Source organism: Silene latifolia, chromosome 9 (assembly GCF_048544455.1).
Source record: "Silene latifolia isolate original U9 population chromosome 9, ASM4854445v1, whole genome shotgun sequence".
NCBI lineage: Eukaryota > Viridiplantae > Streptophyta > Magnoliopsida > Caryophyllales > Caryophyllaceae > Silene > Silene latifolia.
In genome coordinates this window covers 63,734,610-63,878,788 of record NC_133534.1, presented here as the reverse complement: position 1 = coordinate 63,878,788, position 144,179 = coordinate 63,734,610, and the positions used below count along the sequence as shown (strand labels likewise).

At 40.0% G+C, this 144,179-nt stretch overlaps 1 long non-coding RNA gene across 1 annotated transcript; it reads right to left on the bottom strand.

Annotated features, from left to right (window-relative positions):
- Nucleotides 1–34,315: 34,315 nt before the first annotated feature.
- On the bottom strand, nucleotides 34,316–81,098 carry LOC141602721 (uncharacterized). The gene is made up of 3 exons (XR_012524636.1): nucleotides 80,849–81,098; nucleotides 80,522–80,652; nucleotides 34,316–34,605 (listed from the first exon to the last, which is right to left on the bottom strand). It is a non-coding gene; the product is annotated as an uncharacterized LOC141602721 (long non-coding RNA).
- Nucleotides 81,099–144,179: the final 63,081 nt, after the last annotated feature.

Below are 144,179 nucleotides of genomic sequence, written 5' to 3'. Positions count from 1 at the left end.
TTGACTTGTCTCTTTCAACATATGTTTTTTCCTGATACCTCAAACCTCCCGCCAGGAAGCTCGCGCCTCTTCGGGATGATTCAGGATATTTTGTGTTTCCTCACACTCACATTTCCTTGTTTTCGCGTTTTACGAAATCCGACACGGTTTCCATGATGCAGCTTTAAGCATACGGATTTTTCTTTCTTTTTTTTAAGGGGGGAAGGGCTAGTCGCCCCGATCCGCGATGGATCGTTTCCATGTCAGTCGAAATTCCGAATTTTTTTTCGCTTTTTCGCAATTTTCCATCAAAAATCAAAATCGAGAATTGATAACACGACATCAATTTTCATCAAAATTCAAGCACTCAGAAATTCGAGTCTTGACCTCAAAAATCAAAAATCAAATATACTCGCAAAATCCTTTTCTAAAATTCTTTCCTGACGGTTTGAGTTTGGATTTTGTTCGAATCAATTTCAATGATTTTGACGCAATTTAATTCACGACACGAGTTAATTGCTCAAATTTTCAAACCAATTCCTTTTGAATTCCGAATGTGACGATTCGTCACGGAATTTTCAAAATTCATTTCAAAATTTCAATTTTAACTTCAAGTCATCTTGGTTAATTTTGGTTTTCGATCAAATGCTTTACATATTTTCGATCAGATGCTTCTACGTGTTTGCGTTTATGTATATGTGCTATCAGTTGCCTGTTTTTCTACACTAACGATGCAGGAACTGGCGCAAAACAAAAGGGGAATCAGCAGCCGACAGCGCTCCTCCGAAACACAACACAAAAAAAAACCAAAAATCACAAAACGAGCTACAATCCAAAAACACATATATACAAACCGCCTCACGCAAAATGTAAATATGTACAGACAAGGGTCCAAGACACGGACAAACTACAACAACTGCTCAACGTCTCCCATCGGACCAGTCCTGGTCTCACTGGGAGTCGCCGCCAACGCAGACACCACCACCTGCTCAGGCTCCTTCTCCGGAGAACTCTCCAGCGTCTCCTCCTCCATCACGACGCGAACCTCCTTCGCCGCGGCCAACTGAGCCCTGAGAGAGGCAATCTCCGCGTCTCGGCTCCACAACTCGTCCTCACGACGTCTCAAGTCCTGGTCCCAACGGATGATCCCCAGCTCCTGGCCCGCGATCGTCGACCTGGCCGCCTCCAGCTCAGCACGGACTCAAGCAAGCTCCGCCGGATCCGCAGTGCCCTACAAAACACAATAACAGATCCTCAAGATCTAAAAACGTGAAATACAACACCAAACACACAAAAACAGCACACAAAACGTACGTGAGAAAGCCGAGCCTCCCTCGTAGCCAGGTCACCAGCAAGCGCCCTCCAGCGGTTAGCCATCCGCCACAAATCCTGGTGACTAACAGTCGTCACCTACAAAACAAAAATGTCCTTCAATACAATGTAAGGCAAAGTGTAATTGAGGAAAATGTTCAAGTCAGGAACTCACCCTCAGAACGATCAACCTCCACTACATGCCAGCATCGGTCACCTCGGCCGCCGCGGGCTCCGGTAAGCGCAACTGATGCTCCTCGCCACCCGGCCCCTGAAAAGTGGTCTCCGTCGGGAAAGCTGGGGGTTGAGTCAATGAAAACAAAAAAAAAACAGAGGAAAACATACCTCGATCGGGTACCAAGCAAGCCTCGACAACCGGAAGGTGTCGTAGTCTACGCCCCGCAGCAACATCTCCTCGCCTCCCCGACCGTGAAGGTGCTCCTCAACCTCATCAGGGGTCGACTCCTGGAACAACACCCTAGGCGGGTCAACCGGCACGACGAAAGTCTTGGTAAAGCACTGGCGAACTAAACGCTCGCCCAAGTACCAAACCGGCTCAATCGCCGTCTCCAAGTACAGACGCACGGAGCTGCGAGGCCGCAAGCGCTCCCTGATGGCAGCCGGTACACCCGTGTAGTGCTCCCAAGCCCGCCCAACAAACTACATTCAAAACAAAGTTATTCAGCTAACTGGGGGCTTCATAAGCTACCTAATCATCCTATCTCTATCTATTCCTATAAAGGAGAAGGGGAAGAGAGCAAGAACTTACATCAGCAACCCGAAGCTTGTTCACGTGACGCCTGCAGTCCTCGTAAGTCGACTTAATCGACTTCTTCCGAGCCACTGTCTAACCCCTCACAGCAGCGTAGGTCGAGGGAACACCGTCTGTGGTCCCCGGACGCAGAGGAGTGAATTAAGCATACAACCAAGCCTGTAATCAAACACAGCAAACACAAATCAGCCAATTTCTCAAAAATTGCCAAAATCAAAATAAAAATCAAACTAAAAAAAAACTACCACAAAAGTACTCGTACCTCAAAGATGAGGCCGGGACCAACTAAGGCAGGAGCACTACCTGCTCCCACTGTCTCCGGACGCACCGCCGCGTGCAAGTACCGGGTGAAACTCGCCAAAGTCGGCATAACCCAGTCAAACCGACCCAAAGTGTCAAGGTCGGTGAGGAGAGGAAGCACCTTGGTCGACAAGCGCTCCCCCTTGTCACCAAAGTACGTGGCACCCAAGAAGTACCACAACCACAGCCGCGCCTCCTTCGTGTCGGCCTCAACCTCTGCCTCCGGACTTGCCAACGGCGCCGGAGTAACACCTGCCACCCTCCCAGTGAAGTGGTCCTTCACGTACGAACTCGCGATCAAGTATGGAGTGACGTCGGAAGGCTCCGGCAAAGCAGTACCGATCAAAGCAGTGACCGCAGGAGAGGACACTCTCTCCGGCTTCTCGGTAAACTCAATGGGCAACTTGCCACAGGGAAGGTCGGATACCATGGCGAAGTCCCCTAAAGTCACGCCGCCTCCCCAAACTCCATGTGGAACGACGACGTCGTATCCCAGTACCGATCCAACATGGCACAGATCAGACACAGGTTCGCCCTAATCGAAGACCTGTGAATGTCCCGCCAGGCGGCCACCAACGGCCCAAAAGCCGATCTCTCTATCAACGCCCTCGTCCCGGCCCGGAGAACGTCGTAGAAACCCAAACAGGTAGAAAATCCCGAGAAAGTCCTCATGGTGCCAATCTCCTGAAATCAAAAACAAACAACGTCAGAATGCCTATTCAGGCCTGACACTTCAAAAATGACAAAATTCAATCGAGGAACACAACTCACCAAGCCCTCGTGAGCACGGTAGGAAAGGTGTCTGTCCAGTCAAAGCAACAACTGGCTGCCGTCAAAACCCTCGGCCCAGTCAAGCGCCGCCCGTAAAAGCAACCCCCGCGGGGCCGTAACTCGCCTGGCTCTCCAACTTGTGACGTCAGCATCGTCCTCGGCTGTCTCCGCTCTCCGTCTCTTATGGCCGTGGGACTCAACTTGGAGGGTAGGGCCCAGCTCAACGACCCTGGTGACCTCTTGCGCGTCTGGTTGCCCGGGGACGGCGCGGCCTGGAAGAAACCCTCCTCCCAGAGGTACCAGCCTCAGACCCACTCTGAGCTCTCCCAGTGACAGTGGCCCCAACAACGGGCGCCTCACGCTCCTCGACGGCCCATGTGGCCCCAGCAGTCTGCTCAGGAGGTCTCTCCTCCTCGGTGACGTCCTCCACAACCACGGCAGGTGTACTAACCGGAGTGCTAACCGGGCCCACCCCGAACAACTCCTCAAAAGTCGCAGCCATGGACTCGGCCCGTCCCGAACACTCTCCTGCAAACAAAAAAACATCAGCCGAAATTTCGGCATTACGACGGCATGAAATGGATAAATCCAAAAAAAACAACAAAAACAACCTGCAAAACAAAACAAGGGCAATCCCGCCCAAAATCTAACCAAACAAAACAATTCACAACAACAAAAACGACTCGCCCATCTTTTCAAGCAAAAGACGAGTCAAAACCACAAAAACGGCATTCCAAGACCCCTACAAGGTCCGCCAACAAACCAAAATACATTCCCGACACAACGGGGTATTTTTCTGCGGCTAAAAAAGGCAATTCATACGCTAATTTGAGCCCAAACCGGTCAAAAATTCAAAAACGACCGCAAAAAGGCAAACGTGATTTTATCACGCCTCAAGGTGACCTACACTACCAATAAGGTCCATTTCAAGGCAAACTGGCTCAATTCAAGCTCAAACAGACGCTTATTTTGTCAGACATAAGACCGTCACAAAAGGCAAAAATCCAATTTTGCCCACAATACCCAATGAAGGTCCATAAATGGCGAATACGGGTTTTCCCCAACTACAATGCAACCTAGTGGGACCCACTACCCAAGCAAATAAACTTGGCATTGCGAAATGAGACGGTTTCTCGCCTCACTCACGTTTTTCGAGCATAGGGAGCGGGAACGGGGACCAAAATGCAAACTAAAAGCACCCCTATACTCCTAAACAGGTTTCTAACCTAATGCAAGCATCAATTTCACTCGAAATGGGCTCAATCAAAAACGCCCAATTCGATTTTCTAGGGTAAAATTCGCCCTAATTCAATCGAGCTAAGGATCAACAAATTTAAATGGATTCGAGAGGAAATACATACCTTGAGATGACATTGTTGATGATGGCACAAGTGAAAGCAAGCAAAGTTCCAACAATGGCGATTTTTGTGGTTTATTTGTGTCGAAGGTTGAGGATGAAGTAAGGTTGATATGCGGACCAACCTCGCGTCTTTTACAGAAAAATAGGGAAGCCCCTTTGGTTCGCCAGGTGGCTCGCGTCTAAACCAGGCCTCCCCTTGCTCTATTCAGCGAATTTTGGGCTTTAGCCCAATTTCCCGTGATAAACTTCAAGTTTTCATTGACGATATTGGAAATCGTCATTTCCTCAAAGACAAACAAAAGCAAATAGTGAAAATTTAAATTCGCTATTTTCAAAAAATTTCAAGTAAACGGCAATCAAAACCGCCAACTTCAAAAATAATAGTGAAATCAAATTCACTATTTTCCTTCAATTTCAAAAATAAATAGCGAAAATTCGAAAAATCGCTATTTCTCCAAATTTTAAACGACGGCAATTAAAACCGTCATTTTCAAAATCATAGCTGGAAATTGAATTCCACTATTTTCACCACACATGTCAACGGCGGCACATAAACCGTCACTTCAATTAATAGTGAAGATTCCAAATTCGCTATTTCCACACATGTCAACGGCGGCACATAAACCGTCACTTCAATCAATAGTGAAGATTCCAAATTCACTATTTCTTACAAATGTCTACGGCGGCATATAAACCGTCAGTTCAGACGTAATAGCAAACTTAAGATTTGCTATTTTCCTTCAAAATTAAAACAAACGGCGATCGAAACCGCCACTTCAAATTCAAAGAAGAACGACGAATGGTGAAGATTCCAAATTCACTATTCCTTCAAATACCAGCAGGGGGCTTCCTCGCGGAACCCGCTCATTCCAAAAACAGTGATAGTGAAAATCCAAACTCACTATTTCCCCAGCGGCATCACGAGTTCGCTACTTTTAAAACAAGCCCATTCGACGCGGCTATTCCCATGGTCTATTAATCGACCGCCTCCTTGGCTGGTGAGCCTTTGTCCGCAAAGCATTCAAGGACAAATCCCGAAGATGCCTCGGGTACATTTCCTTACCATGGCTGGCGAGCCTTTGTCCGCGACCGTCCAAGGACAGATCCCGAAGATGCTTCGGGTACATTTCCTTACCTTTGGCTGGCGAGCCTTTGTCCGCAAACATCCAAGGACAGATCCCGAAGATGCCTCGGGTACATTTCCTTGTCATGGTTGGCGAGCCTTTGTCCGCAACCTTTCAAGGGCAGATCCCGAAGATGCCTCGGGTACATTTCTTTACCACAGCTGGCGAGCCTTTATCCGCAAACGTGCAAGGACATATCCGAAGATGCCTCATGTATGACTCCTTCTTATGGTTGGCGAGCCTTTGTACGTAGTCTAACGGACTTTAAACGACCCGCACGGATAGTCGACAGACTCTAAACTGTTCCCGACGACAGGTCCTTGACTCGTACCCTCGAGTCGCCTTGGCGTCGCCCTTCCCGACGACAGGTCCTTGGCCCGAATCCTTTCGAGCCGCCTCGACGTCGCTTGGGTCTCCAGGTTGTAATCTTCGATTGACTGGTGCTCTACTGACTTTCGCCCGTCCAAGCCTCGGTCAAAGTGGGGGCTCAGAGATACCCGATGTCTGCTTGAAACTCCAAAAAACACCCGATGATTATCGGACTACAACATGTTTTGGAATCGCGGCGTTTGATCGACAGTTTGTGTACAACTTTACGTCGGAAAACTTAAAACGATTTCGAAAATAAAATATTTCAAAAAATTTCAAAAATACCTGGAGTGTTTAATGCACGACGACGGGGTCACAATGACACTAACTAGAGTCAAAACCGACACCGGACCAAAAACCGACTCAAAAATTCAAATCCCGACTCCAACAACGAGTCAAACCGAGTCAACCATCAAAAACAAAACATTTTAAATCTTCTACCTTAAGTTTTCCCGGATTCATGTTGGTCAAGTACCAAACATGTGACTACAAAACCTAAGATAGAACAAATCATGATTGCGTTTGTTGTGAAAGTGACAACACAACTCGAAGAACCGCGACGTGGCTCGCGCCTCTTTGAGCAGCCCAAGTGGCCACGTCGCTCAAAACTCACACAACCACTCATTCTCCTATAAATACCCCTCAAATGCCACCCATTTGAGATTTACGCGAGTGTCCGCCCCCTCTTTTCTCCCTTAAAATTCTCGACTCGACGTCTTAAGTCACAATCCGACGCGTATTTACGACCTACCGACCGTAAATACAAGCCTTACACATTGTTTGGTACCGTCATCGTGCATTAAATCACTTGACCGACCACTTCGACCACTACACCATCACTAAACTTAAAACACTCTTTTTACTTACCAAAACGGTTTTAAACCGAGTTTTTTCCGATCAAACGAGTTATTACACTTACGTCGGTCACTTGCCATAACCAAACATGTAAGTATGAGGGTGTAAAAATCCTCTTTTATTATGTTTTCATTTGTTTCATGACTATAACATGCTAAAACATGCATAACATGAACCAAAACATGGAATAAACGAGCCAAAACGATTTTTGGTCCGAGGCGAAGCCCCTTAGGTCGCCAACTAGCCCGCGCCTAAATGGGGTGTTCAGACCAGAGATCAACCGTGTTTGTTCTCGTCATTTCCCTTAATCCATTTTTCATATTTGTAATCGGTTTTCACCATTTCAAGTATTTTCGAACCATTTCTATTTTATTTCACATGTTTTAACCATAAAGCATTTTTTACCCTTGGTTCCTCATACCATGACGGTTAAATCCGTGTTTCGGTGATAATATTTGGTTAATGACATTTAAAAGGTATTTTAAAGCCTTTTATTTCATTTCTTTACATCTTCAAACAAATATATTGGTCACCAACACAAAATCATCCTTGGTTCTACATACCATGCCGGATTTTAACCCGGGTACGATGATGAGTATCGACTAATAACATTCAAATGGACTTAAAACAATTAGTCCATAATTATTTTCAAAACTATTCATGTCAAGTTTGTCAAATCGAACCCGACATCGAATATTGTCAAAATAATGACGATTATTCGAGCCTAGTTCTTCAAACCAACAAATGCGGTCTAAACGACCCCTTCAAATCAAACCGGGTTCAAATACCCATTTTCAACACGTTTTATAACGTTTTCTAAAAGGTCAGGACACGGCACATAAACCGTGGGCTAACCCGCGCCTAAATAGGCCCTCCATTTCTCATTTTCAAAACCAGAGGGAGGCTCCTTGTATCGCCAGCTGGCTCGCGCCTCATATAACCGTCTGGTACAGGGCCTGTTCCCTTCCAGCATTAGTCCAGGACGATCCCGACTTCGGTTAACCCGGATATAGGACAGATCAGATGACTATTTGATTATTCAAAACCATATTTGCAAAATGCCTTACTAAGACAAATGGATCATGTTATGCACCCTAAACCCAATACGGTAAATGGATGTTTAATTTCCGTCTTGCATGCAAATCAATCATTAATCCAACTCGACATCTTATACTTGATACTTGGATTAAATCAACCGCCTTAGGAAGCTCTCACATGTTAGGTTTAAATTATTGGATGCGCATTTATGCATTTAAACCGTTTTATCAACTTTTGCATTCAACCAACCAAGATCGATCAGTAGAGGCCGCTAACGCGGGCGGGATTGGGTGTCTGATTAAAGGGCTTCCCAATATGTACCTTCACCACTTACTCAAAAACTTTGGATATTGGACGACGTTATCCAGGGCGTACGAGAGTCATTCTAGAGATAGGATGCTAAAGAGGGACGATTTCCTTATCTTTAGTACCTATGTCAAACGCTGCTTTGTGCTTCGATTTGACCGAGGTATAAAGTGGAATTCGAACGGGTTCCAAGCATCCCACAAATGCTTGGTGGCGACTCCGAACATCTCTAATCGTTTCGAGACCCTAACAGAGACGAAACCGACCGATCTAAAACGATCCGGTCGAAAGCATTTTTACGCCGCCGAGCGTGGCTTTCAAAAAGACCGCTGCATGTCCACAGATCGAAGTGGGCTCGCAGGTGGCCCGTGACCGCGGACCGGTAGATGACCCAAATCCACAGACCGAGACGTGGCCCATGTCCACAGAGTGTTGCTAATTTCTCTTGAAGGCGAGCATACACCGATCTCCGTCAAACTCGACTTCGAGGTGACAAACAATGCTGCAGAATACGAAGCCTGTCTCATTGGACTACAAGCGGCAGTGAGCCTAGGCATTAAAAACCTCCGAGTGCATGGGGATTCATCACTGATCATCAATCAAGTTACGGGATCTTGGAAAATCCGAAGCGAAAGCCTAGCACCTTATCAAGCCAGAATAGACCAAGTTGCCCAATTATTTGATCACGTGACCAATCTACACCTACCTTGAGAAGAAAATCAATTTGCAAATGCTCTTGCAAAACTCGCATCTTTGATTAATATGCCAGATGACATGGTGGAAATGCCTTTATGTATCGAACGACGATCAAAGCCAGCTTATGTCCACCAAATCACCGACGAAGAGGAAATCACAGAGGAACCTTGGTTCCAAGCAATTCTAAATTTCAAGCTCAACGGTACCTATCCACAGGATATGGACAAAAGGGGACAACGTGCTATACGCCTACTAGCTTCCCAATACGTTCTCATGCAAGGAGAGTTATACAAAAGAACACCTCTTGGTGTAATCCTACGTTTCCTTGATCATTCACAGGCGCGGAAAGTGATGGAAGAAGTTCATGATGGAGAATGCAGTCCTCACATGAGTGGGCCCATGATGGCAAAGAAAATCACACGTTTGGGGTACTATTGGACCACAATGGAATCCGATTGCATCAAATACGTAAGACATTGCCATAACTGCCAAATCTTCGGGAATGTACAGCATGTCCCTCATTCATTGCTCTATACGATGACATCTCCTTTGTCATTTTCCGCCTGGGGAATTGATATAATCGGGAAGATAACTCCAGCCGGAACAGGAGGTCACTGTTTCATTCTAGTGGCAATTGACTATTTCACCAAATGGGTAGAAGCGGCTTCCTACACTAGTCTCACGGCTAAAAACGTAGCAAAGTTCATACGAAACAACATCATCTGTCGATACGATTGCCCACATGAGATCATTAGTGATAATGGATCACATTTCCAAGCCGAGACTGAGCAATTGCTAGCCAAGTACAAAATTAGGCATCACCACTCTTCGCCATATAGACCCCAGAATAATGGCGCGGTAGAGGCGGCAAATAAGAACGTTGTCACAATTCTCAAGAAAATGATTGACAACTATCGAGATTGGCCAAGAAAAATACCCTTTGCATTGTGGGGATATCGCACATCTGTTAGGACACCCACTGGGGCTACCCCTTTCTATTTGACCTATGGCATGGAAGCTGTACAACCAGTCGAGTTAAAAATACCATCATTGCGTATCTTACTCAAAAGTCAAATCCCAGAAACCGATTGGAAGAGAGATAGATATGAAGAACTCATCCTCCTGGATGAACGTAGGCTACGCGCACTACATAATGTCCAAACATATCAGGCACGTATCAAACGAGCCTTCAACAAAAGGGTCAAGCCAAGGAACATCAAGGAAGGAGACTTAGTACTCAAATCAGTTAGAGCTCTTTTACCTGTCGATCCACGGGGAAAATTCAAACCTAATTGGGCCGGGCCATTTCTAGTCAAGTCCATACTTCCAGGGCGTGCGGTTAGAATCACAGACCTAGATGGGAATGAATTTGCTAACCCGACAAACCTTGACCAACTAAAGCGGTATTATGCCTAGAATAGGAACAAAAACGCGCCTCGCTTAACCTCACGTGTCGCTCTTGTGGCACTAAATAAACGGCCGCTGGCCAAGCTGAAATAAGCTAATGTCACTCTGCTCTTGCATTTTGACAATTTGTCATCCTCATATTGTCAGAAAAACTAAATTGCATCTTAAGAGTAAGTAAAAAGCTCATGCTTATCTTCTAAGTTCATTACAAGCTCCTGCTTAGAACAATTATTCTTTTACATTTACTCGAACTACACACAAGGGTTTGATTTTATTTTTTAATGAATACGTAGGCAATTCTTCATAGGATACAACCCATTAACTTCAAAATGTAAATAGAAGGACATTTGCAGTTGCATTTGGAATTCGACAAGAATAATAAATAGAAAATCACAACGGTTTTATAACCAATTAACCTCCTTTATTTCATTCATTTATAATATTAATAATACGTTACATAATAATAATAATGCTAAAGAAAAAGAAAAATAAGCTAGGATTCTAAAAACCCCACCTTCTTATTACAATAATAATAATAAAATAATAGACTAGGGCTATTCCTCCATTTTCCCTTTGCCCTTGTCATTTTTGTCATATTTCTTGTCCCGACCTCGAGCCAGACGCTCTTGCGCCACTTCGGACCTAATCATCAATGGTCTTTCTCGAGGCCTAGCCTTCCCATTCTTGTCAATCACTTTGTCCACGACAGGAGAGGTCTTCGGTTTCTTCGAAGGATGAACAACTCGAAACCCGGCTTCTTCCTCTCCCTCAGTCAGATGCTTCTCTTTCTCCTTTCCCACTTCGCGCACCTTGTAGTCAACGGGCTCGCGCTTCCTCAATCTCTCACGCTCCTCCGGAGTAGTAGCTTTCCTCCACCGTAGATAGGAGTCCGACACCCATAAGGCACTAACGGAAGAGTTCAAGAACCACACGTTTCTTTGAGCCCATTTAATAGCCCACTCCCTTCGGCTCTCAGTAGTAAGCGCGACGGCAGTCTGCGGGACAATGTCAAGCTTCGGGATTGTCTGCTTCAGTCCAACCTGTAACACTACGGATTTTCATTAGTGACTACTCGACCGAGTAGAGCCTACTCGGCCGAGTAGTGCTAGGGTTGTGTGTTGTTTTGGTTCTGCCGAGGAATACTCGGCCGAGTATAGTGAATACTCGACCGAGTATTGGACACTCGACCGAGTATGCACTTACTAGACCGAGTGTCCGGTTTGGCGGTATGTTATTTCGACGGTTTGATTAGGGAATGTTCTGGGTATTTTACAATTACGCGTCAGTTTCTAATATCATTTTTCAAAGCCTCATCATTTCTACGTTACCCTAATCACACCCAAATCATTCCCTAATCCTTCTCTTAAGCATTTCGTAGCGTCATTGTGTGGGTAATCGCTGTGATTCTTGCGTATAAGTCCTTGTTGCACTGTTGGAGAAGACTTCGTAGATGGGCCTTTTTGATTGTCCGTGTTGCATACTGCTGTGATTGCTAAGGTAGGGTTTCCCTACTCAGTTCTTGTGTAATTGATTTGAGATATTTGTTGTATTGTGTATGATTGTTGTCTGCTGATCATCGGATTGTTGGTGTTGTGGTGACGGTGGTGATGTGGTTGTGTTGTGACGGTGGTGGTATTGTGACAAAGTGTTCTTTGTGGTATATGTGATTGTGGTGGAGTCACTTGCGGGAGTGGCTTCACACCCTAGTTCGCCCTCCGTGGAACCCGTCACGGGAGGGGATGTGCACATTAAGGGACATGGATTGTTAGTCGCTCGTTGATGAGCTGGACTAGGTGGGGATGGGTGCGGTCACCCATCGGCGGCGAGGATTACCTGTTGCGATGGGTAATCTGGCAGGGCTACACACTTCGGTGTGTAGTCGGTTAATGTGTGAAATCAGGAGTCCGGTGATGGAGGATGATCAGCTGGTTACATTATTTGTTTGTCTTATTTGAATTATGCGGTAATCGACCCCGTGTTGTTGTTTTGTAAAACTGCGGTGATCCATTCGGGGATGGTGAGCGGATATGACAGGTAATGCAGATGTTTAGTTATGGGACAGACATGGGGAGACATCACTTCGAGTCTAGCTTCCGCCGTTACGAGTTTAGCCGTCTATGATTTCAGTTGTATTGAAGTTCTTACACTTTTAGTTTGTATTGGTTTAAGATAATGTATTCGCTAATTCTTTATACTTAAATAAATGATGTTTGGAAATTGTAACTTTGATATACTAACCTCGGGAAACCGAGATGGTAAAAGCCTTTCATGCTAGGGTAGTCCTTGGTAAGGTACCTTGATATGAGGGGGTGTTACAAAGTGGTATCGAGCCCGACGATTCCGGCACCTAAAACAAATGAACCCAATAAACTTAGGGAGTCTAAATAAAATGAACCCGGGGAGAGTTGTTTGGAGCTGCCGCAAAGACTTGGGAGACGTCCCGAAGTCGCATTAAGGCCCTTACGATCTCAAGCCGGTCACATGGGGGAAACTGTTGTATGTTTGAGTCATGTGAGTTTGATATCTCTAGTTTGAATCTTGTGCATGGTTGGATGAAATGATGAAAGAAGTGGAATGTGATAGTTGTTGAAAGATGCATCGAGGATTGTTCATGTTAAACTTTGGAAAGGAATATGTTGGCATGTTAAGTGTTGGAACATGGTAAAATAGGAAAGGTGAATTGTGAATCAGATCGATTGATATTGAGTATGAAGAATGTGATCATGTTATCTGTTTAATACAATGTTGAGCATGAAGTATGGTAGTGGTACATGTGCATATGAACATGATGATTTTAATGCTTGATTGTTGGTAGAAGCATGTGAGTAAGGTCATGCGTCTGTATATGTAAATGTCGTGTTTAATTTTAATGTGAATATGATAAATGTGCAACTATGTACTGGTTTTTAGAAGTATTGGGTCGTTATTGCTTGTTTTATGCATGTTTAAGCCGTTTTGATAAGAAATTTTGATTGGTATACAAACCGATTTTGGAAGGGTTGTCTTAAAACTGTCATAAGTCGAGTTCTGGAAATGATATTGCTATGATTCCAGATTGAGGTGATAGCTTGTCCTCTTACAATTCTAACGATAGGTCACACGCCCAAAATGACCAAGTAACGAGTGAGATATGACTGTTTCTGAAAACTGGACGGTGCCGAGAATTGCGCCTATACTCGACCGAGTAGTCCCTACTCGGCCGAGTATCTTTTATACTCGACCGAGTATTCCATATTCGGCCGAGTAATCTATCTGTGATAATACTGTTTAGCGTCTGGAGTCGTGAACTCGGTCGAGTAGTCTCATACTCGACCGAGTAAGGTCTACTCGGCCGAGTATTCCCAATACTCGACCGAGTAATCCTTCTGCGACAATTGAGTTTGCTTTTGGAGTCGAAAACTCGACCGAGTAATATAGTTACTCGACCGAGTATCTTGTACTCGACCTAGTATGTTTTGTACTCGACCGAGTACCTCATTGGGCGGCCACTTTAAGTCGGTGGCTATGTTTTACATTGTTTTGAGTCGTGGGGTATGTCCACACATGTATGTTTTGAGTCTTAACGCATTCTTTTATATGTGAGACGGTCTTGATACGTAAGTTACCGGAAGTTATGACATGGAGAATGATGGCTTATGAGGGACATGTGTTGGGTAAGGAAGACATGTGTTAAAGTGGTTGTGAAGGATAGTGGAAAAGAAAAGGGAAGAATGATGAGCTAATCGAGGTAAAGTGCATGTTTTTTGAGATATGATGAGTGATATAGTCGTGTGTTGAGTTGTATAAAAGTAAGTGTATATGGGCAAGGGTGATGTAAGTGTAAAGAAGCATGAGAATGAAAGATTGAGATAAGGGATACGAATAGTGGCATATTTAGATGTGTAAAGATTTATGGAGGAAGACAGCTAGGATAAAGTTGCTTAAGGATATATGTAATGAAAGGTTGTTGTAAGAAGATAGAAAAGAGAGGTATATAGTGAACTTAAAGAAAGTTATATCGCGATGTGGATTTGTAGATAGTGGCCAAGTTTGGGAAGTTGGAATACCAAGGGGTGAGCCTAGTGTGTAATTCTTTGGACAAACGGTATGAAGTGAATTTTGGTTTCTAGAGATGCGAAAGGGAGATACGACTAATTGAAGAGTAACTGTTAGTGTGTGGACTTGATGGTGACAAGGGTGAGTGTGAAGCAAGATGAGAGATGATAAATGATAAGAAGAATGATAAGATATTGATATGAATGAATGGAATTAGAGTTGTGGAACTATGGAAAATAAACAGATTACTAAAAGTTAGGTAGAAAGAGAAAGGAGATGAATTATTAATTGGTATTATTAATTAAAAAGGGGGAAAGAGGGATGGAAGTAAGTTGAGAGAACGTTGACCGGAGTTAAGGAGCATGAAGGTGGAAATTATGGAAATGTACGATAGCCTCACTAGAGGGTGTGAGTTGATGGTCATATAGGAGAGCAGGACGACATGTTAGCCGTGGGTTTCAAGGTATTAAGGGAATAAGGAGCTTGTAGAGTGTTTGCACGATCTGAGATTTTGGTGGAGAGTTAGGTAACGATATGATAAAAGATAGAATTGGGATTAATGTTGAGGTAAATTTTGTTGATGGATTGGATATTTGTTATTTGGGATGATAACCAAAGAGAGAAAACGGATTGTGATATTAAGAAGTGATAGTAAGAGAGTAGTCACATGAAGGATGTTGGTGTCATAGTATGGTCACTAGTGGTTGAGGATGATGTTACTTTAGGGAAGCTAGTTGTTCTAATGGGGTTGATTTTGTAGAGACCAGATTGATATGTATGGTGGTGAGAGAGAGTAAAATGTGGTTATATGAGGCGGTTGTTAGTAGTTGAGTATTAATGGTATGGTTATACTTGGCAGGGGGTGATGGTTATGCGAATAGGAGAATATGTTATGAGGGGTGTACGAGTTAAGCTCGGGTGAGAGGTAACTTTTAACAGGTGGTAACTTACGTGATTAGGATTGACTAGTTGGATGTGATTATGGGTCTATGATGTGTATAAATGTTTGTGTGAGGTCCTGACCTCACGAGAAGCGGTATGGTGTGATAGTCATAAAGTTGTTATATGAATGTTTGTGATATATGTTGGGTACGACAATCTAATAGAATAAGGTTCAAAAGGTAATAATTTGATTGATCTGGCATGGATAGTTAAAATCGTATGTGTATTGATGATACATGTTATTCCGTGAAATGGTAAGGATGATGTTCATGAGAATCTTGTCAGTTTATTCTGTATAATATGTTGTGTTATAATCTAGTAAAACGGTTTTGAATGAGTTTTCTTGTTCGAAATGTCATACTGAGTCAGTGTTTATGGGAATTATATGTGATTGTGATGTTTATCGATGTGGTTGTTGTGCCTCGAGTGGTGATCCGGGCATGGTACTTCATGTTGTGATGCGGGCATTTTCGCATCATGGGTCTGGGGCTGTTGGTGGCGGTGTTAAGATGCCGTCACCGGTTGTGGTGGAGTAGGTGAGATGACTATGATATGAGTTTTCGAAAGTGCATACCGCTTAAACATAGATTGTTGTTTTGTTTGTTTCTTTCCTTGTGAGTTTTGGTTGAACATAAAGACCGTTGTTTTGGTTTGTTGATGTTTCTTACCGATTTCATTTGGGAATGAGGGTAGAGTATGATATGAAAGAGAGTTGTATATGTTTTCGTTGTTGTCATGGTAGTGATATTCTCGTGATGGGACACGGTGAGAAGTTGTCACATAATTTTGATCTTGTTTTCAGATGAGACATCGGTAGTCATAGTCATGGCAAGTGATTCGTGGAATATGTGCTGTAATGATCTGAAAGCGACAGGTGGTTCATAATCTTTTGTTGAAATAGCGAGTGCAGGATATTGGGAATTGGTGTCATGCTAAGTTATGTATGAGCTTTGAGGTAATGAAGGAAAGAACTGGAGGATCTAGTGTGAGCGTACGTAACGAGTGTGGATCGTGAGTTATGCTTTTGGGAGATAGGTTCTTTACATAGAGAGGTATATATGTTGTTTTGCAGTAATAATGGAGAGTTAGTATGGTGATTTTGCTATGAGTTCTATGGTTTAGGTTAGGTGGTGTGCCGAATGAGTTGAGGTATGAGAAATGGTTAAGTAAGAGAGCCTTTGATATATACATGACGAGTGTTTAGATTATAGGTGGTTATCTTTGACATGCGGATGTGATGAGGATAATGCGACGATATAGCTAGGATTTAGTATTAGTGAGTTACGAGGACGTAACATTTATCTTAAGAGGAGTAGGATGCGATAAAAGAGATTTTGATGGTTGTGCATATGGTAGTATAATTGGAAGTAGAGTGTTGGTGTAGCATAAAGGACGGACATTTGTTTTGATTGATTTTATTAAAGGTCATGACCGTGCTTGTAGTAGTTCGATGTTTAGGAATGGGAGAATATTTCAATAGTGTTGACAGTTGGATGATGATGTGATGAGTGTGAGTAAACTTCGAGGACGAAGTTCCTTTTAAGGGTGATATAATGTAACATTCCGTTTTGATGGTTGATCTTCTTTTGTGGATTGTTTTGGTATTGAGCTGCTAGTGAGGGTTATTGAAGTGAGACAGAGTTGGCAACATTATATTGTGGCTATTCGGTAATGTTATGGGGTCAGTATTGGGAGCCTATGCTATAGTTGAGACGATATCGTGAGCCATGTTATGGAAGGAAGAGTGGTTTGTGGAGTTAGTGTTAGATGTCCATGTTTTGTAGGTTGGGTTGGAACTTCGGGGACGAAGTTCTTTTTAAGGGGGGAAGATTGTAACACTACGGATTTTCATTAGTGACTACTCGACCGAGTAGAGCCTACTCGGCCGAGTAGTGCTAGGGTTGTGTGTTGTTTTGGTTCTGCCGAGGAATACTCGGCCGAGTATAGTGAATACTCGACCGAGTATTGGACACTCGGCCGAGTATGCACTTACTCGACCGAGTGTCCGGTTTGGCGGTATGTTATTTCGACGGTTTGATTAGGGAATGTTCTGGGTATTTTACAATTATGCGTCAGTTTCTAATATCATTTTTCAAAGCCTCATCATTTCTACGTTACCCTAATCACACCCAAATCATTCCCTAATCCTTCTCTTAAGCATTTCGTAGCGTCATTGTGTGGGTAATCGCTGTGATTCTTGCGTATAAGTCCTTGTTGCACTGTTGGAGAAGACTTCTTAGATGGGCCTTTTTGATTGTCCGTGTTGCATACTGCTGTGATTGCTAAGGTAGGGTTTCCCTACTCAGTTCTTGTGTAATTGATTTGAGATATTTGTTGTATTGTGTATGATTGTTGTCTGCTGATCATCGGATTGTTGGTGTTGTGGTGACGGTGGTGATGTGGTTGTGTTGTGACGGTGGTGGTATTGTGACAGCTGTGTTGCTGTGGTATGTGTGATTGTGGTGGAGTCACTTGCGGGAGTGGCTTCACACCCTAGTTCGCCCTCCGTGGAACTCGTCACGGGAGGGGATGTGCACATTAAGGGACAGGGATTGTTAGTCGCTCGTTGATGAGCTGGACTAGGTGGGGATGGGCTGCGGTCACCCACTGGCGGCGAGGATTACCTGTTGCGATGGGTAATCTGGCAGGGCTACACACTTCGGTGTGTAGTCGGTTAATGTGTGAAATCGAGTCCTGATGGAGGATGATCACCGGTTACATTATTTGTTTGTCTTATTTGAATTATCCGAATCGACCCGTGTTGTTGTTTTGTAAAACCTGCGGTGATCCATTCGGGGATGGTGAGCAGATATGACAGGTAATGCAGATGTTTAGTTATGGGACAGACATGGGGAGACATCACTTCTAGTCTAGCTTCCGCCGTTACGAGTTTAGCCGTCTATGATTTCAGTTGTATTGAAGTTCTTACACTTTTAGTTTGTATTGGTTTAAGATAATGTATTCGCTAATTCTTTATACTTAAATAAATGATGTTTGGAAATTGTAACTTTGATATACTAACCTCGGGAAACCGAGATGGTAACAGCCTTTCATGCTAGGGTAGTCCTTGGTAAGGTACCTTGATATGAGGGGGTGTTACACAACCTGTCTCATCAGCCTCTCCGGGAAGATGCATACCATGAATTCCAAGCCAGGAATGCGCACAGATCGGGTAGGATCCAAGGAAGATACTCCAGTGACAGATTTAAGATGCCACCATGGTACAACCCATCTAATCAAAGGGCCATCATCACTCTTCAATTTGTTTTCCCAATAATTACACACTCGAGTGAAGTCCACCATGTAAAGCCTGGTCCTCATTGCAATTGAGCGAGCATGATAAGAAGGAACATGAACTGGTGGCTCGATCAATCGAAGACGCTCCATAAGCCAGACCTACCAAAAGCGGGTATTAGAAACGAAAAAAAGAAGAAAAAAAAAGCGAAAAAAGAAAAAAAAAATAACGAAACAAAAAAAAAAGAAAAAAAGAAAGAGAAAAGTGTTCTTTTACCTGCAAAATAACGGGACTTCCCAAATAAGGTAGGTCACGATTGGCTTTCCTGTTATCCAAACCCAATAGGATCTCTCCTAAACATAAACAGGCTGGGCTTCTGCGCAGTTCCATTTGCTCAACTAGGCCCAGGAGACGGGGATCACCTCTCAAATCCTCATCAACATGCCCTTGTAGGACATATACATGTACCAAGCAAAATCCGAATGCCCTTCGCCTAACAACATAAGAGATGGTGGGGTCGGCCTTGTTAATGAATCGGTCAATAAAGTCTAACATTCGCACTCCTTTCGAGGTCACTAAACGGTCCACCTCAATTCTTGTCAACCCAAGCAAGTCCCTAAATTTGTTCTTATAACCTTATGAAGTGGAAGGAATAGCAGGCAAGTGTTCTGGGTCCCACCCACCGATCGCAGCAATCTCTTCAGGAAATGGGCAAATGTCACCTCCGGGGAAAGCAAAAACGTGATAATTTTGGTCCCAATAATCAAGACACGCATCTAGGAATGGTTTGACCACCTTGATGAGCTTAAAACTCAACAATGATCCAAGATTATAAGCACCCATGTCGTGTTTCTCCACGTTGGAAAACGCGTTGGTCCACTCTTTTAGACGAATCTCTAAAGTATTCATGACGAATGATTATTTTGAGAATTTTATGTAATAAGACGAAAGAAGAGACGGAAGAATTGTGTGAATAAAACCCCTATCGACGTTTCTATTTATACTAAAATCTGTTTCCTAAAATCCGCCAGGACGGATACACCGGGGAACAGGCGCAGCACCTGCTGCGCCTCTTCAAAGGGACGCAGCTCTTGCTGCGCCTCTTCCTCAGCAACGTGTCTGTGATTTTCCGCGTTAGATCTATCCTAAATTCCTTAGCGAATAAATTTCCAATTTCATACGGGTTATTATTTTGGTAAATACGTCAAAATTACCACAGTCCATGTTTCCTAATTCCGCGGGCACGCATTTCGAGGCAATATCAGCATTTTTGTCATTTTAGCACACTTATATATTTTTTTCTTTTTTTTTCGGGGAATTATTTCTCCAATTTAATGCAATTTATTTCAAACTTATATATTTCTTTTATTTATTTCTTTTTAGGGAATCATTTCACTCTCCATTTCGAACTTATATGTTTTTATTTTTTTCTTTTTTAGGAGGTAACCCTCCTTACCGTCCGGTCATTTCCGACCAAATTTTTGCAATTCCCGACCAAATGTTTGCATTTTCATTTCTGGTCATTTTTTTTGCTTATTTTCAAGTCATTGTTTGGCGCTAATTTAGGCCATATGTACAAATATATGTTCTATGTGATTTCTGTGTAAATTTCGGCAGCATGACGGCGTAAACCGTCATCTACCAAACCTATTCAAAGCTAACCTGCAGGTACAAGCAACACAACCCAGCAGCAAAGGCACTCAGGCCATCATATACAACTAAAAGAGGGACATGTACAACAAACTGGGGGCTCGAGCCCCAAGCAAAATCCAAAATGTCCAAAATGTGTGTCCTAAAATATACAAATGTGCAAGATACAGCCAACAACAAACAAACAACAAAATGAAACTACTGCCGGTCGCCGCCTAACTCCGCAACTCTCGCCTCGAGAGCAGCAACCTCGGCGTCGCGGACCTCGAGCTCCCTCAGCAGACGAGCCGTCTCCTCCTGGGACTGGGCAAGCTCTCGCTCCAGCTCATGCTCCCTGTGCAAACAGCAAATTGGCTCATGTCAATCACTTCAAGCAATCATAAGGAAGATTTGAAAATTCAAAAATAAGGTAAACGGAAGGTTCATACCTGACGTCCTCGGCCGCCAGCAAGTGCCTCGACGGCAGTAGCCCGTAGCCGGTTGGTTACCCTCCACAAAGACACGAACCGGGATGGCGCAACCTACATTTCAAAAGAAAGATTCTTAGCGATTGGACAAACTTGAGCAAATGCGTTCTTACGTAAAAAACTACACAAGTTAGAAGACTCACCCTCCGAATGAGTTGCTGCCACTCGTCCAGGCCAGCATCTCTCACCGCCACGTCGAAGTCACGCAGCTCGGAGATCGTCGTCATCCCCGTCGTGTCGGTGTACTCAAGGGTCTCGGGGTACTCTGGGGGCTCGATGCCCGCCGCCTCAACCTCCTGCAAAGACAAGGGATTGCCATTAAATCGATGATCATTCATCATGCTTTCAAAATGGTCATAAGGAGAGTAAATACTCACCACAACCGGCCAGTACGCCAACCTCCCGTAGAGGAACGCCGAGTAGTTCTCACCAGGAAGCAGAAGGGCGTCACCACCAACGACAGCCAAGTCAGCCTCCCTCTCAGCCTCAGAAGGCTCCCTAAACATCGTCCTAGGAGGATCGATGGGAACCGTCAAGACATCCCGAGAGCACTGACGAGCCAAGCGCTCACCCAAGTACCACACAGGACCCATCGACGTCCTCAACAGCAACCGGCTCGAGCTCCTAGGTCGAAGGATCTCAGCCACAAAAGGAGGAGCGCCAGCGTACTCCGCCCAAGGCCTGGGCACCCACTGGGAAAAGACAAAGCAAGAAATCATTCTTATGATCGGTTAAAAAGTAATAAAGAAGCAAAACAAATATAAGTGAGATGCTCACGCTGTCCAGCTGAAGAGCGTTCACGTCTCACCGGTAGACACCGTGAGAGGAACGCTTGCTCCTCGTGCGATACATCACCCAATCCCTCACAACGGGATAGGCCTTCTCCAGCGGCTCCGTCCTCTTGGGCGAGAGGCTCGTAAACTAGGAGTACACCCACGCCTATGAAGCAAGATGGTCAATTATGATATTTCGTAATTAGATAAGGATAAGAAGTGATTGTTAGTCCAAATGAAGGTTCATACCTCCAACAGTAGTCCAAGGTCGACAGCACCAGGAGAAGTCCCCTTCTCCATCAACTCCGGACGAACCATGGCCCTCATGAAGCGGATGAGGACCGCAAAACCAGCAGTGACCCAGTCCCAATGCCCTAGGGAGCTCAGGTCAGAAAGAAAGGGAAGGAGCTTCGTCGACAGCCTCTCTCCCTTGTCTCCGAGGTAGATCGAAGACAAGAACCACCAAAGCCACAGGCGGGCCCTCTGCTCAGCTGTACAAGGAGGAGGAGCCGTCTCTCTCCCGTCAATCACCATTCGCGCCGGGGTCTTCCCCGCAAAGTAGTCTCGGACATAAGAACTAGGCACCAAACCAGGCACTGTAACAGCCTTCGGCGCCAAGTTCCAGCCGATCAACCTCCTAGCCTCGGCCGAGTCCACTCTCATGGCAGTCTCCGGCCACTCCACCACCTCAGTCCCACACGGCAGCCCAGAGATCATGCCTTAGTCCTCCAGCGTGACTCCCACCTCACCAAAAGGCATGTGAAAAGTGGAAGTCGTATCCCAGAATCGATCCAAGAAAGCGCGGACCAGGCTAAGGTTAGCCCGCAGCTTCCTCTTCGCGATATCCCTCCAAGCCTGCACCAGGGCGCCGAATGCTCCCCGCTCGATCATGGCCCGCTCCTCCGCCGACAGCCTCTCGTAGCACTCCATCGCCGTCGTGTAGCCCGAGAACGATCTGATGTTCTCGGCCTCCTATTGTGATTTGAAAGAAAAGCTATCTTTAGTTTGTATGAAATTGGAAAAGAAATGAGAAAATGAAATGAAAGAAGATGGGTGATGAGTAATGAATCCAAGATTACCAAGCTCTTCACCGTCCTATAGGACAGGTGACCCTCCGCAGCCCAAAGCAAGTGCCTGCTGTCCCAGGTCTCAGCCCACGCGGGTGCTCCCCTCAGCTGACGACCGCCTCGCCTAACGTTGGCCCGCCTCGGAGCCTCCTCCTCCTCGAGGACCTCGTCCTTAGCAACGTCACCAGCTGCCCCAACCACAGTGAAAGCCTCCTCGAGAGCACGAGAAGCGTCAACGGCTGTGTCTATGTCCATGGGAGCTCTCCCAGAAGTAGAAGCCTTGTCACCTGCAACGTTAAAATAATTTTAGGCCGCGTCAAGTGACGACAAGCCTTGATTAGGGGATTTTCGAGTTTTAGAAGCCCCGAAGTCGCTCTTTTCTCGCCATCTTTGGCCATATTCCCACAAACCGATCACTCATGTAGTAATTTGGATTAAGTCAAGCCTAAATTAAAGCCTAGTCATGGGTTCGAGTCAAAATTTCAGCAACATTTCGTTATAACGGCGATTATGCCCTAGAAAAGTGTCCTGAATAAGTCATCACAAACCAAAATTCCGAGATGGTAGAAGGTTTACCCATCATCCAAGGATTCCAAATATCAAGTTTCATCGCAAATGGGCAATTCTAAGGCCATTTTCGAAGCCGTTTACGGTCTAGCTGTGAAACCGTCTCAATTTCACTCAAATGCCCAAAACTCAACGAAAATTCGAAACAAATACATGGTTATGATCCTTATACTACCGCCATTTACATGGTCAATTTTACAAGGCAAGATCATTTGGGGAAAACCCCCAAATTTTCGACATTTTAGGGTTGAAAACCCTAAATTTTGTCGATCCAATTCGTCCATTATAGAAGATTAATGCAAGAATGATATACATACCTCGATTATTCATGGCAAATGCAAGCTTTTGGATCAAATTTTGGCGGAAATGGTCGAGATTTGAGAGAGAAATTGATGAATTTGTGTTTCGAAATAATGAAATGAAACCCCTGTTTCATCGCGTTTTTACGCAGGAAAGACACCTCCAGGAATAGATGCAGCAGGCGCTGCGCCTCTTCCAAGAGACGCAGCTCTTGTTGCGCCTCTTCCTTCGCTTCCCTTCATACGAATTTTCAAAAATTCGTTATGAGTTCGTTATTTGTGGGCCTATCTTTGGTGCGCCTCTTCCCCGATGCCATTTTATCTTTTTGGTTCGTTTGACGATTATTCTTCGTTCAGCCCCACGTTTCTAAGCCAACTGCAGACTATCATACATTAGTTATCACTTCCAAGACCTTGTTTGTCACAACGAGCAAGTATCCCTTGACAGGTGTTTCGACACGCCTTCGTTGTATTCCCCCAGCGAGAGTAAGCGGATAGACAATCCCTCTCGAGACATGAAGATAAGTTCCTGATGAGGTTTCCCCAACGAGAGTTCACGACATACAATCGTCCTTCTCGAGTTCTTATTGAAGTTTGTTTGAAGACGACCCAAGAAGATTTCCCCCTGCTGTTCCCGCCTGTGTCCTACTACTCACGATATTTCTTGTTTCCCCACGGAGTGCGATAAAGGTGTCGTTCTCCAGAAGTTCCCAGACCGGCAGAGTTCTTACACTCGAGCCTTAGTTACCCCTCAGGTTAAAATTATATTTGGGCCTCCTTCCCATTGATGCCTTCCTTTGGGATCCCACATCCTAGCACAACCCTTACTTGTCTTTGAGGTCTTACCCTTAGCTCCTATGCTTACCCTTTAGCTCCTATGCACCTCCGGAAGCGTCTCGAGAAAGAAGTCTCAGGTATGGTTTCTTCTTATGGCTGACGAGCTTCCTTACGTAGTCTAATGGACTTTAAACGACCCTCCCCGATAGTCGACAGACTCTAAAATGTTCCCGACGACAGGTCCTTGGCTCAGACCCCTTGAGCCGCCTCGCGTCGCCATAGTCGTCAGGTTGTAATCTTCGATTGACCTGATGGCTATACTTTAACTTTCGCCTTGTCCAAGCCTCAGTCAAAGTGGGGGCTCTGTAGATACCTCATTTCTGCACCTCCCGCAAACCACCCGGTGATGATTGGGCTGCATGTTTGGTACGCGGAATGATTTGTGACAGTTCGTAAGTTTATCGTCAAGTGATTGCTCAGATACTGATGTCTATCTCTTAATTGTCATCTACGCGCCGATACAGTCGTTTTGACAGTAATTAGAGTACATTTGGAGTCCGGGCCTAAAACCGTCTCCATTTTCTGATAACCGCTAAAACCCGATTCAGAATGTTCTGGAATATTCCGGATATTTCTATTCCATATTTCACTATCTTTTAATCATTGGTAAAGAATTTCCCGTAATATTCACACAAAATATTAAGGAAAACCGAATTATTCCGTTATTCCATAAATTAAACACGGAAATCTTTCTTCCGCAGGAGGAAACCACCTGGGAACAGACGCAGCAGGTGCTGCGCCTCTTCCAAGGGACGCAGTGACTGCTGCGCCTCTTCCCAAGTCCTTTTCTGCGTATTTTTCGTATCTTTTCATATCTTTTCGAGATTCACTTCCAAAGTTTCTCTGAAAACCCTAATTCCTTCACGTGATTAGTATAAATAGGAGCCTTCGCTCCTCAAATTTCTCACGCGAGTGTCTGCTCTTCTCTTCTCCCTTTGCATTCTAGACCACGTTCTTACTTTTTGGCGTCTACGTGCTTGAACATTCGACCACGTAAGCTCGGATCCTTCTGAGTACCAGCCTCGTTTGCATGACCGACCAATTTGACCAACGCCACCATAATCAATTTAATTAATCTTAATCGTTTTCCTCTTACGAGGGCACTTTCGTTACATTCGAGTCGAGCATCACTAATCGTTAACTTAGTTCATCTCGTTTCGTCAAACATGTAAGTCTGAGGATGTAAATCCTTCTTTCTTTATTGTTATTTACTTTTTGTATCATTAATGTAAGGTTTATGTCGAAAGTACTTCTTAAAACCGATTTATAAAACCGTGTTTAAAACCTTTTTTACGGATTATCGGAGACAGACGTCGAGAAAGGACGCAAAGAATCGCTGCGCCTCTTTGAAGGGACGCAGCACCTGCCGCGCCTCTTCGCGAGGCCGCGATTCAGCTTCTCGCTTCCTTTCTTCTTCCTTCGTCTTTTGATAATTCGATCGTTTTGTTTCGTTATCAATTGTTCACCGTTTCTTTAACACGATAATTTTAAGTATAATAACTTTAACGTATTGTTAGTCATTAGCATATAATTCATCATTAAATCCCGACTTAAATCCCAAGTAATCCAATATTTGCGGGTTTTCATCATTAAAATCAATCCGGGTTGTAGAGATTCGATTCTTTCATATTGAATGACCGACCAATTTGACCAACTCCACCATAATCAACTTAATTAATCTTAATCGTTTTCCTCTTACGAGGGCACTTTCGTTACATTCGAGTCGAGCATCACTAATCGTTAACTTAGTTCATCTCGTTTCGTCAAACATGTAAGTCTGAGGGTGTAAATCCTTCTTTCTTTATTGTTATTTACTTTTTGTATCATTAATGTAAGGTTTATGTCGAAAGTACTTCTTAAAACCGATTTATAAAACCGTGTTTAAAACCTTTTTTACGGATTATCAGGAGACAGACGTCGAGAAAGGACGCAGCAACTGCTGCGCCTCTTCGAAGGGACGCAGCACCTGCTGCGCCTCTTCGCGAGGCTGCCGCAGTTCCTGCTTCCTTTCTTCTTCCTTCGTCTTTTGATAATTCGATCGTTTTGTTTCGTTATCAATTGTTCACCGTTTCTTTAACACGATAATTTTAAGTATAATAACTTTAACGTATTGTTAGTCATTAGCATATAATTCATCATTAAATCCCGACTTAAATCCCAAGTAATCCAATATTTGCGGGTTTTCATCATTAAAATCAATCCGGGTTGTAGAGATTCGATTCTTTCATATTGAATCTCAATCGAATCTCTGGAATTCGATCTTTGGTATATTTCCATCTGTCTATTGTCATATTCATCATTAGTTCTTCATTAATTCGTCATATTTAACCTACTTAGTTCACCCATGTCACTAATCAATCTTTCATTCATGTAATTAATTCGTTTACGTTCGTTTCATCCATGTTTTATCGCCTTTATGACTCATTCGCATGTAATTAATGTATTAAATCACTTTCATCCGAGTCGAATATCGTAATCAATCATTAAATTCACCCACGAATATTAACGATTTGCAGTTCCAGCTTCACAGCCAGAACTCAGCCTTGGAACAGACGCAGCAACTGCTGCGCCTCTTCCAGAGGGCGCAGCTCTGCTGCGCATGTTCCAGGTTGACTTCTGTCTCTGAACTTCCGTTCTGCTTTGACCTAGTTTAATTAGCTTACGTATTTAATTAACTATTAATCGTATTATCGCCTAATTCCTGTTCGTTAATTCATTTGTTTATTCTCTCTCAAATTATCCGTTTTGAAAGTATTTTCGACATAAATCAATTGAATCCATTGTAATTATTGTAATTTTCATTATTGCATTATTGTATTTCTTCTATTGTACCATTTGTATGCTTTCACATGTAATTGAGCTTAAATTCCTACTTCGACCTAATTGTTTGCTAAATTAATTGTTCACCGAGTTAGTTAAATCTTCACATGCTAGGATTAAAACTTGGATGTTGCATTGCATGCATATAATCGACAATATATCAAGTATAGATAACTTCCCTAATCATTAGTAGAGGTCGCTATCGAGGCGGGCGGGATTAGGTGTTCGATCAAAAGAGCTTCCTAATACGTACCCTCACCCCTTACTCCAGATCTCTGTGAACATTCGTGTTCATTGGCATCCACGAGAGTCATTCTAGACATAGAATACTAAGGGTAACGAGTTCTTAGTGTTCATGTCACTACTTTGTGTCTTGACATGGCACGAGGTATTCGAATGGTTTCCAATTTTCCACAATAAATTGGTGGCGACTCCACAAATGCAAACGCTTGTTCTCCTCCCAAGCGCCCCCGTGGGCCCGCGTCCACAGATTGATGCCATAAAATCTTGGCCAATCCCAAAGAGCATCACTGTAGTAAGGGGCTTCCATGGCCTTGCTTCCTTTTACAGAAGATTTATTATGAACTTCAGTGCTGTTGCTGCCCCAATCACAGAGTGTATGAAGAAAGGAGAGTACAAATGGACTGAGAATGCACAACAAGCATTCAACCTGATCAAGAGAATGTTGTGTGAGGCACCTGTTCTCAGGCTACCTGGTTTCAACTGCTTATTTGAGGTAGAATGTGATGCCAGTGGAGTTGGCATAAGAGCTGTACTAATTTAGGAAAGGAAACTAGTGGCTTACTTTAGTGAGAAGCTGAGTGGAGCTAAACTTAGCTACTCCACTTATGACAAGGAGTTCTATGCAATTGTCAGAGCTCTTATGCATTGGAGTCATTATCTTAAGCCAAAGCCTTTTGTGCTGCATTCAGATCATGAAGCTTTGAAATACATCAATGGCCAACACAAGCTGAATCACAGGCATGCTAAGTGGGTTGTGTTCTTATAATCCTTCACATTCTCAAGCAAGTACAAGGAGGGAAAGCAAAACATTGTTGATGATGCCCTGTCTAGGAGATATTCATTGTTGACAGTCATGGAACAGAAAGTTCTTGGGTTTGAGTTCATGAAAGAGCTGTACAAAGATGATCCTGATTTCTATGAGGATTGGTTAGCTCAAACAGAAAGAACTAAGGTTCAGGGAACTAAATTCCTGCTACAGAAGGGATTCCCGTTCCATGGGAACAAGCTATGTGTTCCAAGGGGTTCATACAGGGAACTACTGATCAAGGAAGTCCACTCCAGTGGTTTAGGAGGTTATTTTGGGGTCCAAAAGACTCTAGATATCTTACATGAGCGGTTCTATTGACCCAGAATGATGGGAGATGTCCAGGTGACACTCCGGAAATGCTCCATCTGCCAGCAGGCTAAGAGCTCCTTTCAAGGAGGCCCTTACACCCCATTGTCAGTACCAAACAAACCGTGGGAGGATGTGAGCATGGATTTTATCATAGCCTTACCAAGGACCTCAAGGGGGAATGACTCAGTGATGGTTGTAGTTGACAGGTTCAGCAAAATGGCTCATTTCATAGCCTGTAAGAAAACTGAGGATGCTGTGAGTGTTGCTGATCTTTATTTCACTAATATTGTCAAGCTACATGGCGTCCCTAAGACCATAGTCAGGGATGTCAAGTTCATGAGTTATGGAAGTTACTCCATACCAGGTTGTTGTTCAGTACATCACACCACCCACAAACAGATGGCCAGACTGAGGTCACTAACAAAACCTTGGGAAGAATATTAAGATCCATTGTTAGCAAGTCTTTGAAGGACTGGGATTTAAAACTGCCACAAGCTGAGTTTGCTTTCAACAGGGCTCCTGCATCTACAACTGGTCACAGTCCATTTAAAGTGGTTTATGGGATCAATCCTCTGATGCCCTTAGATCTTTCAAGTGTACCTAAGGAAGAAATGAACTATGATGCTAAGAACAGGGTAGAACAGATGCTGAAGCTCCAAGAAACTGTCAAGAAACAAATTGAAAGGGCCAATGACAGGTATAAGAAACAGGCCAAGAGTCCTAAGAAGAAGAAAGAATTCATGCCAGGAGATCTTGTATGGATCCACTTAAGGAAGGAGAGGTTCCCTGCTAAGAGGAAGAACAAGCTGATGCCTAGAGCAGAGGGTCCTTTTGAGGTCATTGAGAAAATTGGCCCAAATACTTACAAGATAGACCTTCCTGGTGAGTATGGGGTACATGGCACATTCAATATAGAAGACCTGAGTCCTTACTATGGTGAGTCTGATGATGAAGGGGGACCAGGCTTGAGGTCAAGCCCTTTTCAAGAAGGGGAGGCTACAGCAGGAGTTGAATCAGGGGCTCCCAATCCTGACCTGGCCACAGTCCAAGTCCCAACAACACCCCTTGAACCACCCCCAGCTCAGCCAACCAAGAGATTCACCAGGTCCCGTTATCAGCAGCCTATATGGCCAGCTGGGGCAGGCCTCAACTGAAAGTCCAAGCAAGGTCCCTAAGCATCCTACCAGTCATCCTAAAATGCAATGTAATTCAGCAGAAATTCCAGCAACAAGAAAGCAAGGCAGTCACATGTTAAAGTGAAAGCATAAAGCAGCATTTCCTTATTTAGTGAGGCATTGTTGAGGCTCCTTGAAAAGAGTTGCTGCAACTTTTTCCACAAAGCCTGCCATAGGCAGCAACAAGAAGCCTTGACTTCAGCTAGCCACCAAATAAACAGAAACTGTGCACAAGAGGACAACTGACAGTGACATCCTGCAACCATGCTTTATTTCAATCTGTTTTACCCCAATTGCTTTTGTTTTTACTTGTTCACTTTATTTACCAGCTTGTAAGATAATTTATGTTGTTTGTATTCATCTTAGATTAATTCTGGACCATTGGATGCTAGGGTTTCGAATTGTAATGCAAAGACAAGGCCTATATAAGGACCTGTGTCTCATCTGTTTTGAGGCAGATTGTTTTTGAATGAAAAAATAGCCTTGAGACTTCTCTCATTTCTTTCAAACTTGTGTTAAACTGTAGTTTGGAAACCTGGCCTGATAATTAACCTGTGAACTCTGTGGTTAATTGATCAAAGTCAGTTTGGCATCATTAAATTAAACCTGTGTCCATCTGTGGTTCTTTTGAATTGTGTTGAGCAAAGTTCAGCTTTAATCCTGTGTCAATCTGTGGATTTGAGTCTGAAATTTGATAAGTTATAATCTTAAATTTCCTGTGAATTATTTGTGGAAGTTTAAGGTCTTAGCTATATCCTTGAGTCACTCAAACAAATCACATTCTCAGTTGAGCCAGTCTGTCTGAATCTCAGGATTTCAGGCTGTTTCTATTAATATTAAAAATACTTAGGCACCTTCAAAATTCATGAAACTTGGCTCAGTCACAGCTTAATATCCAAATTAAAATACTGCAAATTTTCAGAATTTTCCAAGGTCATTTGGTATTTTTAAAGTATCCTGCAAAGCCCAGCTTCATTGTTGTCTGTCCATAGGATTTACACTGCAATTTATATCATCATCAGGAAGAAAAAATGCATCTAACAATACTTTGAGGTAAATTTCTACAGCAATCATACGAACTATTATTAAAAGAATACGAACTAAAAAATACGAGCACCTCAGAATACGAGCTATTAAGATAAGAATATGAGCTAATGTAAAAAGAATACGAGCTTAAAAGGATCACGAACTTAAAAAAACGAGCACATAAGCATAAGAACTATTAAGATAAGAATATGTTCTAAAGTAAAAAGAACACGAGCTTAAAAGGATCACAAGCTTAAAAATACGAGCACATAATAATACGAGCTATTAAGATAAGAATACGAGCTAATGTAAAAAGAATACGAGCTTAAAATGATCATGAGCTTTAAAATACGAGCACATAAGAATACGAGATATTCAGATAAGAATACGAGCTAATATAAAAATATTACGAGCTTCAACTATTTTCATGCATTATAAATTTTGGATAAAAAAATTCCTTCAAGATGATGCTCAGTTCCGCATAATCAATTAATTATAATAATTTAAGGGAGAAGATGATTCATTAAGATGAAGATAAGTTAGAAAAATATGGAAACAGTCAGAGAGAGAATGCGGATTAGATTGAAAATTGAATTACGTTACCCTTTTTTTTTGCAAAAAATATTTGAAAAAAGACTAAAATAACCTTGGATATACAATTTGTATAGTCTTGGAACTGGACGACTATGTTATCAAAAGACGATGAGCATCTGCATTTACCTTCAAAGACGATGAGCATACTTCATAACTTCATTTACCTTCATTTTAAAACGGTCCAAACCAGCGCACAAAATTGATAGGTTCTCGAACGGTGGTAGGTGATTGATCATGAGTGAAAGCTGCATTACCGACAAAGTTAAAAAAAAAGTGAGACAGTACCGTAAAATGATTTGCACGAGAATAAAGAGTTGCACGGAAGAAGCAATTCAATAACACGGTGAAGAAGTATAAATTAATTTAAAAGAATCGCATCTCGTTATTGTTATAGTTAGTATTATTACTATTATACAGAGTATTATTAATTTGTCATCGTCATTATCAGTGGTGACACAATGATTTGAAGGATTGGTAATACATATTTAGCCATGTTCTTTTGGACCTAAACACAGCTTAGCTCCATTAAGTTCAGTTCAGACAGTTTTAGTGCAAAAGAATAGCGCCAAAGACTATCGAAATTTACCGAAAAGCTCACAAAATTAAATCGAGAACAAAACTCAAAACGTACCCTGCCTCGCCTTTTATTGGTCAAACGTACCCCTGCCTCGCCTTTCGAAAGTAAGACTACACATTTCTACAACACATTTCCACAAACAATTGGTATGTACTATAAAAAAAATAGTATTGAATATGAAAAGCGCAGATACTCTACCTTATATATGTGATGATCACCTACATATATCTCATAAAAATTTTACGGGTTCCCAAGCACTATGAACGTTCCACTTCTAGCAAATCGAAAGCGTAATAGCTAACTCCATGAAACGAATTGGATCGATAAACATAATTAGTACACATCTTCAATAGAGTAGCTACAATATAATTACGTAAGCAGTTGTTCTGAATTAGAGAAATGAGGCAACAACGAAAAAGTTGTTGATTAATCTAAGAATAAAAACAGCCCAAAATTTACCGCAATAAACGATTTCGATGGATTAAAAAGCAGCAACAATTGAGAATTTTGCTCAATTTGCTTTTCCGCCAAGAAAACTTTATGAGTGTGTCACTGTGGAAAATTATGAAATAGGAGGAGACAGAAGAAAGAGCACCGCTGAATTGACAATCTATGAAAGAGTAATAAAATAATAAAAATAATGAAAAAGCGGCAAATACTGGGAAAGTAAATCAAGTAGGATGGCTTGACTGTAAATATAGAGAGGGTCAAGGGACATAAGCACACTGAAAATACCCCAATCCCCCTATTCTCTTTTTATATAAGATATAAGAAATAGAATGTTGGGCTGTTTGAAAATCAAGCCCATTAAAAGCGTTTCGACGCCCAGGTTCATCATAGTCTAATTTGGATGTTTTGGCTCCCATGAATACGTGTGACGCTCTGATAAAGCGTCAAGCCTAGAGCGTCAAAAATATCAAGAATTTGTTGTAGCGATTACATATATGCATTAAAACAAATAGAAATAATTATGGAGTATTATATTTTTTTTTGAAAATCTAGCTTAATTTATTTTATCTTTTATTAGTTCCAAAATATAACATACTTATACTATATTTGTGTATACTAAATAATTAACATCTTATACTAATTAATAACATAAGTAGGTCATGTTTATTTTAAGGAAAGTCACCATATTCTGATGATCGCTAAATTTATACTTTAATCAGGTTTATCACACAACGCTATCGATTAAAAACTATATAGTATAATTAATGTGTATAGATTTATTTAATTTAACTGAAACCCCTTTATTTCCGGATTATATATATAGTATTGATATATAGTATGGAGTATTAGATTAGATTAGATTAGATCAAACGAAATCTTCCAACTTTTATTTATGTCGCATTTTTATTCTTTCCAAAATAAAAAAAGATTTATAGTATAATAATTAATTTGAAGATTTATTTAATTAGACTGAAAAACCTTTATTTCCGGATTATATATATAGACATATAGTATTGATATATAGTACACTAGTTTTTAAACCAGTGCATTGCACGGGTGGTAACATAAAGTTTTGTCATAATTAAAAACTTATATAATTTTTAGATTTAGTAAATTTACCAAATTTTAGAAAATTTTACTTTTTCTACCCGTATACTTTGAAAATTTTATATTAAATCTTATTAGAGGCACTCTACCATTTATTTTATTTCGACTTTTTAAACTATGAGAGGTGAAATCTAAAAACTGAATTAAGATTATTCTAGATATCACAACCTGTTTATTTACGTAATATACATTTAACTTTATGCATTATTATACACTTTTAACTATATTATTTCTCTTGTTTGATCTCCTTCGATTTTCTACGTTCTCTGACATTTCCTCACCCACCCAACATATTTCTGGACGTCAGAAACCAACATTGATCAGCACTGGCCAACTACCTCGAGACCCACCCAACACATCCTCCACCACGCTCAACACCTCTATTCCACCGGTCACAACCTCCCCCTCAACCTATCTCATCAGCCCCTATAACTAACCACCACCCTCCAATCCATATGCTACCTCCTCCAATTCATCAACCCTATCCCCCTCTTGCCTTTATCATCCCCTACATCCCCTATATTTCCACCGTACTTCCAACATGATCACCATCCTAGTCTCACCACACGTGTAACCCTCTAATACTCTTATGTATGCGCCTCCTCACCCCATCATTACCCATCCATATTAACTAAAGACTTAAAGTCACAAAAATGGCATTCTGTTTTCGTCATCTTATCAAATAATATCGTTTTAGTTAGACTTACTAAAGACTTAAAGTTACTTAGCTACCTTACCAGTTAATTTTAGAGCCTTAATCTGTTAATGTAAGTTATATTTGTTTTTGTCGACAATTAATCTTTCATATAATTCTAAAAAAAAAAAAGTTTCTCACATGTCCCCATAAATAGTGCTCTAGTATTTACATATTACTTTCTCATTTAAGTTTATTGATCTCATTACTATGTTATTGTCCAAATATGGATATAAAAATGAATCAAATAAATCTATTAAACATTAAAATATGAACAATTTAGTTAAAATAATAGTAGAGTACGAAAGGCGAGATACAAAATATTTGTTTCAGAGCCAATTTATGAAATCTAAAGTTTATGAGTTGTTCTCAACCGGATGGATTGTACTTGAGTACTTGACTGAAACGAATGGGGTGATGTAACAACCCGGATTTTCAGGACCATATTAAAAAGTCCAAAATAGGAAACAACGGAAGATAAATAGAGTCACTACTATTTTCAACTAATTCCAATTATAAAGATAATACTAAAAGTTACAACTGTTTCTAACAAATTACAACACGTTCTAATAGAAATATAGCTAAATCCCATCGTCAGCTTCGCCTGCTGGGGAATGGTCGGTCTTCACAAATCTGATAAATCTGACATTTTTAAAAGTTGTAAAAGTTTTATAAGAAAAACAACAAACGTCAGGTGGGTAGATTAACTTCTTTAAACAAGTAAAAGATAACATAAACAATCATTATCACCATATATAACAGAATCATATGTCCATTCTTTTAACACATAATTTGTGAGAAAACAAACAAATTTTCAATGCCGTATTGTTTTTAGTAACATTTTATCACAATATACCGGCCAATTACCGTACACGCCCCTACTATATGACCAATAGTTGAAACTTGTATGATAATCATATATCGTCAATCACACCGATACAAGGGGGCTTACATATATTACCCCTATTTACCGTCGTGACATAAGCACGTTTAAAACAAAATTCGTCCACTCATCTCCAGGGTCGAATGCCGGTGCGTGGGGTTGACAGACCCGCACCACGGACTACTCACCACCCGGCTAGTTATCCCCGAGGTCTACCACCTATCATCAAGACCTTCGGAAACCCGGATGCGATCCACCTAACACGTACGAGACTGATCAGGTCCCCACCTAAAGCATGGCCACACTCCCGCCTACTCTCGAGTCTAAGGATAGGTCCACCAAAGACCCTTTGTACGCACAGACGGTTTTATACGGTTAAGCTAATTGCTATTCTTCCATGTTATTACGTACACAATAGTAATAACATTCTTTCCCGCTCAATGAGCTTTCGAATTCAATCCTAAAAATGCCCAAGAAATATGTAGTATTTTGAAATTCAATTTTTAAAATATTATGTGTTACAATTCCAAATTCCAATTAAATTTCTTTCCTTGATAAAAGTTTGTCGGAACCACGTAGCACATATTCAAGCAATAGTCTCCTTATTGGGTTTGTCCCTAATTATAAGCCAAGATTTGGCTGCGAACTTGGTTAATAAAACAAGTGAATCACAAGATCATCAAACCAAGCTTAATCAATTCAACTAAGGGACGGTCTTAGACCCTTGGTACTTAATCGATTATGAAACAACCCAAGTTAAGAAAATTTGATAGAAATTGGCAAGTAACTTGTTCTAATGACTACGATTTGATGCTACTTTTATACTAGATTGATAAGGTTTAAAGAATACAATTTTAGTTAAGAAACTAAGTTTGAGTAAAAATATTACTATTTTTGAAAGTTTGGCTCTAAAATCTCAATTGAGTAAAATGTTAGGCTAAGGGTTAATTAACTTTTGAAATGAACTATGTTCAAAGTGATAAAAATGATTCCTATAACGAAACAATTCCTAAACTTGATACAATTCATTGGTCAATTTAAATCGAACTAGCAATATTGTGAGTCAGGCCTACACAATTGCCAAGGTTCCAAAATTCTAACTCGATCGTAGAAATAAACTAGAGATATCGTGAGTCAGGTCTTTAAATTATTACATTTTTGGGGGTATCGAGGGTTGAGTCCTGCAAACAATAATTAAATTACATTGCCTTTGAATAAACAAAATAACGAAATGGAAATAAAATTACACATGTTTCATAAATTATACATATTTATAATAAGATCATATAAAAAACAATTACTAACACCTTAACATAACATTTAAGACGGAATACTAAAAGTAACCTTATAAGTCGTTTTATAAAACTCACGTCGAATACTCAAACAAGTTTGGAATAGGTCCCCGGGTCAATGTCGTCATGACATCCAAAGTAAATCAGTTGATTTAAAGAATAAACTTCCGACTCATGCGATGATTCTTATAATAATCCTCTCAATTAATCAAAATATAAGCAACAACTATACAATCTAATTTTTACTAAACTATTAATTACTAATTGATTATTCATTATCAAAATATAATATTAACAACTTAATACCAAAAATATTTTACCAAAGCTTCCTAAATTACCCATGTGCCTCGGTCCAAATAAACCAAAATCATTTAAAATTATTATTTATTAGTTGTTTAAGTCAAAAACATTGCGAATCGAACCCTTAATGACTAAGGGTCATTCGGTCAACACAATTAAACCATCAAAAATTTTACACCATTAGAGTGTTTTCTCATAGACCATTCAATGTATACAATTCAACTCTAAAAGAATTTCTTTTCAAACTCACCCATTTATATGTGTTGATTGGATTGAAAATAATATTTATAAAACACAATTAAACACATGCATCAACATTTAACAATTAGTCACCCAAACTAATCAACATGCAAGCTTATAAAATAAATAAATAAAATTGTTAATTTACCCACCCTATTAAAGGGGTTGGATATAATCATCAAAGCACCGAAGTGAGACGGTTCTGCTGAGTCGATAAAACCGATACCGACTTCCGCCGTCGGGCCTTCTTCTTCCTCCTTTCGGCAGATACATCAACACCCAACTAGTACAATATAGAATTTTCAATTACACCAACTAGTAATATAACTCAAAATCATTCGTTTTTAAGCAATTTTTGAAGTAAAAATCGTTTTAAAGCCAAGATCTATTTAGAAATTTACAAGCATGTTGTTTTTAACCAATATTTAAATTAAGTATGAAGGGACCGCGGTACATTACATGTAGCAGCGGAAGACAGAAACGCGGTCCTCCTGAGACCTATTCCATTTAAAAACTTGTAAAAATTGGGTAAAGGGACACATACTTTATGTATAGACAATAAATTGGTCTAACCCCGAAAATACGGAGTCTCTAGTGTATCCACACCGGTAGATAGACTAACGTTCTCAACTCTTGAGACGACCTCGGAATATATAGAGAAAAACTTTTCTCTTTTATATGTATGTATTAGAGAGGGATACTTTTATATATCCTTCTTATCTTATCTTATAAAATTCTCACCAGACGATGGCTATTTATAGTAACCGAATGCTTGGGCATCAAGGCACAAACATACAAGATTGATGAAGTGAGTCATTTCCTTAACACTTAAGGAATGACTATCCATATGTGATATGACACGTACAAAAGCATGGCAATGCTAACAATTCCAATTTGCCAAGTGACATGCGCGTACGTGAACCTCATAGCCAATCACGTCTCGGTCTCTCATACACACATTTATCCGATATTAACTATATTTCCGTGTTAGCGGACAATATAAAAATATGTCGTCGAGATTATTTAATTAATTATCTCATAATAAATTAAATAATCGTAAACGTTAAATATCACACCGTAAGTGTGTGACCACATAGGTTCATCGCTAAACCGGTAATAATTAATCTCATTAACTATTAATCGAGGTTGGCGTCTAACAACACTCCCCGACGGCCGGATAGCGTGAATACCAATATTCACGGTACTTCACTGTACTCGAACCTGGTAAAGGATACTGTATTTATTTCCCTCCGTCGTTCCAACTCCGGATCATCCTAGGGTATGGTTTGACTGTCAAACTCCACTAGACAACCATTATGTTACATGTCAATCATTATTGGTCGGGAATGACTTTAAGAAACTCATTTCTTAAATCATTCATCTACCCTGACCAAGGTTTTGATATGACCAATAAGATTAATGACAACATAGAGTTCAAACTCATTACCTTGAGCTGACGGATTCTATCTTGACTCACCACTAATTACATAGGTACTTAATTATACCCAATGACCATTCAACTAGAATTTTTACACACTAGGTGTCCGGTATCTAAGTACAATAAGTAGTCTATTAACTACAATGATGATCTCAGGTCAAAGGATAAAATATACAATTACTCCTTCAGAGAATTTCCACATTGACAGTGCATAGGTAATAATAACCATTTGGGAAATCTCACTGTTGATCACGTTCAATAATCATATCTCCATATGCATTATCTATATTATAACTTAATGAATGAGATCCATTAATACTCATCCTATGAGTACCGTTATCAATATATTGGTCTATCCGGATTATCATTGTCCCGTTCTGATGATCCATCGACCAAGAACACTTTTAGACTAAACTCTATAATACTCGACTCTCATTATCATAATCTCCATCATGATGTCAAGTATACCAGTTTAATCAAGGATTTATCATCGTATTAACACCTTAATAAGATAATAAGAAAATGCCATCTAATTATTAATCTCCATTAATAATTACACTGTATGAAGTTTGTTCAAAAACGTTTCATAACGATTGCTCTGGGGCATAGTTCCAACAATCTCCCACTTGACCTAGAGGCAATCGGTCATGAACCTTGATCCTATATTCCACTCGTGCTTGTCAAACTCCTTTGATCTAAACGCCTTAGTGAAAGGATCTGCATCGTTTCTTTCCCTTACACCTGATGAATTTAAACATCTCCATGTTCAAACATTTCTCTAATCAGATGAAATTTCCGAAGAGCATGTTTAGATCGTTGGTGGTCCCCGTAGCTTTTTTAGCCAGTACAATAACTCTTTATTGACACACAATAGAGGAACACCTTCCTCCACTGAAGGAACAACACCAAGTTCAATTAAGAACCTTTTTATCCAAACAGTTTCCTTAACAGCATCACATACAGCTAAGTACTTTACTTCGGTTACTGAGTCAGCTACTTTAGCTTTTATGGAACTCTTCCAACTCACTGCTCACCCTTTAAGGTGAAAGCATAACCAGAGATAGACTTGCTATCATCTTTATCCAATGCGAAACTTGCATCAGTACCGCTAAACACTTTTAGCTCACCATCTCCAAAAAATGAGGAATTGGTCCTTAGTCCTTCTCAAGTACTCAAGGATGGTTTTCACCACTTTCCAATGTTCCTCACCCGGATTTCCTGATGCCTACTCGCTACTCCTAGCGGGTAAGCCACATCAGGCCTTGTACAACATGACAGCTCAGTGTACAAAGATTGGGAGAGCCCTAGCAGCTTCTTGAATCTATCTCCATAGATTCTTATTCCAAGAATATAAGCCGCTTCTCCCATATCCTTTATGGAGAACTGTTCAGATAGCCAAATGTGTCTCTTGCATGGCTAGCACACCATTTCCTATCAGCAATATGTCATCCACATATAGCACTAGGAAAATGACTGTACTCCCACTAGCCTTCATTGAGAAATCTTAGTCGGAAAGAAAACAATCCATAAGAACATAATCATACATCATCATGATATGGACTTCTTCATAATGATATATAAGAATTTTAAAACATGCATGAGCCCCCTGGTTGTCAGGTCGCTTCTCATCATAATTAAAATTCATCTGATTTTATCTTATAAAATCATTTCAGGCTCTACACTACATAGTCCCCTGGTTGTCAGGTCGTACCTATTAGTGTAGTTGAGTTTATCCACTCTAGTGACAGAAAATTAATAAATGTCATACCCTCTGGGTTGTCCAGACTAAAAGTACAAGATTAGTTAACTTTTCTTCACCCCCGTATCATATACAATAGACAACATTATTATATCTCCGAACTACAAGCCCCTTGGTTGTCAGGTCGCTTCTTGTAAACGAAAATAAAATAATTTTATTGTCTACCTGAGTGGCAACCTTTGATAAAATATCTCATATTTTATCAATTAAAAACTCAATAATCTTTAATTGGTCAAGTTTTAATGTCATTCAAATAATTTGAATAACAGAAGTGCTTATATCAAATATTAGCACTAACAATTATATCTAATATAACTGTCGTACACAGTTATCGCATAACCGTAGTACTCAAACTTTGTTAATATTGCACCACAAAGAGAACCCTTCTCTTATATGTAGCCAAAAATAACATAAGACATGAAGTATACTCAATATGTTAATTAGAGCAATCATTACACAAATAATTGAACAACGAAAAACAAATTGATCATAATATTTCACGCACATGCATAAGGGAAACCACTAAGCAAGTTGATAACTATACCACGATTAGATAGTGTATAGCTCAAACTTGAAACAGTACGAGAACAATTCTCGCGCATAGTACGTAAAAAAAAATCGACCCAAATTTACAAAATGTAAATGCAAAATTGGCTCTGATACCAATTGAAGGGACCGCGGTACATTACATGTAGCAGCGGAAGACAGAAACGCGGTCCTCCTGAGACCTATTGCATTTAAAAACTTGTAAAAATTGGGTAAAGGGACACATACTTTATGTGTAGACAATAAATTGGTCTAACCCCGAAAATACGGAGTCTCTAGTGTATCCACACCGGTAGATAGACTAACGTTCTCAACTCTTGAGACGACCTCGGAATATATAGAGAAAAACTTTTCTCTTTTATATGTATGTATTAGAGAGGGATACTTTTATATATCCTTCTTATCTTATCTTATAAAATTCTCACCAGACGGTGGCTATTTATAGTAACCGAATGCTTGGGCATCAACGCACACACATACAAGATTGATGAAGTGAGTCATTTCCTTAACACTTAAGGAATGACTATCCATATGTGATATGACACGTACAAAAGCATGGCAATGCTAACAATTCCAATTTGCCAAGTGACATGCGCGTACGTGGCCCTCATAGCCAATCACGTCTCGGTCTCTCATACACACATTTATCTGATATTAACTATATTTCCGTGTTAGCGGACAATATAAAAATATGTCGTCGAGATTATTTAATTAATTATCTCATAATAAATTAAATAATCGTAAACGTTAAATATCACACCGTAAGTGTGTGACCACATAGGTTCATCGCTAAACCGGTAATAATTAATCTCATTAACTATTAATCGAGGTTGGCGTCTAACAACACTCCCCGACTGCCGGATAGCGTGAATACCAATATTCACGGTACTTCACTGTACTCGAACCTGGTAAAGGATACTGTATTTATTTCCCTCCGTCGTTCCAACTCCGGATCATCCTAGGGTATGGTTTGACTGTCAAACCCCACTAGACAACCATTATGTTACATGTCAATCATTATTGGTCGGGAATGACTTTAAGAAACTCATTTCTTAAATCATTCATCTACCCTGGCCAAGGTTTTGATATGACCAATAAGATTAATGACAACATAGAGTTCAAACTCATTACCTTGAGCTGACGGATTCCATCTTGACTCACCACTAATTACATAGGTACTTAATTATACCCATTGACCATTCAACTAGAATTTTTACACACTAGGTGTCCGGTATCTAAGTACAATAAGTAGTCTATTAACTACAATGATGATCTCAGGTCAAAGGATAAAATATACAATTACTCCTTAAGAGAATTTCCACATTGACAGTGCATAGGTAATAATAACCATTTGGGAAATCTCACTGTTGATCACGTTCAATAATCATATCTCCATATGCATTATCTATATTATAACTTAATGAATGAGATCCATTAATACTCATCCTATGAGTACCGTTATCAATATATTGGTCTATCCAGATTATCATTGTCCCGTTCTGATGATCCATCGACCAAGAACACTTTTAGACTAAACTCTATAATACTCGACTCTCATTATCATAATCTCCATTATGATGTCAAGTATACCAGTTTAATCAAGGATTTATCATCGTATTAACACCTTAATAAGATAATAAGAAAATGCCATCTAATTATTAATCTCCATTAATAATTACACTGTATGAAGTTTGTTCAAAAACGTTTCATAACGATTGCTCTGGGGCATAGTTCCAACAAAATATAAATCAGAAAAATCGAATCATCAAGAAAATAACATTAATACCTTTAGTTAATTGAAGGGGAAAGAAATAAGATAATAATCCGAAAAGAGAAGCAATCAAATTGAAACATTGGTGAAATTTAATCTCGTTTGAACGAGATAATGAAGGAAATTTGGGTCATTTAGTCTTTCTTGTGTTTTCATCAAGTAAAAGAAGGAAATGAAGGTAAGAGTTTTGATTTCTTTGTTTACAAGAAAACGAGAAGGAGATTGTGGAATTGAAGGTTTTTTTTTCTTTTTTTGTTCTATTTGTTTTTACTGTAAATGAAAGGGAAGGACAAGGGTCAAGTAAATAAATTGAGTTTTCACATGAAATGGGAAAGGAGGACACATGGTTCGTGAGGTGTAGGATCCACATGTGTCCATTTTTTTCGGTTTCCTAAATCGTCTCTCGCAACTGACTCGGTTTTATATCATAAAGATTAGTTTTCGGAATATCACAAATATGATTATTATATATTTGAAACAGAAAATAATTAAATATAATCAAAATAATCTTCATAATACTAATGGTGTAATTGTACAAACAGGACTCGACTAGTTAAATAATTAAGTCAGGTCACAAGTCGATAATAATCGTGTGATAATAACATATTAGTAAAGCGAAATGTATCATTTTTAATATTTGAAAATGACGTAGTGTCGCGATGTCAAACGAGTCCAATGTCATTATAAAACGAGAGATTTAAATAGTTTAAGGCAAAATATAACTTAACAAGTTTTAAGTACGTAGTTGATAAATTGGACTCGGGTTAATAAAAGACCTTTTATTAATGTATTACAAATGGACTACTTTACAATGTATTTTAAAAGTGGCGTAAAATAATATTCAGAAATTACGTTTTAATATTTTTGAAACTACATTTTAATACGAAAGATCATTTCTTTGAAAATGGATCGACACACAATAGTCGTACCAACGTCGGATTAGATATATGGAGTCTCTCACGTGATCCTTGGGTTGTCGGATAAATCTTGTTCACTTGAATGTCAAAATTTGACTTCTGCTCCTTCTGCTAAGTTGTACCTCTCATCCTTTTTTTTTCAAAACGTATATAAGAACACGATAATAAATAACAAGAGAATTATGTCCGTCTTAAGTTAAAATGAAAATGTTAAAAATCAATTATAATAAAAATGAGATTCTTAGTGAGAAGGGGTTAAAGTCAAGTGATTTTAGAAAAATAAAAATGTGAAAACTTGTCCATCGTGCGAAAGGGGGTCTAGTAGTTTTTAAATTTCATCAAAATATAACATAAAATATGAATAATTTATAAAATACTGGTAAAAATACGGGGTGTTACAATCCTACCTCCTAACAAAAAGTTTCGTCCTCGAAACTTGGAAGGTACGAATATTACCTGGAATGGTTTAGGCTTCCTAATAGTCTCACTCACTATTACGGAATGATATGTTCCTTTCAAGTTTCATTACTTCCTTAATAACTACTACTCAATGTTTTGATAAACCCAAAATAAATAATACTTGCCTCGTTAAATTATACCTCCTTACTATCCTTGATTTTGTAGGACTTTCCTCGACATCTTTCCATTCTTATTTGTTTATGACCATTAATTTTCTAAGTTCTTCAAAATTTGTTCCGAGCTTTTCACATATTCCATAGCCATCAATTTTTTTTTCTACGCTATGTCCCAAAGTCTCAATCTCCTTTAACTGTTTCATTAGTCTCTAACTTGATGTTTTTTGGAAATAATTCTGTAATACTACGATTTTATGTGTCTTGGGGTACTCTATCGAGGGGGGCTTACTCTGTCGAGTAAGTAGCTTTTTAAGCAAACAGTAGTCTGCCTGTAGGGTACTCGATCGAGTAAGCCTGGAACTCGATCGAGTAAGGGTCAGTCGATCGAGTAAGTGACTTACTCGATCGAGTAAGTGAGTTGTCGGGTAATTTTTGACGGGTTTGTTAATAATGCGGGATTGATATTTAAGACTTTCGTCACTTTTTCTTAAAACACTTTTTCAACCTAATAACCTTCAAGAGACGATTAAAAGTTACGTTAAATCATCTTCGCCGCATTATTGGCAAATCCCGGAGCTAGGAGTGTCGGATTTCGTCGTTCTTTACACCGTTGTGATCCTTGAGTCGAGGGTAAGCTTTACATATAATTTTTATAGCGTTTTGTTAAAATTGATTAAACCCTAATTGGGTGATTTGGGGGTTTTGGTGGTTTATGTGAATATAGTTGTGATTATATGTATGTATGTATAGGAGGAGGATTCGTTGAGGAGAGATTCTGAGTTAGCTGCTTGATCATTTATTATCGGTGTTTGCATTCCAGGTAGGGTTTCCCTACTCAGTATTAGTTACATGATTGTGTGGTGATTGTTATTGTGGCTATTGTTTACGTATAATGTTGGTTGATCTGGTTGGTTGTGGATTTTCTACTGTTGATTGGTTTGTATCTATCTGTGATCTTTGGGGTGCGTCCCTAGCTGAGTGGAGTCACTTGCGGGAGTGGCTTCACGCCCTTGATTCGCCTTTTGTGGAACCCGCCACAGGAGAGATGTGCACATTAATGAACATGGGTTTATCGCTCGATGGAGATGATCGGGGCTTAGGTGGGAACGGCTGCGGTCCCCCACTGGCAGCGAGGAGTACCTGTTGCGAAGGGTACTCTGGCAGGGCTATACACTTTAGTGCGTAGTCAGTTGTGTGGAGATTGGAGATGGAGATTGGGGTTGTGTTGAACTGTTTGTGTGCTTGTCTCATTGTGGCATTGTTTTTGTGTAATTAGTACTGACCCCGTTAATTGTTTTAAAAGCTGTGGTGATCCATTCGGGGGTGGTGAGCAATTATTGAGCAGGTATGAGACGATGCATATAGGATAGCTGGGATGAGTCACTACGTTGCAGTTTAGAAGTCTTCCGCTGTGTCAGACACTTTTATAGTTTGATAGTAGACAGTTTTGAGAACTTTGTATTTCACTTTTATCAGTTTTGGGTTTTGGACATATAATCACTTTAAACTGTATTGCTATTTAAGTATGTTTCTTTATTGTCATTTGATTATCATTGCCTCGGGTAACCGAGATGGTGACATTCTCATACCTTAAGTGGTCATGGTAAGGCACTTGGAGTATGGGGGTGTCACAAAGTGGTATCAGAGCGACGATCCTGAAACTTGTAACCAATGAACCTAATGAACGTAGGGTGTCAAACTAAAATGAACCCGGGGTAGAAGTTTTAGGAGCTAATGCAAAGGCTTGGGAGACGTCCTAAAGTCGCGAACTCGCCCTACAATTTTGAACCGGTCACATGGGATATGTGTCGGGATCGTTATGTGTTATTCTTGTGTTTTGCATATATATATACATATATATTAGTATGTGGTGTGAATTGGTGGATGTATGCATGTGGAGGATGGGAGATATGAATTGAAGGATGATAATGACATGAGTCGTATGTGGAATGATTGAAAGCATGATGTTTGATTTATAATGTGGCATGTTAGATTTATGAAAAGTGTTTTGTTGATATATATAAATTGATGCGTAAGTACATATGTTGTTGTTGTTGTCATTTTGCTAAGAGTATAGAAAGTTGGGAGTGTGAGTTGAACATGCGGGTAGTGTATACGAGTCAGCATGACTCGATCAAGTGGGGGGCACTCGATCGAGTAGGTGAGAGGCTCGATCGAGTGGGTGTGACTCGATGGAGTAGTTAGTTTTTCGTTTTCTGGGCAGAAGTAAGTTTTTGGGCGCTCGATCGAGTAGGTGGTGGCACTCGATCGAGTAGGGTCGGCTCGATCGAGTGGATAGTTAGCTCGATCGAGTATGTTTTTAGCAGCTTTCTGATCAGGTTCTAGAGTCGAGGCACTCGACCGAGTGTGTGGGGCAACTCGATCGAGTGACCTCAACTCGATCGAGTGGGTTAAAGGACTCGATCGAGTAGGTTCTGTGCAGGTTATATCCGTGTTTGAGATGTGGGATGTGTATGTTTATGTTTACCTTTATCTTATATAGTTACAAGATGTCGCCAAAGAGAACCGCGTTGTACGCTAGAGCTGAGAGTATGACCGTTGATGACATAGTGAAGATGTTTGAACACCAGGATGCTCTCACAGAGGCTTTGAAAAGGCTGGGAAAGGATAGAGATGTTGATCCTTCCAAGATCAGCATTCACATAGCGAGGTTCAACCCTAAGGAGTATATGGGGACAGGGGCGCCAATATTACTGGATAATTGGCATAGAGAGATAGAGAATATACTCAATCTGGTTCATTGCCCAGATGAGCTTCGAGTGGAACAAGCTGCGTTCTACTTGAGAGAAGCAGCTGGTGAGTGGTAGGACAAGGATAAGGTGAGTGCTTTGGAGTTTTATATAAAATAGGGGTTACCTGCGATGCCTTGGGATGAGTTTAAGAGGGCGATGAGGCGTGAGTTTGTGCCAGAACATGTGCGTAGTAAGCTGAGGGAAGAGTTTGATGATTTTAAGATGACTTATGAGATGACCGTTGCTGAGTACTACCACAAGTTTAATGAGAAATCGAGGTATGCTGAAGACATGGGACCGAGCCAAGAGAACTTGGCATTGAGGTTTGAGAAGGGGTTGACCCCCAAGATTATGGAAAAGTTACTGGTGGGAGCTCTTACGGATGTGAAGGAGGTTTATGAGCGTGCTGAGAGGGCTAAGAGGTTAGTTGAGATGACCAAGAAGAGAGGCTCTGAGAAGAGGAAAGCTGAGAGTGAGGGAGGTGGTCAGTCCAGTTACAAGAAGGGTGGCCATAACCAGGCAAGGGCATATTCATCGGGTTTGGGGTTTAGTGCTGGGGCTTCCTTTGGGCGTGGTCGTGGGAGTGGTAGTAGCAGTAGCAGTTGGGGTATGACTTGTTTTAACCGTGGCGGTATGGTCCACAAGAGGCATGAGTGCACCAGTGCTATGAGTGGGGGTTTCCAGAGACCGTCACAGGGGAGTTTTTCGCAGGGTCCTTCGCAGAGCTATGCTAGTAACAGGCCGCCTGGGTCGTGGAACAACAGGGGTGGTCAGAGTAACAACTACGGTGGAGCTAACCGCAATGGCGGTAATTCATATTAGAGACCGACGACGAACAACAACAACAACAACAACAACAACCAGGGGTCGGCTGCTAAGGCGTCTACCTCAGCTAGTACTGTCCAGGGAGGTGGGCAGAAGACCAGTGGCAAGTTTTTTTATGATGGAGAAGAAAGAAGCTGAGGATGATGCTCATGTTATCACCGGTACATTTCTTGTTAATGGAGTTTTTACCTCTGTTTTGTTTGATTCGGTAGTGTCACAGTCGTTTGTATCGTCGAGCCATGCTAAACGTTTGGGTTTGAGTGAGTATGAGTCTGTAAGAGAGGAAGTTTTTTATACCTTCTGGTGAGTCTGTGTCTTGTGGGCGGTTGTATAGAGGTGTGTCTATGACAGTTGGGCAAGTTCACCTACCAGTGGACTTGTTAGAGTTTCCTTTGGAGGGTTTTGAGATGATAGTTGGTATGGACTGGTTGGGTAAGTATAAGTCTAAGATAGATTGTCATCAAAAGAGGGTTTCTTTGAGAGGTCCTAAGGGGATTAGTGTGTCTTCTCGGGGGGTTGTTGTCAAACCCAAAGTCAAGTTGATTGCAGCAGTGACCTTGAAGTCCTATCTGAGGAAGGGATGCTCGTTGATCTTATGCCATGTAAGAGATCATAGAGTGGAGAGTCCGTTAGTTGAGCAGATACCAGTGGTGGGAGAGTTTCCAGATGTCTTTCCAGAGGAGATTCCGGGGTTGCCACCTAAGAGGGAGATAGATTTCAGGGTTGAGCTAAAACCGGGGACGGGGCCAATCTCTAAGGCACCGTACCGTATGGGTCCTAAGGAGTTAGAGGAGCTAAAGAAGCAACTAGATGATCTGATTGAGAAGGGATACATTAGACCTAGTGTATCACCGTGGGGAGCACCAGTTTTGTTTGTGAAGAAGAAAGATGAGAGCTTGAGGTTGTGCATCGATTATAGGGAGCTGAACAGAGTGACAGTAAAGAACAAGTATCCTTTGCCAAGGATAGATTATTTGTTTGATCAGTTGAATAGTGCAACATTCTTTTCCAAGATTGATTTGAGGTCGGGTTACCATCAGGTGAAGATTAGGGAAGAGGACATACCAAAGACAGCTTTTACATCGAGGTATGGTCATTATGAGTTTATTGTGATGCTGTTTGGGTTGTCTAATGCACCTGTAGTGTTTATGGATTTGATGAACCGGGTCTTCAGTCAGTTCTTGGATCGGTTTGTGGTGGTCTTTATAGATGACATCTTAGTCCTTTCTAAGACTAAGGAAGAGCATGAGGATCATTTGAGGATTGTGTTGCAGACTTTGCGAGAGAATCAGCTGTATGCAAAGTTGTCCAAGTGTGAGTTCTGGTTAGAGGAGGTTGCCTTTCTGGGGCATGTGATTTCGAAGAAAGGTGTAGTTGTGGATCCTGCAAAGATTGAGGCAGTTACAAGTGGGAAGCACCAAAGAATGTGGCAGAGATTATGAGTTTCTTGGGTTTAGCAGGGTACTATGGGCGGTTCGTGAAAGATTTCTCCAAGATAGCTAGACCTATGACAACTTTGATGAGGAAAGAGAACAGGTTTCATTGGGATGAAAGTTGTGAGACGGCGTTCCAGACTTTAAAGGAGCGTTTGACCACAGCTCCAATCTTAGCATTACCTGAAGGGAGTGAGAACTTTGAGGTGTATACAGATGCTTCAAAGAATGGGTTTGGTTGTGTGTTGATGCAGAATGGGAAAGTGATTGCCTATGCTTCTAGGCAATTAAAGCCTTATGAGGAGAACTACCCTACACATGATCTGGAGTTGGGTGCAGTTGTGTTTGCTCTCAAGATTTGGAGGCACTATCTTTATGGGGTGACCATTAAGGTGTTTTAAGACCACAAGAGTCTCAAGTACATCTTCACTCAAAAGGAGTTGAACATGAGACAGAGGAGGTGGATGAAGCTGATTGGTGATTATGACATGGATATCATTTACCATAAAGGGAAAGCTAATGTGGTCGCAGATGCCCTGAGCAGGAAGAGTGTGTATTCTCTATGCACAGCCATGTATTTGATGAGGCTGAGAGATGAGGTGGGGAAGATGGGGATACATATGATCCAGAGAGGGGATGCTAGAGGGGATTTGATAGGAGAGCCGGACCTTTATGATGATATTCGCAGGAAACAGGCTTTGGATTCCAAGATTGAGGAGTGGAGAGCTGGAGTAGAGAAAGTGATAGTGTTTAGATTCTCTATTCATACAGATGGTAGTGTGAGATTTGATGGGAGATGGTGTGTTCCTAGTGATGAGGAGTTGAAAAAGATAATCATGACAGAGGCTCATTGCACACCATACTCGGTACATCCAAGCGATGACAAGCTATACAAAGATTTGAAGAAGACTTTTTGGTGGCCGGGGATGAAGAAAGAAACATCTGAGTTCGTGGCTTGTTGTTTGACTTGTCAGAGAGTGAAAGGGGAGCAGCAACGACCACAAGGTAAGATTCAGTCTCTTGAGGTACCTGAGTGGAAGTGGGAGTCCATTTCTATGGATTTTATAGTTGGTTTGCCCGAAAAGTCAGCAGGGTAATAACATGATGTGGGTTATAGTAGACCGACTGACAAAATCAGCTCACTTTGTGTTGATGAAAGATAATTGGACCAAGATACAGTTGGCTTTGGCTTATAGGAAGCATGTGGTTCGTTTGCATGGGGTGCCTAAGGATATAGTGTCCGATAGAGATGCGAGGTTCATATCACGGTTTTGTAAAGAGTTGCAGGAGATGATGGGGACTACCTTAAAGATGAGTACTGCATTTCATCCTGCGACAGATGGCTAGACGGAGAGGACCATCAAGACTTTAGAGGACATGTTGCGAGCTTGTGTTATGGATTTTGGTGGTAGCTGGGAGCAGAGGTTAGATTTGATTGAGTTTTCTTACAACAACAACTATCACACCAGTATTGGCATGACACCATTCGAGGCTTTATATGGGAGGAGATGTAGGAGTCCGATCTGCTAGGATGATAGTGCTGAGGCAGTGGTTTTGGGACCGCAGATGGTACAGGGAATGGTTGAACAAGTTAAGTTGATGAGACAAAGGATGAAAGCGGCTTAGGATCGACAAAAGAGTTATGCAAATCTACATCGTCGGGACATAGAGTTTCAGGTTGGGGACAAAGTTCTTTTGAAAGTGTCTCCTATGCGTGGGGTCATGAGATTTGGTAAGAAAGGTAAGCTGAGCCAGAAGTTTATAGGACCATATGAGATTTTGGATCGTGTGGGTGAGGTTGCTTATCGGTTAGCTTTACCAGCTGCCTTGGATAGAGTGCATAATGTGTTTCATGTATCTCAGCTGCGGAAGTATGTTAGTGATCCATCACATGTGTTAGAGGTAGAGAACATGGAGCTGGATGAGTCTTAGTCTGATCTTGAGGTGCCTAAACAGATTCTTGATCGAAAGGTTAAGAAAACTAGACATGGTGAGACAGTGTTGCTTAAGGTTCTTTGGTCTAACCATGAGGTTGAGGAGGCTACATGGGAGGCGTAAGAGGCTATGAGGGAGCGGTACCCGTCTCTTTTTGATCAGGTATGTGTGGTTGTAGATACCTTATTTATGCACCTCCCGCAAACCACCCGGTGATGATTGGGCCGCATGTTTGGTACGCGGAACGATTTGTGACAGTTCGTAAGTTTATCGTCAAGTGATTTCTCAGATACTGATGTCTATCTCTTAATTGTCATCTACGCGCCGATACAGTCGTTTTGACAGTAATTAGAGTACATTTGGAGTCCGGGCCTAAAACCGTCTCCATTTTCTGATAACCGCTAAAACCCGAGTCAGAATGTTATGGAATGTTCCGGATATTTCTATTCCATATTTCACTATCTTTTAATCTTTGGTAAAGAATTTCCCGTAATATTCACACAAAATATTAAGGAAAACCGAATTATTCCGTTATTCCATAAATTAAACACGGAAATCTTTCTTCCGCAGAAGGAAACCACCTGGGAACAGACGCAGCAGGTGCTGCGCCTCTTCCAAGGGACGCAGTGACTGTTGTGCCTCTTCACAAGTCATTTTCTGCGTATTTTTCGTATCTTTTCATATCTTTTCGAGATTCACTTCCAAAGTTTCTCCGAAAACCCTAATTCCTTCACGTGATTAGTATAAATAGGAGCCTTCGCTCCTCATATTTCTCACGCGAGTGTCCACCCTTCTCTTCTCCCTTTGCATTCTAGACCACGTTCTTACTTTTTGGCGTCTACGTGCTTGAACATTCGACCACGTAGGCTCGGATCCTTCTGAGTACCAGCCTCGTTTGCATGACCGACCAATTTGACCAACTCCACCATAATCAACTTAATTAATCTTAATCGTTTTCCTCTTATAAGGGCACTTTCGTTACATTCGAGTCGAGCATCACTAATCGTTAAGTAGTTCATCTCGTTTCGTCAAACATGTAAGTCTGAGGGTGTAAATCCTTCTTTATTTATTGTTATTTACTTTTTGTATCATTAATGTAAGGTTTATGTCGAAAGTACTTCTTAAAACCGATTTATAAAACCGTGTTGAAAACCTTTTTTACGGATTATCAAGAGACAGACGTCGAGAAAGGACGCAGCACCTGCTGCGCCTCTTCGTGAGGCTGCCGCAGTTCCTGCTTCCTTTCTTCTTCCTTCGTCTTTTGATAATTCGATCGTTTTGTTTCGTTATCAATTGTTCATCGTTTCTTTAACGCGATGATTTTAAGTATAATAACTTTAACGTATTGTTAGTCATTAGCATATAATTCATCATTAAATCCTGACTTAAATCCCAAGTAATCCAATATTTGCGGGTTTTCGTCATTAAAATCAATCCGGGTTGTAGTGATTCAATTCTTTCATATTGAATCTCTGGAATTCGATCTTTGGTATATTTTCATCTGTCTATTGTCATATTCATCATTAGTTCTTCATTAATTCGTCATATTTAACCTATTTAGTTCACCCATGTCACTAATCAATCTTTCATACATGTAATTAATTCGTTTACGTTCGTTTCATCCATGTTTTATCGCCTTTATGACTCATTCACATGTAATTAATGTATTAAATCACTTTCATCCGAGTCGAATATCGTAATCAATCATTAAATCCACCCAAGAATATTAACGATTTGCAGTTCCGACTTCACAGCCAGAACTCAGCCTTGGAACAAACGCAGCAACTGCTGCGCCTCTTCCAGAGGGCGCAGCTCTGCTGCGCCTGTTCCAGGTTGATTTCTGTCTCTGAATTTCCGTTCTGCTTTGACCTAGGTTAAGTAGATTACGTATTTAATTAACTATTAATCGTATTATCACCTAGTTCCTGTTCGTTAATTCGTTTGTTTATTCTTTCTCAAATTATCCGTTTTGAAAGTATTTTCGACATAAATCAATTGAATCCATTGTAATTATTGTAATTTTCATTATTGCATTATTGTATTTCTTTTATTGTACCATTTGTATGCTTTCACATGTAATTGAGCTTAAATTCCTATTTCGACCTAATTGTTTGCTAAATTAATTGTTCACCGACTTAGTTAAATCTTCACATGCTAGGATTAAAACTTGGATGTTGCATTGCATGCATATAATCGACAATATATCAAGTATAGATAACTTCCCTAATCATTAGTAGAGGCCGCTATCGAGGCGGACGGGATTAGATGTTCGATCAAAAGAGCTTCCTAATACGTACCCTCACCCATTACTCCAGATCTCAGTGAACATCTGTGTTCATTGGCATCCACAAGAGTCATTCTAGACATAGAATGCTAAGGGTAACGAGTTCTTGGTGTTCATGTCACTACTTTGTGTCTTGACATGGCACGAGGTATTCGAACGGGTGGCGACTCCACAAATGCAAACGCTTGTTCTCCTCCCAAGCGCCCCCGTGGACCCGCGTCCACAGTGGTTCTGGGGACGTGACCTTGTTTCTTTTAAGGGGGGGGGGGGGGGGTAGGAGATGGTCGCATAGAGTTTTTGCACCTGATCTGATTTCTCTTAATCAAGGGGGGTTTATTCAAGGTAGGAGCATCATGGAGAACATTTTGATATGCCAAGACATCATCAAACTCTATGAAAGACAGGTTGTATCTCCAAGATGTCTATTTAAAATGGATCTTCAAAACGCTTATGACACTGTTGAATAGGATTCTTTAGATCAAATGCTTAAGGCCTTAAATTTCCCAGATCAGTTCAGAGAGTGGCTCATGAGATGTGTTACTACTGCATCTTACTCCCTCAATCTCAATGGCCATGTCTTTGGATTTTTTAAAGGGTAAAGAGGGTTGGGACAAGGGGACCCTCTATCACCCTTGCTCTTTACTGTTTGTATGGAATACCTCTCCAGATTACTCAGATATACAACAGAAAACATGAATGTTAAGTTTCATCCTCTTTGCAAACCCATGAAAATGACTCATCTAATGTTTGCAGATGATTTATTACTATTCTGCAAAAGGTGATACCCCATCTATGATGATTCTATTGAGAACTGAAGAGTTAAGAACGATTTAACACTTAAGAGGGGGAGGGGGTGAATTAGGTGTACCTTTTAAAACTTTTATCCTTAACTTAGTTAATTAACTACTTTAAGCTAAGAATAAAGAAGTACAAGACTTGAGAAACTTAATTGAATGTAAGTTCATAAGAAGGTACAACAGTTCTATGTCACAGTATAGGTGACTGTGACACAGAACTTGATTAGGTACATGCGAGAAATAGCAAAGTGGAAGAACGTAAAAGTAAATGAACAAACAAACGACATTTTAAAAATTGGTTCAGCCTCTACTCCGAGGCCTATGTCCAACCGTTATTTTATTGCTTGTTTAGAAATTTACTCAAATTTACTAAACCCCTTACAATGAAAATAACTCGCCAACCTACTCCGGTTGCACTCAAACTTAAAGCTACTTCGCTTCAAGAGTTTATGGGCTCTATCTCAAGGTGTTACAGAATCTTGAATCTCAAGAGTTCACTTAAATGAACATGGAGATTACAATGAAGATCTAACACGTGAATCATGGAACAAACTCATCATGTCACAGTGCAGCGAACTGATACTTGGAGGTTTTACAGCTTTTTTTCGAAAACAATTTTGAAGACTTAAAATCAGAAAAACGTTTTGCAAACACTTGAAGAACAAAGCTTTAGATGCACAAATGATTTGCAAGGTTTTTACAATAAATGCTTTGGAAGTCTTAAGAAATAAATGTGACTAAGACACTCTATTTATAGTGGATTTAGTCTTAGGTAAGTACACTTTGAAAAATTAAATCCAATATTAAAATGATAGCTTTGAGTGATGGTAAGTGTTAGACTTATAGGCTTGGGGCTTAAGAAATCAGAAAACTTAAGCTTCTACACTCAACATGTGACAATTTACCAAAATGGCAAAAAGCTTTTCTTACTTTAGAAGTTTGACAAGTCTTTTTTGCCATTTTAGTAAAAGGTGTTTGCTCAAATCTAGAGACTTAGACAAGTGGGCTTGTGACTCCAAAATTTCAGATTATTTTCAAGCTTTTGAAAATTCAAATGTTTAAGGTTTAAAGTTTGCAAAGTTTTGACACTTAAAAACATTTGGTCGAAAATTCCTCCTCCGTATGATAGTACCAGAAACCACAAGACAGACGTCCGTTGCATGGTTTTGCCATTACTTGACTTAAATGAGAATGTTACACTTACTCTTACATATGTCGACTAAGGCTTGGAAAATATCATTGTCTTGACTTCCTTGATTAGCTTGATCATCTTGAATCATTGTTGAAAGTCCATTTGATTTATTCATTCACTAATTATTTCAACTAAGAGCAAACAATCAAATAACAAAGGGACTTGGCATCATCAATCCAATGTGTTCTAACAAATTCCCCCTTTGATGATGACAAGTCCAAAAATGTGTGATATTCCCCCTTAGCCCATGGTTAGTCGGTCTTTGGTCAATTTCAACATAAACATAATTAATAAACATGATCAAGGTAGTCGAAAGGTGCAACATGCTTGGCCAAAGTAAAACATCTAATCATGGAAGCTAAGACATAATTAAGGTGGACGTTAGCCTAAGAGTTAGAAGATCACACATAGCGTAATTAAACTACTTCCCCCTCTTGACATCGTCAAAGGAGGATAAAACATGTCCAAAAGTCAAGCAACACGATTTAAACACACACAAATAGTTCAAGCAAGAGAAAAACAAACATCCAAAAGTGAAAGAGAGTGTCTTTTAAAAAACAACAAAGAGCCAAAGTTCATAAGGGGAGACGGGTTAAAGAGGCATGAGCTTAGGAGGCATTCTGAAGACGTTCAAGTAGATCTTCATTCATAGTGCGAAGATCACCGACTTCATCCCTTAACATGGCCTGTTCTTTGACCAACCGATTCACAATTCCAAGGAGTTCATCCAACTTTGCTAGCACCACACCCATTTCAACGGTAGAACCTGCTGTAGAACCCGACTGATTCTTCCTTTCCAATTTTCCATTCTTAATCTCCAAGCTCATCCGAGAAAGAAGGCCCGGTGTCATTTCATCACTCAATTTCTCAATTGCAGGGCTTCCTTTCAACACTAACCCCTCCCTCATAAAGATGATCGAGAGCCACATACCATAAGGAACCACGGCATTTTTGTCAAAGTTGCCGCTTTGGAACTCAGTGGACATCTCAAGAATTCGGTGAAACATAAGGCGAGGAAGGTTAATGGGTCTGTGCTTGACAATGTGATGAATCAGGAGCATGTCAAGGAGAGAACATCTCCCACGGCTATTGTTGGAAGGGACAAGGTTACGAAAAACAAGGTTAAAGATGAACCAGATGGGTGCGGTTAATTCAAAGGCATATATGTTGGTAGGGCCATCGTCATCATGAGGTCGAAGAACCTTCATGACCTGGGTAGAGGTAACCTCATCAACTTCACCCCAATCACGTTTGGGGAAGGAGGTAAGCCCGACATCACATATGTCCGGATGGGCGAAAGAAGTTGGTTGATTGTAAGGATAAAGGGTTTCTGATTTATAAAGGCAGAGAGAGTTCCAGATTCAACATCTACTTTGACTGTTGCATATAATTGGATGATTTCGGACAAGTACATGGGATTATATTTGTCCAACAAATTCACCCAACCCTGTGCATACATAGCCTCTTTGAAGTATTTGAAAGCAAGAGAGGTGTCATACCAGGACTTCTTATAACGCCTTCCACTGTGGAAGCAACAAATCAGCATACCGTGGCATATCTTGAAGATCTACTCCGGGAGATCGAGAGAACTGAGATGGTTGAGGATGTCATTCTTGAATGATTCGGCATAAGGAGCAATAACAAGGTCCATGCATGTGTTGAGAGGAACCTTCTCCTCAATGATCTCATTCTCATCTATGCTCGGCAAATCCCGATGATAACGAGCCCTTTTGGGTGCTTTGGTTTTTGATCCGGATCCCCTTTTTCTTTGAGTGACCTTGGGTTTTGGAGGGGATGCCTCCGGTGTCACATCCTCATCATCATCACCGAATATTTCAAGCATCTTTCGCTTGGACCGGGTTCGTGATGCGGGTTTTGAAAATAATGGGTCAAGCCCATCATCAAACACCACTGTGGCATCATCATGATCCTCAACATCAACAACTTCTTCATCAATTTTTTCAGCATTGGAACCGATTTCCCTTTCAACAGTGGAAGCCACCGTTGCATCAATCTCACTCCTCTCATCCTTCTCTAAAGTTTCACTCACCAAATCTTTTAAGAGCACATCATCATCATTCTTTTCAACTGCAACATCACTATCCTCCTTCCTTTCCTTTTCGTTTGAATCCCCTTCATTCTCATTTAATTTTTCTTTTTCTCCCTCTGATTTATCTTCACTTTCTTTTTCTTTGTTTCCCTCTAATTTTTCCTCACTTTCTTTTGATTGCTCTTTATCTCCCTCTGATTTTTCCTCACTTTCTTTTGATTTTTCTTTACTTTCTTTTCCCTCTTTTGATTTCTCACTTCCAAGTTCCCCCTCTTTCATCTCACTTGATTGATCTTTCTTTTCATTTGTTTCGGCAACATCACTTGATTTTCGAATGTCTTCATCCTTTTTGGTTGCCTTAGAACCGGAGTCCTCTTCATCGGTGTCAATGTCCACTTCAGCATCTAGTTGGAGAGAGATAGGAGGATTCCTACTTCTTCCTCCTCTGCCACGACCACCGCCCCTTTTGGCGGTTGTCTTCTTTCGTGCAACGGTTGGTTTGGCAGTGGCAGAGATTTCATTTGGTTTGGCAGCGATTTTGGGAGCCATCTTTTTCTTGGCAATGTATTTTGGATTGAAAGTATTTCTGAGTTGAAGAACTTCCTTTGAAAATCTTGGAGGCATTTTTAGGAGAGTGGAAAGGGAAATGGTTTTGACGGTTTTGGGAATCCGAAAAAGGTGAGGGTTGGTTTTTGTTTAGTGGGTAATAGGGTGTGTTAGTGGAAACAAGGAAGTAAATGAGGGGTTGGTGTAATTAATCAAGGTCAGAGGACGGTTGAGTGTTGAGAGAGTGAGGCTAGGGTGTAGGCTTTTAGGAGTGATGGGACATAAAGTAATTTGGGAAGCTCAATGCAAAAAACAACTCAAGTGCACATAGACAATTGTTAATTTCATTTTGGTTCGACATATGCATGCATTTTAACCATATTGACTGAAATTTAATTACACGTAAATCCTCCTTCTAATCAATCATTGGAAAAAGTAATCTAATTTAGCGGTATGTCACCCAATAAACCAATTTCCGACCGAAGTCTTTCGAATTGTTCTCTTTCTAACGGTTTTGTAAGAATGTCTGCAATTTGATTTTCCGTTTTACAGAAGCTTAGACAAATATTACCTTTCTCAACTTGATCACGTAGAAAATGATGTCGTATGTCGATGTGTTTACTTCGTGAGTGTTGTATAGGATTCTTTGATATATTAATTGCACTAGTGTTGTCACAAAATATAGGGGTAGTCTCGAAAATAAGGCCATAATCATGCAATTGTTGACGTACCCAAATAATTTGTGCACAACATAGAGCGGCACTCACATATTCGCTTTCGGCCGTGGACAATGCAACGGTGTTTTGCTTCTTCGAAGCCCATGAAATGAGACACGGTCCTAGGAAAGTAGCAATGCCCGAAGTGCTTTTCCTATCTAATGTATCACCGGCATAGTCCGCATCCGAAAAACCTACAAGATCAAGTTCGTAGTGAGTTGGGTACCAAAGATATAGCCCTTGTGTTCCAATCAAATACCTAAAAATCCGTTTGACGGCTTTGAAATGAGATTCTTTAGGATTTGCTTGGAAACGGGCACAAGCACACACACTAAATTGTATGTCGGGTCGACTAGCGGTTAAGTAAAGTAAGGAACCGATCATACCTCGATATACCTTTTCACTAATGCTCTTACCGTTTTCATCTTTGTCAAGCTTGACTTTAGACACCATTGGTGTAGGCATAGGATTAGAATTAGTCAACCCAAAATTACTTAGCATTTCTTTTAAGTACTTTTGTTGGTGAATCATCGTTCCATTCTCACATTGTTTGATTTGAAGACCAAGAAAGAATCCAAGTTCTCCCATCATACTCATTTCAAATTCCGAAGTCATCAAATCAGAAAAGTACTTATAAAGAACATTGTTAGTTGCACCAAAAATAATGTCATCGACATATACTTGCACAAGCAACAGTTCATCTCCTTGTGACTTGATAAACAACGTTTTATCCACGGACCCACGTATGAAACCATTTTCAATTAGAAACTTTGAAAGTCTATCATACCAAGCCCTAGGAGCCTGTTTTAAACCATAGAGTGCTTTATCTAGTTTAAAAACGTGGTTGGGAAACTCGTTGTTTATAAAGCCCGGAGGTTGTTCAACGAACACTTCTTCATCAAGGTATCCATTTAAAAATGCGGTTTTGACATCCATTTGAAAAAGCTTTATACCTTGAAAAGACGCAAAAGCTACAAGCATTCGTATGGCTTCAAGCCTAGCTACCGGTGCAAAGGTTTCATCGTAATCAATTCCTTCTTGTTGGTTAAAACCTTGCACCACTAATCTAGCTTTATTCCTTACGATTTCTCCAACATCATCTAGCTTATTGCGAAAGACCCACCGTGTACCAATTACAGTACGTTGGGAGGGCCTAGGGATAAGATGCCATACCTTGTTCCTTTCAAATTGCTCCAATTCCTCTTGCATTGCAATCATCCAGCATTCATCAGTCAAGGCTACTGTGACATGGTCTGGTTCGATTTTTAAGATGAAGGCATTGTGTGCACAGAAATTTTGAAGCGATGATCTGGTTTATATTCCAGAGGTTAGGTCACATGTTAAGTTTGATAAAGGATGTGAACTTTGGTGTTTCCATTTCTTAGGGATAAGTGAGTTAGAGGATTCGGTTTGTTAAATGCCCCGCAATGATGAGGGGACTGCTTGCATGAGGATTGTTTGAAGGAGGTGATTGTGGTTCGTTTATGATTAGATTGGGTTGTTCTTCACCATCCTTGTTCCCCCTGGATGAGGTAGCATCATCTTGTGTAGGAGGACGATTAGTTCCCCCTGAATTTTGCGCATCCTCCTCATGCAACAGTGGCTCCAACTGTTGCTCAGTTTCTTCTACCACTTGATCCATTTCATGTCGTATCATACCAATCTCAAAATCATCATCATATTCATCATCCTCATCATCAACCTGTGTGTTTGACACAAAAAGACTAGATTCGTCAAATATTACATGAACGCTTTCTTCCATTTTCAAAGTCCTTTTGTTATAAACTTTATAGGCTTTACTATGATCGGAATAACCAACAAAAACTCCTTCATCACTACGAGCATCAAATTTGCCAAGGTTGTCTTTTCCATTATTGTGCACAAAGCATTTACTACCAAAGCATTTTAAATGTGAAAGATTAGGTTTTCTTCCTCGTAGTAGTTCATAGGGAGTTTTCTCAATGATTTTTCTAATCATGACACGGTTGTAAATATAACAAGATGTGTTTACGGCTTCGGCCCAAAAATTCTTGGGAACCTTAGAGCTAATGAGCATGGTCCTAGCCATATTTTCAAGAGTTCGATTCATTCGTTCCACAACCCCATTTTGTTGTGGGGTTCTTGCGAAAAAAGTTATGACTAACACCATACTCATTACAATAGGACTCAAATGACGAGTTCTCAAACTCGGTTCCATGGTCGGATCTCAATGAGACAAGTTTATAACCAAATTTGTTTTGAACCTTTTTGACCCAAATTAAGAACTCATCAAATGTTTGATCCTTGGAACTTAAGAAGAGAAGCCAAACAAATCTTGTGAAGTCATCTACAATGACACAAATAAAACGACTTCCACCTCTACTCACAACTCGCATGGGACCACATAAATCAATATGAATGAGTTTAAGAGGTAAGGAAGTGCTAACAACCTTTTTGGATTTAAAAGAGCACTTAACTTGTTTTCCTTTAACACAATCATCGCAAAGTGATTTAAATTCAAATTTAATGTTAGGAATGCCGTCAACTAGATCAAGTTTCTTAAGGGTGTTAAGTGTCTTAGCATTTACATGACCAAGTCGTTTGTGCCAAAGCCAAGGGTCGTTCTTTTGAACACTCATGCATGATAGTGATTGACCCGACAATGCATACAAGTTAGTCATGTAGACATCTTTAACACGTTTACCTTCAAGTATGAGTTCTCTAGTTTTTCCATTGATGATTCTACATTCACTAGCAAGAAATTCAACAATATTACCTCGATCACAAAGTTGTGAAATGCTCAAGAGATTGTGTTTCAAACCTTTGACAAGCAACACTTTGTCCACGCATAATGACTTTGACTTACCAACCTTTCCAATACCAATGATTTCACCTTTCTTGTTGTCGCCAAAAGTCACCATGCCACCATCGTAGGCTTTTAGCGAGAGGAATTGGTTTTCATCTCCCGTCATGTGACGAGAGCATCCACTGTCTAAGTACCAATTGTTGCTGCCCCTCACTAATGCCTATAAGAAATCAAACATTTAGTTTAGGAACCCAAACAAGTTTGGGCTCCTTCTTGACAACGACCTTTTTGACTTCCTCTTTCTTTATCCACACTTGTTTAGCATTTTTAGTGTTTCTTTCTAAGTCACGGACTCTTTTGTCACAACCATTAAACTCATGACCTGTTTTGCCACAATAGTTACAAATGATGTACTCGGAAGACCAAAGATACTTCCTTCTTCGAAGTCGGTTTGACTTGGATCCTGGTTTCGAGTGCAACAAAGTGTGTGCTCTTTTGCATTTGAAACCAAGTCCAAAGATTCTTTGCAAATTTTTCATATTCTTGTGATTGTTTCAAGAGAAACTCCAAAACATTCTGACTTCCTTCCCATTTTAAGTAGAACATCTTAGCCTCATCTAGCTCTTTAGTTAATGTTTCGATTTTAGCAAGATGATTAAGATTCAATTTACCTAAATTGTCGAAAGCTTGTTTTGCAAGTCTTGCTTCATCACTAAGTAACATCCCAATTTGTTCCAATTGTTTATTATCCCTTTGACATAATTTGAGGTCAGCTAAAAGAGTTTCACGTTCCTTAGTTAAAGAAGACACTAATTTCGTGAGAGTATCTATTTCTTTTCTCGAATCGGATGCCACAAGAGAGACCTCTGTGGCATGAGTCCTGCTTCACTCTTTTTAACATCTCAATTTGAGCAAGAATGTCATCATTTAATTTTTGAGCTCGTTCTAAGGCACTTTTGACATGACCAGACTCATCATTTAACATTTCAGTAATCTTAACAAGATCATCCTTTTCGTTGTTACGAGTAGCTAAGTCAATCAAAAGTTGGTCACGTTCTTGTGTTAGTGATGACACATTTCCTTTAGAACTGGATGCAACAAAGATCAGGATCTGTTGCCTTTGGTTTCATCGACTTTGTTGGCTAAAAACAAATTTTGTTTTCGAAGTTTTTTTATTTCTTTTTCAAGACTCAACATGGAACTAGGTTGATCATTCTCATTTAGACTTTCTTTTAGGACTACATTTTCCTCAGCTATGTCCTCAATTTCGATTTGCATAGCTTCCAACTTATTAGTTTGGACACGACATTTATCTATGAATTGATCTAGGAGGAGACAAACTTTGTCTTTAGAGAAAGATCGAACCTTTTTCTTGAGCTTAATTACCTCATGGTCTGAATCAGAGTCTGAATCCGCGGAGTGAGCCATAAGACACTTGATGTCTTCTTTCTTTGATGATTTGGAAGCATTTTTTGAGGAACTAGACGAGATGCTAAGTTTGGCGTCTAATTCATCCTCAAGGACATCGTCCTCTTCAGAATCAGACATGCCCCAAATAGCAGTCATTACCTTGTTTTTGTAATCACGTTTTGCAAAGTCACGTTTTTCCTTAGATTTGATATCGTTCCACTTTGGGCATTCCTTAATTTGGTGACCTTTGTCACCACATTTAAAGCAACCAATAGTGGAGTTAGATCTTCTCTTAGGAAAACGGCGTTTACTAGAGATGTTGCTATACCTTTGAGAGTTTCGACCATTGATCATGCCAACAATGTTTTTAGTGAACATTGCAAACTCATCATCTTCATCCTCCTCATCAATTGAGAGAGCATTAAGAGCGAGTCCTTTCCCTTTAGAGCTTTCACTAGAACGCTTCATGAGAGTTAACTCATGAGCCATAAGTGAGCCCATAAGTTCATCAAGGGTGAGCAATGAAAGGTCCTTAGCTTCCTCAATAGCCGTAACCTTCGGTTGCCACTTTTCAGTTAGGCTACGAAGGATTTTACGGACTAAATCCTCGGATTGAAAACTCCTACCTAAACTCTTAAGGTCATTGACAATACTAGAAAAACGTGAAGACAGACTATTAATTGACTCATCTCGTTCCATATTGAACATCTCATATTGTTGCATGAGAAGATCAATACGGTATTTCTTGACTTGTGACGTTCCCTCATAGGCAAGGTTTAGGGTGTCCCAAATCTCTTTGGCCGAAGCACATCCAGATATACGATTAATCTCTTGGTCACCGATCCCATATTGAAGAATGGACATGGCCTTAGAGTTTTTCTCGATTTTCTTATAGTCGGCCTCAACATACTTATCCTCACTTTTCAAGGAGCTAGTGCCATCAGCATTAGTCACTTCGATTTTGAGGGGACCCTTTTGAATGATTAACCAACATTCATAGTCCGCACTTTTGACATAGTGCTCCATGCGATGTTTCCACCAGGCATAGTTTTCTCCCTTGAAAATGGGATACTTAGTGTGTTTTGAATCGTCCATAACTATAGGATCAACTCTTTGGATTTAACCAATATCAAGAGCATAAGGCTCTGATACCAATTGAAGAGTTAAGAACGATTAACACCTAAGAGGGGGAGGGGGTGAATTAGGTGTACCTTTTAAAAATTTTATCCTTAACTTAGTTAATTAACTACTTTAAGCTAAGAATAAAGAAGTACAAGACTTGAGAAACTTAATTGAATGTAAGTTCACAAGAAGGTACAGCAGTTCTATGTCACAGTATAGGTGACTGTGACACAGAACTTGATTAGGTACATGCGAGAAATAGCAAAGTGGAAGAACGTAAAAGTAAATGAACAAACGACATTTTAAAAATTGGTTCAGCCTCTACTCCGAGGCCTACGTCCAACCGTTATTTTATTGCTTGTTTAGAAATTTACTCAAACTTACTAAACCCCTTACAATGAAAATAACTCGCCAACCTACTCCGGTTGCACTCAAACTTAAAGCTACTCCGCTTCAAGAGTTTATGGGTTCTATCTCAAGGTGTTACAGAATCTTGAATCTCAAGAGTTCACTTAAATGAATATGGAGATTACAATGAAGATCTAACACAAGAATCATGAAACAAACTCATCATGTCACAAAGGTCAAAATGAATCGATACTTGGAGGTTTTACTTTTTTTTTTCGAAAACAATTTTGAAGACTTAAAATCAGAAAAACGTTTTGCAAACACTTGAAGAACAAAGCTTTAAATGCACAAATGATTTGCAAGGTTTTTACAATAAATGCTTTGGAAGTCTTAAGAAATAAATGTGACTAAGACACTCTATTTATAGTGGATTTAGTCTTAGGTAAGTACACTTTGAAAATTTAAATCCAATATTAAAATGATAGCTTTGAGTGATGGTAAGTGTTAGACTTATAGGCTTGGGGCTTAAGAAATCAGAAAACTTAAGCTTCTACACTCAACATGTGACAATTTACCAAAATAGCAAAAAGCTTTTCTTACTTTAGAAGTTTGACAAGTCTTTTTTGCCATTTTAGTAAAAGGTGTTTGCACAAATCTAGAGGCTTAGACAAGTGGGCTTGTGACTCCAAAATTTCAGATTATTTTCAAGCTTTTGAAAATTCAAATGTTTAAGGTTTAAAGTTTGCAAAGTTTTGACACTTAAAAACATTTGGTCGAAAATTCCTCCTTCGTATGATAGTACCAGAAACCACAAGACAAATGCATCGTTGCATGGTTTTGCCATTACTTGACTTAAATGAGAATGTTACACTTACTCTTACATATGTCGACTAAGGCTTGGAAAATATCATTGTCTTGACTTCCTTGATTAGCTTGATCATCTTGAATCATTGTTGAAAGTCCATTTGATTTCTTCATTCACTAATTATTTCAACTAAGAGCAAACAATCAAATAACAAAGGGACTTGGCATCATCAATCCAATGTGTTCTAACAAGAACATTTGCAACATTCTCTCAAGCTTCTGGACTTACTATGAGCAAAGGAAAATCCAATGCATATTTCAATGGGGTTAAACATGAGCTGAAAAAAGATATTTTACAAATTTCAGGTATGGTTGAAGGCAGGCTACCCTTTAAATACTTAGGTGTGCCTATAAAAACCACCAGATTATCTGCACAAGATTGCAAGCCCCTAATTGACAAAGTGGTGCAAAGAATTAGAAACTTTGGAACTAGGAAGTTGTCTTATGCAGGTAGACTAGTTTTGATCCAGGCTGTTTTGAAAACATTACACAACTATTGGGCAAGTATATTCATTTTACCTACTGGAGTGATCACAAGGATAAAGGCTATTTGTCGCAATTTTCTTTGGGATGGAGGGGTTGACTTTATTAGGTCTCCTCTGGTCTCATGGGAGAAGACTTGCAGGCCAAAAAATAAAGGAGGGCTAGGTTTGAAGGATGACATCTTATGGAATAAGGCTGCTGTGGGTAAGTTAGTATGGTGGGTTGCTTCAAAAGCTGACCTACTCTGGGTCAAATGGGTTAATCATACATATCTCTAGGGGAAGAATTGGTTAGACTATTCTCCAAACAACAATTCCAGTTGGGCTTGGAGAAAAATTTGCCAAACCAAAACAATTTTCTATCAATCCTACCATCAGAATATGTGGTCAATAGAAAAAGGGAAAGAGTACACCATAGGAAAGGGATATGAGCTCATCAGAAATAAAGGGGATTTGCAGGACTGGCCGTCCCAAATTTGGGGTCCATTAACTATTCCTAAGCACAGAATACTAGCATGGATGTTTCATCACAAAAATATGAACACCAATGAGAAATTACACAATCTGGGTCTGAGTGAAGACGATACCTGCTATATTTGTAGGAATGGGGTGGAGGACTTGGACCATCTGTTCTTCAACAGCTGCTACAGTATGCAAATTCTTCACCTTATGGGGAAGAGATTAGGTATCACACTGCCTCATCATGACTCAGTTTATTGGAGATTACAAATGACAGGATCTAAACTTCGAAAAGGAATCATCAATGCGAGTTATAATGCCTGCTTATATTGGATTTGGAGACAAAGAAACTTGAGCAAGCATGAGGCGATTTTGATCAGATCGGAGAAAGTGATTCACAATATTGCGAAGGAATTGAAGCTTCGTCTCAAGGATTACATCAAGCACCCAGTTGAAGCAAAACACCGTCAGATTTATCAAAGAATGATGGAGGGTGTTTGAATCGATTTGGGAGATGAAGAATTGGTAGGTTGATGAAATTGAAAGAGGAAAGGGGATCTGAATTTGTTGTTTATCTTATCCCTTTGCAATTGCTTTTGTTTTTGTTGTCTAAATACGGAATGTGGGCTCGGTTGGCCTAAATGTGTTGGTATGTTTGAGATTGACCCATTGTCATCTCATTGTACACGGTTACGGTTTTATTCAATATACTTACATTTTATCGAAAAAAGAGTTTTCACATGTTTTATGTGGGTTTTGGTATAGTTAGTACTTGTTTTGAGTCGGGTTGAGTTTTGTTTTGGGAGGTGTGTTTTGGGGTTTTGTGTCGAGTTTTGTTTATGTTGTTGTGTCGGATTGGTGTTAGTGTGTTTTTATTTTGTTATGGTTTGAGTTTGGGGGACGAACTTCTTTTTAAGGAGGGAAGACTGTAATACTACGGTTTTATGTGTCTTGGGGTACTCTATCGAGTGGGGCTTACTCTGTTGAGTAAGTATCTTTTTACGCAAACAGTAGTCTGCCTGTAGGGTACTCGATCGAGTAAGCCTGGCACTCGATCGAGTAAGGGCCACTCGATCAAGTAAGTGACTTACTCGATCGAGTAAGTGAGTTGTCGGTTAATTTTTGACGGGTTTGTTAATAATGCTGGATTGATATTTAAGACTTTCATCACATTTTCTTAAAACACTTTTTCAACCTAATAACCTTCAAGAGACGATTAAAAGTTACGTTGAATCATCCTCGCCGCATTATTAACAAATACCAGAGCTAGGAGTGTCAGATTTCGTCGTTCTTTACATCGTTGTGATCCTTGAGTCGAGGGTAAGCTTTACATATAATTTTTATAGCATTTTGTTAAAATTTATTAAACCCTAATTGGGTGATTTGGGGGTTTTGGTGGTTTATGTGAATATAGTTGTGATTATATGTATGTATGTATAGGAGGAGGATTCGTTGAGGAGAGATTCTGAGTTACCTGCTTGATCGTCTATTATCGGTGTTTGCATTCCAGGTAGGGTTTCCCTACTCAGTATTAGTTACATGATTGTGTGGTGAATTGGTGATTGTTGTTGTGGCTATTGTTTACGTATAATGTTGGTTGATCTGGTTGGTTGTGGATTTTCTACTGTTGATTGGTTTGTATCTATTTGTGATCTTTGGGGTGCGTCCCTGGCTGTGTGGAGTCACTTGCAGGATTGGCTTCACGCCCTTGATTCGCCTTCTGTGGAACCCGCCACAGGAGGGATGTGCACATTAATGAACATGGGTTTATCGCTCGATGGAGATGAGCGGGGCTTAGGTGGGAACGGCTGCGGTCCCCCACTGGCGGCGAGGAGTACTTGTTGCGATGGGTACTCTGGCAAGGCTACACACTTTAGTGTGCAGTCAGTTGTGTGGAGATTGGAGATGGAGACTGGGGTTGTGTTGAACTGTTTGTGTGCTTATCTCATTGTAGCATTGTTTTTGTGTAATTAGTACTGGCCTCGTTAATTGTTTTAAAAAACGTGGTGATCCATTCGGGGGTGGTGAGCAGTTATTGAGCAGGTATGAGACGATGCGTATAGGATAGCTGAGATGAATCACCACGTTGCAGTTTAGAAGTCTTCCGCTGTGTCAGACACTTTTATAGTTTGATAGTAGACAGTTTTGAGAACTTTGTATTTCACTTTTATCAGTTTTGGGTTTTGGACACGTAATCACTTTAAACTGTATTGCTATTTAAGTATGTTTCTTTATTGTCATTTGATTATCATTGCCTCCGATAGCCGAGATCGTGACGTTCTCATACCTTAAGTGGTCCTGGTAAGGCAGTTGGAGTATGGGGGTGTCACAAATTCATAAAACTTTAAGTTCTTATGCCTTCAAGTTTCATTGATAGTTCTCCCTATACCCTTATTTTTGCTACTTATATCCTTAATTATAACTTAGAATTTACCCGTCCTCAAAACAAAAATTCACCCATACCCATCTTGTATATATATAAAAGAGAGTTTTTTCGAACGATTCTAGGCTATCCACATCATCACAAATTAATTTAGGAAAGTTTTATAAATAATATTTTTGATGTAAAAAATAAAGTGGTAAATCAGTTAATTACTATAATAATATATATTTCCTACTTTATAGTCAAGCAATGTTTCTAAATTTAGTATAAAAACTTTTACATTTTATTTGGCAAAATAATGTCAGTAAAAAAATTATGAAAAAAATATAATTAGATTCGGGGTAAGAAATGTTATCATTAGAGTATAGATTTCATATAATTTACACATATTTAAGATAATGTACTTCTTAATATGTTATATGTTCTACATTAAACGTATAAATATTAGAATTCTCCCACATCGAAAGATTAACATAAGGTGTGTTGATCCCATGATTATAAATAGAAGACATCCTTTGAAAACAGATATCAACCCAAAAATTTTTGAGTCTCTCAAATATTGTCTTAGAGAGTTCTTAAGAGTTAAGAGTTTGCATCATTATCTCCATAATATGATATAAAAAATAATGTGGAAGATGTTTTAATTATTATAAATATATATTTTCTATATTATATTCAGTGATGTTTATAATTTTTATATAAAAACTTTTACATTTCATTTGCAAAAGTATCGTTAAAAAAATTATGAAAATTATATAATTAGGTTCGTGATAAAAAAAATGCTATCATTAGAGTATAGATTTCTTATCATTTGCACATATTTTACTTATAATAAAAAAAAGAAAAAACGTATGAACATAGTATAGTATTAATCGGGTTGGATGTCGAACTAGGTGCGAAAAAAGATGGTGTACTTCTTACTTCTTAGTATGTTATTTGTCCCACATTAATAATTTAGGTTTTGTTAATATATAATATAACGTATAAATAGTAAAATTGTCCCGCATCGAAAAATTATCATAAGATGGGGTCATCCTATGATATGGTTAAAACAAATTATGAAAATAATATAATTAGATTCATGATAAAAAAAATGTTATTATTGGAGTATAGATTTCATATTATTTGCATATACTAAAGATGATATATTTCTTAGGGGTCGTTTGGTTCGAGATGAAGGAATAGAATGGAACGGAGTATGATATCATAGATGTATGAGATTCTAACTTTATTCCATCTCAAAGTTGTTTGGTTCAATATAAATAAGGGGAAGGAATGAAGTTTATTGAAGGGGAGAAGGTGGTTGTGAGTTTCCGGGTTGAGATGGAGTTAGAATCTATTGAGTATCTAACTCTTCCAAAATCACCAAACCAAACAGTTGAATAGATTCAATCCATTATATTCCATTCCAAACTAGCCAACCAGGCACTCATTAGTATGTTATATGTCCCCACATTGAACGTATAAATAATAGAATTGTCCCATATCGAAAGATTAACAAAAGGTGGGGTGAAACTATGATTATAAATAGAAAGCATCCTTTGAACTTAAATGTCAACCCAAAATCTTTTGAGTCTATCAAATATTATCTTAGAGACTTCTTAAGAGTTTATGTCATTCTCTCCATAATATGGTACTAAAAATAACGTGGAGAATGTTTTGATTATTATAACACATGTTTCCTATATTATACCCAAGTGATAGTTTATATAAAAGCTTTTACATTTTATTTGACCAAAAAGTATCTTTAAAAAAACTGTGAAAATTATATAATTAGATTTGTGGTAAAAAAATATTACCATTAGACTATATATTATACATTATATATAATCTAAGTTCCGGGATATTTATAATCATAGGATCACCCCACCTTATGCTAATCTTTCGACGTTGGACAATTTTATTATTTATATGTAGTATATTCATCACACTAGATTATGTTTCAATGTGGGACATATAACATACTAAGAAGTACACAATCTTTTATATTAACAAATTATATGAAATCTATACTCTAATGATAGCATTTGTTACCACGAATCAAATTATATTATTTTCATAATTTTTTTAACGATTTTTTTTTTACCAAATGAAATGTATAAGTTTTTATATAAAAATTAGAAAAATCACTTGAATATACTCCCTTCCATTCAGTATAATGTTCCCATATCATATGGGCACAATACTTTAGGAAAACTATAAAGAAAATGAGGAAAGGATTGGGTGGGGTTTGGTGATAGGAGAGAGGGATGAATAATTAGGAGTTAAATAAAGAATTGTGGGACCAAAACATTAAGGAAAGTAATAAAATAAGAGTAAAAGAGTTGTGTAGAGTTTGGTGATAGGAGAGAGGGATGAATAAAATAAGATTAAAAGTTACCAAAAAAGGAAAGGGGAACATTACTTGAATAATCCGTTTCGGGAAAGAGGGAACATTATAGTGAATGGGAGGGAGTAATATAATATAATATAATTAATTATAATAATTAAAACATTCTACACTTGATTTTTTGCATCCAAAAATATATTTATAATACTTTCCTAAATTAATTTTTAGGAAAGTCCAACCTGATAATCATCTGATGTGGGACAATTCAACTATTTGTATGTCGTATATTCACCACACCTACATTATTTTTCAATGTGGGAAAAATAAGGTGAGGTGAACCTATGCCTATAAATATGAGTCATCTTTGGAACTTAAATATCAACCAAAATTGTTTTGAGTCTCTTAAGTATTGTCTTATTAGAGATCTTTTATTAGAGTTTCTACTATTATCTCTTTTGATGGGGCATATTCTGCACCCGCTGACCAAGTCAACATATTGACCAAGGTCAAAGCTAAAAGACAACAAGTCAAAGGAAAGACGGCCTAACCGACAAAAGCCTGTCGGCCTGTCACTTGGGTCTCGGCTCGGCAACTAGCCGGCCGAGAGGCATATCCGTGTACTCGCATCCATTCCCCTCGGCATGGAGTCAACCAGGCCTGCCGGCCTGTCATGGGTCCCTCGGCCGAGGGTAAGACAGTCTTTCCACCTCCTACGCCACTTGGCCACTACGTGACAAAAGGTGAAAGTCTATAAATACTCCACATCTCTCATTGAGAAACCAACTGAATAATCTGGTATCAAACTCCCTTATCTCTCTACAATATACTTTGCCAAGTTCAACATACAACTTATCTCTCTAAGTTTACTGACTTGAGCGTTGGAGTGAGTACGCTCAATACCAAGCCGAGCCCTCAGTTTGTTCATCTTTACAGGAAAGAGTGAAAGGAAGAGACGAGCAACGACATCATTCCACAAGCTCAAGTGGTCACAATCCTGCTCCGGAATTACACCCGGAACAATTGGCGCCGACTGTGGGGAAAATGTACTAAAAGTTAGTCACCTACATTAAAAAAAAAAAAAAAAAAAAACCATTCAGCGAGCTAAGAAGATGTCAAAGCAACAAGAAACTGTGAGTGAAGGAACTGCATTCTTCCAGGATGACACGTTCCGTAATTCTGAGATCGGGCAGTCCCCCACCGGCCGAGTCACTGACACGGCATATGGGATGCCAAAAGAGCCAGAAACACCGCTGCCTCCCGACCAAGTCACTGTCATGGGACATGTGGTCGATGCGGCCAAATTAAAGCTATTCCTGGACCTGATGGGTAGTACGCCGATTACCCCTGTCACGACGACGGTGACGGCAGCACATCCACATGTGACCAGGGCCCATAGAGTGGCTCCGAACAACTTGTCCGGAGCGATACAAGGAGCTGGGCATGCTAGAACGCCAAAGAGAGCCCGTGGTGCCGGGGCGGACCCGAGTCCTTCCCCCACTCGCGAGAGGACAGCGTCGCCGCGGCAACAACGAGGCCAGCCCCGAAGGAATGAAAGAAGTGCGACTCACCAAAGTCGGACAACAAGCCCTTCCCGCCAGAGGGAGAGAAGCCGGACTAAGGTTGCGAGGAGCCGATCGCCGCGTGTCATTCGACACGTGGTCAGACGGCCCCTCAGTACCTATGTCCTCGAGATCCCTGTGCCGACTAAGCTGAAGCTGCCGCCCTTATCATACAAAGGGGATAGTGACCCGACCGACCATGTCGAGGCTTTCGAGTCGTACATGTCGGTATGGGAGCAGCCTGATGAGGTGTGGTGCCGAGTCTTCCCAACGACCTTGCATGGGATAGCTCAGAGCTGGTACAAGGAGCTACCTAATGGCTCGGTATACTGTTATGCCGACCTGAGAGACAATTTCATAGCCTAGTATGCTTGCAACAAGAGAAGGGCCGTGGAAACATCAGATCTCCTAACTATCCGACAGGGGGAGGACGAGTCCCTCCGAAGCTATGTGAAGAGATTCGACGCTAAGGTTCAGCAGATCCGTGAGCTGAACACCGAATTGGCGGCCTTCGCGCTGATGAAAGGCCTCCCGAAAGGCGAGTTCAAAAACGAGCTGATCAAGTGCGAAGACCTCAACTTAGACTCAGCCAGAAAGATGGCCGACCGAGCCATAAAGGTGGAAGACTATCACAAAACCTGGGTAGGCCACAGTGAAGCTGGGCACCCAGAGAGGAAGAGCCGCCGGGACAACATAGATGAAGGTCGCCGTGACGGGAATAGGTCACGGCCTGGGAGATTTAATAGGAAACAGCACTCGGCGGGCGCCGGGGGGAGTTCGGGACCATACAACCAGAAGCGGTACAATAGTCTCACCCCCCTGGTCGCATCTCCAGCCGAGGTCTTTACCCTAAGCAAGAATGATGGACAGAAGTGGGCAAGGCCCCCCAAGGCGAGGGGGGACGCTGACACAAGCCAGTTTTCCGAGTACCACGGCCACACCGGCCATAAAACTGACAACTATCGACATCTAACGAACGCCATCGAAGTGCTAATCCGAAAGGGGAGCCTCAGCAAGTATGTAGCTGGAGGCCCAGGAACAAACGACGACGGGGCGAATAGAAAATCAGTTTTCCAACGGATGGGAGTAATCCAGGTTGTCATCGGGGGGAAACGAGAACGGTGGGTCAGCTAATGGGCACAAACGGCACCTAAATGAGTTATACCAAGCCATCAACTTTGTGCCTAAAACAGCGATCCCCGCTTCCACCATAACCGATATAACCATTGGAAAGAAGGACTGCGAGGGAGTCGTCGCCCCGCACAGCGACCCGCTTGTAGTCCACCTCGATATAGCCAACCACTTGGTCAAAAGGTGCCTGATTGCCACAGGCGCCTACACGAACATCATGTTCAGGGAGTGCTTTCTCAATCTCGGTCCTCAAGATTGGAGACTGAGCCCCCGCGTTAACCCGCTATCTGACTTCTCTCGGGGCCGCCTGTACCCCAGGGTCAATCGACCATCGGTGATGTTCGGCCAAGCGGATGCGGCTAAAAATGTTTTATCTGAGTTTGTGGTTATCGATGGTTCGTCTGCCTACAATGTTCTCATAGGCCGGGTCACTTTGAGCGAGGCCGATGCAGTGATGTCCATCCGGGCCCTGACATTGATCTACGTCTCGGACCGGGAGGAAGCACAAAAGCTCGTCTCAAAGGATGAGAAAGATGAAATAGTCAATATCCAAGTGTCGGCCAGGGGGTGCAACATGCAATCCCTCAAAGTGGCGAAGAAGTCGGAGAAAGGGAAAAGCCCATCCTTGCAGCAGGAGGGCGATCTGATGAACACTAACGTCGGCATGGTCGAAGGAGCCGAGACTGAGGAAGTGGAAATTGACCCAGGGCGCACCGTAATCGCCGGTGTCGACACGAGCCAAAATTCGAGCAGATCTCCTAGACCTACGAGGAAGAACAAAGATGTCTTCGCATACTCACCGCCGAGATGTCGGGCGTGAGCGGAGGTGATCGTTCACAAGTGAACGTACTCTCCACCGCTCGGCCGGTCAAGCAGAAGATGAGGAACTCCTCGGCCGAGAAGGATGAGGCCATCAAAGCTGAAGTAGACAAATTATTAGCGGCGGGCTTTATCATGCCTTGTACTTACCCAAAGTGGCTAGCAAATGTTGTAATGGTGAGGAAATCGTCAGGGGCGTGGAGGATGTGTGTTGATTTTACCAATCTTAATAAAGCGTGCCCTAAAGATTGTTATCCCTTGCCTCGAATAGATGGTTTAATTGACGCCAAGGCAGGCTACACTATGCTAAGCCTGCTAGACGCCTTCTCAGGGTATCATCAGGTATTCATGGCCGAGGAAGATATGCCTAAGTGCGCATTCATCACCAGACACGGCACATTCATGTATAAAATGATGCCGTTCGGTTTGAAGAACGCTGGCGCAATTTACACTAGGTTGGTGGACAAAGTGTTCCAAAATCAAAAAGGGCGAAACATCGAGGCTTACATCGACGATGCTATTGTAAAAAGCAAATCTGACAGCGAGGACTTAGCCGATTTAGGCGAGACATTTTGTTCACTAAGGAAATATAAAATGAAGCTTAACCCAAAGAAATGTAACTTCGGTGTCCGGGCCGACAAGTTCCTCGGCGTGCTTGTCAACGCCAGGGGAATTGATGCCAATCCGGAGAAAGTCAAAGCAATACTAGACCTACCGGAGCCGAGAAATCAAAAAGAGGTTATGACGCTGACCGGAAGGATGGCGGCTCTCACCCGCTTCATCTCTCGGTCGGCCGACAAGAGCACTCCGTTCTTTAAAGTGCTGAAGGGGAATAAAAACTTTAGCTGGGGGGAGGAACAGAGCACGACTTTCAGGCAACTGAAAGCCCACCTTCGACACTTTGCCGACCCCGTCCAGTGCCGACGCCGGGGAGACGCTATATCTATACTTAGCGATTACCTCGGCCACGGTCGGTCCGTAATCGTCGAGGAAGAAAGCGGCGCAGAATACCCGCCACTTTATCAGCCATACACTGCTGGCCGCCGAAAGAAATTACCCACTAATCGAAAAGGCAGCCCTCGCCGTCGTCGTTGCCGCAAAGAAGCTAAAACCCTACTTCAACGCACATCTCGTGACGGTCTTAACCGACCAGCCATTGGAGAAAGCATTAGAAAAATTCGAAAAATCCGGCAGACTTATCAAATGGGCAGTGGAGCTCTCCGGCTTTGGCATTCAATACAAGCCGAGGCCTTCGATAAAGGGGCAAGCGCTTGCAGACTTCCTGGCCGAGTGCACGTATCAAGAAGAATCACATCCCGGCATATGGGAAGTGTATACCGACGGGTCCTCCACGGCGAACAGCTCAGGAGCCGGCATCCTTATCATCAGCCCTAACGGAAACGAGTTGGAGTACGCCTTGAAGTTTACCTTCTCGGCCTCAAATAACGAATCCGAATATGAGGCGGTGATAACTGGAGTCGAGTTAACTAGAGCTGCCGGGGCGGAGCATATTGTGTTGAAAACAGACTCGCTCTTAGTGGCTAATCAAATCCGAGGAGAGTATGAGACTCGAGACGATGGGATGGTAAGGTACCTGGAGAGGGTAAAAGCTGACACCTCAAAATTGAAATCTTTCCAAATACAAAGTGCATCCCAGTGTCGAGAACAACCGAGCCGACGCTCTCTCAAAACTTGCCGTTCAAGCATAAAAATGTCACGAACCGTGCTTTGGTGCACATCGAAATGCTAAAAGCATCACTGAGACCGTCGGCATGGTGGGCGACATCGAAGCCGAGACGGCGTGGATGACTCCGATAATGAAATACAAGCTGACAAAAGAGTTGCCGGAGGACCGCAGTCTGTCTCAGAAGATAAGAAGGATTGCTGCAAGGTACTTAGTGTTCGAAGGAGAATTGTACAGAAGGTCCGTAATAAGACCACTCTTGAAATGTGTCGGCCACCCGACGCGGGAGCTTATACTTGACAGAGATTCACGAAGGCATCTGCGGACATTACATGGGGGCGAGGACGCTAGCCCACAAAGCTCTCCGAGCCGGCTACTTCTGGCCTACCATGCTGAAAGATTCCAGGGCAAAAACCAAGAAGTGCAAGAATTGTCAGATGCATGCTCCGTAATACATGCACCTTCCCGAGACTCCGCAACCGCAGATTTAATCCCCTACCATTTGCACAGTGGGGGATGTATTTATTAGGACCATTTCCGACGGCCTCCGGAGGAAGGAAGTACCTGATCGTCGTCGTTGACTACTTCACCAAATGGGTCGAGGCTGTCGCGGTACCTGCCAAAACCACGGCGGCCGTAAGAAAGGTGATTTGGGAGAACATCATAACTCATTTTGGGTTACCCCAAGTCATTGTATTTGACCACGGCCGAGAGTTTTGGAGCGACATGGTGATGAATTGGTTGGAAGAGCTCGGTATCAAATTTGCATACTCCTCCGTCTGCCACCCTCAAAGCAACGGGCAGGCGGAGGCAGCTAATAAAACAATACTGAACGGGTTGAAGAAGAAGGTTGAAGATCTAAAGGGAAGATGGGGTGATGAACTACCGGCGTCCCCGTGGTCCCTTCGAACCACGGAGAAAGAAGCAACAGTGGCACACCATTCCACCTAGTCTATGGGTCTGAGGCCGTCCTGCCAATTGAAGCAGCGGTGCCGACATTCAGAACGCAAACCTTTAACCCAGTCGAAAATGAAGAAGGCCTGAGAGCCTCCCTAGACCTGGTCGAAGAAAGTCGAGATACGGCACGGCTCAACTTGGCAGTATATCAAAACCGAATGAGAAGAGCATACAATCGTAGGGTCCACAAAAGGGACTTAAGAGTAGGAGATCTAGTCCTGAGAAAGTCGGCCGCAACCAACAAAGGAAACATCCATGGTAAGATGACGGCCAACTGGGAGGGACACTACAGGGTGGTTGAAGAAATGAGGCCGGGGACATACCGGCTGACAGACATGGAGGGTGTGCCTCTAATGAGCCATTGGAACACAGACAACCTTAGGAAGTATTTCGTATAACGGCGGAGGTGTCCGAGACCGTTGTGGGCACCCCAACGCGTGATTATATCTTATGAAGAGTGATCCAAGTTTTCCATCGAAATGCTTGTCCCCTCCGTAGTCGTACCAAAGTAGACGCCACGGCCAAAGCCGGCAAACTACAAATGCAATTGATACTCGCGAAAGCGACCAACATGCTTAAGAACGTATAAGTAATTGAGAACGCAAAATCGACCGCCCGCCAATCCGGGAGTGGCAGAGCAAGCGATCAATATGTCTATAGATACGAATGCAGTCGAGCCGTAACCTCGATTGCCTCGGCCAAATCCGGGAGTGACGGGGAAACGACCGATATGCTAACATGTTTACAACAGCAGTTGGGAAGCGCAAATCTGACCGCCTCGGCATGACCGAGAGTGGAGGAGGAAGCGACCGACATGCCAACATGTTGCTGAGCAAATTGGAAAACGTGAATCTTGCTACCTCGGCCTGTTCAGGCGCAGCAGAGGACACGACCAATATGCTAAAAACGTTTAAGTACAGTTGAGATACGCAATCTAATTGCCTCGGCCAAGCCGAAGGTAAAACGAAAAAGCGCTCAATATGTTTAAAAAACGTAAGAAGACAACTGAATGGAGGATGAGATCAAAGCCTCGGCCAAGCCGAAAGCAAATAAACAAACTTCATTGAAAATGATTACAGGTGAGACGAAATAAAGTCGACGGCCGTCCCCATAGGGATAGCCTAAGCTCAACCTACCAAAGTTTAACAAAAAAGAAGGAACAACAAAAATTACAACATTAAGACATGAATCGCCAAAAGGATGGCAGGAAGGAAAGGCTCAAAAGTTGGCCCCCGAACAGCTGAAGCTGTCCGAAGGGCCAGGTGAATCTGGTGACGACCGCCCGTCTCCCTATGCTTGTTGCCGCTCGCCACCGGCAGCAGCAGCAGCATCACCGTCGGTGGGCGGCTCAGAGGACGACTTGGCAGCGTCACGTGCCTTTGCCCTCTCAACCTCCTCTCTAGCCTCCTTCACCTTAGCATCATGGGCCGCCTTGGCCGCAGCTTCCTGAGCAGCCTTCGCCGCCTTCGCCTTGGCCGCGGCCTTGGCCTCCACAAAGCGCCCGCCTTCTCATCCGTGCTTGTCAAAATCTTGCCACGGAAAAGTGCCTTCAGGAAGGAGCTCCTTAATCGCATCCTTTGTAGCATCTTCAGCTTGGTCCCGGTACCGGGCACACATTTCAGGGATGATGACGGTTTTCAGCAGCTCAATATCCTTCTCCCTCTGAGCAAGGATAGCCTTTGTGCCCTTATGTTCCTTCGCCTCGGCCGAATGCAGGGTCTTCCATCTTTCCCTCTGCTCAACCATGGCCTTATAACCGCCTTCAAATTTGTTTCTCTCCTCCCGCAACTTAGCGGCATCAACCAACGCGGACTCAACCTTAGCTCTCTCGGCCAGGACCACCTTCTCAGCGTTCTCCTTAAGCTTTCGCTCAGCGAGGAAGTCCTTCATGGTGGCCAGGAAGTCCTGCTTCGTCTTCTCGGCCTCCTCCCTAGAAGCGGCGAGCTCAAACTTAAGCCGTTTGAGCGTAGGGGCAGTTTGAGCCACGAGCTTTTCTTGCTCGATAAGATGAGTGCCGGCAACTTCAGCCCACTTCACTAGCCTTTTGGCCAACCTTATGCCGTCCGCCCTGAGCTGAACGAAGGAAGCCTTCTCGGACGAGGAGTCGGCGGCGACATTTTTGTCGCCCGTCTGCACAGGCTGCTTCTCCAATTGCCGTTCGGTGAAAACAACAAAGGCGACGGGCCGATCTATAAAAAACCCGACAAAGCGTCCATGTCAACATTCATCGACATATCGTAAAGCCCGTCATCGGAATGCATAAGAAACCCGCTAAATCCGAGCCATGGGTTAGATCCGTACTGATCCCGTCCTTCTTGGATTGAGGGCCTGACCCCTCCTCTTTCCCTGCCTCGGTAACAGCAGCAGCAGCAGGCGTTGTTTCTTTCCTCTTATTTGAAGGAGGAGGACCCTCCAGAACGGTGACGTCCTCGTCAACATTGACGACCTCCTTATCTTTTTGGACTATGGGGATTGGAGATCGAGTGGCAAGTAACTTTTTCTAATGATTACGATTTGATGCTACTTTTATACTAGATTGATAAGGTTTAAAGAATTCAATTTTAGTTAAGAAACTAAGTTTGAGTAAAAATATTACTATTTTTGAAAGTTTGGCTCTAAAATCTCAATTGAGTAAAATGTTAGGCTAAGGGTTAATTAACTTTTGAAATGAACTATGTTCAAAGTGATAAAAATGATTCCTATAACGAAACAATTCCTAAATTTGATACAATTCATTGGTAAATTTAAATCGGACTAGCGATATTGTGAGTCAGGCCTACACAATTGCCAAGGTTCCAAAATTCTAACTCGATCGTAGAAATAAACTAGAGATATCGTGAGTCGGGTCTTTAAATTATTACATTTTTGGGGGTATCGAGGGCCGAGTCTTGCAAACAATAATTAAATTACATTGCCTTTGAATAAACAAAATAACGAAATGGAAATAAAATTACACAGGTTTCGTAAATTATACATATTTATAATAAGATCATATAAAAACAATTACTAACACCTTAACATAACATTTAAGACGGAAATACTAAAAGTAACCTTACAAGTCGTTTTATAAAACTCGCGTCGAATACTAAAACAAGTTTGGAATAGGTCCCCGGGTCAATGTCGTCATGACATCCAAAGTAAATCAGTCGATTTAAAGAATAAACTTCCGACTCATGCGATGATTCTTATAATAATCATCTCAATTAATCAAAATATAAGCAACAACTATACAATCTAATTTTTACTAAACTATTAATTACTAATTGATTATTCATTATCAAAATATAATATTAACAACTTAGTACCAAAAATATTTTACCAAAGCTTCCTAAATTACCCATGTGCCTCGGTCCAAATAAACCAAAATCATTTAAAATTATTATTTATCAGTTGTTTAAGTCAAAAACTTTGCAAATCGAACCCTTAATGACTAAGGGTCATTCGGTCAACACAATTAAACTATCAAAAATTTTACACCATTAGTACCATGTAGCCTTATAATATTATACCTCATAAATAATAGTTGTATCACAAAATCTCATTATAGACGGTCACTATCCGTCTATAATGAAAGACGGGTCAAATACAATACCATTTTCCTAATAAAACAAAAGACAAGTGGGGTGGTGGGGCCAAAAATGTCACAACTTTCATCAGTATTTGACCGTTTATACCTAGACGGATATCTTAAATCTATAAGCAAAGACTAATTGTAGTTGTATATACTACTTAAATTAGACTAAAATTTTGGAAAATCAAGTGTTTTCTCATAGACCATTCAATATTTCAATGTATACAATTCAACTCTAAAAGAATTTCTTTTCAAACTCACCCATTTATATGTGTTGATTGGATTGAAAATAATATTTATAAAACACAATTAAACACATGCATCAACATTTAACAATTAGTCACCCAAACTAATCAACATGCAAGCTTATAAAATAAATAAATAAAATTGTTAATTTACCCACCCTATTAAAGGGGTTGGATATAATCATCAAAGCACCGAAGTGAGACGGTTCTGCTGAGTCTATAAAACCGATACCGACTTCCGCCGTCGGGCCTTCTTCTTCCTCCTTTCGGCAGATACATCAACACCCAACTAGTACAATATAGAATTTTCAATTACACCAACTAGTAATATAACTCAAAATAATTCGTTTTTAAGCAATTTTTGAAGTAAAAATCGTTTTAAAGCCAAGATCTATTTAGAAATTTACATGCATGTTGTTTTTAACCAATATTTAAATTAAGTATAAATCAGAAAAATTGAATCATCAAGAAAATAACATTAATACCTTTAGTTAATTGAAGGGGAAAGAAATAAGATAATAATCCGAAAAGAGAAGCAATCAAATTGAAACATTGGTGAAATTTAATCTCGTTTGAACGAGATAATGAAGGAGATTTGGGTCATTTAGTCTTTCTTGTGTTTTCATCAAATAAAAGAAGGAAATGAAGGTAAGAGTTTTGTTTTCTTTGTTTACAAGAAAACGAGAAGGAGATTGTGGAATTGAAGGTTTTTTTTTTCTATTTGTTTTCACTGTAAATGAAAGGGAAGGACAAGGGTCAAGTAAATAAATTGAGTTTTCACATGAAATGGGGAAGGAGGACACATGGTTCGTGAGGTGTAGGATCCACATGTGTCCATTTTTTTCGGTTTCCTAAATCGTCTCTCGCAACTGACTCGGTTTTATATCATAAAGATTAGTTTTCGGAATATCACAAATATGATTATTATATATTTGAAACACAAAATAATTAAATACAATCAAAATAATCTTCATAATACTAATGGTGTAATTGTACAAACCGGACTCGACTAGTTAAATAATTAAGTCAGGTCACAAGTCGATAATAATCGTGTGATAATAACATATTAGTAAAGCGAAATGTATCATTTTTAATATTTGAAAATGACGTAGTGTCGCGATGTCAAACGAGTCCAATGTCATTATAAAGCGAGAGATTTAAATAGTTTAAGGCAAAATATAACTTAACAAGTTTGAAGTACGTAGTTCATAAATTGGACTCGGGTTAATAAAAGACCTTTTATTAATGTATTACAAATGGACTACTTTAACAACGTATTTTGAAAGTGGCGTAAAATAATATTCAGAAATTACGTTTTAATATCTTTGAAACTACATTTTAATACGAAAGATCATTTCTTTGAAAATGGGTCGACACACAATAGTCGTACCAACATCGGGTTAGATATATGGAGTCTCTCACGTGATCCTTGGGTTGTCGGATAAATCTTGTACACTTGAATGTCGAAATTTGACTTCTGCTCCTTCTGCTAAGTTGTACCTCTCATCCTTTTCTTCAAAACGTATATAATAATGCGATAATAAATAACAAGAGAATTATGTCCGTCTTAAGTTAAAATGAAAATGTTAAAAATCAATTATAATAAAAATGAGATTCTTAGTGAGAAGGGGTTAAAGTCAAGTGATTTTCGAAAATTAAAAAGGGAAAATGCACGCGGTGCCCTTCAACTTTGATGTTTTGCCCGAAATACCCAATTTTTTGATCTAGAGAACTTTAAGAGACTATAACTCGTGTTTACGAACTCGGAAAGTGACGATTTTTTTTTCAAATTGATTATCATTTCGAGAACTACGATTTGAAAAAAAAAATTGTCGAGTTTGGAATTCGTGAGCGAGAGATATGGTCACTCAAAGTTTGTTCATTAAAAAAAATTTTGACGTACAAAAACTCATAGCCACGGGATCAAAATACTATAATTTTTTTTTTCAAATCGTAATTCTCGAAAAGATAATCGATTTGAAAAAAAAATTATCATTTTCTGAACTCGTAGACACAAATTATAGCCTCTTAAAGATTTCCGGAACATAAAATTGGGTATTTCGGACAAAAATCGAAACTTCAAGGGCACCACGTGCATTTTCCCAAATAAAAATATGAAAACTTGTCCATCGTGCGAAAGGGGGTCTAGTAGTTTTTAAATCTACACCCTTTATTAAAAAAAAGTAAGGATAATTACTGTTCAAAATGAACACTGAGTGTAACACTTTGCCTATTGTCCAACAAAAATGCACCGTATTGAGCTTGCCCATTTTATTACTCCGTATTATAATTCTTGCTTTCCTTCATTCTACTATATCTCTCACCTCAATCATCCCCCATAAGCTACAACTCTCTCCACAATCACTCTCTCTCTCTAATCTTCATTGGTAGACCATATTATCACTCCAAGAAAACCCCAAAGCCATCAAACCTAAGCCCTAATCCCAATTTCAACAATGTCTGACAAAAATGGGAACGGAAAGAAGCCGCAAGATCAATTGATTCCATTTTTACACAACTCACCTTCTACTTTCAACCCAAATCGAATCGAATTGAAAAGGTTACTCTTTTTCATCCATGGTTGCTGATTTCATTTATGGGTTTGTTGTTTGATTTTGTTTATTTGATCTTGTTTAATCTTGATGTTATTAAGTTTATGCTTTGAATTATGTTAGAGATTGTGTTTTTTTTCTATCAATTTTGAGTGATTTTGGTGGATTATTTTCTTATTTGATGAGTACTTTTGGCAGATTGAGATTAGCATCTCCAACGGCAATACCACAAATAACATTATACCTCCAGTGTTATAATAGCATCATACAACCAAGTTATATCTTATCGAGCTTATGTGTAATTTTTTTGAGCTTTCTTAAAGTTAATTTTTTTTATGTTTAAGTGAGTAGCTCAGAAATTTTAAGTTATAGCTCGACTTCTTTAAAACAAAACTCGAAAACTTTATTATATAGCTCGGGTTCTAGAGCATACAGCTGGGTACAACTGGTTGTATGATTTATTAAGTGCGGCAATACTGTTCATAATCAACAACTACTTCCATGTTTCTTCTTGGTTTCTTCATTTTAGGGTATCTGAATGTATCCTAATCAGTAGTCACATTTTCCTTTGGAGAGAATTAATATTACTGCCAATCTAATCTAATCTAATAAATAAGCTTGAAAAGAGAAGATGTTACTAGAATTGTTGTGCTCTTGCCTTCCTCTCATTTTTCTCCTTAGAGCTTTTTTTTGTTTTATTATTATTGACTAAAATAGAGGGATTATTTATTATTTTATTAATGCAGTTCTCATTGAAAAAATGGCAGCCTCATGAAGGTGTTTAGAGGAAAGCTGTATGAATGCTTCTCGTAAATTGCTATTTGCTCCTCACCAATTAGTACCTTTTACATGAAATAAACAGGAAATTAGGGATATAATCTCACTTCACTGGTATGTCTTAATCCTCACCAAATGGTACCTTTATTATTTCATTTACTTTGTATTACTAATACCGCCTTTTGTTTATATTTATATCTTCGTTGCTTCTGGTTAGGGTTGTGTAGTGAGTTTCTCAATTTTTTCACATTTTGGGTGTTCATCGATTGGTGATTAATAGCTTAAAAGTCATCTTCTTGGTTATTTCTACCTTGGGTGGGATGTTTTCGCTGCTCCGTGCTAATTGATGGTCGTTATTGATTTTGTGATTATAGTGTGATTAGTTTATTCTTGTACAAGAATTAGCAAAGTGACCATGACTCTAACCTAAACACTTTCACCTCTTCCTGAGTGGTATTTATTTTATTTGTAAAATAGAAGAGCAAGTGCCTTTTGCAGGGCGTGTGTAATCATAAACAATTGAGACATATAGCCAATTGCTTCTCGAAGTGGCTAGGACCTGCTCCTTAAGTGCTTGATAAAATCAAGAGTATAAACAATCAGCTTTAAGCTGTTAGTAAGAAAATTAGTAACCATGATCTCTCTACAAAATAGAGAAACCATGTTCTTGTCCGCGGTCGGAAATTTCAAAGTTTTTAGTTCAAATTATTCACATTTTTTGAGTTTCCCTTAAAACATTACCCTTTCGCCCCCGCTGAATTTTTTTTTGCCCCCGCCGAGGTAAATTCTTCGCTCCGCCTCTGGCTTTAGCTTTCCAAACTGTTCACAAAAATAATTAGAGATTGTTTTTACTTTCCAACCATCAATCTTATTTTGATTATTAGAGATAAATAAGAGTATTTTGTCTGCTTTAGAGTGCTTTTGATGGATTGGTTTTTATTGAAAAAAGAATTTCGTGGCATATTTGTTCAGGCCCTTTTGAGAGTTTTAGATCAGTTGTGTTGATTTGGAGTTATTACATTGATATATGTAACTAAAATTAGAGAATGATCTGGCATTTTTTAATTACGTAGTTCATCACCATTGTCTTTCAGCGTGAATTAACGGTTTTTTGGAAGCTTTCAACTAAAAAAAGGAAAATTAAGTCTTTAGTGTTTGCCTTGTTAAAGTGGTTTGTGCTGAACTTTCGCATCTTTCTTTGTTAGAGAATACAAATACTATGATTACCAAAATGGGTTGAAGGGAGTCTAGAACACTCTTTTTTTTTTTGAGGAATCTAGAATGGAAAGAAGTAATGTTTGTCTCTGAACTTTTTCATTTATACAAAGAAGAACTCATACTGGTATATGAGTTTGTGCTCAATGGTACACTAAAAGATAGTCTCTCGGGTAATATATGTGACACAACAGTTTAAATCATTAGATTATTAAATCATTCTCTGTCCAAACAGTTAGAAACTTGAGGCAATTGAAATATTTTGTGGTGGATCGTTTTTTGTTTTGAGGTTTTTATGATATTAATGTGTTCTTAAATGTTATGTTCTCTGTGTTAAAAATAAAATAAAATTTGTTGTGTTCTCTTTGATGGGCTCCGTAATTGTGATTGTTACGTGTTCCTTTGATGGGCTTCATAATTACCCATCTTGTAGTTTGATTTAATTGATTCCTTGACTGGGTTTTCATTCGAAGGATTATTTTGGATATCAGCGGCAACCTAAACTATGCTAGTGACGACATCGGATTCAACGTTGGAGAACGTGGTAGCGACAACGGTAAGATTGCAGTTTTTTTTTAAGAACTACGGTTCAGTTTGTGTTATGATTAATGCATCATTTGTTAAAGAACTCAACACTTGTCTGGTTTTTATTAATATTGTGCTAGCAATTAGGTTGAATAGTGCCCCTTGAAAGTTCTACGAGTAGGAAGTGGATGATCCGGAATCTGAATTACATGGTTAATCTATCTACTATCAGTTATAAGCTTAAGAAAGTCTATTATCAAGGTTAAAGTTATGGATTTTATTTTTAATAATAGCTATAATGATTACGGTGTTCGTTTTAAACTTAAGACGATCTTAAGAAAGACTAGCTCGTTGTCTTATGAACATTTAGTACAAACTACTTTGCTTATCTTTAATGCAAGAATTCATTTATTTGATGGGGTTTGAGGGAATTAGCTTGTAATCCAGTTAAAGTTTCACCCCAAGAGAGACGGAATTTGTTTACTGCCATTTCTACAACTCTGAAATGGTGTTTCCTTTAGCATTTATCCCCGGTTCTTGCCAAGTTTATAATCCTTCTCACTGAGAGCTTGTGCATGCATGCGTAAAATGACACAACGTACATAACGTATTATGTAGCTCTTCTTATTTTTGTATGTTTTTTATAATTCTTTTAGTGTTCAAAGTTATCAGGTTATAATCATAGTGCTACTGGAGACTGGTCTCTTGAATAAGGGACTACTGATAGAATTTAAGGTCATAGGAGGAACAAACATGGAACTACATTTAGACTTGGATGCTTCCAACATTTTAGTTTCAGATAAAAAATAAAGTAGTTTCGGCTTTGTAGTTTGAGCTTACATTCATGTTTTAAAGCTGCTAAAGTTTCCGGAATTTATTCTTTGACGAGTGCCTTATAGCTAAGAACGCATAACAGTCAGATATATTGATCAATCTGGGTAGGAAGTCCTTAATGCGGGATCTGTTGTAGCGTTTTATGTATGATAGTTTAGTTAAAGAGTTGAACTTTGTCAACTTTAATTTTTTTTCCTGTATGGTTATTAGTATTTGTGAGAAATTTAAAGGTATTTGAGATGATATGAAGAAAAAATGTATCCGTTTCTTAGCTGTTTGTGTTAAATATGAAATCTTACACATTTTATAGGTTAATAGACGGGGCAGGAAACAATGTCCATTTATGGAGCTTTTGGGGTTCATAGGACCTGTGTTCCTTTTGGAACTTGAAGTTCAAGGAAATGAGTCCAGTTATACGCATTTACAATAAGGGATTCATATTTCATGATTTAACATGGAGACGTGCAATTGGACTAGCTTAAGAATTGGAATTTGTCTTGACAAACTAGGTGTTGTCTTGACAAGCTAGGTCTTGGCTATGGTTTGTTGTTGTTGTTTGGTGGGCAAATTTGAGTTCAGTTTGATAAAGCTTTACGTTTTTTTGTGGTGCTCCCTTCGTCCCAGTCATTTGTTTACCTTTTTTATGTTTGTTATGTTGAATTGTCCGACAGTCTACATATTCTCGCTAATACTTTTATTACAGTCACCTGGAAGTTATTCCAGGCTGCGTACATGTACATTTGCACCGCCTATAGGCTAGAAGTATTGAGACATTAAGTCAATGACATTGAAAGATTGAATGATCAATGTCCGTAAATTATTCACAAATTACAATGAAATGCTTGCTTTTCGCACAGGTGGAGTTGGGATATCAATCATGATTGGAAAGGTTGAACGCCACGAGTGTATGGGATATAAGAACCTTTGCAGTTACAAGGTGTAAACTTGATAATCACATGGTTCAACGAGATTGCTTGGCAGATCAACATAGCAGAATTAGGCCTTATTACCTACCGTTACGATGTGTACTATAACCAATTCTTTCCTTAGAAACCTGTTTACTTTAGGAAGGTAAAGAAATGCTCCTTTTGTTAGCAGCTATTTGATAGCTATTCTGATGGCCTGGAATGTGTATATGTAAGTTGCAATAGTGTGATAAAAAAATGAGTTTCTCTGCAGTTCATCGCTTATCAATTGTTTGATATATATCCCTTTCTCCTTCTTTTTCAGTTAATAGTGATTCAAATAATTTTTTGGGTTGGTAGTCAAACACTACCTCTCAATAGAAATTTGGGGATTTTTAGGTTCTTATTGTTTTATGATAAATTCACTTTGTACATTTGTTTTAGGTTAGGGTTATGGTTTTGTTCAGAAAGTGCATTAGAGTTACAATAGCATTAAAGTAGTAATTATTTGATGAATCTGTTTTCATGTATTCAACATGGTCTTAGCTTAGTCAAAAGATAGTAGCTTGGGACTACAAATTTTGTTTTCAATTATTAAGAATTTTAGATACCCGGTATCTGCTGAGACTCCAACAAACACCCGATGATTATCGGACTACAACATGCTTTGGAATCGACAGTTCGTGTACAACTTTACGTCGGAAAACTTAAAACGATTTCGAAAATAAAACATTTCAAAACTTTTCAAAAGTACTTGGAGTGTTTAATGCATGACGACGGGGTCACAATGACACTAACTAGAGTTAAAACCGACACCGGACCAAAAACCGACTCAAAATTCAAATCCCGACTCTAACAACGAGTCAAACCGAGTCAAACACAAAAACAAACCATTCAAATGCTTCCATGTTAAGATTTTCTGGATTCATGTATCGTCAAGTACCAAAAATGTGCATACAAATCCTAGGATAGAACAAATCATGATTGCATTTGTGTGAAAGCGACAAGACACCTCGAAGACGTGCTACATTGCTCGCGCCTCTTTGAGCAGCCCAGGTGGCGGGCGCTCAAAAATCACACAACCACTCATTCTCCTATAAATACCCCTCAAATGCCACCATTTGAGAACTTACGCGAGTGTCCGCCCCATCTTTTCTCCCTTAAAATTCTCGACTCGACTTCCTAAGTCACAATCCGACGCGTATTTACGACCTACCGATCATAAATACAAGCCTTACACATTGTTTGGTACTGTCATCGTGCATTAAATCACTTGACCGACCACTTCGACCACTACACCATCATTAAACTTAACAAAACACTCTTTTTACTTACTAAAATGGTTTTAAACCGAGTCTTTTCCGACCAACCGAGTTGATACACTTACGTCGGTTTCTCGCCATAAACCAAGCATGTAAGTATGAGGGTGTAAAAATCCTTCTTTTATCATTTCTTTACTGGTTTCATGACTACAATATGCTAAATCATGCATAACACGATCCAAATATAGGTTAGATGAGCCAAAACTGAGTTTTGGCCTGAGACGGAAGCCCCTTATTATGCACAGAGGCTCGCGCCTCAATGGGGTGCCCAGGTCAGACTCAACCGTGTTTGTTCTCGTCTTTCCTCTTTAATTTATTTTTATATTTGTAATCGGTTTTCACCATTTCAAGTATTTTCAAACCCATTTTATTTTATTTTACAAGTTTTAACCATAAAGCATTTTTCACCCTTGGTTCTTGATACCATGACGGTTTAATCCGTGTTTCGGTGATAATATTTGGTTAATTATATTTAAAAGGTATTTTAAAACCTTTTATTTCATTTTTTTACATTTTGGAAGGTATTTTGAAGTCTTTCATCATTTCCTTACATTTCCAAAATAAATGTATTAATCACCAACACAAAGTCATCTTTGGTTCTACATACCATGTCGGATTTTCATCCGAGTATGATGATGAGTATCGACTAATTATATTCAAATGAATTTAAAACAATTAGTTCATAATTATTTTCAAAACTATTCATGTCAAGCTTATAAAGTCGAACCCGACATCGAATATCATCAAAACAATGATGATTATTCAAGTCTCGTTCCTCAAATCAACACAAATACGAATTAAACGGTCCTTTCAAACCAAAACGGGTCCAAATACCCATTTTCAATACGTTTTATATACGTTTTTCAATTGTCAGAATGCGTCTTATACCGTTGACTGACCCGCGCCTAAACATGCCATTTTCTTTTCCTATTTTCAAACCAGGGGAGACCCCCTTACATCGCCAATAGGCTCGCGCCTCATTTGGCTGCCTGGTGCAGGGCCTGTTCCCTTTCCAGCATTAGTCTAGGACGATCCCAACTCCGGCTAACCCGGATATAAGATGGATCAGATGACTAAATTGCTCATTCAAAAACCGTATTTGCAAAACGTCTTATTAAGACAAATGGATCACGTTATGCACCATAAACCTAATTTGGTAAATGGATGCTTCATTTCCGTCTTGCATGCAAATCAACCATAAATCCAACTCGACATCTTATACTTGATACTTGGATTAAATCAACCGACTTAGAAAGCTCTCACATGTTAGGTTTAAATTATTGGGTGCGCATTCATGCATTTAAACCCTTTTATCAACTTTTGAATTCAACCAACCAAGATCGATCAGTAGAGGCCGCTGCCGCGGGCGGGATTGGGTGTCTGATTAAAGGGTTTCCCAATACGTACCTTCACCTCTTACTCAGAAACTTTGGATAGTGGATGACCTTATCCCGGGCGTACGAGAGTCATTCTAGAGATAGGATGCTAAAGAGGGACGATTCCTTATCATTAGTACCTATGTCAAACACTGCTTTGTGCTTCGTTTGACCGAGGTATAAAGTGGATTCGAACGGGTTCCAATCATCCCACAAATGATTGGTGGCGACTCCGAATATCTCTAATCGTTTCGAGACCCTTACCGAGATGAAACCGACTGATCTAAAACGATCCGGTCGAAGGCATTTTTACGCCGCCGAGCGTGGCTTTCAAAAGACCGCTATACGTCCGACAGATCGGCTCGGCGTGTAGGTGGGCCCATGTCCACAGATTGGCGACTCCACTGGGAAGAGCTAGGACACTTGTGTCTTTGTGATCCCTAGATGGTGAGACTCGAACGAGGTCTTGGTTGGAATGCATTAATGATATTACGGTCACGGTCGGGTTCCTTGTCCGGGCCCATAACCTAACCCTTTTCGACCAATTGGCTCGTCTCGTCGGCGTGAGTTTTCTCATCCCCGCGTTTCGAATCCTGATTGAGTCAAGCATACCGTTGACGATACACATTTCTGTTTCGTCAAAGAGCTTTCATCACCTTCGAGCACGAGGCTAGGACACCCTTCTTACACATTTTGTTTGGATTGGTATCCGTCTCGCAAATGGGGGTTTGATTGCTTGGTGTGTTTCCCACTCTTTTAAGCCAAAACCCGTGTCAGCATTATGCATAATATAATGAACTGTGAGTGCTTATGTGCTACTTGATCATAAGTCCTTCCGTGTCATTTTCAAACTTTCAAAAACATCTTTTTGCGCCGTTATAATGGTCGTTTCAAACCTCGGTCTTTCGCCGACCGTTGCCATTTCAACACGCCTTTTTAGGCCGTCGTAATGACGATTTTCAAACTCGGTTTTTTATAACCATTTCAACACGCCTTTCTAGGCCGTCATAATGACAATTTTCAAACCCGGTTTTTTATATCCATTTCAACACGCCTTTCTAGGCCGTCGTGATGACGATTTTCAAACTCGGTTTTCTACAACCATTTCAAATCACCTTTTTACCCCGTTATAATCGCCGCGTATAGACACGGATTTTAACCCGTTTCGTGCCGGCAATGGCTCTTTCGAAACCCGAGAAAAGCACACACCCTTTTCTCGAGACACTTTCGAGATCTCGAGGACCATACACCGTCCCCGAGACCTCTTCAAACATTTCAAACCCGATTTTCAAAATATACAATTTTGAATTTCGAAAACCGTCTTGGGAAGCAGTACGTTGTTTTTCGAGCCGATTCAAACTCAAAACCGTCTTTCGCAAACAAACTTAAGATAACCCTTTCAACTGACCGACTTGCGGAGTTCCCTATCTTCGGAAGCCGTCCATAAAGAGACAAATGAATCTTTTTGAAAATTTATATTTTCGAAAACTTCAGTCCACCATTCCAATTCCACCTCGTGTCTATCGAGTCGAAGAAAACGTACTTATGGGTCTTTACTTATGAGTCGTCTTACCACGAGACTCGTCCAATGGCGTCACGCCGCTACGTTGGACGCGTGTCAAAGTTCGGTCAACACCGTCACGTTATAAATCGAATCAGCACCGAGGTACCACACACGGTCACCGTAGTCTTGTTGAGTCTGATCTTTGTCTCATCCTTTATGTTGTCTGCGTTCAGTCTTTGAGCCGTGTCGGATCAAGTTGTAATGTGAGCCGTTTTTCTGCCTCAGAACCATGGCCCCGTCTTCAACTTCGTCCATCAACGACAACAACAATGATAACAATAGAGATGTCACGACTGCTCAGCTACCTAGCTTGCTCACTGCTCTTAAGGTCACTCTGGACCGTGTCGAGACCCGTATCGACACCCTGAAATCAAAGAAGCTGAAGAACACAATACTCCGCCTTTGACTGGAACTGAGAAAAGGCTCAAGCTCCTGGAAGAACAGCTCCTAGCCCGGGGTAACAATATCCATCTTGAGAACAACCGAAGGTTTGAACCTGTTGGGGATCAACTACCTGACAACTTTACCTTGACCGATAAGCCCAAATTCAAGGAGTGCAGGATCCACTCAATTATATCTGAGCCTTCAAAGACTACATGGCCATAAAAGGGGTTAAACAGGAACTTTTCACCCGGATCTTTCCATCATCCTTGGAGCCGATCCCTCGCCAATGGTACTACTCCCTTGACCCGAAGAACCTTACTACCTGGGATGAAGTCGCAGTTGAATTTGCTAAGCAATATGCCGACAATGTCGAAATCTACGACAACACCCGTACCCTTTAGGTCCTAACCCAGAATGACAAGGGGGGATTCACCGAGTTCTTAACCCGTTGGAAGAGGGTAAGCCCCCAGTTGGTCAGCAAGCCGAGTGAGTCAACCTTGGTGGAAAAATTTGTCAACAATCTCCGCCCGGTGTATGCCAACTTACTGAGGTACCAAAACATCAAGACCTTCCACGACCTGCAAATCCTTGGGACACGCATTGAAGACGACCTCCATAAGGTGTCCTAGCCAAAACTACCGGTTGAGGCTACCAGGGATCCACATCAATCGGATCTCGCCCTTATGGTCAGACGAACAAGATTGATGAGGTCAACCTCCTTGAACCAACCGCCAAGAGAGCTGAGCGCCCCCAAAGAGTGTTCACTAATATAGGGTCAACTTATGCAAGCGCCCTAAAGAGGCTTATGGACCAAGGGAAGCTACAACCGATCGGGCCCACCCCGGATCCGTCTGATGCTAGGAAATACCGCTTCTGGAACCCTAATGCCTACTGTCAGTACCACCAAGGGAAAGGGCATGACACAGAAACCTGCTTCAAGCTCAAACACATCATCCAAGACATGATCGAGAAAGGAAAATTGCCTTTGCCTCCACCAACTAAACCAAACAACAAAACAAACCCTTTGGGAATCCATGCTATCTCCGATGATGAGCCAACCTTGGACTGCTCACACCTCATCCTGCCAATTGATGACGAGGTGAATGCCCTGGAGAAGGATGCCTCAGACGGGATATTTGTGTTCAGTGCCGCAACTACGCTTGCCATGTTCCAACAAGTTGAGGAAGCTATAGCCAGTCTCTCCGAAAGGATCACCCGACTTGACGACGCTTACCACTGTCTGATTTTCAGTCCTCCAACACCACGCCCAAGGGAGGGTCCCCCGAACATCTAAAATTACCCTCACCAGGATGGATTGCTCCCACGACCATTCTGGCATGCACCTCGCGATAACTACCCTCACAATAATAAACCTCACAAAAACTACCCTCACAAAAACTACCATCACAAAAATGTCCCTCACAAAAACTGCCCACCGAGGAATACCCCTCCAAGGTACCCCCGAGATCCCGAAATCAATGGCATCTGGAGAGACGATGTTGAAGATGTCTATATTGTCCCAGGGAAAGTGAAACAGGCGAAAAAGATCGGTCATCTTACCCGGTTCGGACGCCCCTATCAAAATCCGAACAATTCAACGGTCGCTCCAACAACGAATGACCAAGTTGTCCCGGACGCGGACACCCAACCCAAGGCTCCCGAGAATTCTATCCTCAAACAACTGCAGAAAGCAAAAGTCCAAATCTCAATTTGGCAACTGATTGCCACATCCATCGAGCATCGGCAGGCTCTACTACAAGCCTTGGGAAAACTGACTGTGCTCTCTACCTCCTCCCCGGAAGAAGTAGTGGCACACATGACAAGGGATGTCCCTGACTTGAGGAACCCGGTCATTTTCCCTAACGAAGATGGTCCTGTACATCATCGTACAATGCCTCAAAAAGAATGTGCCTATGGTTCTTGTGGATGACGGATCCGCGGTGAATGTCGTTCCCCTCAAAACGGCTCATAAACTGGGTATCAAAGAAGCTGATTTGGTCCCAACAAATTAAGGAGTACGCGCTTATGACGGTACTCGTCGTAAGGTCGCAGGGCTTATCACTCTAACTGTCGCAACCGGACCACTGGAAAGGCAAACCAGTTTTCAGGTAGTCGACATTGACTCTAACACCCGCGAATTTCCCATTTTGACATTTAAAATTTATTAAACCGTCTGATTACTTTATTTTATATTTTTGAATTATTTAATTTAATTAAATTCATTTTTAAACAAGATTCCTATAAATATAATATTTTAAGGCATAATTTGTATGAAAATACGTATTTTAGTCGAATACTATAATAGCGACAAATAATAGTTTCCCGTCTTAAGTTATTATAGACCCGAGAATTTTTCCCGTCTAGTAAGACCGTCACATTTTCATATGTGAGGCTATCTTAATCTCGACCAATCATAAATCAACAACACTCACATATTCTCTTATCCTCTTAAACTTTCCTTTATTATTATTATTATTATTATTATTATTATTATTATTATTATTATTATTATTATTATTATTATTATTATTATTATTATTATTATTATTATTATTATTATTATTATTATTATTATTATTATTATTATTATTATTATTATTATTGTTATTATTATTATTATTATTATTATTATTATTATTATTATTATTATTATTATTATTATTATTATTGTTGTTGTTGTTATTATTATTATTATTGTTATTATTGTTGTTATTGTTATTGTTATTGTTATTATTGTTATTATTATTGTTATTATTGTTATTATTATTGTTATTATTGTTATTATTGTTATTATTATTATTATTGTTATTATTGTTATTATTATTATTATTATTATTATTATTATTATTATTATTATTATTATTATTATTATTATTATTATTATTATTATTATTATTATTATTATTATTATTATTATTATTATTATTATTATTATTATTACTATTATTTACCCCCTGTCTCTCCACTCCGTCCCCACCCCCTTCATTTCCTTTCTTTTTTTTCGAATTCACCAAATTTGAACAACGATGCATTTAAAGGCATCCAAACTCCATTTTTCGCCGAGCTTGAGACTCAGATCCCGCCTCCATTCTCAACCAAATTCGATAAACTTTACACCAAACTCTTCCTCTTTCCGTCCTCCTTCCTTCTAGGTAAGAAAGAGACTGACTTTCTTCACGTTTAGGTCTGCCGCCCATTTTACAGTTCGAAATTCCTCTTTAATTTTGTGTATTTAGTGTGTAGATGTTAACTCGGACAACTCGGAGTAGCTTTGAGTCAGAAGTGTGAAGAGCAAAGAGGTAACGGTGATAGGTTACTCGACAAATGTCGAAATTTTCGTCTTTTGCGTCGTTTTTATGCTCTTGTTTGATAAAGTTTGAACCTTTATGTTTCTCTCATTTGTATGTAAATTTTCTATCTTAAAATGATGCTGAACCGGGGCGTTTAAATTCTGTTTTGGGCACTGCTCCGTAGAAGTAATAGGAGTTGAAATTGGACTGTCTTAAAGACAGAAATTGGGACGGTTTTGAGTCAGTTTTTGAGGGTACTTGGGGACATTTTGGGACTGTCGTAGTGTGTTGAGTAGATACACGGCTGAAATGAGGACCCAGTGGACTGAAATTTAATTGTATGAATTTGATAATTTGTTATTGTAGTATTTGAGACCGTCGCATTTTTGGTTTGAAGTAAATTCTAGTCTTATGGTTACATGATTATATGAAATGGGTGATTTAAGTGAGTGAATTCTACCTTCTTCATACTTTAAATTTTGTATTTAAGTACCTTAGTTATGAGGCTGTTTTGGGTGGTAGTTGCCGGTGTTTGTGGTGCTGTTTTTGGGGCGTAAAGGTGGTGGTTTTTTGGGCTATGTTAGAGACGGCATGGTCGCTGGTTGTGGGCAGTCGAGTAGTGGCCTGTCACGGCCTGTTTTGGTCTGCAACTAGACGGTTCATAACCTGCATTGGCCTGCTTTTCACGGCCTGCATTGGCTTGCTTTTCACGGCTGCAATCGGTTTGTTTTGCAGGTTACTTGTGTAGGTTTTGGTTGGTTTTTGAAGGTTGTACATTGGTTGTTGTGGGCAACCATGTGCAGGGTGTTATAGGACTGTTTTGAGACGGAAAATGTAGTGTTTGTAGATGTTGTACACGGCTGTTTTAGCAACCTATTTTGATGGTGTTTGCAGCCTATTTTGGGTGGTCGTTTGCAGCTTGCTTTGGCCTACTTTGTGGCCTGGTTTTGGCAGGTTGCGTGGTTAGTTTTGGGGTCTGTTACGGCCTGTTTTGGCGTTCAGTTTTGGCCTGCTTTGGGGAATGTGTTGGTGGCATGCTCACGGCTTGCACTTTGGCTGTTTTGGTATGGGTTTTGGGGCAGGAACTCGGGCCTTTTGATACGGTTTTGGGTAAAAGTAGGGCTGGCCGTGGCTTGCTTTGGAGGTGAGTCACGGGTGGTTGTTAGGTCGTGAATGGGGTTGCCAAAAAGGTCCTTTGAGTCGTGTCATAGCTCGTTTGGCGCAATTTGGTTATTTGAAATATTTAAATTCCGTCTCGTGTTTTATATAATGTGATTCGTTAAATATCGTTCATTTTTATATTCTTCTCACATGGTTTATAATTGTGAAATACATTCATTATTATCTCATGTGTATATGAAATGACATGTTTCCATTTTTATATGAGCCCGATTTAATTGTTTATGCCTTGTGAGTAGTAAATGGTTTATCTTACATTTGAGTCATTTATAATTGAATGCTAGTTTTGCTTATTATAAATGGTTCAATTCCGTTTGTTTATATTTTCATTCAAGTGACAAATATTGAAGAAATGGGTTACCTATTCATATTCATGAATATAATTTGGCATGAAATGTCTTACTTGGATTATCATCGGTTCATTACATGTAGTAGTCTCTTTCCAAGTTGATTCGTATCGCTTGGTTGAGTCGTATTCTTATGATAATGCCTTTATGCTATACCGTATTGCTTGACTTATCTTTACGCCTCTTTCGGACTGTCCTGCCGATTGTGGGTTTAGCTCATATTTTCCGCCTCTTTCGGACTGTCCTGCCGATTGTGGGTTCTCGATTTCCGATCTGTCTTCGAGTCTTGGATGCGGACTGTTCAACCGCATGTCGAATCGGGGACCGTTCGCCCGAGTCGGCGATTTAGACTAGGACTGAGTCTTGGGAGTACCATTGTCGTCCTACCAGGGGAGTTATAAATTTATATATGAGTAGTAAAGGTCTTGCTTGGTTATAGATATTGGTATTTGTCTCTCAAGGCAAAAGTTATGTCTTGTGTTGTTTGTCTTGGTCCTATCGGATACTAGGGGTGAGCTATAAGCCCTATAGTTGCGATATGATCGTCGGGATTGATGCTCCCATCCGTTCTTATGGTGAGATGCAAGCCATAAGTATGAATGTGACATTAGTAGCCACGTCCCGTGCAATGTTTGCTAAGTGGTTTTCCAAATAATGGCTATGGTTTCTATTCTTGTAACTTGCATTGGTTGGTCCCTTACGTAACTGTTTCACATGATTCGGATTTTAATCTCATATCTATGTTATAATTCCTTTAAATGCGTGATTTTGCATGAATGATCGTATTCTTGTCTTGCATATTATTTGATTGTCTCACATGAATAGTTGAATCTCTATTATGCTAAGCTTGGTCTATCTTGTTCTATCTCATTTAATTGCCATGTTTAGATATAAACTTGATATTCATGTCTTTCGTAAGTATATTAATATTATATGACTTACCTGTTTTAGTTCTTTGTTATGTTCATTTTGACATTTTGTGGCTGGGAGAACCTTGAGTTACTCCCCACTGACTGTGGCGTTCATATTTACATGAATGACAGGTATTAGTTGGTGCATCTATGGGGTGAAGACATGTGTGAGCTAGCGAGCACCTTGGCCTTGTAGTCGGTTTATTAAGATTCCTTAGACTCACCTTTTATTGTATTGTCATTCGAGGGATGTATTTTCCCTCACCTTGAATATCACGTTTGTATAATTTAAACTTTATTTCCGCTTTCTTTATTTGTGTTTTGTATTTTAATGAACCCGCGCTTTAAATTTTAAAAGTTTCAAAATTTTCCTATTTTCCGCTTGAATTTATAAGTTATGTTTTACGCGTTATCGCGGGGTGTCACAGTTGGTATCAGAGCCTATGTTGCTCCCGACGCACACACGTGTACCCCAATTTAAATTTGAACTTGACCTTGAATAATGAATGAGAGATGGGTAGAAATAAGGACCTAAGTTGGTAGTCTCTTTGTGTATGCTCCGTGGTAGGTTCTAACATGTTTGTTGATTGTCATCTGTTTTTGTGCCATTGGATCGACAAACCATGAGCTTACCCGTGTTGCGATCAAGACTTGGCGCCTAGTGCCGGAAACTGAAGATGTGTTCAACCTTTGAAGAATGTTTCTTCTTCCTCGAAGATATTCCTCATTCCTTGTGTACCTTGCCTTATTCTTTACCTCTTAGTGCCTATCCTTCTTCTAAACTCTCTTTTCTTTTTCCTTGTAAGTTAATCTTGTACCCCTCCCATCCTTTGTTCCTTTCTTATCCTCCCTTAACGCCTTTTTGATAATTCTCTTTCTTTTGTGGGATGTTAGTCTTGGTTGGATAATTTGACTTTTGAGTAGATTGTTTGTGGTTGAACTATAACCCTGGTTTTGAGATGTTGTGATGTTGAAAGGACTTAGGTAGTGTGGTGAGACATACCTGCCGACTCTTATACCTAATTCCTTGGTAGGGTGAGTATAATTGACCGGTGGAATTCTGTGTGTTAAGTGTGAGTTGCCTATGATACTAAGATTATGGAACTTGCCTTGTTTATACTTGGAACTTGAAAATTTGGTAACTCGAGTATTGTTGTTTGGGGCTTTGACATGGCGTAGAGTTTATGATGAGAACTTAGAAGGAAATACCTTTAGGACGTTGTTAGCCATTGGTGATGAAAGTGTTACTTGGAAGTTTGAGTTGCTTGAGGTTAGCATAGTCGGTATACCTTTGTGAGTGTTGTGATGATTACATAAGAATCATATTAGGCAAGAGTTGTTAGTTTTGGAATCACATTTAGGCATTCACTTGTCGATAATGAGGATTAGTAGCCAGAGTTCTTTGGGATGTAATTATAAGTTAGGATCGATAGATGCTGAGCTGAGATGAGTTAGATGTTTTGGGTGGTTGTCTCGTAGTTTGGAGAATATAATCATCTATGCTTTAGGTTTCGAGAGTATAACAAGATCTCTTTGGGATGATAGATTGTGCAAAAGAACTTTTAAACTTGGATTTTGATTGATGGTTTACCGTTTTGAGAAACTCATGGTTGACACTAGTTGGATATGAGTATATCTTTGTTAGAAGTTTTGACCTTAATCTCGTGGAGGTTGTTTGTAGATGTTTGAGGATTTGGAGTGGTGAAATCACACTTATAGTGAAGTACCTTGTTTCATGGAATAGCTTAAGATGCTGTAACATAACCATTTTGAGGAAATTCTTGGGAGTGTTATGGTTATAAGTTTTGTGGTTAGGAAGTTTCCGGAGCCGTTTAGGATGACGCTGTTGTTTGAGATCTGAGTACCCAACATTTCCTTGTTGTCTCATTTCCTTCTTCTTTGGCCATAAACGTTACCGTCCGTACCTCTCTTCCTCGCTTCATCATGCTCCCCCTTTAAGTTTGGTACTCGTAACCTGTGAAAATCTATCTTTGACATCCTTGTTGACCTGACCTCAATTCTTACCCTAGGAAGTTCATCATAGCTCTTTTGATTAGTTAAGTTTGAATCCTCTTAGCGTACTTTGTTTTTATGACATCTAAGTCCTTTTCGTTTCATACAATTTCTAAACATTTCAATCTACCAGTTTTGATTCGGTGTTGAAAGTTTATGTTACTTTTGTAAAACCTTACATATTATAAAAATTTTGAAAATGAGAATTTGATTTAATTCCAACTTGTTCTTGGAATATAAACTTATTTATCATGACTTTAATTGCCAAACCCGAGATTTCTTTAAATTTTATCCAATTTCTGTTAACTTTGATCCATTTATGATTTCTTTGTCAAAGTTTGATGTAACATCCGGGATTATAAAACAAAAGAAAAACTTATATAAAATGAATATCAGAGTACGATACTGATAAAAGGGTCAAGGTGGCGGAAACACCTGACCAATCCGGTTCGCTACTAAATCCAAAACAACTAATACATTATTCAAAGGTTCTTAAAACATAAAAGAAAACTCCTATTTTATTATTAAGCTCGCTTCGCACATTCCCCAAGCAAGCATCAACCAGACAGCAACAGGCGTTCATCCTGAACAACCTGAGAAAGGAGTCGACAATTCAGTCGGGAGTAACTAGATACTCTCCCAGTCATGTTTACAACAATTGAATATAATCAACAATCATTAACAAATGAAATGTAAAACCAGTAAACATGTGAGATCATCTATACTCATGAAAGACCCAACAAAGCTTACCATGACTTATCAATCTTAAACGAATGCAATCATACAAACCTAGACCATATGCAACCACTAGACCATGAATACTTACAAGACTAGTAGTGACAAACGACCCACAACAACCTAAGGCACAAAGCTAGCATTAAAGCATAGCAAACATGGTGACACACAATCCACAGCAACAGAAGGCACAAAGCTAGCAATCAAGCATAGCGAATAGAGCGAACGTCCGTTTGAGCGTATAATCACTGCCTCTAACTTGCCAGAGCGTATAACCACTGCCTCTAGCTGACGGAGCGTATAACCACTGCCTCCATCGGTGTGGAGCGTATAACCACTGCCTCTGACACGTCTGTCGCGTACCTGTCAAAAATAACCAACTGGTTCTAACTAACTAATATAGCCAGGGAAGTCGGGTCGAATCCACAGAGAGGTAGGAATTTGTCAACTGAATTTAAGTTCGTCTAAGTAACCAATTTTGGGGGTTCATAAAAATATGATTTCTAAACTAAGGGAGTAAGGAAAACAGAAATAAAAGGAAGGGGTTTAACAGATAAGAGAGAATAGCTAAGACAAACGGTTCACCATAATCATCTGGTCGAGTAATCTAGGTCCCAGGTCAATGCAGCACGGTCTAAGGGGTAGCGAACGTCACCTTTCGGTCCTTAATTCACCCTAAAGTGTAAACAGTTTAACTTTCGCCCTCGCTGCAATACTCTATTGTTCGCTACTAGTCTGCCTCTTCCAACCTTTCGGTCCAGGTTAAGGTCCACTAAGAATAAGGGTCTAATTGCGTCGACTCAATTAGGCAATTACAATTATTTGCAGCATTTAAACAACAAAGACGGTACTGGCATTAACCTAGTAAGTCGATCACTCTCCCTTCAAATTACGGATCTCCTATAGTCTTAGCATAGGGAAATTAGCTACTCATAATCGTCACATTAACAATTACGATAATCAAATAATTAAAACTAAGCATGATGATAATACTATTAAGAGATTAATTGAACAATTAAAAGCAAAGAGGAAAAGGATGTAAAAGCAGTAAATACGATTGAGAAATAAAATAGATTGATAATACCGAATCCGAGTGACAAGGTAGAGAATAGAAATCCAAAGAACAGTGACCGAAGTAACAGTCAAAATGTACGTAGTGAAGAGATAGGTGTAACGTGATGTTCTCCTCAGACTTATACTGAAAAATCGTCTTAAACCTAATCTATGGACTGATTACAAAAGCCCATAAAAGATTAGGCGGAAATAAACCAAAAGCACGCGAAAACCCCTCGATCGAGTAGAAAGCGTACTCGATCGAGTGCCGAATCTCTCGATCGAGCTAGAACAACCTCTCGATCGAGCATTGCTTGCAGAACTTCCTCGATCGACTCCTTAAACTGGTCGATCGACCAATCTTGAGTGTGTAAAGCATTCGATCGAGCAGTAAAGCACTCGATCGAGCTATTTAGGCGCGTCAGGACTAGAATTTCTTCCTGAACTCAGCTCATGCGTCCTCCAAGTGTAAGATTTCTAAGCTCCGGCTCCTTATTTCCCATGAATGCGTACAATTGGGACAATTAAGGCTCGAATTAGCTCCTCCTCGGTCAATTCCTGCAAATTACAATAAACGGACCAAAGTAGAGTATTCGGGGGTATTTGTAGCCAGATGCTACATAAAAAGCACAGAAATGCGTGTAAAAATGAGGTGAAAACCTTATATAAAAGACACGCATCAGCCTCCACGGTACTATGTATAGCGTATAACCACTGCCTATATGTCTAAGACCTGGCCAGACTCTCGGTGCAATAACTGTACACCGAACGACACTCGGGAACCAGAGCGTATAACAACTGCCTCTAGCCAATCCCGAACATAGACCTACGGCAAATCCCACAAGGGGTAGCGTTTGCTCATTCCGATCGGTATGTAACTGATACCTCACGTCATCTATACAACTAGCCCATAAACAATGCACAATATAACCGACCATACATATATGTGAATAACATCACTATCAAATCATAGAATAATATAGCTAACCATCCTACGATTATATGAACAAGAGTAATAAACGATATATGCAAGCATAACGTTATATAATGAAACTAAATGCCACATAATATGTGAAACAAGTATTAACCATTCAATGTTATAGTGCTTCGGTTATAACTTTCAACATTAACCATTCAATGTTATAGTAACCCTAACCATAACATGGACTCTGGATGCGAGGTTATAGTAACCTCGACTATAACTTCAACATATACGACTTGAAGTTATACTTACCTCCACTATAACCTTGACACGAAACTCAAAGTTATACCAGTTCCAACCATAACCTTGAGCCATAAATCTCAGGGTACGTTAGTTCCATCTCTAACCTTAACTCGTACTTCAATGTTATAGTAGCTCCAGCCATAACTAGAGTAACCACCCAAAGTTGTATTAACTTTAGCTATAACACATGAATCATCATCAAGGTTATACTAGTTTTAGCTATAACTTTGGAGAGAACTCTTGGCCGCCTATCATGCCGCCACTAGGGTTTATTCGTAAACCCTAATTGCGCTCATGACACCCATAATAAACATATAAACGACATATGATATATAATTAAAGCATTAAAATATATACAAGCATGCAAAAACATAATTAATCATGATAATAAACAATCAAACATGTACCAATCATACAAATCAATCATTAAATCACATTAATTACATCAATTGACATAAACACAATTAAAAAAAACACCTAGTTACCTTATTAAGCAAATAAACCCTAGAGATCGTCTTCAACGATATAAACGTCTTCTCCAGGTGCGGTCTCCACGCCTTTATTGAACCATCCACGTGCCAAAGATAACGAGTCTAATAAATATACTAACTATATAAATAAAAACTATAAAAACTATAAAACTATGCGAAAACATAAAACTTACGAAGAAGATAGATAAATCCAAGAAGTAGGATCGATCTAAGCACGAATGATGATGAAGGAAGGAGGAAGAAAGGAAGAACGGCACGAAACCCTAGGCGAGGGGCGTGCGGCACAAGGAGGATGGAGGAGGAGAGAAATTAGGTTTAGGGTTTTGAGAATTATGAGAAAATAAAAACAAGGATTTAGTTTCCCCTCATATTTATAGAGAAGCTCATAGGTTTATTCTAGGTTTAGGCCCAAAACTCACCCATCTACACCAAAAACACGTGAGACCCAAGGAAGGAGCGGGTCTTCATCGTTTTTCGAGCCCAATGAGCCCAAAAGATAAGAGACGGATATTTTCCCGAAAAATAAAATATAAAATATGGGAAAATAAAATTAAAGAATTATATTACGGAAATTAGGGGTGTTACAATCCAACCCCCTAAAAGGAAGTTTCGTCCTCGAAACTTGATAAGAGAACTACCTTACTCGAAAAGATGTGGATGCTTCTCTCGCATAGACGCTTCGGTTTCCCAAGTCTCTTGCTCGAACTTCTGACTCCTCCATAGAACCCGGACCAAAGGTACAACCTTATTCCTTAACCTCTTCTCTTGACGTTCCAAAATACGAACATGACGTTCCTCATAAGTCAGGTTAGGCTCAACCTCGATAACATCAGCCTGAAGAACATGAGAAGGATCACTGCGATAACGACGCAACTGCGACACATGGAACACATCGTGAACCTTCGACAGATTCGGAGGTAAAGCCAACCTATAGGCTACCTCGCCAACTCTCTCGAGCACCTCATACGGTCCAATGTACTTAGGACTAAGCTTGCCCTTAATCCCAAATCTCTTAACACCTTTCATCGGCGAAACCTTAAGAAAAACCTTATCGCCAAACTCAAACTCAATCGGCCTACGCCGCAAGTCTGCATCGTCTTCTGTCGATCCTGGGCTGCCTTAAGCTTCTCACGGATCAACCTCACTTGCTTAATCGATACCTGAACCAACTCTGGACCAAGAACGACAACCTCACTAGAATCGTCCCAACACAAAGGACTACGACACTTCCTTCCATAAAGTGCCTCAAATGGAGCCATCTAAATACTAGCTTGGTAACTATTGTTGTAGGAGAACTCCACAAGCGGTAAACTCTTCTCCCAACTAACCTGAAACTCCAAAGCACAAGCTCGCAACATGTCCTCAAGCGTCTGAATCGTACGCTCCGTCTGACCATCAGTTGCAGCATGAAAAGCTGTACTCATCTTAAGCTCACTACCCAAAGCCAACTGAAGCTTCCTCCAAAACTGAGAACAAAACCTCGGATCACGGTCGGAGATGATATCCTTAGGAACCCCATGAAGACGAATGATCTCACGCTGATAAGCATTCGCTAGTTCCTCGAGACTCCAAGTCTCCTTCATCGGAATAAAATGCGCGACCTTAGTCAAACGATCAACCACAACCCAAATCGCATTCATTCCTCTTGGCGACCTCGGCAAATACATGACGAAGTCCATCGAAATCGAATCCCATTTCCATGTGGGAATCTCCAAAGGTTGCAGTAGACCACCAGGTCTCTGATGTTCGAACTTAACCTTCTGACAAACCAAGCAACGACTCACAAATTCGGCGATCTCTTTCTTCATACCCGGCCACCAAAACTTTAGTTTCAGATCCTTATACATCTTATCACCACCAGGATGAACCGAATAGGGAGTACTATGAGCCTCTTTGAGAATCTTACATTTTAAGACCTCACAGCTAGGCACACACCAACGACCATAGAATCGTAGACCATCATCAGGTCCAACGTCGAAGTCTTTGGCGCGCCCTTCACTTATAGCGACTCGAACTCCTTCTAAGTATTCATCCTCTCTTTGCTTAACTCGGATCTCATGAAGGATCTCGGGTTCAGCAACCATCGCACTCAAATCTAAAGTACCAGGAAGAACTACCTCAAGGCTCATCTTCTGGAACTCTTGACTCAAGTCATCAGGTAACACCAACACAGATCTCATACCATGGCACACCTTGCGACTCAAAGCATCGGCAACCACGTTTGCCTTACCCTCATGATACTGCAGCTCAATCTTGTAGTCGTTAAGCAACTCGAACCAACGTCTCTGCCTCATGTTAAGATCTCTCTGAGTGAAGATATACTTCATGCTCTTATGATCCGTATAAAAGTTGCAAGAGACTCCATACAAGTAGTGCCGCCACAGCTTAAGTGCAAACACCACTACTGCTAACTCAAGATCGTGAGTCGGATAGTTCGTCTCGTGAACCTTCAACTGACGGGATGCATAAGCCACAACTTTACCCTTCTGCATCAAGACACAACCCAACCCAAACTTTGACGCATCGCAGAACACATCGAACTCAACGCCTTCTTCTAGTAGAGTCAACACAGGAGCGGTAGTTAACCTTTTCTTCAACTCCTGGAAGGCAGCTTCACAAGCCTCAGTCCAAATGAACTTGGATTCCTTCTTCATTAACTGAGTCATCGGTCTCGCGATCTTAGAGAAATCATGTACAAACCGACGATAATACCCAGCTAGTCCAAGAAAACTCCGAACCTCGTTCACATTCTTTAGACTTTCCCACTCAACCACAGCTCGAATCTTCGACGGATCAACCATAACTCCATCGCCAGATATCACATGACCCAAGAAGGTAACTTCCTTTAACCAAAACTTGCACTTTGAGAACTTAGCATACCATTTCTGCTTACGCAGAGTCTCCAAGATAACACGAAGGTGACTCTCGTGTTCAGCCTCGTCTCTCGAGTAAATCAGTATGTCGTATATGAACACCACGACACACTTATCCAAATACTCGCTGAAAGTGCGGTTCATCTGATCCATGAAAATGGCAGGTGCATTCGTCAAACCAAACGGCATTACCACGAACTCATAATGGCCATACCTTGAACGAAACGCAGTCTTAGGAATATCCTCATTCCTAACTGGAATCTGATGGTAACCAGACCTCAGGTCGATCTTCGAGAACACCCTCGCGCCATGGAGCTGATCAAACAAATCCTCAATCCTCGGCAAAGGATACTTATTCTTGATAGTAACCTTGTTCAGCTCACGGTAGTCAATGCACAACCGCATACTACCATCTTTCTTCTTGACGAACAAAACAGGAGCACCCCACGGCGAAGCACTCGGTCGGATAAAACCCTTATCGATCATCTCCTCAAGTTGTTTCTTAAGTTCCTGTAACTCAGCTGGTGTCATACGATAAGGAGCTTTCGAAATGGGACCAGTTCCAGTAGCAACTCAATCGAGAACTCTACATCTCGCTCAGGAGGAATACCAGGTAGATCCTCAGGAAAGACATCGGAAAACTCCCTAACCACAGGGATATCCTCTAACTTAGGCTCAACTGAAACACCATGGACACTGCACAGATAGATCTGATGACCCTTTCTACCCATGTTAACCATCTTCATAGCAGAAACCAACTTGACCGTAGGTGTAACCCTAACACCCTGATAAGAAACCCTCGAACCTGTAGGACTCTTAAGCACAATCTTCTGATCACGACACAGGAACCTAGCGTCATAGCGAGATAACCAATCCATACCCAGAATCACATCAAACTCTCCGAGTTTGAATTGGACGAGATCGGCAGGAAGGATCGCCCCTGCGATACTGACAGGTACGTCCTTGAAAAGAACGGAGCAAGAAACAATCTCATCCGTAGGAAGGGATATAGAGGTATGAACGGATGATGAGGAAGAGAGTCCAGCTCGGACGGAAAAGGATTCGGATACAAAAGACATCGAGGCACCCGTATCAAAAAGAACAAAAGCAGATAAAGAGTGAACGAGAAAGGTACCCGTAACCACATCAGGATTAATATCAGCCTCAGCACGACTCATAACAAACACTCGCCCAGTCTTGGGAGCATCAGCCTTCGGCGCACTAGTCTTCGGGGCATCAGTCTTCGGCTTTTGAGGACAGTCAACAGTATGACCCGGTGACTTGCAGAGATAACATGTAAGAACATTTCCGTCGCAATCCTTACCCGGATGGTAAGCATTCCTACAACGAAAACACCAAGTGTTCTTTCGGGGCTGGAATTCGCCACGGGAGACGGACGAACTAGCATCAACCTTTTGCTTCTTCTGGAAGGAGCTAGGCGCAACGTAAGGCCTCTTCACAAACTTACTCTTCGCATTCTCCTCAGCCTCAGTAGCAAGAACTGAATCATAGATACTAAGAGCACGATCGTAAGCCTGCTGGAGAGAAGTTGAAGGAATACCAGACATAGCAGTCCGGACCTTAGGAGCTAGATTCTTCTCATAGCGACGAGTCCTCGAAACCTCGTCCATAGCTACAGAAGTAACGAAACATGACAGCTTCACAAACTTGTTGGTGTACTCCTCGACGGACATGGAACCTTGTTGTAGACGAAGGAACTCCTGCTCCTTCTGCCAACGCATCTCCTCGGGATAAAACCTTTTCTTCAGAGCCTCAGAGAAAAGAGCCCAACCATATCCTGGTTGAACTTCCAGACCAGCTCTAGCAAGAGCCCACCAGTTGTCGGCCTCATCCTTTAGATAATAGGTGGCGATATCCACCATCTGATCATCAGGACATCCAGTAGCAAGGAACAGCTTCTCGATCTCTCGAATCCAAGCCTCCAAAGCAGTAGGATCATTCGCACCGTCATAAGTAGGAGGACGGTGATGAGCAAAGCGATCAAACACAGTCGGTTACGGATGGTTGTTGTTATTGTTATTGTTATTGTTGTTGTTGAGGTGGTTGGTGAAACCTTCGGCCATAGAGGCCAAAGCGGCCTCAAGTCTCCTGATGCGATCTGCATCAGACTCACCATTTCCGTTGCGCACCATCTGCAAGAACGAAGTATCGTTATAAGTGGTAGAACCTATGTACCACCCCATTTACTCTCACTCATTACTAGGTCAATTATTTTAGTCATCAACTAAGCGGGAGTTGGGAGCGTGTTCGCTCTGATACCAACTGTAACAACCCGGATTATAAAACAAAAGAAAAACTTATATAAAATGAATATCAGAGTACGATACTGATAAAAGGGTCAAGGTGGCGGAAGCACCTGACCAATCCGGTTCGCTACTAAATCAACAACAACTAATACATTATTCAAAGTTTCTTAAAACATAAAAGCAAACTCCTATTTTATTATTAAGCTCGCTTCGCACATTCCCCAAGAAAGCATCAACCAGACAGCAACAGGCGTTCAACCTGAACAACCTGAGAAGGGAGTCGACAATTCAGTCGGGAGTAACTAGATGCCCTCTCAGTCATGTTTACAACAATTGAATATAATCAACAATCATTAACAAATGAAATGTAAAACCAGTAAACATGTGAGATCATCTATACTCATGAAAGACCCAACAAAGCTTACCATGACTTATCAATCTTGAACGAATGCAATCATACAAACCTAGACCATATGCAACCACTAGACCATGAATACTTACAAGACTAGTAGTGACAAACGACCCACAACAACCTAAGGCACAAAGCTAGGATTAAAGCATAGCAAACATGGTGACACACAATCCACAGCAACTGAAGGCACAAAGCTAACAATCAAGCATAGCGAATAGAGCGAACGCCCGTTAGAGCGTATAACCACTGCCTCTAACTTGCTAGAGCGTATAACCACTGCCTCTAGCTGACGGAGCGTATAACCATTGCCTCCATCGGTGTGGAGCGTATTACCACTGCCTCCACGGTACTATGTATAGCGTATAACCACTGCCTATATGTCTAAGACCTGGCCAGACTCTCGGTGCAATAACTGTACACCGAACGACACTCGGGAACCAGAGCGTATAACAACTGCCTCTAGCCAATCCCGAACATAGACCTACGGCAAATCCCACAAGGGGTAGCGTTTGCTCATTCCGATCGGTATGTAACTGATACCTCATGTCATCTATACAACTCGTCCATAAACAATGCACAATATAACCGACCATACATATATGTGAATAACATCACTATCAAATCATAGAATAATATAGCTAACCATCCTACGATTATATGAACAAGAGTAATAAACGATATATGCAAGCATAATGTTATATAATGAAATTAAATGCCACATAATATGTGAAACAAGTATTAACCATTCAATGTTATAGTGCTTCGGTTATAACTTTCAACATTAACCATTCAATGTTATAGTAACCCTAACCATAACATGGACTCTGGATGCGAGGTTATAGTAACCTCGACTATAACTTCAACATATACGACTTGAAGTTATACTTACCTCCACTATAACCTTGACACGAAAATCAAAGTTATACCAGTTCCAACCATAACCTTGAGCCATAAATCTCGGGGTACGTTTAGTTCCAGCTCTAACCTTAACTCGTACTTCAATGTTATAGTAGCTCCAGCCATAACTAGAGTAACCACCCAAAGTTGTATTAACTTTAGCTATAACACATGAATCATCATCAAGGTTATACTAGTTTTAGCTATAACTTTGGAGAGAACTCTTGGCCGCCTATCATGCCGCCACTAGGTTTTATTCGTAAACCCTAATTGCGCTCATGACACCCATAATAAACATATAAACGACATATGATATATAATTAAAGCATTAAAACATATACAAGCATGCGAACACATAATTAATCATGATAATAAACAATCAAACATGTACCAATCATACAAATCAATCATTAAATCACATTAATTACATCAATTGGCATAAACACAATTAAAAGAAAACACCTAGTTACCTTATTAAGCAAATAAACCCTAGAGATCGTCTTCAACGATATAAACGTCTTCTCCAGGTGCGGTCTCCACGCCTTTATTGAACCATCCACGTGCCAAAGATAACGAATCTAATAAATATACTAACTATATATATAAAAACTATAAAAACTATAAAACTATGTGAAAACATAAAACTTACGAAGAAGATAGATAAATCCAAGAAGTAGTATCGATGTAAGCACGAAAGATGATGAAGGAAGGAGGAAGAAAGGAAGAACGGCACGAAACCCTAGGCGAGGGGCGCGCGGCACAAGGAGGAAGGAGGAGGAGAGAAATTAGGTTTAGGGTTTTGAGAATTATGAGAAAAGAAAAACAAGGGTTTAGTTTCCCCTCATATTTATAGAGAAGCTCATGAGTTTATTCTAGGTTTAGGCCCAAAACTCACCCATCTACACCAAAAACACGTGAGACCCAAGGAAGGAGCGGGTCTTCATCGTTTTTCGAGCCCAACGAGCCCAAAAGATAAGAGACGGATATTTTCCCGGAAAATAAAATATAAAATATGGGAAAATAAAATTAAAGAATTATATTACGGAAATTAGGGGTGTTACATTTGATGTTATCTTTTCACAAACTTGACTCACTTTTGAGTTTAAAAGTGAAACTTTTATTTTTATATTGGCTTTTGTAAAAGCAAAATTTAAATAGATTACCTTTTCTTTTGATTTTAACGTTGATAGGATGTTAGAACTCGTTATTGGAGACGTTTCATAACTTGTTCTACGCTTCTCGGCGAGTGATTTTTGTCTTAAATTTGACTTTGACTTGGAAAGTTAACGTTTTTGTGTGAACGACAAGAGCAATTTCGTTCCATGATTGAGACTTATACTTTTGAAAACTCTTCATTAATGTTTTTGAAAGTATTGTGATTTTCGATTTATACGAATGATTTGCTTTTTAACCTTGTCTTTGATTTGGAATGTGATGTCCTTGAATGCGCAACGAGAGCACTTCGGTTCCTTTGATGAGAATCTGGTTCTGTCAGAATATTTTATTTGAAACTTTTGAAATAATTTTAATTCTTACTATTTGTAACCTTTCAATGTTTTGGGTTACCAATTTCAAAAGTCCAGTTTTACCTTTATAACCTTTCATTTTCTACTTTCAAGTTTCGAGGACGAAACGTTTTTAAAAGATGGGGTGATTCTAACACCCGCGAATTTCTCATTTTGACATTTAAAATTTATTAAACCGTCTGATTACTTTATTTTATATTTTTGAATTATTTAATTAAATTAAATTCATTTTTAAACAAGATTCCTATAAAAATAATATTTTAAGGCATAATTTGTATGAAAATACGTATTTTAGTCGGATAACTATAATAGCGACAAATAATAGTTTCCCGTCTTAAGTTATTATAGACCCGAGACTTTTTCCCGTCTAGTAAGACCGTCACATTTTCATATGTGAGGCTATTTTAATCTCGACCAATCATAAATCAACAACACTCACATATTCTCTTATCCTCTTAAACTTTCCTTTATTATTATTATTATTATTATTATTATTATTATTATTATTATTATTATTATTATTATTATTATTATTATTATTATTGTTATTATTATTGTTATTATTGTTATTATTATTATTATTATTATTATTATTATTATTATTATTATTATTATTATTATTATTATTATTATTATTATTATTATTATTATTATTATTATTATTATTATTATTATTATTATTATTATTATTATTATTATTATTATTATTATTATTATTATTATTATTATTATTATTATTATTATTATTATTATTATTATTATTATTATTATTATTATTATTATTATTATTATTATTATTATTATTATTATTATTTATTATTATTATTATTATTATTATTATTATTTACCCCCTTTCTCTCCTCTCCGTCCCCACCCCCTTCATGTCCTTTCTTTTTTTCGAATTCACCAGCTGCAACAACGACCGACGAAGGAATCCAAACTCCATTTTTCGCCGAGCTTGAGACTCAGATCCCGCCTCCATTCTCAACCAAATTCGATAAACTTTACACCAAACTCTTCCTCTTTCCGTCCTCCTTCCTTCTAGGTAAGAAAGTGACTGACTTTCTTCACGTTTCAGGTCTGCCGCCCCTTTTTCAGTTCGAAATTCCTCTTTAATTTTGTGTATTTAGTGTGTAGATGTTAACTCGGACAACTCAGAGTAGCTTTGAGTCAGAAGTGTGAAGAGCAAAGAGGTAACGGTGATAGGTTACTCGACAAATGTCGAAATTTTCGTCTTTTGCGTCGTTTTTATGCTCTTGTTTGATAAAGTTTGAACCTTTATGTTTCTCTCATTTGTATGTAAATTTTCTATCTTAAAATGATGCTGAACCGGGGCGTTTAAATTCTGTTTTTGGCACTGCTCCGTAGAAGTAATAGGAGTTGAAATTGGACTGTCTTAAAGACAGAAATTGGGACGGTTTTGAGTCAGTTTTTGAGGGTACTTGGGGACATTTTGGGACTGTCGCAGTGTGTTGAGTAGACTGTTTACACGGCTGAAATGAGGACCCAGTGGACCGAAATTTGGTTGTATGAATTGGATAAATTGTTATTGTAGTATTTGAGACCGTCGCATTTTTGGTTTGAAGTAAATTCTAGTCTTATGGTTACATGATTATATGAAATGGGTGATTTAAGTGAGTGAATTCTACCTTCTTCATACTTTAAATTTTGTATTTAAGTACCTTAGTTATGAGGCTGTTTTTGGTGGTAGTTGCCAGTGTTTGTGGTGCTGTTTTTGGGGCGTAAAGGTGGTGGTTTTTTGGGCTATGTTAGAGACGGCATGGCCGCTGGTTGTGGGCAGTCGAGTAGTGGCCTGTCACGGCCTGTTTTGGCCTGCAACTGGACGGTTCATAACCTGCATTGGCCTGCTTTTCACGGCCTGCATTGGCTTGCTTTTCACGGCTGCAATCGGTCTGTTTTGCAGGTTACTTGTGTAGGTTTTGGTTGGTTTTTGCAGGTTGTACATGGGTTGCTGTGGGCAACCATGTGCAGGGTGTTATAGGACTGTTTTGAGACGGAAAATGTAGTGTTTGTAGGTGTTGTACACGGCTGTTTTAGCATCCTATTTTGATGGTGTTTGCAGCCTATTTTGGGTGGTGGTTTGCAGCTTGCTTTGGCCTACTTTGTGGCCTGGTTTTGGCAGGTTGCGTGGTTAGTTTTGGGGTCTGTTACGGCCTGTTTTGGCGTTCAGTTTTGGCCCGCTTTGGGGAATGTGTTGGCGGCCTGCTCTCGGCTTGCACTTTGGCTGTTTTGGTACGGGTTTTGGGGAAGGAACTCGGGCCTTTTGATACGGTTTTGGGCAGAAGTAGTGCTGCCCGTGGCCTGTTTTGGAGGTGGGTCACGGGTGGTTGTTGGGTCGTGAATGGGGTTGCCAAAAAGGTCCTTTGAGTCGTGTCATAGCTCGTTTGGCGCAATTTGGTTATTTGAAATATTTAAATTCCGTCTCGTGTTTTATATAATGTGATTCGTTAAATATCATTCATTTTTATATTCTTCTCACATGATTTATAATTGTGAAATACATTCATTATTATCTCATGTGTATTTGAAATGACAAGTTTCCATTTTTATATGAGCCCGATTTAATTGTTTATGCCTTGTGAGTAATAAATGGTTTATCTTACATTTGAGTCATTTATAATTGAATGCTAGTTTTGCTTATTATAAATGGTTCATTTCCGTTTGTTATATTTTCATTCAAGTGACAAATATTGAAGAAATGGGTTACCTATTCATATTCATGAATATAATTTGGCATGAAATGTCTTACTTGGATTATCATCGGTTCATTACATGTAGTAGTCTCTTTCCAAGTTGATTCGTATCGCTTGGTTGAGTCGTATTCTTATGATAATGCCTTTATGCTATACTGTATTGCTTGACTTATCTTTACGCCTCATTCGGACTGTCCCGCCGATTGTGGATTTAGCTCATATTTTCCGCCTCTTTCGGACTGTCCTGCCGATTGTGGGTTTTCGATTTCCGATCTGTCTTCGAGTCTTGGATGCGGATTGTTCCGCCGCATGTCGAATCGGGGACCGTTTTGCCTCGAGAGTCTGGCCAGATTTAGACTAGGACTGAGTCCTGGGAGTACCATTGTCGTCCTACCAGGGGAATTATATATTTATATATGAGTAGTAAAGGTCTTGTTTGTTATAGATATTGATATTTGTCTCTCAAGGCAAGAGTTATGCCTTGTGTTATTTGTCTTGGTCCTATCAGATACTAGGGGTGAGCTATAAGCCCTCTAGTTTTGATATGATCGTCGGGATTGATGCTCCCATCCATTCTTATGGTGAGATGCAAGCCATAAGTATGAATGTGACATTATTAGCCACGTCCCGTGCAATGTTTGCTAAGTGGTTTTCCAAATAATGGCTACGGTTTCTATTCTTGTAACTTGCATTGGTTGGTCCCTTACGTAACTGTTTCACATGATTCGGATTTTAATCTCATATCTATGTTATAATTCCTTGAAATGCGTGCTTTTGTATGAATGATCGTATTCTTGTCTTGCATATTACTTGATTGTCTCACATGAATAGTTGAATCTCTATTATGCTAAGCTTGGTCTATCTTGTTCTATCTCATTTAATTGCCATGTTTAGATATAAACTTGATATTCATGTCTTTCGTAAGTATATTAATATTATATGACTTACCTGTTTTAGTTCTTTGTTATGTTCATTTTGACATTTTGTGGCTGGGAGAACCTTGAGTTACTCCCCACTGACTGTGGCGTTCATGTTTACATGAATGACAGGTATTAGTTGGTGCATCTATGGGGTGAAGACATGTGTGAGCTAGTGAGCACCTTGGCCTTATAGTCGGTTTATTAAGATTCCTTAGACTCACCTTTTATTGTATTGTCATTCGAGGGATATATTTTCCCTCACCTTGACTATCACGTTTGTATAATTTAAACTTTATTTCCGCTTTCTTTATTTGTGTTTTGTATTTTAATGAACCCGCGCTTTAAATTTTAAAAGTTTCAAAATTTTCCTATTTTCCGCTTGAATTTATAAGTTATGTTTTACGCGTTATCGCGGGGGTGTCACATTGACGCCTCCTTCAATATGCTTCTGGGACGTCCCTGGATTCACGCCGTCAAGGCAGTTACCTCAACTCTCCACCAGAAAATCAAGGTCCCCTTCAACGGGAAAACGATCACAATTCCTGCTTCCCCGATCAAAGTCGTCAAGAAAAAGGGAATAGCCTCCCAGGCCATTGATGAGGACGACAATGAAATTTGGGGATTCCAAGCCGTGAAAGCCATAACTGATGAATCAGCATCCTCTGATTATGACCCGTTTGCCAACCTCACAATCAACCGCATTCTGATACGCCAAGGTTATTTCCCGGGTTTGCCCCTCAATCCGCTGAAGGACACCTTACCTCCCTTGAAACAGGCTAAGGTCCCCATCATCCCCTTTGGGCTGGGCTATGAACCTACCGAAGAAGATATCCAAGAGATGAACCTCCTAGTTCGAAAGCGCAAGAAGCACGGAGTTATCCTCCGTCCCTATCATTTGACCCTCAATGGATACTTTGTCCCCGAGGGAGAGTCCGAGCTCTACCATGGCTTTCCGGAGCCGATCTATGACTCTATGGCCAAAGTCAGGCACCCGGGTGTGGAAGTATTATAGGACTTCTACTTCATCCCTGACAACACCGAAACTGCATCAACCGAGTCTAGGCCATCCTCATGCCTCGACGGACAAGCTATCACTCTCCTCTTTGGAGAGGATAACATTAAACACCTCGACTATGAGGACATCATCAACATCGCTCTGAAGGATAACCAATTTGACCCCACCGCCTTGATCTCTGATACTGACCCAGAGAAAGCTACACAGGGCAGGAGGAAGACCATCAAGTGGACTGATTGCCAAGGCCGCATTCTCAAGATTACAACTGGAGAAGGCCCTATGTTAAAAGAGGGAGGTGAAGAAGAATCTGAGTCTGAGTCGGAGTCAGAGTCTGTCATAGCTCCTAACACTCCTGATGTCCCAGTCAAGGTCCCCTTCCCACTGTTTTATCACAAGCTTGTGGCTGATTCAGAGGCTGAGTCTACTAGGGTCATCCCCACTCCCATGAAAGCTGACAACCTGGAGCCTGTTCCAGGGGCCACCGCCTCTACTGTGTCGCCTCTGACTTGATGATTCTTTAATCTTAAAAGTTTACATATTGAATATGTGATAAATTAATTTAGTCATAAAATTAATTCTAGATCTTATGCATGCAAAACTTTCGAAATTAGTAAGAAGAAATCGTCTCCTTACCATGTGATATTTCGGTTTCAAGGGCACAAGATAGGACTCCTTCCTAGTCTTGTTCTTGAGCTACCCATAATAGGATGATATTCCAAGAGTGCTCCAAATCTTCAAGCTCCATAGTAGGAACTTCTCCTTAAGGATTGTACCAAGGAAATCCTTCTTAATACAAATATTAATTTTGTTACTAGAAATTAATATTTGTCCCCTTAAAATCACTAATATAATATGTATACTACTTCTAGTATTGATTGAATAATATTAGAGATTTATGTGAGATTTTATGAACTTTGTTCAACAACAAAACTAGTGAGATAATAATTTTCTTTAGTTGAAAAACTTATTAGAATGAATTGGTATAGTGTAGAAAATACACTACTTTAGTGTATAGGGGAGGAGGCCACGGTTTTCATGGCATGGGTAGAGTGCCCAATGCTTTTTCTTGTGGCTCTTCACAAGAGAGTAGGTTTGCATGCCTATCATTTGTAGGTTATGATTATGCTTCTCACTAATTAGAATAATAAAGCACAACACCTCCTTTCCCTTCCATTTACACGGTCCAAATGTGTAATATAGATCCATTTTAACTTTGTCAATTTGTCAATTTGTATTGTGTGACATATTGGACATGTTACTAGACATGTCATTTAAATAATGCATTTTTAATAAATTAAAAATCATTATATAAACAAAATAAATCACATACAAAATTTAACTAGTAATTCACAATTACCATTACTTAAAATGGGTCATATAATTATAAATTACAACTACTTGTATTTATAATGAACAATTCATTCTTATTTCAATTGTTTCATAAACAATAAATAAACCTCAAGTAATAAAATAATTTAATTACTTAGAAGGAATCTTATTTAATCAAATTACAATAAGATACGTATAATTACTCACAAAAATCATTTGTTCAATTTTAAGGAATTAATTAACTTGTAACGTCATCTAATTAATTAATTAATCAATTAAGAATGTTTCCCTATAGGTATGACCTTAAGGGATCAACTGATCACCACCGTCGCACGACAGTAATGTCAAACTCTAGTCAGCCAATCATTACCGATTAATGTGGATCAGTTGACAATAAAATGTTACATTCCCTTATGTATTCTTAATATGAGATTTAAACATGTGATCGCATTATTGTCGAGGATACATACTCCAACAATCTCCCACTTGTCCACGACAAGTGTGCGTCACCAATTCTCTTGTCCTAATACTATCTCTCACTCAATGCAAGGTGTCTTGCAGGTCGTACTTGCATTTGATCATATCGTGAGTGGTTTCCTCGATCTGCAGAATAACTGTCTGACCGGATTTACCTACCATAGATACTTTCCGAGCGTGGCCACGCATTTCCAGTTTATTGCTCCTCGAGTGGCCTTGAGATATAAGATAACCCTGACAGGGATGGAAAATTCCTATTGCACTCTTCCCTTCGATTAGCCACAACTCATCATGACCCAAAACATGCCCATTAGACCCCAATTACGAAGGTCGCCGAACATAAATCAAAGTCACTCTGAAACTGTGCCATCTTAGGCGAACAGTCATTAGTTAAAGAATCGACTCATAAGAATACCATAGTAGCTCTCGCCACGACCAGGCTATAAAAATTGCCAGAACTCTATAAGCGGTCATAAGCCCGACAGAGTGTCCCAAACCGTCTGCCTATGTGATCGACTAGTCATCTCTTATGACTCTATGGCACTTGAACTTGCCATCAATCGCATCACACTCTAGTCATTTTGAGACGTCACCTCATACAAGTGACTATGGGCGAATACTATGTTAATCCTTGTTCACTTTAATGGGGTTCAATCATTGTCTCTACAACCCATTTGGATGTAACAAAGTATAAGATGAGTTTTTAGATTAAAACTCGAACGACAAATGCGATTATCACATATGAATAGTCAATACTTGATTACTACTTCATATTCTATAATCCAATTTGATCTTGTATGTAGTTGTTCATCTCAATCCAATTGAAATGACATGACTCATCATGTTAAGCCTATGAATAGGCATTGGTTAGTAGGTTTTATCAACTTCTTGTACCTAACTTAACCTTACTACATACACGTTTTTCCTTTGTAATGTATACATTTGCATTACAAAACTTTCTGAGTACGTGTCTAGATCCAATCTAGACATAAGCTCTCTAGTCTTAGAATAGCTCCCACTGTTTTCACAGTGTGCGGGACCTATCCTTCTCGCATATCTCATGATAGCAAGTGTACTCAATTTCCGTTGTAAGCATCTCTCATTGTTCTTTATTGCTTAGAACGATTCTAACAAATCCATTTCTTAAATAACATAGCCACAATGGTTCCTTAACCATCTTTAGGTGTTTTGAATACGATTTTTATCCGAAACCTTATACAATCTCAACAGTCATTAGTGTAAGACCTTACACAAATTAGTGAATTGCATCAAAAACACATAACTTTACATCCTTAATGCTTACTCAAGCACTTAAGGATAATCTATATGGCTATTCGGTAACTATTACTTAAATTTGATTTGAAACAATTCATCATACTAAAGGTATATGAAGTGTCATACATCATTTCCTACTTAATTGATCCGGCAGCAGAAGCAAATGGAATCAATCAAAATGTTCAACTCGATTGAACTAATCATGAATCTTATCAACATAAGACTTCTTATTTGGCGCTAATATCATGTTGATTTATCTCCATAAATCCGGATATTAAAGATGTATTTTATATTACTCCAAAATCTTAAATCATTCCCAATGATCAATATGTCATCCACATATAAGATTAATCAAAATTTCCGTAACTCCCACTAAACTTCATGTATAAACACAACTTCTCAACCCATCGAGAAAGGTTTTACAACATGATAAAAACATTGACTCCAACTCATTGATGTCCTACTTAAGACTATCTCTTAAGTTTCACATTGTCTTAGGATTGTAAGAATCTACAAAACTCATAACATATATCGAATACATTCCTTCTTTGAAGAAGTGGGTTTTAGATTTACTCGCTATATATCTCATCATAATGAAATACAATCCCTAAGAAGATCCGAATAGTGCACAACACTTTGCAACTAATCAAGCTTTGATATCTCTCTTTGATATCCAACAATTCCACTTGGAATTTATTTCGGATTTTCATGGTTCTAAGCCTTGTATTGAGTTGTGACTTAAACACTCTCATGTAAGTCATATGTTCATTACTTTCCAGAAATAACTTGAATCAAACAATTTCTTTGTAAGTTGCAAGCTCTTTACTTTCTAAAAGTAACACGAATTCTTCATGTTCAACAATTGATGAGTTCAACCTCCTAGGTTTCGAAGAAACAATATCATATAGCTAAGAAAGACCAGTTTCTCGCGACATACAAGAAAGACCAGTTTCTCGCGACATACAATCTGTCACATTATGTAGCCAAGAAAGATAAGTTTCTCGCGACATACAATGCGTCACATTATGTAGCCAAGAAAGACAAGTTTCTCGCGACATACAATTTATGACACAATTCTTTTGTGGCTCTTGAATATTTTCTCCCACTCTGTCTACTAGAATTAAACTTGTATTCTAGAAAGATAGCTTCACAAGCCACAATCCCGTTGTACTCGTGATTATTGTAAGGAAAAATGAGCATTTGTTTCTTGTGAAAACTTACAAGCATGATACCCTACCATTTCATATCTCATATGAATCGTTTAGATTTAGTGGAAAAATTATTTTAGACAAAATGATAAAATCCCCAAAAATAAGATCAAGTAACTCAAAGTCACTTGATTAAAGTTCAAACCAATTCGAATAAGGTTTGATATCTTCATTTAACCACACCTTATCCCATAATGCGTGCTAAGAGAGATTAACTTGTGATATTATATCACATTTCCTTTGGCTTATATCAAAGTCTTCACTTAGATAATCTCATCACGAATAAATCGTGATTCCTGGAACTCTTTGAACTTCTTCAAAGATTTCTCCTTTTACCTTATTAAGTGAACACATTAGTGTCAACTTAAATCGTTGGTAAAAGATAATGATCAACCTATTCTGGATCAATGATTTGCATCCTCGATCTCCTTTTCAACCAAAAGGTACGAGACATCTTGCTTTGAATACAAGATTCGTATATACCATAAGATTAACAATCTAAGGGTTCCAAGAGTACTCGCTAACTCTTTGCGTTCATCATTCCAGAATTTAAAGTTTAATCTTGGGTTACCAATTTGAGTCTTAAATCATCTACATAATGTATCATTCTAGTTTGGTTTAGAATATAATCACCTTGATAATGGGCTAGCCATACATCAAATCGTGGTGTATAGGGTCACAAAAGTGAAACCTCTTTTGTATCTTAACAAGATTATATTCTTATTCAGAGTTTATGCACTTAATAGTCATAATTAAGGTACAACTATAAGCACAAAATTAGATTTAGTACACAATGACTCTATCTCTCGACATCATTTGTTGCTAGTCGTTATATTCTAATCATCCTATGTATCAAATACAATGATGAAAACCACCATCGGTTTCCAATAATGACGATGTAGTACTAGCAAAACTTATGTCAATCAAATAAACATTTAAAGAAGAAAGTCCCATTTAGATGTCCCACAACTAACTTGTTGATTCTTCAATAATTTGGGGTAGTTTCCTTTAAGTGTCTAACACTTCCAAAATGGAAAATTTATCGGTTGGGATTGATAGGTTTAGTATCGTTATTCTCAATAACTTTACTTTTATCATTACCTTGTATCAATTCCATTCTAATTTAAATTCTTTGAACCTCGTCCTTTTCTTTACGGTTAAGAGAATGCTCCCACTCATTTCAATGAGTCTTTGCTTGGAGAAGCAAAATTTAATTTCATAAAGACTACTCTTCAATTCATTCGTTTAGTCTTAAAACTTCCATTGAAGTGGTTGCGGTATTTTGGTCAATTTCGATTTCTAACAAATCTAGTCACCAAAATGATTTGACGTTTCAAAGTACTTAACTCAATTAAGCACATGAGAAACAATCCATTGTAAGTAGATATGTTAGTCAAGAATCAAAAAACCCTTTTGATCATGAATAACTTATATCTATACTCTTCACAAGAGATCCTTACAATGGATAAAACGAGGTTTTTAGAAGAAAATTCTAATTTGTCATTAGTTACGTGGTTTTAATGGAGATTTGAACTAAAATCGAAATGATATCATATGTAATTTGAGGTAAAGAATTAGAACAATATGATTAACGGAATAATGAAAACAAAACATTTATCGTTATAATAATACTTGTAAATAATTTAACAAGTAAAGCATTTAAATAGTGACCTCTACCCAACTATGATAAATGATCCCGAGATCCAAATTTATATTAACTCGGGCATGGTGAGCCGATTCATCCCTTATCAATATAACTCGGTGGATAAACTCTATAATCGATTCTACTTCTAGAACTCTCGGTCGATAAAATTACACTAATATTTATCTTTAGCCCGGAACACATGCGACTACGGTCACGAATACTTCCGTTAAGCTCAATCCAAATTTCGATGTAATAACATTTTACTACCCCACTTCGCCAACGTAACAAGGTTTGTATTACGGTGAAGCCGACTTAACTCCCTTATGAAATTGGTACTTCATGGGTTCTACTGTTTGGTAAGGCTATATCTCAATTATTAATTTAGCGAGAGGTCATGTCAATTTATTATCTATCACGTTTTAAGTGAACTAAAGCAGTGAACTACGATAATTATAATTGACACGGTCGATGACTCGATTAAATAAAATGCATGAGTAGTTATGGCGATTTGGCTATGAATGCAAACATATAAAGAAAATGCTAAGCATAAATATAAAGTCCTAGTATGGCCTTCCTAAAAAATAGTAAATCTAATAAACTATTACAAATTCGGAATCCAACTTCTTTGGTTCCTTGAACTTCGGTCTTGGCACGCATCTTGAGGTAACACCGTCTTCATGGAAACTCCAAGAAATTACAAATAATAAATAAAAATTACATAATTTCCTATTATACATTTGTAAATAAAAATAAATCTATTAAATTACAAAACGGTGATACGAGATCACAATAATTACAACCGAATCGATATTCCCATGCATTTCGGGTAATATCAATTAAAAACTAAGGCCATACTAAGTAAAATTACATAATTCAAAATTATATAAAATAAAAATATGACAACCATAAATAAAATGCAGCATTATAATATGTATGAACATGCTAAATTTTATGCCAAATCGCCTTTTAAGAGCCAATATCGCATATATCATCGATTTTTATGGATTTGCGTGATTATAAACTTGTTAAAATCACAAAGTGTATCATAAATCCATATTTATGTTCAAGTTAATTACCCCAACCATCTTAGGACTCAAAACTTAGTCTTCACTAATATTTTGACAATAACTCAACTTGATTTCTTAGTATTGTTCATTATGGACCAAAAGTACAATATTATATTATAAACTCCAAATTAAATTATAAAAATTCCAAATAATTTCAAAATTTGAAATTCAAACTCATGAACATTCTGGAAAAATACCATGACACTCATAATGTTCAAAACTTAAGTTAAAAATTTCGAAAATTTTTTTCGAGAAAGACATCGTTGCGGTTTATCGGTTTTAACAACCATGACCATTAAAATATGAGAAATATAATTTTAATCAACTTTTCACTTTTAGATCTGAAATGTGGGATAAAATGCAACATATGACGTTTTTCTATAGTCATAAAATATGTTTTAGCATTATAGGCTAATTTAAGTCACTATTTATTGAATTTTTACTCAAAAATCCATAAATCATGCATAAGAAGTTCAATTCGTCTAAGATTTTTACACACACTGAGTAAAAATGTATATGACAACATATAAAATTTCCATGACCAGATTCGAAATTTAACTCATATTAACCTAATAAACTCTTTAAATTCAATTTAAGCTTATAAAATCCATATTTCATGCAAAATAACTTAGTTATTCACGAGATTTAACATGCCATCAGTAGATAATATATGTGAAAACATATCCAACAACCACTGAAAAATTCGAAGTTTAGCTATTTTTCGGCCAAAAATGATATTTTTCTCATAAAAATCACATTTTAATGCCAATAATATATAAAATGAACAATAAAAATCCATAAATCATCCCATATGACCTAAAATCCATTTAGGACCAGAAACGTTTAACATACAAAATTATTTCATGATTTATCTTCATAAATCCTAAATAACAAGTTTTATTTGTTAACAAATTAACTCGGAAAAACTAACCCGATTTTGCATGCAACAACCATGTTGCTCTGATACCACTTGATGATTCGTTGATACTGTCGTCAGGTACCAAAAATAAAATACCTAGTTACACTAACAGAAGCTAGCAGTAAGTAGGGTCGATCTCCACAGGGAGGCGGTCACTATCTACTTGTCTATTCGGTCTGTCTAAGGTCACAGGATGGGGGTTTGAATTGTTTTGACTAAACTAATAAGATTAAGCAAGAGAAAGGGGAATAAGAAAAATTAACAAGGAAGAGAGAGAGGACTAGGATTTCAGGTCATCAATGAACGTCGATCAATTGCGATCGAAGGTCACGATTAGTCGATGTGTCGGTCTAAGGGGCTATGAATATCTCCTTCCTGTCTCAATTAAGCCCTAAAATACTATTAGCTTAGCTTCCGCCCTCACTAAAGTATTCTATTGTTCATGGGGTCTCACCCCTTCCAACCTTCCGGTCTAGGTCAAGGCTTACCAAAATTAAAAGGCTAATTGCATCGATTCAATCAAAAGATACAATGAAATCAGCGATTAACAACATAGACTAAAACAACAACGACAATCTATGAACTAATTAGCAATTAACAACAGTCCATCGAATCACCTAATCCTAGCAGGAGAAATTAGCTAGTCATAAATAAAGAAAGAGTAAAAGCAAGAGAAAGAGGAATAAACATTAAGTAAAAGAGAGAAAAGGGAAAAAGGGAAGAAAGAGTTACAGAGAAAAGAATCCGGGATGAAAAGAATGAAAGGAATGTATAACAGTGAAAGAGCAAAGAAAAGTATCAGGGAACGGAGTTCCAGATGTGTTCTCCCGTCCGTTTTTAGTGTTAGTCGTCGTCCTATTTATAGAGGAGACAAGTTTTATTTAACCTAATTACAAAATAAAACAAAAAGCCCGAGCCCATAAGCGATTTCACTCGATCGAGTGATTTAAAGCCACTCGATCGAGCAAACTCAAGCTCAAAACCACTCGATCGAGTAAACCTCTAAATGCAACTATTCGATCGACCATAACCTTTACTCGATCGAGGTTTTCTACCAAATAAAAGTATTCGATCGACCAGAAAACCACTCGATCGAATGACTTTGACTTCAACAGCCACTTATTCCGTTAGTTTCAGCTTTGACTTGTCTTTTTTGCTCCCGAAACGGCTTCACGCATCCCGAGACAGCTACATTTCCGCTCCAAATTCAATCTTCCTATGAATGCATGCAAAACGGACGGTAAAAGGCTTGATTTCACTACTTTCTGGTCCATTCCTGCAAATAGAACAAAACAAACCAAAGTACCATATTCGGGGCATTTCGTAGCATAAAACTACGATAATAGCATAGAGATACGTGCATAAAAAGGCCTAAAAAGACTATATAAAATGCACGTATCATTCGTTAATCTTAAAAGTTTACATATTGAATATGTGATAAATTAATTTAGTCATAAAATTAATTCTAGATCTTATGCATGCAAAACTTTCGAAATTAGTAAGAAGAAATCGTCTCCTTACCATGTGATATTTCGGTTTCAAGGGCACAAGATAGGACTCCTTCCTAGTCTTGTTCTTGAGCTACCCATAATATGATGATCTTTCAAGAGTGCTCCAAATCTTCAAGCTCCATAGTAGGAACTTCTCCTTAAGGATTATACCAAGGAAATCCTTCTTAATACAAATATTAATTTTGTTACTTGAAATTAATATCTGTCCCCTTAAAATTACTAATATCATATGTATACTACTTCTAGTATTGATTGAATAATATTAGAGATTTATGTGAGATTTTATGAATTTTGTTCAACAAGAAAACTAGTGAGATAATAATTTTCTCTAGTTGAAAAACTAATTAGAATGAATTGGTATAGTGTAGAAAATACACTACTTTAGTGTATAGGGGAGGAGGCCACGGTTTTCATGGCATGGGTAGAGTGCCCAATGGCTTTTCTTGTTGCTCTTCACAAGAGAGTAGGTTTTCATGCCTATTATTTGTAGGTTATGATTATGCTTCCCACTAATTAGAATAATAAAGCACAACACCTCCTTTTCCTTCCATTTACACGTTCCAAATGTGTAATATGGATCCATTTTAACTTTGTCAATTTGTATTGTGCATTGAACATGTTACTAGACATGTCATTTAAATAACGCATTTTTAACAAATTAAAAATCATTATATAAACAAAATAAATTACATACAAAAATTAACTAGTAATTCACAATTACCATTACTTAAAATGGGTCATATAATTATAAATTACAACTACTTGTATTTATAATAAACAATTCATTCGTATTTCAATTATTTCATAAACAATAAATAAACCTCAATTAATAAAACAATTTAATTACTTAGAACGAATCTTATTTAATCAAATTACAATAAGATACGTATAATCACTCACAAAAATCATTTGTTCAATTTTAAGGAATTAATTAACTTGTATCGTCATCTAATTAATTAATTAATCAATTAAGAATGTTTCCCTAGAGGCATGACCTTAAGGGATCAACTGATCACCATCGTCGCACGACAGTAATGTCAAACTCTAGTCAGCCAATCATTACCGATTAATGTGGATCAGTTGACAATAAAATGTTGCATTCCCTTATGTATTCTTAATATGAGATTTAAACATGTGATCGCATTATTGTCGAGGACACATACTCCAACATGACTGACCATGAGATGTCTGTCCTCTCCGAGCTTTTCGCTCGTGTCAACTTAATGAACGCTAAGTTTGCTTATGACTCGTCTCAATTTAACTGCAATGCAATTCTGAATGACTATGAGGAATTTGACTTGAGTGACTACCCACCTCACCTAGCCAAAGAACTTGACAAACGGGAAACCAGAACCCCCATCATTGAGGAGACCGAACCTATTAACGTAGGAACCGACAACACACCTCAAGAACTTAGGATAGGAACAACCCTTGACCCCTCAGAAAGACAACAGTTCATTGACCTCCTCCACGAATACAAGGACGTATTCGCCTGGTCCTGCAGAGATATGTCTGGGATTGACAGGGAAATTGCAGAGCACCGGATACCCATTAAGCCCGGAGCTAAACCCGTGAAGCAAAAGCTTCGCCGGATGCGTCCTGAATGGGCCTTGAAAATCAAAGAAGAAGTGGATAAACAGTTGAAGGCTGGTTTCATCAAAGTGTCTGAATACTCTGACTGGGTGGCCAACATCGTTCCTGTACCGAAGAAAGACGGGAGAATTTGGGTTTGCGTCGACTTCAGGGATCTGAACAAGGCAAGTCCAAAGGACGACTTCCCTTTGCCATATGTTGACATTCTGGTGGACAATACTGCCGAACGTGCTCTCCTATCATTCATGGACGGGTATGCTGGGTACAACCAGATCAAAATGGCTAAGGAGGACATGCACAAGACTGCATTCACTACACAGTGGGGTACATACAGCTACACGGTCATGCCCTTCGGCCTCATCAATGCCGGAGCTACCTATCAAAGAACCGCTACCACTCTCCTACATGATATGATGCACAAGGAGGTAGAGGTTGACACGGCTATCGCAACCCTATCAAAGATAAAACCTAACGGTCTCAACTAAAATGTAGTAGAGGCAGTCGAGTATCGAATCCACAGGGAGGTAATGTAATTATAGCTGTCTAATCCTAATCCTACGGTAACAAATGGGGGTTGTTTAAATTTGGTTCTAAACTACGAAGTTTGAAAGGAAGAGAAATAAAATAAAGAGCAGTAAAGGCAATAAAATATGATTAAACTATCAAGAAGAGAGGGACATGTCGGGAATTCGGTTCACTACGGTAGTCCAGTGACTCAGCTGTAAATGATTCAGACGAACTAGATGTGAGACGGATGTTAAAAGGTCCTTTCGGTCCACTTTCTATCCTAAAATACCACTAACTTAACTTTCGTCCTCATTAGGGTAGTCTACTGTTTATAGCAGGCCTATTTAGTCAAATCTTTCGATCCAGGATTAATTTTAGCCAGATTAAAGGGTGACATAGAAGCGTGCACTCAATTAGGTCGGAAATTACAGTTAAATTGCTATAGTGACAGAGTCTCGTAATTAATTCATCTAATTCATTCACTACATCGTCACATTTCTACCGCAGATCCCCTAATCCCAACATGAAAGGGGTTTAGCTACTCATATTCTTAATTAAACTAACAGCAATTAACTTTCCAGCAGTAAACATAATGAATAAACAATAAATTACAATAAGGAAAATTAGGGCAGAAACTAATTATAACGAAAGTGAAGAATTAAAGCAATAAAAGATCAATTATTATTAAAGGAAGAGGAAGGAATTACAATCCGAGCGAATCCGGCGTAAAGAACACGAAATCCGAGTAAAAGCAATCCCGAAATAAAGTAACAGTAGAGGAAGAAAAGCAACGTAATAGTGTTTAACAGTAGAGAGTTTGATAGTATCAAAAGATAATCCTAATTAACCTAGTAATGCGTGCTTAAATAGCAAAGCAAAAGAGTTTAGCGAAATAAAACATCACGCGGGCTAATAAAAGCCCAAACCCATCAAAACCACTCGATCGAGTGGTTTAAAACCACTCGATCGACCAACTTTCAGCCAGAATGTACTCGATCGACCAAATAGTTACTCGATTGAGGACTCGATCTTCTGCAGCATAAGGATCGAGTAATGAAACAGCTCGATCGACCAACTGGGGGTGTAGAAACCACTCGATCGAGTGGAAAACAGCTCGATCGAGTGACTAGACTTCATTTCAGCTCACGTCCTCGTCTAAATGCCTCGTATTGCATGCCACGACACTTCCAAACACAGTAACTCACTCTAGAATAATCCCGTCTCCTCTAAATGCATGCAAAAAGGACGAAAAAGCATACGGTTCCACTACTTTCGCGTTTATTTCTACAAAAAGGACAAAACGCACCAAAGTAGCCAATTCGGGGCAAAATACCATAAAAACAGTATAAATATGCATAGAAATACGTGCTGAAATAGGCTAAAAAGACTATATATTAGGCACGTATCAAATCTCCCCAAACCAAACCTTTACTCGCCCTCGAGTAAACTCAAAACTAAACTAATGGAACGGAAATGATAACTCAGAGCTAGCTTAACTTGTCGACTTGAACCAATTTAATGCAACAAAAACTAACGATTAAAGCTAAGCGATCAAACGCAAACGAATTATAAGTCGTTTGTAAATATAGCTGACCTATCGACCTTGCAAGACCAACAAAACAGGACTCTCTCGTGGTCACTCTTCTCTCATGAAGAAAAGGGTGAATGTTATATGTAAAAGAGAGAAGGAAAGATAGTCACTCACCTAACTGCGACCTACATAGCATGCATGCAACAAAAATGAAAGACAATTCAAGTACTAATGCACAAATTCCAACCGATAATGTCCGTCACAGCCGAGGGTTTGCAAATAATATGGGAATAGTGAGGTTCAGGTGAGAAAAGGCAAAACAAGTTATGGAAATGTGGAGGTAAAAGCGTCAAGCTAGTTCCTAACAGGACCATAATGAAACCATCCGAATCTCAACTGACTGAAAGACTAAGTACAAGTGTCCTTCATTTGGCACAAAACTCACTAGACTCAAAACACAATCTCCTCAAAAAAATATGGGATAGAACGGAGGAGTCAGACGGTCACAAACTTCCCTCTTTTTTAAACACCGTCTGAAACAATTAACTGAAACAAGTCAACCTTTTTCGATTGTACATCTTCGAACATCTTCTCAACTCTTTTCTTTTTTTTTTCTTTCTGTTTCATGTTCCAGCCTTCCTTTTTCATCATTTTTTTTTCGTTTTTTTTTTTTAACTTTTTTTTTTCTTTCTTCCTCTATACTTACACCAACTCCAAAACAAGAAACACGGACCAAATTGCAAAGGAAAAATATACCGCAGAAGAACATACTAACTAGCTTGACTAGGCATGCTTAGTTTGGGATGTAGCTAATGGGTCAAAAGGCAATTTTGGCTTATGTGGAGCTAAATGGGTGTAAAGTAATAAGAAAGGGAAATTTGCAAGACCCTCCCTGCATGTGACACCAACCACAAACCCGAATATGTGCATTTGACAAGAAATTGAATGTCATAAATGTGCAAATGAGATGAACATGCTATGCAAGGAGTACTACTCAAAATTCCTAATGAACTGGTCATGAATGTCACCAGTTATGGCTCTAAAACTCAGAATTTTTAAGTAGTTTGCCAATTTATAGGTCAAGTCTAAACAGTCAGCTATATTTGAACAGAAATTCGTAGACTATGCGTATGACAAAGCTAATAACTATCAGTGAAAGTGCAAGGCTCAAGCAGAAAGACAAGTTATAGTGCATTGTCGTCATGGGAATCTACCGTTCCGACTCAACCTATATGCAGAAATAAACGTGAAATTTTTTTGAATTTTGACATTTTCTAATTTTTAATTTTTGGATTTTCCAATGAAATAAAACAATGCAAGGCTGAAAAATAAACGTGAATGCAACAACAAATGCAAATGCAGACTCAAAAGGATGCAATATCCTCCCCAAACCAAAACGGACAACGCCCTCGTTGTCCTCCAGCATACACCAGCAGAAATATGGGGGAACGGGAATATACAACAAACAAAATAAAAATAATAAAATAAGGGAGACAAAATAAAAGAGTAAGAGAGACATACAAAATACGAACTTCCTCAAACCAAACCCCGAACCGGGAAGTGAGTAGACCAAAGAGCTACTCGTCGTCGTCGTCGTCGTCGCCATCCACCTTGTACTCCGGGTCCTTCTCCTCCTCTCTCCTCTTCCGCTCCTCCTCACGAGCTCTCTCCACTGCCACCTCTGGGTCCTCGTCCTCCTCCTCGTCAGAAAACGGGTACCCCTCAGCTGGGTACTAGAAGAAGGAAGGGTGTGGCCAACCCTCCGGGATCGGTATGTGTCTCCTCAAGTGGTACTCGTACAGAGGGTGCAAAGCAAGAGCCATGTCCCTCTCCATACGAGCCTGACGCTCTGCAAGCTCAATCAACAAACCGTAAACTGCGCCCTCGTGGTCCTGGACCGCGGGCGCTACAAAGGGAGGAGGTGGTCTAAAAGTAGCCGGGAAGACCGGCTCAGCCTGTGTCTGGTCAGTAGGAGGTGGAGCAGGAGTAGGAGTGGTAGTAACAGTGGGAGTAGGGGTCGGATCGGGAGTAGCCGTGGAAGCCTGGGTACTCCCTGAGGGTGTGGACCCCTCTCCAGTCTCAACTCGCTGCTTCTTGGCGGCAGGTGCATCAGGAGATGGTCGAAGTGGAAGGTGAAGTAGAGGCAAGGCAGGCAGACGGTGGCCCTTTACTACAGTAGGTAAGGGCTCAAGACGGGGGAGACTGTCGCAAGGTAAGTCAACAGACAAGGAGTCGTCAATCTTCCAAGTCCGGTAGTCCGGGTAAGCCAATCTTTGAGCGAGCATGGCAGCCAGACTCAGTGACCTCTCTCCCTCGAGGTAGTGCAAGTCACGTGGCCAGGTGGGGAAAAGTCGGCGGGCAAGAATGGTGGCTATGCCATCGCAGGCAATGGTTCCCGCCTCCTACTTCCCCTGGTCGTGGAGGCACTGGGCGGTGAGGTAGGCAATGTTGAAGGTAAAAGGACCTTCACAGTCAACGTTCAGATAACCGCCCAGGATGGAGAGCTCAGTGTTGGTAGTGTTGTTCGGCTCCTTTCGGCCGAAAATAGAGCTCCCCATCGCCTAAGAAAACAATGGACGGGGGATGGTGGACCTGGTGGAGCTTTCGCTCCTGGAAACGGGTCTGGGCCAAGCACCGCCAAACCTGTTTGTAAACCTTCCTCGAGTCTGACGTCACACCCGAGGAGGTAAGGTCTAGCAACCTACCAAACTCCGCTAGAGGCATCGGGAAAGTCCGGTTAAACAACCGGAAAGAAACTGACAAACAGTCGGGGTCAGTAGCGTATGCCCCTGAGGAGAAGGTAAAAGAGCTGAGAAACTCGAGACTCAGCTCTAAGAAGGTGTGGCCCCTCTTGGTAATGAGGCCAGGCATCCCCGTGCCCCGTAGTAAAGTACAGACTGACTCGTAAATACCGAGTCTCTCTAATGCCGATTTATCCAAAAATCGGGAAGGCACATGTACACACTTGACCAAGTTAAAGAATTTCGTACGATGAACAGCGTTGACGAATAATACCTGTGGGTAGTCCGGGTGGGAGTCGAGGGAAGTGTCCCCTGGACCAGAATCGTCTCGAGAGGTAAGCGGAGCGGCACCAAGTAGAAGTAAGCGACGGCGAGTGCGTGGAAGTGCTAGCTGTGGTGGAAGTAGAAGTAATCGGAGCCGGTGTAGCCCGACTAGTCTACGACCCCGCCTCCGTCTCGGAACGCAGCGCGGCCCGTTCTCGGACTGTGTAAGGAACCAGGGCAGCTCTGAAAGCGGCTGCGGCTGCTGGTGAGTCTGCCACAGGTGTAAAAGTGGTGGCTGGTGTACACGTGGTGGCTGCTGTGGTCGCCATCGAAGAGGGACTAGCAAAGCGGTGCTAGGCTGTGGTGGTGACCGTAGTGGAAGTGGCGAGCCTGAATCGGGCTTCCAGCTAAGCTAGGCCGGAGCAAAGACCGTCCCTACAACAAACAAGGAAGACTGGGGCTGCAGTGGTGACTAAAGCGGAGCTAGTGGAAACAAAGGGGCCACCGACTCACTCACGCGAGGTGGACCGGAGGTGGTGCGGCGAAGGTAAGGTACTCGACTCCATCCTGAAAACATAGGGGAGGGGGTATGAGAGGAAAAAAATGGTCAACAGAGGCGAAGACATCAGAAAAACCGCATGTGAAGCCATAAACACTCCCCTATCAGTTGAAAATTTCGACCTACAGCATACAATTTCCAACAATTCCTCAGAAATTTCGAAATAGCAGTACGTGAATGGTGATAATGTGACAATGTAATGACTGCTAATGGAGACTAAAAACAGCATGAAAAACTGCATATGACAGCATGTAAGACTCCTAGCAGTCGAAAATTCCGACTCACAGTACAGGATTCCCAACAATTTAGAGCATGTAATGGCGATAGGGGATGGAAAAACAGTTAACAGCAGCAGCAAGTAAGCAAGAACTGAAGTTAAACAAAGCATGACAGCATATAGACCGTCTGACAGTCGAAAAAAATCGACTTAGAAGCCCTAATCGCGGAATTCTTGCGCAAATTTCGAATTAAACAAGCAACAACAGCGAGGAATTGGGATATGATCATCAAGCAAGCTAATTAAGGGCATATAAAAACAATTAAGTCGAAAAATTCGACTGAACATGGATTTTCGAAACCCTAATTCACTTTCACCTCATAAAATTCAAAATAATTGAAATTAAAATGCAATGAGTTATGGAAATCACTTACTTGATGATAAAAGACCTACAATAAGCAAATAATCCTCAAATAATCAAGCAACAATGGCGGATTTTCAGTCGAAAAACCGCAAACCCTAAATCCCTTTTAAAACCGCGAAAATGAACACAAAAAGGGTTGAATTTAAGGGGCTTTTGAAGATTAATATGCAAACAACAGATTGTAGGTGGCGGATTTGGTGATTTGGGCAAGAAAATGGGGATTTGGGGATGAAGTTTGATCGCACAAGGGAGGGGTTAGACGGAAATTAGGAAGTAAAATGAATTTAGAACAAAAAGAAAGAGTTTAAGGTAAAACACTCCCTGCGTCCTATTCAATTCCACTCGATCGAGTGGTTTTAAACCGCTCGATCGAGCACTGTTGATGCTCCAGCTGCCTGTCGAGTAAAATGTTACTCGATCGACTAGTTCCTCTTTTGGCTTTACTCGATCGACTAGTTAAAGTGATCGGTCGACCAGATTTTCACTCGATCGAGTACAAAAAGTACTCGATCGAGGACTTTTCTTGCGTAAGCCATTTGATTTCATCTTTACTCCTTGGAATTGCGTGAAACTTCCCCAAACCTGCATAAAAACACATCCAAAAATTTCCCAAAATACCAAATACGCAAGAGCACAGTCTATAGTCTTATGTTTACGCTAAAAATTGTCTAAAATTAATTGTCCAAATTAAAACGCAATAAAACAAATTCAAAAGAAATTCAAAAATTATCTATTACAAAGTGTTACACGGGGCATTTCCCCGTTCAATTCCCATCAAATTTCAGTAGCCCCTTCGTGGGCTTCTGACTGGAGGACGTCACCTCAGCAACATTGACTGTCCTCTTCATCTTCCATGAGCATGAATTATCACTTGAAACGGTAGGAGGAGAATAGCTCGCATCCACGTAAGCGTCAGCTTTCCTCGTCCTTGCTCCTCTATCACCAGCCTTAGCGTCAACATTTCCAGGTTGATTGATAATGATTGCACCATGTCCTTTGACAGCTTCCCCTTTGCTTTCATCTGTACCTGCGGTGAGGACAACAGACGAACTTTCCTCCTTTTTGCTCTCAGTCTGAGGCGGACGGTTAACAATAGCGGCACAGTTCTCCAAATTTTCATTTGGAGTGTCAATAGTAGGAATAATAGAAGAGAGAGCATTGCAAGGCCGGGCTTGCATGGGAGCTCTCCGGAACTTAGACTGATGAAAAATCAGCTCCTCGTCCCCTACCTGAAAGGTCAAAGTCTTCCCCCCGACGTCTATTACTGCACGGGCAGTGGACAAAAATGGTCTCCCTAAAATTATAGGGGTGTGTGCATCTTCGGGGATGTCTAAGACAACAAAATCAACGGGAATAAAGAACTTCCCGATCTGAACAGGTACGTCTTCTACTACACCTAGTGGCCGTGATAAACTACGGTCGGCCATCTGGACAGTCATGTTGGTGCAACACAGCTTTGTCAAACCAAGTCTCTTAGCCAGAGACAAAGGTAAGACACTTACGCTAGCGCCTAAATCGCATAACGTATTATCAATCAAATGCATACCGATATGACACGGAATTGAAAAACTACCCGGGTCTGATTGCTTAAGGGGTAACTTATTTTGAAATAGGGCTGACCCCACCTCAGTCAAAGCTACGGTCTCACTGTCATTAATAGTCCTCTTACGTGCTAAAATTTCTTTCATAAACTTTAAATAAGAGGGTACCTTAGTCAGCAATTCAGTGAACGGCACGGTGACTTCCAAGCTCTTCAAAAGTTCGAAAAATTTGCCGAATTGTTGATTAACTTTAGTATTTTGCAGCCGCCTCGGGAAGGGAACCGTGATTGGTATCTCGAGTCTCTTGTTTCTCTCTTCCAAAGTATCTTCCGGTGCAAGTTCTGTATCCTTTGGACGCTTCTTACCTCTCGAACGAGGTCTTTCCGGTGATTTCTCACTTAAACGAGCACTAGCAGGCTCTCGAATAAGCTTCCCGTCATCAATACTACTCGATCGACCAATTTGCTCACTCGATCGAGCTGTTTCTTCATCACTGTCAGTCGATCGAGCACAATTTCCACTCGATCGACCAACTCCACTTTCTGCTTCAGTCGATCAAGTACAATTTCCACTCGATCGACCAACATGCTCTTCCTGTTCACTCGATCGAGTGGAAAAACCACTCGATCGAGTACTTTCATCTTCAGCTATACTCGATCGAACACCAGATTTCAGTCGATCGAGTAATTCCTATGTCGTGAGCCCTTTTCTCTTAACAGAACACTGTTCTTCACCAGTTATGGCTTCCCTCGGGTCTAATTTCGACACTTCCGGTCCCTCATAAGAAAGACCGCTTCTCAATTCTATCAGATTTACCGTCTCATGTGGATTCTTCTCATTTTGAGTCGGTAAATGACCCTGCTTTCTCGAGGATTGATTTGCAGCGAGTTGGGCAACTTGAGTCTCAAGTGCCTTAAATGATGCGTCCTTCATTGATTTTGTTGATCATTCACCGCAATTGCTTTGAAATGGACTGCAACATAGACTTTAGCTCACCCATTTCACTCACCCCACTAGAAGATGATGCACCTTGGTTAGGAGGGTTGAAAGAAGGAGGCTTCTGAAAGCCTTGTTGATTCTTGTGTGGAGGAATATACGGCTGCTGCTGATACGGAGGAGCGGTAGGATTGAGTACATTCTGACTAGTCCACCTCAAATTGGGGTGGACATTCGGCTCGTAATAATCGTTGTTCCGCCCGTAGTGTTGGAAGGCGAAAGACATGACTCATAGGAATTGGGACAATTATCCAAACATGCCCCTCTCCTCCACATCTCTTGCACTGAAGGGACCGTCTGTGACAAAGATTTACATGGTAAATTCCTCCCTTCGGGCTCCTCCCACTCATATTTATCAAATCGGGCCGTGAGAGCCTCCCGGTGCGGCTACAGAGGAAGATTCACTCTTCTTTGATTTCCTCTCGAGTTCCCATATTCAGCCTTATGGATGGCCAAATCATCTATGATCTTCCACCCCTTAGTCTCTCCCAGATTCTCAGCAAATCTGCCACTTGCTGCAGCATCCAAGATGGCCCTCTGATCGTCATACAGCCCGTTATATAACTGATTGCACAAACTCCACTTTTCGAACCCATGATGCGGAATGGTTCGCACCAACTTCTTGAAGCGGACTCATGCCTCGTGAAAGTTCTCGTCAGGCCCTTGTTTAAAGCTCGTGATCTGAGCTCTAATTGCATTAGTCTTTGAAGCAGAGAAGTACTTCTTGTAAAACGCCAAAGCCAACGAATTCCAGTTAGTTATCCCATTAGCAGTCCGGTCCAGATCCCTATACCACTCCCTTGCAGCATCTCGGAGTGAGAAGATGAACATGGTTTCTTTTATCTGATCTTGGGTAACACCGGCTGGTGGGGGTATTGAGCGTGATGAGTCAATAAAAGTCTCCATGTGCTTAGCCGCATCTTCATTTGCGCTCCCCGAATCGGTTCCTCTCAACCATATTAATGTAAGAAGGCTTTGGCTCAAATTTCCTAGCATCGCCTGGTAATTCGAACCCTTTATAAAGATTAGCAGCTGTCGGTTCAGAATGACTAGCTATACTCGCTTCCTCGGCCATAATTGGAAAATCTGGAGAAGTGACTGTTTCAGCTGATGAATTGGAAACTGGAGATGAAGGTGGACCTTCCTCGAAAAGCTCGTTCTCGTGAAAGCTTGACAGAGTACTTAGCTCTTCCTCTGTCGGTAATACCCTTTGTGATCGCCTCAACTCGCGCAGAGATTTCTCAAGCTCAGGATTATAAGGCAATAATTCACCGCCCTGTGACCTGCTCATAAGAGGAAACTACAACCAGGATATAAGAATAGTCTAAGGAACGGGTGTTCCTTAAACTGAAAAAGGACTAAAAATAAAACAACTAATAAATTGAACAATTCCCTCCCCGGCAACGGCGCCAAAATTTGACACGGCTATCGCAACCCTATCCAAGATAAAACCTAACGGTCTCAACTAAAATGTAGTGGAGGCAGTCGAGTATCGAATCCACAGGGAGGTAATGTAATTATAGCTGTCTAATCCTAATCCTACGGTAACAAATGGGGGTTGTTTAAATTTGGTTCTAAACTACGAAGTTTGAAAGGAAGAGAAATAAAATAAAGAGCAGTAAAGGCAATAAAATATGATTAAACTATCAAGAAGAGAGGGACATGTCGGGAATTCGGTTCACTACGGTAGTCCAGTGACTCAGCTGTAAATGATTCAGACGAACTAGATGTGAGACGGATGTTAAAAGGTCCTTTCGGTCCACTTTCTATCCTAAAATACCACTAACTTAACTTTCGTCCTCATTAGGGTAGTCTACTGTTTATAGCAGGCCTATTTAGTCCAATCTTTCGATCCAGGATTAATTTTAGCCAGATTAAAGGGTGACATAGAAGCGTGCACTCAACTAGGTCGGAAATTACAGTTAAATTGCTATAGTGACAGAGTCTCGTAATTAATTCATCTAATTCATTCACTAAATCGTCACATTTCTACCGCAGATCCCCTAATCCCAACATGAAAGGGGTTTAGCTACTCATATTCTTAATTAAACTAACAGCAATTAACTTTCCAACAGTAAACATAATGAATAAACAATAAATTGCAATAAGGAAAATTAGGGCAGAAACTAATTATAACGAAAGTGAAGAATTAAAGCAATAAAAGATCAATTATTATTAAAGGAAGAGGAAGGAATTACAATCCGAGCGAATCCGGCGTAAAGAACACGAAATCCGAGTAAAAGCAATCCCGAAATAAAGTAACAGTAGAGGAAGAAAAGCAACGTAATAGTGTTTAACAGTAGAGAGTTTGATAGTATCAAAAGATAATCCTAATTAACCTAGTAATGCGTGCTTAAATAGCAAAGCAAAAGAGTTTAGCGAAATAAAACATCACGTGGGCTAATAAAAGCCCAAACCCATCAAAACCACTCGATCGAGTGGTTTAAAACCACTCGATCGACCAACTTTCAGCCAGAACAGCTCGATCGACCAAATAGTTACTCGATCGAGGACTCGGTCTTCTGCAGCATAAGGATCGAGTAATGAAACAGCTCGATCGACAACTGGGGGTGTAGAAACCACTCGATCGAGTGGAAAACAGCTCGATCGAGTGACTAGACTTCATTTCAGCTCACGTCCTCGCCTAAATGCCTCGTATTGCGTGCCACGACACTTCCAAACATAGTAACTCACTCTAGAATAATCCCGTCTCCTCTAAATGCATGCAAAAAGGACGAAAAAGCATACGGTTCCACTACTTTCGCGTTTATTTCTACAAAAAGGACAAAACGCACCAAAGTAGCCAATTCGGGGCAAAATACCATAAAAACAGTATAAATATGCATAGAAATACGTGCTGAAATAGGCTAAAAAGACTATATATTAGGCACGTATCAGAGGTATATGTCGATGACATGATTGTCAAATCAAGAGAACGAGACGGCCACATCAGCGCCCTCCGGAAATTCTTCGCTCGTCTGCGGAAATATAACATGAGAATAAATCCTCAGAAGTGTGCATTCGGGGTCACCTCCGGAAAACTCTTGGGACATGTCGTCAGCAAAAGAGGCATTGAGATTGATCCAACCAAAATCAAAGCCCTTCAACAAATGCCACGGCCTAAGAACGAGAAGGAGGTTCGAGGATTTCTCAGTCAGGTTCAATACATCAGCCGCTTCATTGCTAAGCTCACAATGATCTGTGAACCAATATTCAAGAAACTTCGCACCTCCGATCACACCGATTGGGATGGCGACTGTCAAAAGGCCTTCGACAGGATAAAGGAAATCCTATCCAAGCCTCCTGTCCTCATGCCATCTCAACCAAGGATTCCTTTATCCCTATACCTGACTGTCACCGGCGAAAAACGAGCCATCTACTACATCAGCAAAAAGTTCATTGAGTATGAGACAAGGTATACCCAACTGGAAAAGACATGCCTTTCCCTAGTATGGTCAACAAAGAAGCTGCGGCATTACATGCTCAGCTATACGGTCCACATCTACTCCAAGATGGATCCGGTCAAATACATCTTCGAAAAACCCGTAATAAATGGAAGGCTGTCTAGATGGACAACCATGCTGTCCGAGTTTGATCTCAAGTTTGTACCCCTCAAGACTATCAAGGGAAGGGCAGTCGCCGATTTCCTAGCAGAGAATCCCGTCAGCGAGGATCCAACAACCGACACATGGTCACTTCCTGACGAAGACATCCTTTGTGCCGATTCCGACGCATGGGACATATACTTCGATGGTGCGTCTAACCTGGGAGGTTTCGGGGTAGGAATCTTTCTAATATCGCCGGAGGGAGAACATGTTCCGATCTCAGTCAAGCTAGACTTCGTCGTCACCAACAATGCCGCAGAATATAAAGCATGTCTCATCGGCCTACAAGCAGCCATCTCACTTGGAATCAAGAGACTGATAGTCCACGCGACTCATCGCTCATCATCAATCAGGTATCCGGATCATGGAAAATCCGAAGTGACAGCTTAGCTCCCTACCGAGCGAAAATCAATTAAGAGGCCGAGTTCTTCGACCAAGTCGACTACTTCCACTTGCCACGAGAGGAAAATCAATTTGCTGACGCCCTAGCCAAACTTGCCGCGCTCGTCAACATACCCGACGACATGACATCAATGCCCCTATGTGTCGAGAGAAGGAGCGAGCCAGCTCACATTTATGCCATCAACAACGACGAGGAAAGCCATACGGAACCTTGGTACCAAGCCATCCTCAACTACAAAACCAAAAACGAATTCCCTCCCAACTCTGACCAAAGAGGACAAAGAGACATTTGTTTACTTGTGTCAAAACTCGTGATGAACCAAGATCAACTATACAAAAGAACACCCCAAGGAATTCTCCTCCTTTGCATTGACCATCACAAAGCCAAAAAAGTCATGGGAGAGGTCCACGACGGAGAATGTGGCCCTCACATGAGCGCAATGATGCTTACCCGAAAGATCATGCGGCTAGGCTACTATTGGACCACTATGGAAGCCGATTGCCGTAACTACGTCAAACATTGCCACAATTGCCAAATCTTCGCCAACATACAACACATACCACCATCCCTTTTATACACCATGACATCACCTTGGCCTTTCTCCACCTGGGGCATCGACATCATCGGTAAAGTCAACCCGATAGGCACTAAGGGGCATTGCTTCGTCCTCGTCGCCATAGACTACTTCACCAAATGGGTGGAAGCACAGTCATATGCAGTCTTGACTGCCAAACACTACTACAGATACAGCCTATAACAACGGGTAAAAACCGTTGTAAAATAAAAAAGCGGACGTTGTTAAAGCGGCCGTTGTAGAAGGTATTTACAACGGTTTGCTTATTTAGTGAAACCGTTGTCTAAAGTATTCACCACGGTTAAAAGCCGTTGTTGTTGGGTGTTCTCCGTTGTGGAAAGTGTTTCAAAATTTTGGAGGGAATAATATAACAACGGTTGTCGTATGTATAACCGTTGTTGTAACTTTCCCTCCAAAATTGTGAAGTCTTTTGACAACGGGTTTATGGTACATACCCATTGTTGAAATTTTTTGTAACAACGGTTCTATGGTTAATACCCGTTGTTGTAATTTTACCTCCAAAATTGTGAAGACTTTTAACAACGGTTCTTTGTTTAATACCCGTTGTTGAATATTATGCGCGGGTATTTGTGAATGTCATTCACAACGGTGTTATTTTTATTAACCGTTGTGAAAGGTATTCACAACGGGTTTTTTTTAGTAACCGTTTTTATTACAAACTTCTAATGTTTTGAAAAAATAAATTTGTTTCATGCCATTCAAAAACCCGCATATGTCGTCAGACACCATATACCAAAGACAAAGATAAATCACAAATGGGTTCATCGAACTCAATAGATTCAATTCAACCACAACAAAGAAATGCATCATATATATATATACTTACAAGGAGTTGAATTCACATGAACTAATCATTCCCTAACTTCAACAAAAAATTTACTAATAAGTTGATCTAAACTCTGAGTATCATGCATTTCTAAATATATTCTAAGACGTAGTTGCCCCACATGTCTCTTACCTCGTCTATATCTACACTTGAGTACTGCTCAATCTGTTGTGACGGGTTGATTGCATACTGCGGAAAAAACAAAGAGAAGACATTATGGTATATATAGCGAAAGCAAGATAACATTAGCAACATCATGGTATATATAGCAGCAAGCAAGACAACATTAGCTCTAATTTAAAAAAAGTAATAAACACATGTTTAAATTATTACTAACCTTGTCTGGAATAACGAGATATCTTCGCCTAATAATCTCCAACATGAACCGACAAGCGTAGTATCCACATTGTATGCTATCTGGCTGGCGAGGGGCCTATTATTACATAAAAAAAAACAGACGAGAGAAGGCTCACATCAAAATCTTGAACTTTAGGTATTGTATTAGTATTAAACACAGATTTTGCACTTAATGTTATTGTATTTGAGCACGTACCCCTGTTATCATAATAAAATCGGGGCCAACATCGAATCTTCCGTGGGTTGATCCTCCTCGTTTGCTCTTTTCTTCTTAAAGGCCCTTTTTTTAAAAAATAAAAAAGGAGGCGGAAACTAATTTTTTTAGGGGCAAAAATATGAAAGAACTTTTTTCTATAAATAAAAAATGAAAATGTTATTATATATAAATCAGTATTATAAACTTACATATTAATCAAGTGCTTAAAAGTCTCGCTTGGTTGATGATGTAAAGAGTCCAACCGTAAAAACTTTATTCCTTGTCGGCATGATGGCCGCTAGCACCCAATGAGTCCTACATCAAGAGACATCATCATTATTAACAAGTACATATATTAGGTATGAAAATGCAATTGTAGGGGAAAACGTAATATTAATTTGTTTATTACCCTTTTTTATTATAAGCGCCAAAAATCGACTTCTTGGTTGTCGCCAATTCTTTGAGCAATATAATCTACCCATTGTTCGAACGAGAAATCCGGAATAAATAAAGATAAAACATAGGGGCACAAGAATCCGTATAGATCAGATGGAATATTCTTCTCGGGGATCACTCTCAATTTCAATATCCTACATTATTACGGTATTAATTCCGGTATTTAAAACACTATCTAGTAGTCCGAATATTAGACTATGAAATTATTTATTAAGAAACTTACTTCATCCAAACAAATATGTGTGATATATCAATCTGGTCTAGGCCACCCATACGGCTACGCTAGCGATCCCATGATATAAGCGCTTGGCGCTCAAATTTCCTAGAATATCCTCCTCGAGCGGAATAACTATCACTTGCTCGGTGGCTATGCGATGGCCACCTCCTCATGCGATCTCTTCATCGTCACCGTTCTTACTTTTTGCATGTAATCCTTCCCTTTATATTGTGTGAAGTTTAAAGTCCTAACTTTCGGTCCGGAAAGAATGAGTCTTTGATTTTGTCCCCTACACAAAATTACCATGCTTTTTATAAATACAGACAAAATATAAATAAAGGGAGCGAGGTTAATTTTTTAAAAAATGGAGAAGTTAATTAAATACATACCTCATCAAGTTGTTGTGAAGTCGAGGTCGTTGGCATGTCTGTGGACTTAGGCTTATCCGCCAAAGCCGCCTTTTTTGTTCCCTACAAAAAAAAAAAAAATAACATATAAATTTAACATATAAAAACATTCAACAATTAAAAATGTAACATATATATATATATATAAAGGTATTTCTTCTAACCCCAACTCGCTTTCCGTTTGCTCAAAGGGCGAGATATCTTCGCCAAGTAGATGTGAGTATCGAGGCCATTGGATGAAACTTCCAAGCGCATCTCCCGAATGGTAATGTCGTCACGAACCGGGACAGACGGTTGAAAGTTTTCATGGCCTGGATTGACCGTAGTTATCTCTACTATTCTATGATTCGGCAAAAGTTTTTCGCCATGAACTACGCTTTCATTTCTGCTGATTTGTTTTCTACGAGACGCCGGCCAACACGCACATGTGGCTTTTCGATTCTATTAGGGTCGCAAGAATAACGGCCTCTTGTTTACGGCCTGAAGAATATACACATACATTATTATATCTTTGCAAAAACGCTTCAAAATTCAAAAGATTTTGCAAAAACGCTTTCTGTCTCGGGCCGATTTTTGCACAAACTTCAGCATTCATATAAATTTAACTAATTAAACACTTCATGCATACCTTACTGAAAACAGGAACCGACTTGAAGGGGATGTATCTTTGTTTTCCATCACCGCCTTCTCATCAAGTTGCATCTCCTTTTCAGACCCATTATTTACCTAATAAAATTAACCAATTCAATGGCACCATGTCGGAAGTTGGCAAAGGAACACACCCCCGATCTTACCCAAAAAAAAAAACAAAAGAAAAATAAGGAAGTATTAGGTACCTGATCGGCTTTAGTTGTTACAACTTCAGAAGCATTATTAGGTACCGATCTTTCAAATCTCGTTGACCGATACTTCCTTCTCATGTATTGCCAAGGTAGTAGCGGCCTCTTGACCAATCTGTTGTACCTTATTATTACCCCCTTTAGAAATGACATCCTCCATCATCTTCACTTCTTCTTCGAAAGCTTACCTCCAAAGATTCAGCTTTAGTAGTACGGATGCCATTAATCAAGTCGCTTGCCAAGAATGTAATGTGTCATCAATTTTTATCCCAACAATAACATGTGAATTGAACTTAAATGAAAATAATAGAATAAATGTTACTATGTCAGTCGCGTTCTCTCGAGACTTAGTCTTCCTTTTCTTCTTTATCTCAAGGCGTTTTCCCATAATATTTCGTTACTCCAACCCGTAACGGGACGCCCCTCAAACGACCTGGATGTTCGGGTCGGCCGATCGCTCTAGCAAGAACGTCATTACGACCACTGGGAGTGAATTTCCCTTCTTCTACCTCTTTCAATACGTTATCTTATAATATATTAAATAAACTTCAAATTATATTTGTGACTAAAATAATAAAGTTAGTAATGAACTCGTCTTAATAAAATAATGCTTACTATGTTGGCCAAAACTTCCTCATCATATTTGTCATGCGACGACCGGGATCCTTTAGGCGTGTGCCCATGTTTATAAGTTACATGCCGATCCACCTCTTTCACTCCCTTTGCCACCTACACATTAACATGGTAACATTTATACACGTAAATGTGTATCAATGCAAGTCCAAGTGT